This window comes from Diprion similis, chromosome 13 (assembly GCF_021155765.1).
Source record: "Diprion similis isolate iyDipSimi1 chromosome 13, iyDipSimi1.1, whole genome shotgun sequence".
Taxonomy (NCBI): Eukaryota; Metazoa; Arthropoda; class Insecta; order Hymenoptera; family Diprionidae; genus Diprion; species Diprion similis.
This window is the reverse complement of record NC_060117.1, coordinates 4,821,060-4,937,234: the sequence shown is the minus strand read 5'-3', so window position 1 is coordinate 4,937,234 and position 116,175 is coordinate 4,821,060. Positions and strand designations below refer to the sequence as shown.

General features: G+C 36.9%; 9 protein-coding genes across 12 annotated transcripts; 5 read left to right on the top strand and 4 right to left on the bottom strand.

Moving 5' to 3' along the window:
* Positions 1–5,615: 5,615 nt before the first annotated feature.
* LOC124413983 (biorientation of chromosomes in cell division protein 1-like 1) lies at positions 5,616–10,399 on the bottom strand. Its single transcript, XM_046894816.1, has 3 exons — positions 10,137–10,399; positions 6,053–9,876; positions 5,616–5,781 (listed from the first exon to the last, which is right to left on the bottom strand). Exons 1-3 carry the CDS (start codon positions 10,269–10,271, stop codon positions 5,679–5,681), a joined length of 4,062 nt encoding a protein of 1,353 aa, XP_046750772.1. The 5' UTR covers positions 10,272–10,399; the 3' UTR covers positions 5,616–5,678.
* Positions 10,400–11,409: 1,010 nt separating this feature from the next.
* On the top strand, positions 11,410–16,315 carry LOC124413935. Of its 2 annotated transcripts, none has more exons than XM_046894746.1 (8): positions 11,410–11,539; positions 11,731–11,874; positions 12,172–12,797; positions 13,817–14,037; positions 14,363–14,504; positions 14,985–15,099; positions 15,466–15,939; positions 16,068–16,315. In XM_046894746.1, the coding sequence occupies exons 1-8, from the start codon at positions 11,529–11,531 to the stop codon at positions 16,225–16,227; spliced, it is 1,893 nt and encodes a 630-aa protein (XP_046750702.1). In that variant the 5' UTR covers positions 11,410–11,528; the 3' UTR covers positions 16,228–16,315. The 2 variants fall into 2 exon arrangements, with proteins under 2 accessions (XP_046750702.1, XP_046750701.1); XM_046894745.1 differs by having other exon boundaries at positions 14,922–15,099.
* Positions 16,316–67,991: 51,676 nt separating this feature from the next.
* LOC124413810 lies at positions 67,992–71,728 on the top strand. Its single transcript, XM_046894589.1, has 8 exons — positions 67,992–68,114; positions 68,225–68,368; positions 68,664–69,289; positions 69,741–69,961; positions 70,144–70,285; positions 70,612–70,768; positions 70,868–71,344; positions 71,498–71,728. The coding sequence occupies exons 1-8, from the start codon at positions 68,104–68,106 to the stop codon at positions 71,667–71,669; spliced, it is 1,950 nt and encodes a 649-aa protein (XP_046750545.1). The 5' UTR covers positions 67,992–68,103; the 3' UTR covers positions 71,670–71,728.
* Positions 71,729–73,159: 1,431 nt separating this feature from the next.
* On the top strand, positions 73,160–75,320 carry LOC124413811 (2-(3-amino-3-carboxypropyl)histidine synthase subunit 2). The gene is made up of 4 exons (XM_046894590.1): positions 73,160–73,512; positions 73,744–74,077; positions 74,174–74,655; positions 74,744–75,320. Exons 1-4 carry the CDS (start codon positions 73,357–73,359, stop codon positions 75,194–75,196), a joined length of 1,425 nt encoding a protein of 474 aa, XP_046750546.1. The 5' UTR covers positions 73,160–73,356; the 3' UTR covers positions 75,197–75,320.
* A 1,064-nt stretch (positions 75,321–76,384) lies between these two features.
* On the top strand, positions 76,385–81,399 carry LOC124413809 (PP2C-like domain-containing protein CG9801). Of its 2 annotated transcripts, XM_046894587.1 has the most exons (7): positions 76,385–76,839; positions 77,014–77,240; positions 77,481–78,155; positions 79,330–79,527; positions 79,623–79,926; positions 80,016–80,502; positions 80,824–81,399. In XM_046894587.1, exons 1-7 carry the CDS (start codon positions 76,673–76,675, stop codon positions 81,040–81,042), a joined length of 2,277 nt encoding a protein of 758 aa, XP_046750543.1. In that variant the 5' UTR covers positions 76,385–76,672; the 3' UTR covers positions 81,043–81,399. The 2 variants fall into 2 exon arrangements, with proteins under 2 accessions (XP_046750543.1, XP_046750544.1); XM_046894588.1 differs by lacking the exon at positions 77,481–78,155 and having other exon boundaries at positions 76,388–76,839.
* A 5,062-nt stretch (positions 81,400–86,461) lies between these two features.
* LOC124413948 (serine/threonine-protein kinase NIM1-like) lies at positions 86,462–92,189 on the bottom strand. Its single transcript, XM_046894761.1, has 8 exons — positions 92,061–92,189; positions 91,785–91,849; positions 88,818–89,077; positions 88,319–88,533; positions 88,100–88,214; positions 87,340–87,630; positions 87,078–87,223; positions 86,462–86,960 (listed from the first exon to the last, which is right to left on the bottom strand). Exons 3-8 carry the CDS (start codon positions 89,041–89,043, stop codon positions 86,715–86,717), a joined length of 1,239 nt encoding a protein of 412 aa, XP_046750717.1. The 5' UTR covers positions 89,044–89,077; positions 91,785–91,849; positions 92,061–92,189; the 3' UTR covers positions 86,462–86,714.
* Positions 92,190–92,640: 451 nt separating this feature from the next.
* Positions 92,641–96,984, top strand: LOC124413947 (negative elongation factor D). Its single transcript, XM_046894760.1, has 12 exons — positions 92,641–92,710; positions 93,208–93,389; positions 93,567–93,786; positions 93,882–93,989; positions 94,168–94,317; positions 94,415–94,545; positions 94,618–94,805; positions 95,221–95,473; positions 95,562–95,772; positions 95,914–96,054; positions 96,128–96,257; positions 96,353–96,984. Exons 2-12 carry the CDS (start codon positions 93,208–93,210, stop codon positions 96,388–96,390), a joined length of 1,752 nt encoding a protein of 583 aa, XP_046750716.1. The 5' UTR covers positions 92,641–92,710; the 3' UTR covers positions 96,391–96,984.
* Positions 96,448–98,595, bottom strand: LOC124413949 (protein stunted-like). 2 transcript variants are annotated; one of them, XM_046894762.1, is made up of 4 exons: positions 98,436–98,595; positions 98,125–98,255; positions 97,305–97,330; positions 96,448–96,568 (listed from the first exon to the last, which is right to left on the bottom strand). In XM_046894762.1, exons 1-3 carry the CDS (start codon positions 98,462–98,464, stop codon positions 97,317–97,319), a joined length of 174 nt encoding a protein of 57 aa, XP_046750718.1. In that variant the 5' UTR covers positions 98,465–98,595; the 3' UTR covers positions 96,448–96,568; positions 97,305–97,316. The 2 variants fall into 2 exon arrangements, with proteins under 2 accessions (XP_046750718.1, XP_046750719.1); XM_046894763.1 differs by lacking the exon at positions 97,305–97,330.
* A 689-nt stretch (positions 98,596–99,284) lies between these two features.
* On the bottom strand, positions 99,285–101,903 carry LOC124414062 (integrator complex subunit 11). The gene is made up of 3 exons (XM_046894939.1): positions 101,773–101,903; positions 100,145–101,664; positions 99,285–99,966 (listed from the first exon to the last, which is right to left on the bottom strand). The coding sequence occupies exons 2-3, from the start codon at positions 101,639–101,641 to the stop codon at positions 99,676–99,678; spliced, it is 1,788 nt and encodes a 595-aa protein (XP_046750895.1). The 5' UTR covers positions 101,642–101,664; positions 101,773–101,903; the 3' UTR covers positions 99,285–99,675.
* Positions 101,904–116,175: the final 14,272 nt, after the last annotated feature.

Here is a 116,175-nt window from a genome sequence, read left to right as displayed (position 1 = left end):
TTTTACGAGATTTCAATTGCAAACTATATAATTCTGTAAGCTACTTTGCCCGTTCAGTTCTGAATTATAACAATTATAATGGTTAAAAATTGCAATCACCGAAATAAACTACAGGTATATATATGTATAACATATACACATAAGCTGAGATTCGTGATGACGAATGTCTTTTTCACTGTCCTGCAGAGATGTAATTGTTTTGATTAAATTCACCCGCATCATCCTAAATTGCACCTTTGGAATCTCGCGTTCTATTCTGTGAACGGTGTTGTGCGTACACGGTTGTAGTTCGAACGGAAGATAGCCGCCCGGGCAATACATCCTTGCAGATTCCACACAAACATAAAATAAAACACACGTTGAATTAAACTAACCAAAGCGTGCTTGTATGCGTTATAGTTCTGACGTAAAATACAGATCAATATTTTTCTTCCGACTGTTCGATCCTCATTAAAATACGAGCGCTCTTTACAATGCGAATATTGATCTACTACCGCATCAGATGTACCCATAGAAAGGGAAAACGGCAACATTCGTTGATCGCTAATATTGTATAAGCACGAGCCAACGTTCTATTTATAGATATCTATACACTATACGCAAAGAAATATGTGTGCCGCAGCACATGTGTGTGAAATTTGCCGCGCAAGACTTTTCCATAATAGCCTTAATTCTACGCAGCCTGTTTATCTCGATTCGTGATCCTTTTGCACACACAAGCCTAGGAAGGACGATGCATCTTGAATCGGAATGACACGCTTTATAACCCGGGTACTACTGTGTACTGTACATACTAAATAAAAATACTCGACGGTATTCTCGGGCGAAAACGCTATTCAACCGATAAATTCAAAATCATGCAAACTCATTGTTCCGTTTGTCATTAGTGGCGTATACAAGATATAATTGTACATTTGTACGCTTATATCTGCATGTAATCCTGTTATGTACTGTCAAGTGCTTTATCGTAATACACTGCAGCAAATTTTCATGCAGCGTAGGGCGATGCTTATTCGTATATTAATATTATATTCACAGATCACGTGTAGCGTGTACTATGTAAAATGCATTCAATCCCCCCTCCGTGACAATCGCCCAAGGTCACCGAGTAATATATTATCCAGTGTAAGCTGCCTCGTCCGATTCATTCCAGGGATTGCTGTCATCAACGTACATGCGACTAAGGAATCCTCAAAATTTTTATATCCTTATAGAATAAATTTCTTATTCTTTATTTTTTTTTTTCTCACCTTATTACCGAGTGTTTTCGTTTCGTAGTGCGACTAGCTATACCTGTAATATTATTCTAAACGAAGTTGTAATACGGAAACATTTTTCAATAAACTGGTGGTTATGTTATGTACGATGCTTATATAAGATTTCGTACGGCAACAAGCTGCTTTATTCAATCCTCACACATGTCAATGGAAATCTATAGGCTTTATACGTATCTCTTAGTAGAGAAACTTTCTTCGGCCCGAATTCTCGGTATAGGTATTATATACCTATGAAGACGCAAAAGGCAGGAATACACTTCGAAGGATCGACTATCGACCACGACTTTTAAAATCCTGTCAATTTATGTATTTGGAGATACGTATTTCGACCAGAGTCTGCAGTCTCGATCAGAGTGAAAATTTTCCACGTGAAATATTTTTAAGTAGCTCAAATTTGATCGTATTGAAGTTAGTAACATGCTGAGGGAAAACCGTTATTTCGCGATTTTTGAATTGTCTGAAATTCAGTAAACCGTTGTAAAGCAAAACACACTAATATTTCGAAATCTTACAATTAGTTCCTTAAAAATCACTGTAAAGTCAAGAAAATAATAATTTTTTTCCCACTATTTCGTTTCGACAACGTTACTAACTTCAATGCCGTCAAATTTGTGAATAATTGTGTAAAATGTCTGACAATCGTTGTACGTACGGTAAAAATAGAATTGTGACCTATTTCTGTACAATACAAAACGTCGATTAAAGGATGATGAAACAATTTTAATGCATGGAACCACGTCCCGTATATTGCACCGTATAGTTTCTTAGTGGATTAATTGACGTCACTTTCGCCGAATTACCACAGATTGCGGGGATACATCGAAAACCGGAAATGGGACGAACTGACGGTTCTTACTGCAGATTGTTCGCATTCTCGTTGAATATTCCAGTGTACTACATTCGAATGAAATAATATTAACTATACAAATATACGATTACGCCATATTTGTAGAATTATGTATAATTTTTTAAATATCCTGTTTATCGGCCTGACCCGATATGTGGTTGTTTACACGCTAAAATGCAGCATAACGACCTCAGTTGTTGTTAACTATATCCAAATAGGAAGTGGCAATTTCATCGTTATCGTACACTTCGTTCTGTAAGGTTTCATGCCTTTACTACGGTCGGCAGTAGACGTGTTATATCAACTGCATTTCGTAAGCTACTAAAACCAACGTATCATGGTGACTCAATTAAAGATTACTTGGACAGAGGTGGCGAAAGGTTAGCATTAAAAATGTAGTAGTTGTCAGCCGACTTCAGGAGTTGAGTTAATCATTGTTATACTTATAGTGTTTGTTTTCAATAATTATTTAATTTTATACTATTTTTTTGTAAGCTGATTTCCCAAAAGACAAACGACTAATATCACCAAAGTATCATTGTTTAGAATTTAAAATATACATATAATAACAGCATTGCAAATCAATATTGTTGTTTTTTTTTTTCGATACTTTACTACAATTGTGATGATAAACCAACATGAAAATTGATCGTTTTTCAAAAATACACACAAATTCAAATTTACAGTCGGCCAATTTTGCGTGTAAGATTTTTTTCGATTTTCCCTTTCCTTCCTGCTTGGAAGTCTCGCTTCTTCTGATACTTTCCGACAAAAGCTAATAAAATTTTTTAATTTACAAATTAGATTTATAATTGTGAGGCATTTTTTCATCATTACCTGTAATCAAATATCTACTACATCTTTATGACATAATTTCTTTGATGCAATTATGGGAACAGAGCATTATCATTTGCGGTTGACTGCAGAGCAATATTCTCTGTGACGTAGATAGTTGAACAGAAAAAATCTGCCAAAGCTACTTCACAAGAAAATACGAAAATCAGCGTGAATCAACTACATTACATATTGTCATGAATCGGATGTAGGAAATCGGGAGCAAATGGCGATGATCGATTATTAGCTATTTATATATAAAATGCAATAATTATACAACAGCAGTAAGTAATCCGTATAACGCCTAATATTCGAATATTTGTAAAATACATTACGAAAAGATTGATTTGCTCTTTGTTATCATTTTTTTCTACGAAATTTTCCAATAAATTATAAACTCTCAAGTATTCAAGAACCATTGCTAATAACAGCCCTTTTCTTTTAGATTTCTTTGTAAAAACACATGGAAATGTATGTGTAGGTATATATTAGGCTGTATCAAAAAAATTGACTTTTTTTTTTTCTTTTTCTTTTTTTTTTTTTAAATATACTAAAAATATTGTTCAGGATACCGTAAAAAGGTGCCTGTTAAAATGGGAGCACTTAATTTTAATACTAAGAAGTGCCTCATCGCGATTTTCTACTTTCCGTAAGAATAGCATGGCAAAAATGGTTCTTGCTCCTTGCGATTTTTATAACTAGATAACGACGCGTCGTACAGAAAATTCATAAACATGTTTTTGTAGGAAATGAAACGTTCTACAAAAAAGGTCTCTTGTCATTTTACGATAAATCTACTCCTTCAAAAGTCATTTGAGGTCCTTTGTTGATGTTTGACCGCAAATAACTTTTGAAAGAATAGATTTATCGTAAAATGACAAGAGACCTTTTTTGTAGAACGTTCAATTTCCTACAAAAACATGTTTATGAATTTTTTGTAGGACGCGTCGTTATCTAGTTATAAAAATGGCAAGGAGCAAGAACCATTTTTGCCATGTTATTCTTATGGAAAGTAGAAAATCGCGACGAAGCACTTCTTAGTATTAAAATTAAGATCTCCCATTTTAACAGGCGTCTTTTTTCGGTATTCTGAACAATATTTTCAGTATATTAAAAAAAAAAAAAAATCAATTTTTTTGATACAGTCTAGTATATATACACACACATACATACATGTACATATATATATATATATAACATGCCTGTAAAAACAATGATTTATATGTATATACATAAATATATGTACATATAAGTGTATACATTCATGCACACACGCTTAAGCATACAATGTACAATGTTGTTTTACATGCAATAGTTATTTACAATGAAAAGGCCTTTAGTGAAGGAATATCAAACTTGAAATTTTAATGGAAAACGATTAACTAGTGTTTAATAATTCTGAAAGAATATTATACTTAATTGCTATGAACTTTGAGTAACAAGAATAATGATTTAAATATATTTTAATTACATTTGAATATTCATTAAAATGAAGCCATTTCAATGTTATTGCATCGCTAGATTTGTATTTTATATGATAAAATTATGAATAAATTTTCTCATCAGTCTAATCTGGCATTATTTTTAATATTAAATCGTGAATCATATATGTACAATATATCTAGAGTATCGGCAAAGCTTGACGCATCATTGTGCAGAAAATTCAAAATAAATTAAGTTCGATTGCTCTTTTTTCTTTTTTTTCTTTTTCTTTTTTTTTTTATCAGCAAACTTAATTTTCCAAACTATCGAGACTGAGAACAAATTGAACACAATCAGATGACCTTCAGATCAATATAATTTCTGAGGACAATGTAACCTATTTCAGATAGTTGAATATCAACTGATAACGATTGTTACACGAGATCAGAAGTAGTACCTCAAGGTTCTCTCAAAGTCTACTTTTGCTAGTATTATTTTCGTGGTCAATATGTACAAAATAAGGGGAAAAAAAGTTAAAATTTCAGAAACAATGTGACTTTAATCAGAGAGAGAGACTAATCATGAGCTATGCTACACTATGATCGAGGTTGAAAAGGAAAAATATTTGATATTGAGAAGATTTTCAGTGCTTTGACAAATTTGAACGCCGTACAAAATTTTCATAGAATTCTGAATAAATATTGGACTGTCGACTCGATTGTATGAAGCAGAAATTATAGATTTGAAAAGAAGAATATCGACCACGTTTTCTAGTATTAAATATTCACTTTGCCACAGATGAATTATTGATATTAAAAGTTTGGATGCGTTAGAGAATTTAAAACGCCCAGACACTGAATGACCGATTGAAGTGAGTCGTTTTTGAAATGATTCGAATCGCTTTAACGGTAAGTCACTCAAATGACGTTGACAGGCAGATGGTAAGTAATTTTACTAATTGAATGATATCGACGATAATTTCACTTATCATCTGTACTCATTCATAGAAAATAGAAAAGAGTATATATCGTGTTTTAGGATCGAAAGAAAATCGATAGAATGAAACGTGATCTATAAAATGTAAATGTACAGAAAAGAATTGAAGCGTAAAACAAATGATCTTAAAAATAGCACAAAGTTGCTAGTTTAAACAAGATGTGACTGTTAGAAATGAAAGCGAAGGACACAGATTGATCAAGCAATCACTCCTCGCTTACGCTTTGACGTTTAATTTTGTACTCTTTTTTTTAGAGTCTTGCGTTTCATTAACATCTAACACTAAGTGCTATAAAAGAATGCTATGCCTGATTGGATCTTCTACTTCGCCTGGACGAGCTGGAGAAAAAAGGCCTCGGCTTATAAAGGTCATCGCTTGAGTAACGTTGACTGCTTCTCTGCCGGCTGCAATTATCCAAATCACGCTTTTTTCAATTATCTATCCATGATTTAATTTTCAAAGGATAACGAGTAATGGAGAATAATTGGAAAAATTAATTAGGCAACTTAACATTAATATTCATGATCATTTTTGAAGAGATTAATTCATTACTGTTAACACAAAAACGTTGTGCTCGATAAACTGATGTAAGACAATTATTAAAGATGTGTTTTCAAGTTTGAAAGGAATACACAGAGTCCCTAAAGTAATTTTCTGTGAAACATCGTACGTTACCTTTTGTCCTCTTTCAGAAGATGAAGCAAATTCTTTTCACTAGTGGCCGACACGTCGCTTTCTGGGCTCAAAGGCATAACAAAGTTCTCTCCATTGGGTAAATTTTGGATTGCGCATATGTTGGCGACGGCTCTTTGTTGTTTCTTAGGACGGCCCAGCTTTCGTTTTTTAAAAGCACTCGACTCGGACTCTGGCGTCGACTCTTTTATCGTCTGACGATTGTTGTTATTATTCGTATTATTCAATATAATATCCATCAAAGGACTCGTCGATTGTTTCCGCTTCGGCATGGGCGGCGCCATTGTTTTAGGCAATGACGAAACGATTTGGCCTCCTAGACTTTCTAAAATCTTTTCAAGAGACTCCGTAGAATTGTGTTGATCTGTGCTATCTTCTAGGGCCTCAAACTCAACTGATTGCAAAAACTTTGAAAATTTCACAGCTCTTTCATTGTCGGCTTCAAAGTACAAACAATTATGTTCATCATCCGCCGTTGACAATGGAACTTTATCAGTCGTGTTAACGTTCAGGTTGTTATAAACATTTGAAGACATTCGTTTTTCAGATGCTTTCACGTCTAAACGATCACTATCGCCTTTTTGTTCGTCGTGTATTATCGATTTCACTGAATCTTCTATTCGGCCTTTTTCGGATTCCACACTTTGCAAGAACCTTGCTTTGGCTTCAGATGTATATATACTTTCCACTAGATAATTTGCTAATGCGTTGTTAATTGTCCTGTCATAAGGAGCTTCTGTAATACTGGACTTCTTATTCATCGAATTGTTTACTACAGTTTCAGATTCAAGTCCTGTTTCACTGTGTTTTGGCACATCGGCATTATCTTGCACACTTTTCATGGCTGCCATTGAATCGTTACTATTTTCCACCTGCGGTTTTAATTCTACTAATTTCCTATCAGATATCATATCTTCCAACGAACGTCTAATCGATTTCTCCATTTCCGACAAGGTGGATTGCTTTTCCAAAACATTCGTCAAATTTTCTTCAGGATTAAATACCAGAGGATTTTCTAAACTGGATATAGATTGTCGTTCAAGACTGATATTTATTTCTTTCATAGAAAGATCTGGATAAGGTTCTTCGTAGTCGTCGTCGGTGACTTCTATAATTTGAACTCTCTCGTCATCCGGAAGCACAGGAGACTGTTTCTCTTTCTCAGTTGGCGGCAACGCTGTAGGCTTATCAGAATGACTAGCCATCTGAAATTTCTCTTTTGCCGCTTCGTATTCTTTCATTCTCTGTTTCTCCATTTTCTTTCTAATTTTCATCAGCTTTTTCGCTTCTTGAAAGTTCTTTGCAAACTTTGGTTTCTTCACTTTGAAGTCATTCGGATTTGGAGCAGAGACGTCCGTTTGTAACGGACGTTTTTTCAATGGTAAACTCAATTCGGCATGCCCTAATTCTACTCTTTTAGGCATCAAATCGGATTCGATGTAATAGTCAGGTTGGCTAGTTTCATTCTCGTTTGTTATTTTAATCGTCAAAGGTTTCACTCTATTTACACTTTCCCTATTCTTTTCCATTGGTTCTATTGCGGACGTGATTTCATCGGTGGGTGAAATATCCACACTATCGGATGTTTCGCTGCTAGAGTTGCTCGTCCCGCCCGATTCTTTAGTCAAGCTGCTAGAACCTGTTCTACTCGAATTGGCAATAGAGCTTGAGCTACTCTTTTGAGAATTTTTGCTACTCGATCCATTTGAACCGTCTCGGTCAGTCGAACGTCGCTCACTTGGATTTTTCCTCAAACTGGAATGATCGTCTTTTGCTTTTGTTTTCTTGTCACTTTTCCTCTTTCGTTCTTTGTTCTGGGAATCGACCTTCGAGTCTTTCTTTGCTTCCGATCGATCATTTTTTTCATAATCTTTACTCTGAGATTCAGTTTTGAAATCTTTTTTCGTGTCCGATTTTGAATCTCTCCTTGCATCGGAACGCTCGTTTCGCTCCGAATCTTTGGTTTGAATATCATTTTTACCTTCTTTCTTTACCTCAGACTTGTCGCTCTTTTCTGTCGAATCACTTTTTGCATTACCGTAACTTTTACTTCGGCTCTCTTTGCCGTCTTTAGACTGCCATTTATCGTCACGTTTCCCTCTGTCCTTTGTTTCGCTTTTAGAGTCTTTAAGTTCGTTAGCTTTGCTCGATGATTTGCTATCAGTTTTGACGACTGACTTGTCATCATTTTTACTTGCTTTATCTTCGTGACGGCTAGAGTTTTTGGCAGAAGAGCTTCTGGAATCTCGTCGATCTCTTGACGAGTCTTTTCTGTCTCTAGAATCTTTAGTCGATTTAGAATCTTTGGGATCTTTTGCCAGTTTTTCCTTTTCAGTCAACTCTTTTTTCTCTCTTAATTCTCGAATCTTTTCTTTATACATATCTTTCAAATCCTTTCCAACGCTTTCCCTTTTCTCTGAATCCTTTTTCTCTTCTTTGGGCCTCTCTGCCTCTTTGGACTTATCCAAATTCTCTTTGGGTTTCTCAAAGCTGTCGCGTGTTTTCTCTGACTTTTCCCTGTACTTCTCTTTCGAATATTTGTCAGTTTTTTCGTTCTTAGAACTGCTGTGCGAAGTCTGTCTCTTTCTGTGATCCTTGTCGCGGTCTTTGTAAGATTTCGATTCCTTGATATCATCCTGTTCTTTGCTAGACTTTGTCTTTTTAGCATCGCTATCTTTATATTTATCTTTGGAATCATTTTTGTCCTTGACTGCAGCATCGGTGGAATCTAACGATGCTTTAATACTTTTTGAATCCTTGGAATCTCGGAGTTCCTGCGACGTTTCCTTACTTTGAATACTTTCCGAAGAATTTCTTCCATCCTTGGCATTACCTTTGTTTGAATCAATATCTCGAATTGCTTTGAAATTATCTTTGCTACTTTTAATGTGAACAGATTCCACCGACTTCCCTTTGTTACTGTCTTCCTTTATAGCTTCGGACAGCATCGGCGTTGTTGCATGGTTGGACAAACCGAAATCAGTGACTATCGACAATCGAGAATCTGAAGAAACTTTACTTAGTTGAGAATCGTGATTACTAAAGTCTAAGTTATCCCTTGAAAAATCATTTGAAAAATCTGGGCTTCGTGATCTATGGCTTGTTAGTTCTGAAATACCCGACAAATGCGAATCATTAGACTCGTTAAAATTCATTATATCTATTGGTTCAAACATCGGACTGTCTTCTTCTTCCTCCTCAGGTTTTTCCTCTGATCGTCCAGAAATGTTTAAACTTGAAGCAAAAGGGTTTTTGTTAGAATTTTTTCTAGCACAATCGAATTGATCGTTTAAATTTTCGGATTGTCTGTTAGCCGAGTTACAATCGTTCGCTGGTTTATCGTTGCTATTTTCATTACTCTGAATATTTATTTCAATTTTATTTGCATCTTTCAATGGTGAATGTTCGTTGCTTCCAACAGTCGCGGTCAAGTTCGCATCCACAGATTCCAACGAGACATCTTTCAAGCTGTTCTTGTCCGACTCTGGTGAAACAGGATCCAAATCTTTCGGTAGTAAATCCTTGAGGCTTTTTGTACCATTTTTTTCACGTTCTTTGGGTCGTTCAATTCCGAGAAACTTATGAACCACGTCTTCGATTTGCGGCATAAAGACCGAATAAACTTTTGGATTAACAACTTGATCGACGATGCGTTCTACTCCGACATCCAAGTAAGCCGCATCGTGTATATGCTTTCGCAAATTCTCTCGCAATTGGTTCTTGTTCATATCCGGCTTCCATATTTGCTTGCAGAGAAATGTGTTGACGGAACTTTCGACTCTGGTACGCAAGTTTTGATACGCTGGCTGTAAAAAAGTTAATAAACAATTATTATCCGTGATCGAAATAAGTTTTTGTACACGATATCAAATACACTACGAATAACAGAGAATGTGAATGAGTAAACTGAGTGAAAGATAAGAATTTAAAATTGTAGATGATTGATGTACATACAATGAACTGAATCTGTAATAAAACTCATTGTTTAGGTTAACCAAGAATCAGTGAATACGGTAATGCGCTTTACCGGGGATGTACTTTATCGTAGAATAATAAAGAATCGAACCTTCGTGTCAACATCAGCGATGCATTCCTTCCGGAACTGATCAAAAATTCCTTGAGATTTAACTTCGCCAACTATATGATCAACCAAGCGCGGATCTCCGGCTAAAAGAGTGCTGCCAAGACCCACCGCCTCCATCGTCACCTTGTTAATCGTTCAACTGCTCGACGAGCTTTTCACCCGTTTATTAACCTCGGTAAATCACCATCAATTCAACCGTTTTACAATTCAACAGACTGTCGCCATATTTATTTATAATGACAAAGTACGGCATGGAATGCAACGCATGCGTCAAGTTCCATAGTTCAGGAAGAAGTTGCGAGCAAGGTATGTTGCCTCATAAGCCTCATGCTGACCCCTCGGTTCAGATTACGCCAACGTCCGAAAGGGGCGACACTTTCGTGTTCCTGCTTGATGATCATTGATGATGGAGAGTCATGTCAGTAACCGATCTGCACTTACCGACCGACAGCGGTCGATAATACAGGCCGTGTTTATCATAGCGAATGGCTACTGCAGTTGCTGAGAGTGAACAAGTTTGTAACTTGGGGCCGTCCATAAATCACGTAACGCACTTTTTGGGCGATTTTAACCCTCCCACTCCCCATCTTCCTCCTCGCTGTAACGCTCTGTAACACTAAGCGACCTCATCCCCCCCCCCCTGCCTGTGTTTGGTAATCACGCACGACAGAAGTTGAACTTCTGAAATTTATACGAATGATTTACTATGAGTTCGACTACTCAAAAAATGGCTTTTTTGAATAGCTAATATTTAAGGAATAGGGCTGAAAAAAAGGGAGGAAGAGGGGCGAGAGTAAGACAAAGAGAGATGGGGAGAATTAGCAATTTTCGGTTTTTATTCGTAGAATTAGAAATACAATTTAAAGATAATAAGTTTTTGTGTTGAGGCACAAAGGAGTGGAAAAAAAAGACCGATGATACGGGTGTTTTGGGGTTTCATAACATTGCGGTTCATAACAAAGCGATTAAAAACTTTGCGTATCACAACGTCCTATATTCACTCCCGCTAATTAAGTTTCATTACAAAATTATAACCCAAAACGTAATTCAGCTTGAGACTGAATGTAATACAGTACAACCTATCGGAGGTGACCTTTGGTTGAAATGTGCATGCTTCGTTTGGCGGTAAAGCTTGTCCTCAAACAGCGTTCTATCATTGGTTGCCAATGACCGAAACAAGCAGCTACCGGCTATTTCTGAAGAGACCGGTCTGAAATTGGCGAGACAGAGCGTGTTTTGTTTTTGCGCTGATAACTGTCTGACTGGTGTGACAGACGACCACGCGACCTAAGCGGCACGCGTTTGTTTTTACTTTTACTTTTCGTTATTGTTTTTACGTTTAGACGCGGTCTAAAACAGACCTTAGAAGTGAAAATGAATAGCAGGTATGTGCGTCAAAGAGCCGATTAATAATGCGATGCACTCCCGGCGGTTGACGTGTGAGAATTAATTGTAAACAATTGGTGGATGCAATTGGTTTCATCACTGTCATCAAACATGTGACTATTAGGCGTTGGTTTTTGATTAACCGATTCATTTTTGATGAAGTGATTGTTTAGTACGTTTTTTTTTTCAGGACGGCAGCTTGCAACATTTTAGATCTTCCAGACGAAATTTTGTTGAAAATTATTTTGAGCTTAAATCTTCGAGAGAGGTTGCCTCTGGCTTATTCCTGCAGGAGATTAAACAACCTCGTGTTTGATGATGAAAAGGCATTGAGGTGAGTAAAATGTGCATGTAATTTTTATTACAGAATATTTTTTCTTACGTAAACTGTACATTTATTTACTTACCTGAATCGTTTCTCATCACTCTAAGGGGGTGCCCTGGTCGATTTTGACGTTGAGGTATGTATCTCCAAATATCGAAGTCCGTGTATCTCAAACGTGAAAAAGAGCATCTATGTTTGGAGATGTATACGTCGAATGTGTTCAAGTTTTAAGATGTAAATATTATGCAATGAGGAGGTATGAGTTTTGTGTGAAAATGAGTTTTAATGGTCTTTGATTATTCCCAGGAACTTGGACTTCTCTACAGAAGGCTACCTCACAAGAATATCAGATGTGAAACCGTATTTCTTGAATAAAAAAAAATGTGAACGTATACAGAGCTTGAATGTCGCCGGCATCTATTGCCCAAAGCCAAAGGAGATGTTGAAGAGTATCTGCAAGGCAAAAAACCTTATCGAACTCGACATGACGAGTGTTCCGTTTGAAAATTTTAAGCAATTTGCAAATCTCTTGCAGCCCTTAGAGAGGCTGAAAAAATTATCTATCATTTGGCCGACTGCAAATAAAAATGACTCAAAGTCTCAGGGGATATTGGAAGAATCGTTGAGGAAGCTTACCCACTTGTCTGTAACGTTGCGCAATCTCGACGACAAGTGGCACCTCATCAAGTCTTTCAACGCCATGATTGATTTAGAGGAACTCCGTTTGGTCCAGACGTACTTTGTTTCAGAATCTGGACGTGGATGTGTTTGGCTACCAACACCAAAAGTCCTGCTAAAATTCCGATTAGTTGCATGCCTTGGAAATGATTTGGATCTTCTCGAACAAGTCATATTAGAAATGATGCCAAACCGTGAACAATGGATCAAGCTTAGTCATGTTCATTTCGGAAAAACGCGTCACTTTCACTATGGTATGTATTAGGGTGATTCAAATTAAAAATAATAATTTTTTTTTGTTGCAGAAACAGGCTTAAAAGTTTCATTTAGGTATAAATGTAAGCCTGTAAAAATTTGAGCTCTTCATATTAATATTAAGATGCTCCTCGTCGCACTTTTCTATTTTCCATAAGAATAAGACGGAAAAAATGGATTTTGCTCTTTCTGATTTTTATGACTAGCCAATAACGCGTCGTACAGAAAATTCATAGACATATTTTGGTAGAAAATTGAACGTTCTAGAAAAAAGATCTCTTGTCATTTTTTGATAAATCTACTCTTTCAAAAGTTATCTAAGGTCAAAAATTGACCCTGTATAACTTTTGAAAGATTAGATTTATGAAAAAATGACAGTAGACCTTCTGTGTAGAGGGTTCAATTCCCTACAAAACTGTATTCATGAATTTCCTGCATAACGCATCGTTAGCTAGTTATCAAAATTGGAAGGAGCAAAAACCATTTTTCCCGTGTTATTCTTATGAATAAAAATTGACCCCCTATAACTTTTGAAAGATTAGATTTATCAAAAAATGACAAGAGATCTTTTTTCTAGAGCGTTCAATTTTCTACCAAAATGTGTCTATGAATTTTCTGTACGACGCGTCGTTGGCTAGTCATAAAAATCAGAAAGAGCAAAATCCATTTTTTCCGTCTTATTCTTATGGAAAATAGAAAAGTGCGACGAGGAGCATCTTAATATTAATATTAAGAGCTCAAATTTTTACAGGCTTACTTTTATACCTAAATAAAACTTTTAAGCCTGTTTCTGCACAAAAAAAAATTATTCATTTTATTTTGAATCACCCTAGTATGTATACAACTTACTGCACTTGATATACAACAAGGTCTCTCTTGAAAACTTCCTTGAAATCTCATAAATATCTACCAGCCATGAAATTTATTGTAAAGTAAAAAATTGGTATTCATATGTGGTCTACCAATTCGGCAAATAGGCTGAAGATTCTATCGAATGATTTTGCATTTTTTTTGACAGAAAATGACATTAAAATTTGTAAGTACCTAAGCAAGGACATTGTTCGCACCTCTTATGCTCCGGAACGTATGGGGTTGAAAGGGAAAGTTGGAAAGGTCATAAATTTTGAAAGCATACTGAAGGAATTGATGATTTCGAAAAGCATAAACTTGGACAAGGATTACCGCATGTCTAGCGATTACTGTCCATATGCATTCTTACCAAGAATTCAGGATGTAAAGGTAAAGTTATAAGTTTTGGGCTTATTGAAAATAAACCTGGTCAATTGAGTTGTAAAAAGTAGTGAAAACGAGTCGAAGGTTTAGAAATGACTGATGGAAATGTCCAGTAAAATTTGTGTAATTCAATCAAATTCAAGAATATTTATTATTCGCATTTTGAGTAGTTTTTTTGGTTACAATCTAATCCCCGATATTTTGATTGAAACAGATATTAGTTTTACTTTCAGTAATAAGAAAAATCATTATTTTCCTTCATTATTTGTTGAATCACTTTCTTTTTTTTTTGTGCTGTGGTTTGGATATTGAAACTTTCAAAACATTACAGCTCTTGCTTGGAAATCCAAGCCAACCAATTTATTACATGAATCTGAATCACAACATTGAGCAGACGGGCCATCTACCTTTGGTACTATCAATGTTTCCGAGTTTGACGGAGCTTGTTTTATCCAACATAATAATATCCAATCGTAAGTCGCTTACTTCCATTATAGGATTAATTATATTAAGAAAAAACAATAGCATGGCTATTTTCAAACTCAATTTTAAGTACTTTTCGTTATATTTCCTAATAGTCCATTGATTATACACTTCGATTACAGGAGTGGTAATTTCTCAAACTGAGAATGCTCCTCAACTAGTTAGGATGAATTGAAAGATTGATGAATTCTTCACTAACAATAACATTCGCAACCATTTTTTATACTTTCCCTTATAGACTCTACTTTCACTTAAGTGTTCGGAAAATCTCTGAGTATTGTGACCATGTTATTGTTAACTTTAGCCACTATTATGATACCTGAAAATTTGATTTAGAAAAACAATATTCGTCTCTGAAAATGCTAGAACAATGTTTTGATTTATAATTTATTTTCATGCCATTACAGGTCTATTTTCGACTCCGGCGTACTTATCAATATCAACGACAGGAGGTCAACCGGCGATAAGAGCTATCAAGCGAAAATATAAAGATTCTGAAGACAAGGGCGTGGAACCAGAGACCTCATGTTTCCAGAAGGTAGTGGAAAATAGTCCAAATGTGAAAGCATTGACGATAAGTGCTGGGTAATTATTATTGACAAAACAGATAATGTAAAGTAGTAGCAATGACAAAGCTAATGCATGCGTTTGGAGATCCATTGCACTCATTGCATATCAGCTTAAATTCTCTTGTGTCAAGCGAAATTACAAGTAGTAGAGCTGAAGTATTATTTCACTTTTAACAAAGTCTTGGATGAAAAGAATTCAGCCCGCCAAATGCATTTATACGTATGGCGAAAAATTCAAGATTCTGATCTTGAAAATCGCGAACATGATTCATTCGTCGTTTGTACGCGACAATTCTCACTTTGGTTTCATTTTGATTTTACTCTATTTCGTGATTGTGAGATACATGAGAAGATTTCATTCACATATGTTATATAATTTCAGAATACTACGGGGGTCAGGAACGTGGGATTTGGCCGCACTGCGCATAATTGCAGGCTGGAGAAACCTTACAAGTTTGTTCCTGGTAAAAATCCCGATCAAAGATGGTCAATTTCTCGTGGAAATAGGCTCCCAGTGTAAAAATTTGGAGAAATTAAGGCTAGTTAGTCTAGGGCCGCAATCAAACTGCTGCTACGCAAAAGAATTGATGCAAATGTTGATATTTTGCCACAACTTGAAAGACTTCTCGATTGAACAGAGCAATTTGTGCCAAATACCTCGTATATTCGATACTCTCGCTAAAAACCTGAAGCTCAGGAGAGTTTGTCTCAAAAGTTTGGGTAAATCAAGAAACTTGCCGAACTTGATACCTTCCATTGAAGGGTTAATACGGTCTTGTAAGCTATTATTGTTTGTGTGCGAATATAAAGGATTGGCTGATCATGCTTGCGATGAATTGAAATCGACTTTACAGAGGTGATAACAATAATTTTTTGGAAGTTTGATGCTATTCAAATACTCTGTTAGATACATTTTCATTATCCAAGTTATGGGCTTGATTAATATGGCGTATATTTATAAACTAATAGTATCCCTTTTCATAGTTTAAAGGTTGAATTGAGCCGCCCGAGTTTCCAGTTTGATGTCATTAAATGCAGCGGTTCTGGAAAAGATCATGTTCGCAACTTTGATCTTCATTACACTCACAAAGACTTACTACTTCCGTTCTCTTATGTCGACTCGCTATACCGCCTTAATGGTTAAAGGAATTCTCAATTCTATTTCGCTATTGCCTGTTATTTGTGATTGATTAACAGGAAAAAAAATGTAACCATCATTTTTACATGCCATACAGTAAGTAAAGGGTACTCGTTAATTTATTTGATACCAAAATAAGATCTTAATTTTATATCCATTTTACAACTCCGTTTCATTCCGTTATCTTGCGATCATTCCAATCCTTTTTTTTCCTAATTGCAAAAATCACGACCGATTTCTTGAGTAATGAATGAGAAAGGCTTCTTTTCATTTCTTGGCTCGTTCGGCTTTCGCAACTTCTACTATCCATAATTTCAGCCATTTCGAAATCCAAGAATTAAATTTATGATCATTCGAAATTTTGAGTGTTCAGATCATTTGTTTGCTCATCGCTATTCAAGCAGTGATTAAAGTTTAGGACAATCAGTCGAATGCCGACTTCTGAAGCCCTGTGAAAGTAGGCTAGAGGAACATTGGCATCGAAGATTTCTCGCGTAACGAATTCTAACCCGTTGATTTTTTAATGAAAATATTGTCTGAAAATGCATTTATTTGCGTGAAGAAACACTCTTTGGACGATTTTGAGATGTTTCAGACGTGTTTCAGAAAATGAACTGTCCTTTCTAAATTTCGTTTTTCTCCTAATCTGAAAATGAATCTACAGAATACATAGCGCTAATCGAGATGTCAGAAAATTTGACCTCTATTTCATATACTTGTCAATTATTTGATACGCTGTATATCTCGAGAAAATCGTACAAATCGAAAATCAAGATTGTGCGCTATTGTATGAAAATAAACGAATAGGCTACATTGTAACCGAGCGGGCTGGTAAGCGTAGGGCACTGCTTACCGACCGTCAGGTAATGCGCAATTGCTTGGCGGGAAATGTTACGAGTGACGCAAGCTCTGCAATGTTGCTAGTCGGTTGAAGTGATTCGCTCGCGAGAAGTACATGAGCGCGGCAGCGGCAGCGGGAGGGGGGATTCGGTGCCGCCGCAGTCCTCGATCGCACTGACCGATCCGTACCCCTAAATTCAATCCGCATTCCGAGGATCGCGTTCGATAGTTAATCAGCGAACCCCGAAGACTACGGAGCTCGGAAAGCAGAAAGATTGGCGTTGAGAAGAGTCTACCGCTGTTACAAGGTACGTTTGGGGCTCTTGCGTGATCGTATCAAAGCTAATGGAAAATTCGATTCGTGAGCAATACCGCGTTCTGACTAAAACTTTTCGCGGGGTGCAAGAGGCCTGTTTGGCTGTCAGAGAGTTCTGAATGGTAATTTAATTGACTTGATACTGCGCTAGCTGGTCCGTTTGTTGACGAGACGCGTTTCGATAAATCTCACGTAATATTCCTAGCGGCTAGATTCAGCTACGAACGTATTTTGTTCGAAGTTACGTGTGATTGTTGGCCCGTAGCGTTTGGTGAACATGGAAAATTGGGTTGTAAACAATGATAATGCTTTAGCCGGTCATGTTTGATCCACAGAATTGACGGCAGATCAATTATCGTTTGGATTTTGCTGGCCACAACTTGTCTCGTTGTGTTATATGTCGGTTGATTTAACATTCTGATAATTCATCAAAAATGTGGAAAACGTCGGTCTCATTTTTTCTCAAGATGGCTGTTCCCAGTTTGGGCGGCAAAACGAAAGAAACAGAAGACTGTTCGTCACATGACAGCTAAGTTCAATTTCTACCAATCAGAAGCCCTCGACAGGAGATAGCTCTCCGATTGGTTCAATATTCAAATGCTTCGACTTCCCGGTACGTTAGCGTCAAGAGTTACCGAGTTCTTGGAACACGGACAGTTGCTACGCGAGTCTTCAAATATTCTGAGACGCTCGCAGCCAGAGTTCAGTCAGCTTCAATCGAATACTTGCTTCGATGATGAGATTTGATACGATCTTCGAAGTAATCTAGTGGCGAATTGTCGATGACAACACGACAAATGGTAAATAATACATATTATGTTCGTTGTAATTCGCGTACGTAAGTGAAAAATAAGCGTCAGTGTCTCGTCATTACGAATCGCGATTATCATCGAGTCGAATAATTTCGACGTGTATGTACACCTGTGATGGCGAGTTTATCAGAATATTGTTTGAGAGGAGAGTTGTGGTGTAAGTTGTGAAATTTCCTCCGAATGAAGCCGCAGATTTATTTTTTTCACGGGATTTGAATGGCCAGTCGATTCGCGATCGATTGTTTCACACCGTGTCCTGTTTTAAGTGGAGAAAAGTTGTGATACAAATGTTCGGATGCCTCGAGCTAATTTTCCGTAGCTCCTCATATCTTGTTGAATAATGCAACTGAGAATTACGATAGATTGTTTATCCGGAACAGAACGCGATTACACATTATTTATTCCTCACATTATCATTATATTTTGAGTGATATATTTGGCGTGAATTTTCGAATGCGATGTACCCATTGATGATAGTGATTAAGCACACTTACAGAATATTATCCCGACTTACAGAAATCAGCTGCAGTTGTACCGTCAGTCATGTTCAGAATTGGATTGGAACGTTCCTTCATCACACGAGCATACAGAACGTATCTCGAAGCTGCACCGGCTGCTTCTCTGTGAGGAAAAACAGGTGCGTCATCGGTGCGATTCTTACTTACCAGCTATCGTTTTGCCTTCTACTGATTCCGTCTTAAAGTAAATCTGGTTTCCAATCCTGCGTACTTACGCTTGTGTCTTTTATTTTCAAACTCTGCACGCACTAACCAAATATTATCCCAACTTACAGAAATCAACTGCGGTTCGACCGTCAGCCATGGTCAGAAACGAACGTCGAAGCTGCACCGATTGCTCCTCTAAGAGGAAAAACAGGTGTGTAGTCTATGAGATTCTTACTTACCTCTTTTTGCCTTCTACTGATTTCGTCTTGGAGTAAACCTGGTTTCCAATCCTGCGTACTTACGCTTGTGTCTTTTATTTTTAAACTTTGCACGAACTAACCAAATGTTATCCCAACTTACAGAAATCAACTGCGGTTCTACTATCAGCAAGGGTCAGAAACCAACGTCGAAGCTGCACCGATTGCTCCTCTAAGAGGAAAAACAGGTGTGTAGTCGATGAGATTCTTACTTACCAGCCATCTTTTTGCCTTCTACTGATTCCGTCTTGGAGTAAATCTGGTTTCCAATCCTGCGTACTTACGTTTGTGTCTTTTATTTTCAAACTTTGCACGAACTAACCAAATGTTATCCCAACTTACAGAAATCAACAGCAGTTCTACCGTCAGCGATGGTCAGAAATTGACTGAATTGCGTACAGCACAAATGACGAAGGTGCACTCACTGCTTCTTTATGAGGAAAAGCAGGTGCGTTATTGATACGATTCGTACTTACCAGTTTTTTCTTACAAAATTGTACGAGGAGTCTATTCGCAATTCATTGGTTTACACCGTCTACTGTCCCGAAGGAAAAGAATTATCAGACAACTGTTCGGATACCTCGAGCTAACTTTTCAAATTTTCTGATGTCTCGTTCGACTATGCAACTTGAAAGTACGATGTAGTATTTGTCTGTAACAGAAAGCGATCGTACGATATTCATTCCATACATCATTATCATAATGTTTTCTGAATTTGTTGTAAATTTTAAGATGCGGTGTACCCATTGATAGAATTGATTGAATACACTAACAAAATATCATCTCAGCTTGCAGATATTAACTGCGGTTCCACCGTCAGGCATGGTCAGAATTGGACTGAATTGTGTTCCTTCGTCAGATGAGCGCACGGAACGAATGTTGCGACTGCACAGATTGCTGCTTCATATGGAAAGACAGGTACGATACCAATGTAATTCTTACCAGCTCTCTTTTCATTGGCTACAAATTTCGTTCCAAACTATATTGGGTAACAAATATGATTCACTTTTCAGTTCAACCGTGAGAAGCCCGGAGGAAACTGGCACAAGGAAAGACACGATATCGAAAAATTTGAAGACTTTTGGAACTTGCCGTGGATGCTGCGCTCGCAATGGCTCGCTAGTAGAGACATCCGAGTAACTTGTAAAATACTCGGCAACGTCCGTGAGTCGCACGCAATCGGGTCATTGGTTTGTTCTTCCCTGGTCTCCCTTTGTCAGGTGGCGTGGCGGTAACAATCGTTACACAAAATCTTCGCTTAGCTGCATGGATAGGCTCATTCGCTAAGGCAGCGGTGTTCATTTACCAGTCGAATCATTTCCTTGTAATAATTTTGAGCAACTTTCAAGTATCGTCAGAACCATTGCCCGCTGCCGAAAGTTGAACGAGCATCGCGACAGGCAACCATCGCTTACTTGACACTTGCGAGAACAAAATATGATTGACTTTTGATATTATTCGAGGTATCGTCGTTTAAGCGGTGGATTTGCCTGAGGTTTTATCATTCTCTCAACAATTCTGTAGTCATTCAATACAACTGATAAAGTCTGGCACAACTTAACGTAATCCAAGTGCATGCTTTTATTCGAGTTACTTTCCGTTCCACATTGGCCAGCACAAATAGATCAATTGCAGATTTAGCCCGCTTAGAAAGATGCTGTCGAGCATGTAGGATGTCTAACCCGTTTTATTTTCTGAACGTTTGTGTACCACGGGCCGTTCAGCAATCGCAAAACTACTGAGTAGCGAAGCTGACGGTCGGCGGTACACGAACGTATTCCTCCCTACAGGTACACGACGAACAAGTAAGTCACGCACACAACCACGAGGCGATTGGAGACGAATGATTGTGTTGGAAAGAATGTGAAAATCGTTAGCTCGGATATAGGTATTGGATCGGGCAGGTAGAGAGGGGAATGCAATGGGATCGGTTGTTTACGATTGCGAGTGTGAGTGTCTGTCTCTTCTCTTTTTTTTTTATTTTATTTTTTTAACAACTCCGTTGGGTGGGTCGAAGATAAAGGGAATCAGGCGAGGGTAGGAAGGTCGCGATGTACCGGAAGTGACTAACTTTTGTACGTTCCACAGCGTCAGGCGACTGCAGAATTTTTGTTCAGCCACGGTAACTTTTGACGACGTTGAAAGTCGAGTCTACTCTCGTCGCCTTTACTTTGCCAATTTCTCCGAATCACTTGCTGCAATCGCCTGAATGGGCTGAACGCGTCTCTGAATCATCTACGCGTTTCGTGGTGCGCTAGATGAGAAGAGATGCTGAGCTCGAAGACGTCGCGTCGAAGAGGACCGCCGACCGTCACGCCAAACAATGCATGCTCTTGGTACCCCCCCAAGCCCCCTCCCGGACTTGATTTCGTATCTGAGAAAAAAAAACCGCATCGCAGCGTGTCGGAATCGCAAAGACACGAATGCGGATTTTCTTTCTACAGGATTATGCGAAAAGTCCACTTACTTTAAGTTCTGTCTATTTCCGAAAAAATCGATCGCGCCTTTTTGCGCGTCGATTTCGCGAAAGCTGTCCACAATGAGAACGGAAAAGATCTCTATTCTCAACGCATTTCTTAACCGTGATTACCCAAGTTTCCAAGTCAGACAACGCTGCCTTTTGCGCGCTGACTTGAGATCCCTCCCGAAATCGTGAGTGTGCAAACGACGATGTAAATGATGCCAAGCATTTATTTGGCTCAAATTTTTTTTATCTTTGCTATTTACTGTGTCGCGGTCAAAGTCTTTTTACTTTCCGCTGTTTATTGTGCTAATCAAATTTTTTCTCTGTTCCAGCTATAATCATACTTTTTTCAGGACACTTAATCGTATTCTGCTTAAACTAAGATACAAAAAATAACATCTGATGTTTTGTTTTCAGTGAATCTGTGAACAATTTTTCATTCAACGTGATTTTCTCTGTTTCAGGTGAATCAACCCGGCTTCATTGATTCCACTGGTTGTGACAACGGATATAAGTTTCTTGTGGAGAAAATATTTACTGCAATGGTTCTTGGTCGATGATTGATTGTCCAAAGAAAAGTATTCTTTTGCATTCGAAACGATCTGCCAAAAACTGTTGCAGGAAATATTTTCTCCTAGCTGTCGTTCAACTAGATTTTTCTGTTCCAGCTCCAGCTCAATCCGGGTTCCTTGAGAAACGACGTTAGCAATCGAGCAGCCACTTTATTGAAAGACGAAGGATAGGTGAGCGATCGATCTAATTTTCAACGAATAATTGTACACCTAGAAAGGCAATAATATGTCTGCGAAATACTACACTCAGATACGATTGACTTTCATTAAATGTTTAAATACATGTTTCCATTAATTTTCGTTACAGTTCATTACCTTCGACGTGATCCATGCTCGTGGCGAAGCCAACGTTGACGAAACCGCTACGAGATGAATGCAGCAGCTTGAAAAAGGTATAGTTTATTTTCGCGTGATTGCGTCGAGTCAAACCAAGGTTCATCCGAGACCGAACGCGATCAAATAGTATTTATTCTGCACAATGTCGTTGTATATTTTTTTTTTACTTTTGTGAATTTTTAAATGCGATCAGCCGATTGACGATGGAAACTGAATACACTAATAAAATATCATATCAACTTTCAGAAATCAACAGCACTTTGACCGTCAGTCGTGGTCAGAATTGGACTGAATCGCGTTCCTTCGCCAGACGACCGTCTAGAACGAGCGTCGAAGCTGCACCGACTGCTTTTCCGCAAGGAAAAACAGGTGCGTCATAGATATGATTCTTATTTACCAGCTATCTTTTCTTCGTCTACTAATTTCGTTTCGAACTAAATCTGTGTTTTAGTTCTGCGTACTCTATACCCGTGCGACTCGCTGTACCGCCTAAATAATTGAAAGAATTCTCAATTATATTTCTCTTTTGCCTGTTATTTGTCATTAATTAAAAGGAAAATAGAATCGAATCATGATTTTCACATGCCATACGGTAAATTAGAGGTACTCGTGCTTTTATTTGATACCAAAATAACATATCGATTTTATATCTATTTGACAACTGCGTTTCATTTCGTCATCTTGAAATCATTCCGATACTTTTTTTTTCCGAATTTCAAAAATAACGATCGATTTTCTTGTTAATCAATGAGAAAGGCTTCGTTTCATTTCTTGGCTCGTTCGGCTTTCGCAACTACTTCTACTATTCATAATATCAGCCATTTCGAAAACAAAGAAATCAATTTACGATCATTCGAAATTTTGAGCATTCAGATTATTTGTTCGCTCATCGCTGTTCAAGCCGTGAATAAAGTTTAGGACAATCAGTCGAATGCCGACTTCTGAAGCCCCGAGAAAGTAGGCTAGAGGTAAATTGGCATAGAAGTTTCCTCGCCTAACGAATTCCAACCCGTTGATTTTTGAATGAAGATCTTGTCTGAAAATGCCTTTATATGCGTGAAGAAACACTCTTTCGACGATTTTGAGATGTCACAGACATGTTTCAGAAAATGAACCGTTCTTTCCAAATTACGTTTTTCTCCTAATGTGAGAATAAATCTACAGAATATATAGCGCTAATCGAGATGCCAAAAAATGTATCCTCTATTTCATATACTTGTCAATTATTTAATACGCAGTATATCTCGAGAGAATCGTAAAAATCGAAAATCAAGATTGTGCGCTACTGTATGCAAATAAACGAATAGGCTACATTGTAACCGAGCGGGCTGGTAAGCGTAGGGCACTGCTGACCGACCGTCAGGTGATGCACGATCGTTTGGCGGGAAATGTTACGAGTGACGCAGCTCTGCACTGTTGCTAGCCGATTGACGTGATTCGCTCGCGAGAAGTACATGAGCGCGGCAGCGGCAGCGGGAGGGGGGATTCGGTGCCGCCGCAGTCCTCGATCGCACTGACCGATCCGTACCCCTAAATTCAATCCGCATTCCGAGGATCGCGTTCGATAGTTAATCAGCGAACCCCGAAGACTACGGAGCTCGGAAAGCAGAAAGATTGGCGTTGAGAAGAGTCTACCGCTGTTACAAGGTACGTTTGGGGCTCTTGCGTGATCGTATCAAAGCTAATGGAAAATTCGATTCGTGAGCAATACCGCGTTCTGACTAAAACTTTTCGCGGGGTGCAAGAGGCCTGTTTGGCTGTCAGAGAGTTCTGAATGGTAATTTAATTGACTTGATACTGCGCTAGCTGGTCCGTTTGTTGACGAGACGCGTTTCGATAAATCTCACGTAATATTCCTAGCGGCTAGATTCAGCTACGAACGTATTTTGTTCGAAGTTACGTGTGATTGTTGGCCCGTAGCGTTTGGTGAACATGGAAAATTGGGTTGTAAACAATGATAATGCTTTAGCCGGTCATGTTTGATCCACAGAATTGACGGCAGATCAATTATCGTTTGGATTTTGCTGGCCACAACTTGTCTCGTTGTGTTATATGTCGGTTGATTTAACATTCTGATAATTCATCAAAAATGTGGAAAACGTCGGTCTCATTTTTTCTCAAGATGGCTGTTCCCAGTTTGGGCGGCAAAACGAAAGAAACAGAAGACTGTTCGTCACATGACAGCTAAGTTCAATTTCTACCAATCAGAAGCCCTCGACAGGAGATAGCTCTCCGATTGGTTCAATATTCAAATGCTTCGACTTCCCGGTACGTTAGCGTCAAGAGTTACCGAGTTCTTGGAACACGGACAGTTGCTACGCGAGTCTTCAAATATTCTGAGACGCTCGCAGCCAGAGTTCAGTCAGCTTCAATCGAATACTTGCTTCGATGATGAGATTTGATACGATCTTCGAAGTAATCTAGTGGCGAATTGTCGATGACAACACGACAAATGGTAAATAATACATATTATGTTCGTTGTAATTCGCGTACGTAAGTGAAAAATAAGCGTCAGTGTCTCGTCATTACGAATCGCGATTATCATCGAGTCGAATAATTTCGACGTGTATGTACACCTGTGATGGCGAGTTTATCAGAATATTGTTTGAGAGGAGAGTTGTGGTGTAAGTTGTGAAATTTCCTCCGAATGAAGCCGCAGATTTATTTTTTTCACGGGATTTGAATGGCCAGTCGATTCGCGATCGATTGTTTCACACCGTGTCCTGTTTTAAGTGGAGAAAAGTTGTGATACAAATGTTCGGATGCCTCGAGCTAATTTTCCGTAGCTCCTCATATCTTGTTGAATAATGCAACTGAGAATTACGATAGATTGTTTATCCGGAACAGAACGCGATTACACATTATTTATTCCTCACATTATCATTATATTTTGAGTGATATATTTGGCGTGAATTTTCGAATGCGATGTACCCATTGATGATAGTGATTAAGCACACTTACAGAATATTATCCCGACTTACAGAAATCAGCTGCAGTTGTACCGTCAGTCATGTTCAGAATTGGATTGGAACGTTCCTTCATCACACGAGCATACAGAACGTATCTCGAAGCTGCACCGGCTGCTTCTCTGTGAGGAAAAACAGGTGCGTCATCGGTGCGATTCTTACTTACCAGCTATCGTTTTGCCTTCTACTGATTCCGTCTTAAAGTAAATCTGGTTTCCAATCCTGCGTACTTACGCTTGTGTCTTTTATTTTCAAACTCTGCACGCACTAACCAAATATTATCCCAACTTACAGAAATCAACTGCGGTTCGACCGTCAGCCATGGTCAGAAACGAACGTCGAAGCTGCACCGATTGCTCCTCTAAGAGGAAAAACAGGTGTGTAGTCTATGAGATTCTTACTTACCTCTTTTTGCCTTCTACTGATTTCGTCTTGGAGTAAACCTGGTTTCCAATCCTGCGTACTTACGCTTGTGTCTTTTATTTTTAAACTTTGCACGAACTAACCAAATGTTATCCCAACTTACAGAAATCAACTGCGGTTCTACTATCAGCAAGGGTCAGAAACCAACGTCGAAGCTGCACCGATTGCTCCTCTAAGAGGAAAAACAGGTGTGTAGTCGATGAGATTCTTACTTACCAGCCATCTTTTTGCCTTCTACTGATTCCGTCTTGGAGTAAATCTGGTTTCCAATCCTGCGTACTTACGTTTGTGTCTTTTATTTTCAAACTTTGCACGAACTAACCAAATGTTATCCCAACTTACAGAAATCAACAGCAGTTCTACCGTCAGCGATGGTCAGAAATTGACTGAATTGCGTACAGCACAAATGACGAAGGTGCACTCACTGCTTCTTTATGAGGAAAAGCAGGTGCGTTATTGATACGATTCGTACTTACCAGTTTTTTCTTACAAAATTGTACGAGGAGTCTATTCGCAATTCATTGGTTTACACCGTCTACTGTCCCGAAGGAAAAGAATTATCAGACAACTGTTCGGATACCTCGAGCTAACTTTTCAAATTTTCTGATGTCTCGTTCGACTATGCAACTTGAAAGTACGATGTAGTATTTGTCTGTAACAGAAAGCGATCGTACGATATTCATTCCATACATCATTATCATAATGTTTTCTGAATTTGTTGTAAATTTTAAGATGCGGTGTACCCATTGATAGAATTGATTGAATACACTAACAAAATATCATCTCAGCTTGCAGATATTAACTGCGGTTCCACCGTCAGGCATGGTCAGAATTGGACTGAATTGTGTTCCTTCGTCAGATGAGCGCACGGAACGAATGTTGCGACTGCACAGATTGCTGCTTCATATGGAAAGACAGGTACGATACCAATGTAATTCTTACCAGCTCTCTTTTCATTGGCTACAAATTTCGTTCCAAACTATATTGGGTAACAAATATGATTCACTTTTCAGTTCAACCGTGAGAAGCCCGGAGGAAACTGGCACAAGGAAAGACACGATATCGAAAAATTTGAAGACTTTTGGAACTTGCCGTGGATGCTGCGCTCGCAATGGCTCGCTAGTAGAGACATCCGAGTAACTTGTAAAATACTCGGCAACGTCCGTGAGTCGCACGCAATCGGGTCATTGGTTTGTTCTTCCCTGGTCTCCCTTTGTCAGGTGGCGTGGCGGTAACAATCGTTACACAAAATCTTCGCTTAGCTGCATGGATAGGCTCATTCGCTAAGGCAGCGGTGTTCATTTACCAGTCGAATCATTTCCTTGTAATAATTTTGAGCAACTTTCAAGTATCGTCAGAACCATTGCCCGCTGCCGAAAGTTGAACGAGCATCGCGACAGGCAACCATCGCTTACTTGACACTTGCGAGAACAAAATATGATTGACTTTTGATATTATTCGAGGTATCGTCGTTTAAGCGGTGGATTTGCCTGAGGTTTTATCATTCTCTCAACAATTCTGTAGTCATTCAATACAACTGATAAAGTCTGGCACAACTTAACGTAATCCAAGTGCATGCTTTTATTCGAGTTACTTTCCGTTCCACATTGGCCAGCACAAATAGATCAATTGCAGATTTAGCCCGCTTAGAAAGATGCTGTCGAGCATGTAGGATGTCTAACCCGTTTTATTTTCTGAACGTTTGTGTACCACGGGCCGTTCAGCAATCGCAAAACTACTGAGTAGCGAAGCTGACGGTCGGCGGTACACGAACGTATTCCTCCCTACAGGTACACGACGAACAAGTAAGTCACGCACACAACCACGAGGCGATTGGAGACGAATGATTGTGTTGGAAAGAATGTGAAAATCGTTAGCTCGGATATAGGTATTGGATCGGGCAGGTAGAGAGGGGAATGCAATGGGATCGGTTGTTTACGATTGCGAGTGTGAGTGTCTGTCTCTTCTCTTTTTTTTTTATTTTATTTTTTTAACAACTCCGTTGGGTGGGTCGAAGATAAAGGGAATCAGGCGAGGGTAGGAAGGTCGCGATGTACCGGAAGTGACTAACTTTTGTACGTTCCACAGCGTCAGGCGACTGCAGAATTTTTGTTCAGCCACGGTAACTTTTGACGACGTTGAAAGTCGAGTCTACTCTCGTCGCCTTTACTTTGCCAATTTCTCCGAATCACTTGCTGCAATCGCCTGAATGGGCTGAACGCGTCTCTGAATCATCTACGCGTTTCGTGGTGCGCTAGATGAGAAGAGATGCTGAGCTCGAAGACGTCGCGTCGAAGAGGACCGCCGACCGTCACGCCAAACAATGCATGCTCTTGGTACCCCCCCAAGCCCCCTCCCGGACTTGATTTCGTATCTGAGAAAAAAAAACCGCATCGCAGCGTGTCGGAATCGCAAAGACACGAATGCGGATTTTCTTTCTACAGGATTATGCGAAAAGTCCAGTTACTTTAAGTTCTGTCTATTTCCGAAAAAATCGATCGCGCCTTTTTGCGCGTCGATTTCGCGAAAGCTGTCCACAATAGGAACGGAAAAAATCTCTATTCTCAACGCGTTTCTTAACCGTGATTACCCAAGTTTCCAAGTCAGACAACGCTGCCTTTTGCGCGCTGACTTGAGATCCCTCCCGAAATCGTGAGTGTGCAAACGACGATGTAAATGATGCAAAGCATTTATTTGGCTCAAATTTTTTTTATCTTTGCTATTTACTGTGTCGCGGTCAAAGTCTTTGTACTTTCCGCTGTTTATTGTGCTAATCAAATTTTTTCTCTGTTTCAGCTATAATCATACTTTTTTCAGGACACTTAATCGTATTCTGCTTAAACTAAGATACAAAAAATAACATCTAATGTTTTATTTTCAGTGAATCTGTGAACAATTTTTCATTCAACGTGATTTTCTCTGTTTCAGGCGAATCAACCCGGCTTCATCAATTCCACCGGTTGTGACAACGGATATAAGTTTCTTGTGGAGAAAATATTTACTGCAATAGTTCTTGGTCGATAATTGATTGTCCAAAGAAAAGTATTCTTTTGCATTCGAAACGATCTGCCAAAAACTGTTGCAGGAAATATTTTCTCCTAGCTGTCGTTCAACTAGATTTTTCTGTTCCAGCTCCAGCTCAATCCGGGTTCCTTGAGAAACGACGTTAGCAATCGAGCAGCCACTTTATTGAAAGACGAAGGATAGGTGAGCGATCGATCTAATTTTCAACGAATAATTGTACACCTAGAAAGGCAATAATATGTCTGCGAAATACTACACTCAGATACGATTGACTTTCATTAAATGTTTAAATACATGTTTCCATTAATTTTCGTTACAGTTCATTACCTTCGACGTGATCCATGCTCGTGGCGAAGCCAACGTTGACGAAACCGCTACGAGATGAATGCAGCAGCTTGAAAAAGGTATAGTTTATTTTCACGTGATTGCGTCGAGTCAAACCAAGGTTCATCCGAGACCGAACGCGATCAAATAGTATTTATTCTGCACAATGTCGTTGTATATTTTTTTTTTACTTTTGTGAATTTTTAAATGCGATCAGCCGATTGACGATGGAAACTGAATACACTAATAAAATATCATATCAACTTTCAGAAATCAACAGCACTTTGACCGTCAGTCGTGGTCAGAATTGGACTGAATCGCGTTCCTTCGCCAGACGACCGTCTAGAACGAGCGTCGAAGCTGCACCGACTGCTTTTCCGCAAGGAAAAACAGGTGCGTCATAGATATGATTCTTATTTACCAGCTATCTTTTCTTCGTCTACTAATTTCGTTTCGAACTAAATCTGTGTTTTAGTTCTGCGTACTCTATACCCGTGCGACTCGCTGTACCGCCTAAATAATTGAAAGAATTCTCAATTATATTTCTCTTTTGCCTGTTATTTGTCATTAATTAAAAGGAAAATAGAATCGAATCATGATTTTCACATGCCATACGGTAAATTAGAGGTACTCGTTAATTTATTTGATACCAAAATAAGATCTTAATTTTTTATCCATTTCACAACTGCGTTTCATTAGGTCATCTCGAAATCATTCCGATCCTTTTTTTTTCCCAATTGCAAAAATCACGATCGATTTCTTTAGTAATGAATGAGGCAGGCTTCTTTTCATTTCTCGGCTCGTTCGGTTTTCCCAATTTCTACTATTTATAATTTCAGCCATTTCGAAATCCAAGAATTAAATTTATGATCATTCTAAATTTTGAGTGTACAGATCATTTGTTTGCTCATCGCTATTCAAGCAGTGATTAAAGTTCAGGACACTCAGTCGAATGCCGACTTCTGAAGCCCTGTGAAAGTAGGCTGGAGGAACATTAGCATAGAAGTTTCCTCGCGTAACGAATTCTAACCCGTTGATTTTTGAATGAAGATCTTGTCTGAAAATGCCTTTATATGCGTGAAGAAACACTCTTTCGACGATTTTGAGATGTCACAGACATGTTTCAGAAAATGAACCGTTCTTTCCAAATTACGTTTTTCTCCTAATGTGAGAATAAATCTACAGAATATATAGCGCTAATCGAGATGCCAAAAAATTTATCCTCTATTTCATATACTTGTCAATTATTTAATACGCAGTATATCTCGAGAGAATCGTAAAAATCGAAAATCAAGATTGTGCGCTACTGTATGCAAATAAACGAATAGGCTACATTGTAACCGAGCGGGCTGGTAAGCGTAGGGCACTGCTGACCGACCGTCAGGTGATGCACGATCGTTTGGCGGGAAATGTTACGAGTGAGGCAGCTCTGCACTGTTGCTAGTCGATTGACGTGATTCGCTCGCGAGAAGTACATGAGCGCGGCAGCGGGAGGGGGGATTCGGTGCCGCCGCAGTCCTCGATCGCACTGACCGATCCGTACCCCTAAATTCAATCCGCATTCCGAGGATCGCGTTCGATAGTTAATCAGCGAACCCCGAAGACTACGGAGCTCGGAAAGCAGAAAGATTGGCGTTGAGAAGAGTCTACCGCTGTTACAAGGTACGTTTGGGGCTCTTGCGTGATCGTATCAAAGCTAATGGAAAATTCGATTCGTGAGCAATACCGCGTTCTGACTAAAACTTTTCGCGGGGTGCAAGAGGCCTGTTTGGCTGTCAGAGAGTTCTGAATGGTAATTTAATTGACTTGATACTGCGCTAGCTGGTCCGTTTGTTGACGAGACGCGTTTCGATAAATCTCACGTAATATTCCTAGCGGCTAGATTCAGCTACGAACGTATTTTGTTGGAAGTTAGGTGTGATTCTTAGCCCTTAGCGTTCGGTGAACATGGAAAATTGCATTGTATATATTGTTTGCAAAACGGTTACAATATCGTTTTGACAGGTAGTCCGGGAGTAGCAAAATTAACGACAGGTTAATTTATCGTTTGGATTTTTCTGGCAACAAATCGTCTCGGTGTGTTATAGTCGGTCAGTCTGATATTTGAACAAAAATGTGGAAAAAGTCGTTCTCATTTTTTCTCAACATGGCTGCTCCCGGTTTAGTGGGCAAATCGAGAGAAAAAAAAGACTACGTCACATGAAATTTCTACCAATCAGAAGCCCGCGACAGGAGATAGCTCTCCGATTGGTTCAATATTCGAATGTATCGACTTCCCGGTACGTTAGCGTCAAGAGTTACCGAGTTCTTGGAACACGGACAATTGCTACGCGAGTCTTCAAATTTTCTGAGACGCTCGCAGCCAGAGTTCAGTCAGCTTCAATCGAATACTTGCTTCTATGATGAGATTTGATACGATCTTCGAAGTAATCTAGTGGCGAATTGTCGATGAGAATACGACAAATGGTAAATAATATATATTATGTTCGTTGTAATTCGCGTACGTGAGTGAAAAATAAGCGTCAGTGTCTCGTCATTACGAATCGCGATTATCATCGAGTCGAATAATTTCGACGTGTATGTACACCTGTGATGGCGAGTTTATCAGAATATTGTTTGAAAGGAGAGTTGTGGTGTAAGTTGTAAAATTTCCTCCAAATGAAGCCGCAGGTTTATTTTTCTTACGGGATTTTAATGGCCAGTCGATTCGCGATCGATTGTTTTACACCGTGTGCTGTTTTAAGTAGAGAAAAGTTGTGATACAAATGTTCGGATGCCTCGAGCTAATTTTCCGTAGCTCCTCATATCTTGTTGAATAATGCAACTGAGAATTACGATAGATTGTTTATCCGGAACAGAACGCGATTACACATTATTTATTCCTCACATTATCATTATATTTTGAGTGATATATTTGGGGTGAATTTTCGAATGCGGTGTACCCATTGATGATCGTGCTTAACTACACTTACAGAATATTATCCCGACTTACAGAAATCAGCTGCAGTTGTACCGTCAGTCATGTTCAGAATTGGATTGGAACGTTCCTTCATCACACGAGCATACAGAACGAATCTCGAAGCTGCACCGACTGCTTCTCTGTGAGGAAAAACAGGTGCGTCATCGGTGCGATTCTTACTTACCAGCTATCGTTTTGCCTTCTACTGATTCCGTCTTAAAGTAAATCTGGTTTCCAATCCTGCGTACTTACGCTTGTGGCTTTTATTTTCAAACTCTGCACGCACTAACCAAATATTATCCCAACTTACAGAAATCGACTGCGGTTCGACCGTCAGCCATGGTCAGAAACGAACGTCGAAGCTGCACCGATTGCTCCTCTAAGAGGAAAAACAGGTGTGTAGTCGATGAGATTCTTACTTACCAGCTATCTTTTTGCCTTCTACTGATTCCGTCTTAAAGTAAATCTGGTTTCCAATCCTGCGTACTTACACTTTTGGCTTTTATTTTCAAACTCTGCACGCACTAACCAAATATTATCCCAACTTACAGAAATCAACTGCGGTTCGACCGTCAGCCATGGTCAGAAACGAACGTCGGAGCTGCACCGATTGCTCCTCTAAGAGGAAAAACAGGTGTGTAGTCGATGAGATTCTTACTTACCAGACATCTTTTTGCCTTCTACTGATTTCGTCTTGGAGTAAACCTGGTTTCCAATCCTGCGTACTTACGCTTGTGTCTTTTATTTTTAAACTTTGCACGAACTAACCAAATGTTATCCCAACTTACAGAAATCAACTGCGGTTCTACTATCAGCAAGGGTCAGAAACCAACGTCGAAGCTGCACCGATTGCTCCTCTAAGAGGAAAAACAGGTGTGTAGTCGATGAGATTCTTACTTACCAGACATCTTTTTGCCTTCTACTGATTCCGTCTTGGAGTAAATCTGGTTTCCAATCCTGCGTACTTACGCTTGTGGCTTTTATTTTTAAACTTTGCACGAACTAACCAAATGTTATCCCAACTTACAGAAATCAACTGCGGTTCTACTATCAGCAAGGGTCAGAAACCAACGTCGAAGCTGCACCGATTGCTCCTCTAAGAGGAAAAACAGGTGTGTAGTCGATGAGATTCTTACTTACCAGCCATCTTTTTGCCTTCTACTGATTCCGTCTTGGAGTAAATCTGGTTTCCAATCCTGCGTACTTACGTTTGTGTCTTTTATTTTCAAACTTTGCACGAACTAACCAAATGTTATCCCAACTTACAGAAATCAACAGCAGTTCTACCGTCAGCGATGGTCAGAAATTGACTGAATTGCGTACAGCACAAATGACGAAGGTGCACTCACTGCTTCTTTATGAGGAAAAGCAGGTGCGTTATTGATACGATTCGTACTTACCAGTTTTTTCTTACAAAATTGTACGAGGAGTCTATTCGCAATTCATTGGTTTACACCGTCTACTGTCCCGAAGGAAAAGAATTATCAGACAACTGTTCGGATACCTCGAGCTAACTTTTCAAATTTTCTGATGTCTCGTTCGACTATGCAACTTGAAAGTACGATGTAGTATTTGTCTGTAACAGAAAGCGATCGTACGATATTCATTCCATACATCATTATCATAATGTTTTCTGAATTTGTTGTAAATTTTAAGATGCGGTGTACCCATTGATAGAATTGATTGAATACACTAACAAAATATCATCTCAGCTTGCAGATATTAACTGCGGTTCCACCGTCAGGCATGGTCAGAATTGGACTGAATTGTGTTCCTTCGTCAGATGAGCGCACGGAACGAATGTTGCGACTGCACAGATTGCTGCTTCATATGGAAAGACAGGTACGATACCAATGTAATTCTAACCAGCTCTCTTTTCATTGGCTACAAATTTCGTTCCAAACTATATTGGGTAACAAATATGATTCACTTTTCAGTTCAACCGTGAGAAGCCCGGAGGAAACTGGCACAAGGAAAGACACGATATCGAAAAATTTGAAGACTTTTGGAACTTGCCGTGGATGCTGCGCTCGCAATGGCTCGCTAGTAGAGACATCCGAGTAACTTGTAAAATACTCGGCAACGTCCGTGAGTCGCACGCAATCGGGTCATTGGTTTGTTCTTCCCTGGTCTCCCTTTGTCAGGTGGCGTGGCGGTAACAATCGTTACACAAAATCTTCGCTTAGCTGCATGGATAGGCTCATTCGCTAAGGCAGCGGTGTTCATTTACCAGTCGAATCATTTCCTTGTAATAATTTTGAGCAACTTTCAAGTATCGTCAGAACCATTGCCCGCTGCCGAAAGTTGAACGAGCATCGCGACAGGCAACCATCGCTTACTTGACACTTGCGAGAACAAAATATGATTGACTTTTGATATTATTCGAGGTATCGTCGTTTAAGCGGTGGATTTGCCTGAGGTTTTATCATTCTCTCAACAATTCTGTAGTCATTCAATACAACTGATAAAGTCTGGCACAACTTAACGTAATCCAAGTGCATGCTTTTATTCGAGTTACTTTCCGTTCCACATTGGCCAGCACAAATAGATCAATTGCAGATTTAGCCCGCTTAGAAAGATGCTGTCGAGCATGTAGGATGTCTAACCCGTTTTATTTTCTGAACGTTTGTGTACCACGGGCCGTTCAGCAATCGCAAAACTACTGAGTAGCGAAGCTGACGGTCGGCGGTACACGAACGTATTCCTCCCTACAGGTACACGACGAACAAGTAAGTCACGCACACAACCACGAGGCGATTGGAGACGAATGATTGTGTTGGAAAGAATGTGAAAATCGTTAGCTCGGATATAGGTATTGGATCGGGCAGGTAGAGAGGGGAATGCAATGGGATCGGTTGTTTACGATTGCGAGTGTGAGTGTCTGTCTCTTCTCTTTTTTTTTTATTTTATTTTTTTAACAACTCCGTTGGGTGGGTCGAAGATAAAGGGAATCAGGCGAGGGTAGGAAGGTCGCGATGTACCGGAAGTGACTAACTTTTGTACGTTCCACAGCGTCAGGCGACTGCAGAATTTTTGTTCAGCCACGGTAACTTTTGACGACGTTGAAAGTCGAGTCTACTCTCGTCGCCTTTACTTTGCCAATTTCTCCGAATCACTTGCTGCAATCGCCTGAATGGGCTGAACGCGTCTCTGAATCATCTACGCGTTTCGTGGTGCGCTAGATGAGAAGAGATGCTGAGCTCGAAGACGTCGCGTCGAAGAGGACCGCCGACCGTCACGCCAAACAATGCATGCTCTTGGTACCCCCCCAAGCCCCCTCCCGGACTTGATTTCGTATCTGAGAAAAAAAAACCGCATCGCAGCGTGTCGGAATCGCAAAGACACGAATGCGGATTTTCTTTCTACAGGATTATGCGAAAAGTCCACTTACTTTAAGTTCTGTCTATTTCCGAAAAAATCGATCGCGCCTTTTTGCGCGTCGATTTCGCGAAAGCTGTCCACAATGAGAACGGAAAAGATCTCTATTCTCAACGCGTTTCTTAACCGTGATTACCCAAGTTTCCAAGTCAGACAACGCTGCCTTTTGCGCGCTGACTTGAGATCCCTCCCGAAATCGTGAGTGTGCAAACGACGATGTAAATGATGCCAAGCATTTATTTGGCTCAAATTTTTTTTATCTTTGCTATTTACTGTGTCGCGGTCAAAGTCTTTTTACTTTCCGCTGTTTATTGTGCTAATCAAATTTTTTCTCTGTTCCAGCTATAATCATACTTTTTTCAGGACACTTAATCGTATTCTGCTTAAACTAAGATACAAAAAATAACATCTGATGTTTTGTTTTCAGTGAATCTGTGAACAATTTTTCATTCAACGTGATTTTCTCTGTTTCAGGTGAATCAACCCGGCTTCATTGATTCCACTGGTTGTGACAACGGATATAAGTTTCTTGTGGAGAAAATATTTACTGCAATGGTTCTTGGTCGATGATTGATTGTCCAAAGAAAAGTATTCTTTTGCATTCGAAACGATCTGCCAAAAACTGTTGCAGGAAATATTTTCTCCTAGCTGTCGTTCAACTAGATTTTTCTGTTCCAGCTCCAGCTCAATCCGGGTTCCTTGAGAAACGACGTTAGCAATCGAGCAGCCACTTTATTGAAAGACGAAGGATAGGTGAGCGATCGATCTAATTTTCAACGAATAATTGTACACCTAGAAAGGCAATAATATGTCTGCGAAATACTACACTCAGATACGATTGACTTTCATTAAATGTTTAAATACATGTTTCCATTAATTTTCGTTACAGTTCATTACCTTCGACGTGATCCATGCTCGTGGCGAAGCCAACGTTGACGAAACCGCTACGAGATGAATGCAGCAGCTTGAAAAAGGTATAGTTTATTTTCACGTGATTGCGTCGAGTCAAACCAAGGTTCATCCGAGACCGAACGCGATCAAATAGTATTTATTCTGCACAATGTCGTTGTATATTTTTTTTTTACTTTTGTGAATTTTTAAATGCGATCAGCCGATTGACGATGGAAACTGAATACACTAATAAAATATCATATCAACTTTCAGAAATCAACAGCACTTTGACCGTCAGTCGTGGTCAGAATTGGACTGAATCGCGTTCCTTCGCCAGACGACCGTCTAGAACGAGCGTCGAAGCTGCACCGACTGCTTTTCCGCAAGGAAAAACAGGTGCGTCATAGATATGATTCTTATTTACCAGCTATCTTTTCTTCGTCTACTAATTTCGTTTCGAACTAAATCTGTGTTTTAGTTCTGCGTACTCTATACCCGTGCGACTCGCTGTACCGCCTAAATAATTGAAAGAATTCTCAATTATATTTCTCTTTTGCCTGTTATTTGTCATTAATTAAAAGGAAAATAGAATCGAATCATGATTTTCACATGCCATACGGTAAATTAGAGGTACTCGTGCTTTTATTTGATACCAAAATAACATATCGATTTTATATCTATTTGACAACTGCGTTTCATTTCGTCATCTTGAAATCATTCCGATACTTTTTTTTTCCGAATTTCAAAAATAACGATCGATTTTCTTGTTAATCAATGAGAAAGGCTTCGTTTCATTTCTTGGCTCGTTCGGCTTTCGCAACTACTTCTACTATTCATAATATCAGCCATTTCGAAAACAAAGAAATCAATTTACGATCATTCGAAATTTTGAGCATTCAGATTATTTGTTCGCTCATCGCTGTTCAAGCCGTGAATAAAGTTTAGGACAATCAGTCGAATGCCGACTTCTGAAGCCCCGAGAAAGTAGGCTAGAGGTAAATTGGCATAGAAGTTTCCTCGCCTAACGAATTCCAACCCGTTGATTTTTGAATGAAGATCTTGTCTGAAAATGCCTTTATATGCGTGAAGAAACACTCTTTCGACGATTTTGAGATGTCACAGACATGTTTCAGAAAATGAACCGTTCTTTCCAAATTACGTTTTTCTCCTAATGTGAGAATAAATCTACAGAATATATAGCGCTAATCGAGATGCCAAAAAATGTATCCTCTATTTCATATACTTGTCAATTATTTAATACGCAGTATATCTCGAGAGAATCGTAAAAATCGAAAATCAAGATTGTGCGCTACTGTATGCAAATAAACGAATAGGCTACATTGTAACCGAGCGGGCTGGTAAGCGTAGGGCACTGCTGACCGACCGTCAGGTGATGCACGATCGTTTGGCGGGAAATGTTACGAGTGACGCAGCTCTGCACTGTTGCTAGCCGATTGACGTGATTCGCTCGCGAGAAGTACATGAGCGCGGCAGCGGCAGCGGGAGGGGGGATTCGGTGCCGCCGCAGTCCTCGATCGCACTGACCGATCCGTACCCCTAAATTCAATCCGCATTCCGAGGATCGCGTTCGATAGTTAATCAGCGAACCCCGAAGACTACGGAGCTCGGAAAGCAGAAAGATTGGCGTTGAGAAGAGTCTACCGCTGTTACAAGGTACGTTTGGGGCTCTTGCGTGATCGTATCAAAGCTAATGGAAAATTCGATTCGTGAGCAATACCGCGTTCTGACTAAAACTTTTCGCGGGGTGCAAGAGGCCTGTTTGGCTGTCAGAGAGTTCTGAATGGTAATTTAATTGACTTGATACTGCGCTAGCTGGTCCGTTTGTTGACGAGACGCGTTTCGATAAATCTCACGTAATATTCCTAGCGGCTAGATTCAGCTACGAACGTATTTTGTTGGAAGTTAGGTGTGATTCTTAGCCCTTAGCGTTCGGTGAACATGGAAAATTGCATTGTATATATTGTTTGCAAAACGGTTACAATATCGTTTTGACAGGTAGTCCGGGAGTAGCAAAATTAACGACAGGTTAATTTATCGTTTGGATTTTTCTGGCAACAAATCGTCTCGGTGTGTTATAGTCGGTCAGTCTGATATTTGAACAAAAATGTGGAAAAAGTCGTTCTCATTTTTTCTCAACATGGCTGCTCCCGGTTTAGTGGGCAAATCGAGAGAAAAAAAAGACTACGTCACATGAAATTTCTACCAATCAGAAGCCCGCGACAGGAGATAGCTCTCCGATTGGTTCAATATTCGAATGTATCGACTTCCCGGTACGTTAGCGTCAAGAGTTACCGAGTTCTTGGAACACGGACAATTGCTACGCGAGTCTTCAAATTTTCTGAGACGCTCGCAGCCAGAGTTCAGTCAGCTTCAATCGAATACTTGCTTCTATGATGAGATTTGATACGATCTTCGAAGTAATCTAGTGGCGAATTGTCGATGAGAATACGACAAATGGTAAATAATATATATTATGTTCGTTGTAATTCGCGTACGTGAGTGAAAAATAAGCGTCAGTGTCTCGTCATTACGAATCGCGATTATCATCGAGTCGAATAATTTCGACGTGTATGTACACCTGTGATGGCGAGTTTATCAGAATATTGTTTGAAAGGAGAGTTGTGGTGTAAGTTGTAAAATTTCCTCCAAATGAAGCCGCAGGTTTATTTTTCTTACGGGATTTTAATGGCCAGTCGATTCGCGATCGATTGTTTTACACCGTGTGCTGTTTTAAGTAGAGAAAAGTTGTGATACAAATGTTCGGATGCCTCGAGCTAATTTTCCGTAGCTCCTCATATCTTGTTGAATAATGCAACTGAGAATTACGATAGATTGTTTATCCGGAACAGAACGCGATTACACATTATTTATTCCTCACATTATCATTATATTTTGAGTGATATATTTGGGGTGAATTTTCGAATGCGGTGTACCCATTGATGATCGTGCTTAACTACACTTACAGAATATTATCCCGACTTACAGAAATCAGCTGCAGTTGTACCGTCAGTCATGTTCAGAATTGGATTGGAACGTTCCTTCATCACACGAGCATACAGAACGAATCTCGAAGCTGCACCGACTGCTTCTCTGTGAGGAAAAACAGGTGCGTCATCGGTGCGATTCTTACTTACCAGCTATCGTTTTGCCTTCTACTGATTCCGTCTTAAAGTAAATCTGGTTTCCAATCCTGCGTACTTACGCTTGTGGCTTTTATTTTCAAACTCTGCACGCACTAACCAAATATTATCCCAACTTACAGAAATCGACTGCGGTTCGACCGTCAGCCATGGTCAGAAACGAACGTCGAAGCTGCACCGATTGCTCCTCTAAGAGGAAAAACAGGTGTGTAGTCGATGAGATTCTTACTTACCAGCTATCTTTTTGCCTTCTACTGATTCCGTCTTAAAGTAAATCTGGTTTCCAATCCTGCGTACTTACACTTTTGGCTTTTATTTTCAAACTCTGCACGCACTAACCAAATATTATCCCAACTTACAGAAATCAACTGCGGTTCGACCGTCAGCCATGGTCAGAAACGAACGTCGGAGCTGCACCGATTGCTCCTCTAAGAGGAAAAACAGGTGTGTAGTCGATGAGATTCTTACTTACCAGACATCTTTTTGCCTTCTACTGATTTCGTCTTGGAGTAAACCTGGTTTCCAATCCTGCGTACTTACGCTTGTGTCTTTTATTTTTAAACTTTGCACGAACTAACCAAATGTTATCCCAACTTACAGAAATCAACTGCGGTTCTACTATCAGCAAGGGTCAGAAACCAACGTCGAAGCTGCACCGATTGCTCCTCTAAGAGGAAAAACAGGTGTGTAGTCGATGAGATTCTTACTTACCAGCTATCTTTTTGCCTTCTACTGATTCCGTCTTAAAGTAAATCTGGTTTCCAATCCTGCGTACTTACGCTTTTGGCTTTTATTTTCAAACTCTGCACGCACTAACCAAATATTATCCCAACTTACAGAAATCGACTGCGGTTCGACCGTCAGCCATGGTCAGAAACGAACGTCGAAGCTGCACCGATTGCTCCTCTAAGAGGAAAAACAGGTGTGTAGTCGATGAGATTCTTACTTACCAGCTATCTTTTTGCCTTCTACTGATTCCGTCTTAAAGTAAATCTGGTTTCCAATCCTGCGTACTTACGCTTTTGGCTTTTATTTTCAAACTCTGCACGCACTAACCAAATATTATCCCAACTTACAGAAATCAACTGCGGTTCGACCGTCAGCCATGGTCAGAAACGAACGTCGGAGCTGCACCGATTGCTCCTCTAAGAGGAAAAACAGGTGTGTAGTCGATGAGATTCTTACTTACCAGCCATCTTTTTGCCTTCTACTGATTCCGTCTTGGAGTAAATCTGGTTTCCAATCCTGCGTACTTACGCTTGTGGCTTTTATTTTTAAACTTTGCACGAACTAACCAAATGTTATCCCAACTTACAGAAATCAACTGCGGTTCTACTATCAGCAAGGGTCAGAAACCAACGTCGAAGCTGCACCGATTGCTCCTCTAAGAGGAAAAACAGGTGTGTAGTCGATGAGATTCTTACTTACCAGCCATCTTTTTACCTTCTACTGATTCCGTCTTGGAGTAAATCTGGTTTCCAATCCTGCGTACTTACGTTTGTGTCTTTTATTTTCAAACTTTGCACGAACTAACCAAATGTTATCCCAACTTACAGAAATCAACAGCAGTTCTACCGTCAGCGATGGTCAGAAATTGACTGAATTGCGTACAGCACAAATGACGAAGGTGCACTCACTGCTTCTTTATGAGGAAAAGCAGGTGCGTTATTGATACGATTCGTACTTACCAGTTTTTTCTTACAAAATTGTACGAGGAGTCTATTCGCAATTCATTGGTTTACACCGTCTACTGTCCCGAAGGAAAAGAATTATCAGACAACTGTTCGGATACCTCGAGCTAACTTTTCAAATTTTCTGATGTCTCGTTCGACTATGCAACTTGAAAGTACGATGTAGTATTTGTCTGTAACAGAAAGCGATCGTACGATATTCATTCCATACATCATTATCATAATGTTTTCTGAATTTGTTGTAAATTTTAAGATGCGGTGTACCCATTGATAGAATTGATTGAATACACTAACAAAATATCATCTCAGCTTGCAGATATTAACTGCGGTTCCACCGTCAGGCATGGTCAGAATTGGACTGAATTGTGTTCCTTCGTCAGATGAGCGCACGGAACGAATGTTGCGACTGCACAGATTGCTGCTTCATATGGAAAGACAGGTACGATACCAATGTAATTCTTACCAGCTCTCTTTTCATTGGCTACAAATTTCGTTCCAAACTATATTGGGTAACAAATATGATTCACTTTTCAGTTCAACCGTGAGAAGCCCGGAGGAAACTGGCACAAGGAAAGACACGATATCGAAAAATTTGAAGACTTTTGGAACTTGCCGTGGATGCTGCGCTCGCAATGGCTCGCTAGTAGAGACATCCGAGTAACTTGTAAAATACTCGGCAACGTCCGTGAGTCGCACGCAATCGGGTCATTGGTTTGTTCTTCCCTGGTCTCCCTTTGTCAGGTGGCGTGGCGGTAACAATCGTTACACAAAATCTTCGCTTAGCTGCATGGATAGGCTCATTCGCTAAGGCAGCGGTGTTCATTTACCAGTCGAATCATTTCCTTGTAATAATTTTGAGCAACTTTCAAGTATCGTCAGAACCATTGCCCGCTGCCGAAAGTTGAACGAGCATCGCGACAGGCAACCATCGCTTACTTGACACTTGCGAGAACAAAATATGATTGACTTTTGATATTATTCGAGGTATCGTCGTTTAAGCGGTGGATTTGCCTGAGGTTTTATCATTCTCTCAACAATTCTGTAGTCATTCAATACAACTGATAAAGTCTGGCACAACTTAACGTAATCCAAGTGCATGCTTTTATTCGAATTACTTTCCGTTCCACATTGGCCAGCACAAATAGATCAATTGCAGATTTAGCCCGCTTAGAAAGATGCTGTCGAGCATGTAGGATGTCTAACCCGTTTTATTTTCTGAACGTTTGTGTACCACGGGCCGTTCAGCAATCGCAAAACTACTGAGTAGCGAAGCTGACGGTCGGCGGTACACGAACGTATTCCTCCCTACAGGTACACGACGAACAAGTAAGTCACGCACACAACCACGAGGCGATTGGAGACGAATGATTGTGTTGGAAAGAATGTGAAAATCGTTAGCTCGGATATAGGTATTGGATCGGGCAGGTAGAGAGGGGAATGCAATGGGATCGGTTGTTTACGATTGCGAGTGTGAGTGTCTGTCTCTTCTCTTTTTTTTTCTTTTATTTTTTTAACAACTCCGTTGGGTGGGTCGAAGATAAAGGGAATCAGGCGAGGGTAGGAAGGTCGCGATGTACCGGAAGTGACTAACTTTTGTACGTTCCACAGCGTCAGGCGACTGCAGAATTTTTTTCAGCCACGGTAACTTTTGACGACGTTGAAAGTCGAGTCTACTCTCGTCGCCTTTACTTTGCCAATTTCTCCGAATCACTTGCTGCAATCGCCTGAATGGGCTGAACGCGTCTCTGAATCATCTACGCGTTTCGTGGTGCGCTAGATGAGAAGAGATGCTGAGCTCGAAGACGTCGCGTCGAAGAGGACCGCCGACCGTCACGCCAAACAATGCATGCTCTTGGTACCCCCCCAAGCCCCCTCCCGGACTTGATTTCGTATCTGAGAAAAAAAAACCGCATCGCAGCGTGTCGGAATCGCAAAGACACGAATGCGGATTTTCTTTCTACAGGATTATGCGAAAAGTCCACTTACTTTAAGTTCTGTCTATTTCCGAAAAAATCGATCGCGCCTTTTTGCGCGTCGATTTCGCGAAAGCTGTCCACAATGAGAACGGAAAAGATCTCTATTCTCAACGCATTTCTTAACCGTGATTACCCAAGTTTCCAAGTCAGACAACGCTGCCTTTTGCGCGCTGACTTGAGATCCCTCCCGAAATCGTGAGTGTGCAAACGACGATGTAAATGATGCCAAGCATTTATTTGGCTCAAATTTTTTTTATCTTTGCTATTTACTGTGTCGCGGTCAAAGTCTTTTTACTTTCCGCTGTTTATTGTGCTAATCAAATTTTTTCTCTGTTCCAGCTATAATCATACTTTTTTCAGGACACTTAATCGTATTCTGCTTAAACTAAGATACAAAAAATAACATCTGATGTTTTGTTTTCAGTGAATCTGTGAACAATTTTTCATTCAACGTGATTTTCTCTGTTTCAGGTGAATCAACCCGGCTTCATTGATTCCACTGGTTGTGACAACGGATATAAGTTTCTTGTGGAGAAAATATTTACTGCAATGGTTCTTGGTCGATGATTGATTGTCCAAAGAAAAGTATTCTTTTGCATTCGAAACGATCTGCCAAAAACTGTTGCAGGAAATATTTTCTCCTAGCTGTCGTTCAACTAGATTTTTCTGTTCCAGCTCCAGCTCAATCCGGGTTCCTTGAGAAACGACGTTAGCAATCGAGCAGCCACTTTATTGAAAGACGAAGGATAGGTGAGCGATCGATCTAATTTTCAACGAATAATTGTACACCTAGAAAGGCAATAATATGTCTGCGAAATACTACACTCAGATACGATTGACTTTCATTAAATGTTTAAATACATGTTTCCATTAATTTTCGTTACAGTTCATTACCTTCGACGTGATCCATGCTCGTGGCGAAGCCAACGTTGACGAAACCGCTACGAGATGAATGCAGCAGCTTGAAAAAGGTACAGTTTATTTTCACGTGATTGCGTGGAGTCAAACCAAGGTTCATCCGAGACCGAACGCGATCTCATAGTATTTATTCTGCACAATGTCGTTATATTTTTTTTTTACTTTTGTGGTGAATTTTTCAATGCATTGTGCCGATTGATGATGGAGACCGAATTCACTAATAAAATATTATACTAACTTACAGAAATCAACAGCACTTTGAACGTCAATCGTGGTCAGAAACTGACTAAATTGCGTCCCTTCGCCGGACGCGCGTCCGGAACGAACGTCGAAGCTGCACCGACCGCTGCTCCGTGAGGAAAAACAGGTGCGTCATCGATATGATTCTCAATTACCGGATATCTTTTCATGGTTTATTGATTTCGTTTTGAGCCAAATCTGATTTCCAATTCTGCCTACTTATCCCTGCTTTTGTCGATCAATTTCAAACTCTGCGGACTAAAACAATATTATTCTAACTTGCAGAAATCAACTACAATTGTACCGTCAGTCATCGTCAGAATTGGGCTCAATTGTATCCAAGTCAGACTACACTGCCTCTTGTGCGTCGCGGCGTCGACTCGACACTTTCTGGCTCTACGGACCAACGTGGCATTTTTATATCGCATTTACAACGTATTTATTGATTCGTCAGAAAACTGCATCCGAATTTATTCAACTAATCACATTTTTATTCTGTTTCAGCTCCTTCGTATACGGATCAGATGTTTTCCACACTTAATCGTAGCTTTATATTTTCTTTTTCCACCTTCTTGATCTTTCAGTTTCAATTCAAGGTCACTTATTCAGGACTTGGTGCCCCGTCGATACATCAAATCATCTTTCTACTCTATCAAACATATACTTTTCTAGTTGACGTTTGTTCCTGAAAAATCATGTTTTCATTGTACAACCTCATCATCATAATTTCAACCAGTCTAATAGTATCATCAAGTCGTAGAAACTGTATTTCAAGCAGTATTTCCAATCTTTTCACAAACTAATTCAACTACTAGGAAACCCATCAATCATGATTAGAAGCTTTCGTCGTTAATATTTTCTTTATTTTCCTCAACAAGTTTTTCGAATTCTGATGAAATTGTTTCCTATCATATTATTTATATACATTGTTAGATTTCGAACGGTGTCGAAGTCCTTGGATTTCTTTGAATTTTCCTTGATCGAAGCATACGTCGAAAAACAGGAAAATTCGTAATCTTTCATTCCCATTATTTGAATTTGAATTGTAAATTTCAGATTTTCGATTCAATGGTTTCTAGAATTCTATCGTCTGGCTTCATCAAAGTTTATCTACCAGTTTAATCTCAGGTTTTTCTCATCCTAATATTTTTCTGCCCAATTTCTTTGGTCTTTTAGCTCAACCGATTTTCATTTTAATCAAATCAAAGAGTTTGTGTGAACGACTTCCCAACTCGAACTTTTCCGAATGTTAGCTTAACAACAAGTTTCTAGAAGCGAAGGTCGATGGAATTTTCACTTTTGGCGTCAGCAGAATTTTTGCACCAGTTTCATCTCGGTTTTTTTCCGCAGCCTCCTGAAATTTTTGATTAATTTTCTTGTTTATTTCAGCTCCACTGATTTAATTTTGATCTATTCCAATGAATGTATGAATGGTTCTCTAATTCCAACTTTTTCAGATTTCAGATCAGCAGTATTCCTGAAGATTAATGTCAGTTTTTTCTTCAGCCTTGTAAGATTTCTACGAATAATCTTCTTGTTTTTCGAGGTCAACTAATATTATTTCGCACCAATTGAATAATTTGTGTAAACCGTTTTCTAATGATAACTTTTTCAGATTTCAGGTCAACAATAATTTTATAAAGATTAATCTTCTTGTCTTTTCAGGTTAACTGATTTTATTTCGCCACCATTGAATAATTTGTGTAAACCGTTTTCTAATGATAACTTTTTCAGATTTCAGGTCAACAATAATTTTATGAAGATTAATCTTCTTGTCTTTTCAGGTCAACTGATTTTATTTCGCAACCATTGAATAATTTGTGTAAACCGTTTTCTCATTATACGTTTTCAGGTTTTAGATCAACAAGAATTTTCTGAAGATTAATTTTCTTGTTTTTTCAGGTCAACTAATATTAATTCGCACGAATTGAATAATTTGTGTGAACTGTTTCCTAATTATATCTTTTTTCAGGTTTTCAGATCAACATCAAGTTCCTGAAGATTAATTTCATTTTTTTCCTCAGCCTTGTAAGATTTCTACGATTAATCTTCTTGTCTTTTCAGGTCAACTGATTTTATTTCGCCACCATTGAATAATTTGTGTAAACCGTTATCTAATCATATTTTTTCCAGGTTCTAGATCAACATTCAGTTCCTGTAGATTAATCTCATTTTTTTCCTCAGCCTTGTAAGATTTCTACGATTAATCTTCTTGTCTTTTCAGGTCATCTGATTTTATTTCGCCACCATTGAATAATTTGTGTAAACCGTTTTCTAATGATAACTTTTTCAGATTTCAGGTCAACAATAATTTTATAAAGATTAATCTTCTTGTCTTTTCAGGTCAACTGATTTTATTTCGCCACCATTGAATAATTTGTGTAAACCGTTATCTAATCATATTTTTTCCAGGTTCTAGATCAACATTCAGTTCCTGTAGATTAATCTCATTTTTTTCCTCAGCCTTGTAAGATTTCTACGATTAATCTTCTTGTCTTTTCAGGTCAACTGATTTTATTTCGCAACCATTGAATAATTTGTGTAAACCGTTTTCTCATTATATGTTTTCAGGTTTTAGATCCACAAGAATTTTCTGAAGATTAATTTTCTTGTTTTTTCAGGTCAACTAATATTAATTCGCACGAATTGAATAATTTGTGTGAACTGTTTTCTAATTATATCTTTTTTCAGGTTTTCAGATCAACATCAAGTTCCTGAAGATTAATTTCATTTTTTTCCTCAGCCTTGTAAGATTTCTACGATTAATCTTCTTGTCTTTTCAGGTCAACTGATTTTATTTCGCCACCATTGAATAATTTGTGTAAACCGTTTTCTAATGATAACTTTTTCAGATTTCAGGTCAACAATAATTTTATAAAGATTAATCTTCTTGTCTTTTCAGGTCAACTGATTTTATTTCGCAACCATTGAATAATTTGTGTAAACCGTTTTCTCATTATACGTTTTCAGGTTTTAGATCAACAAGAATTTTCTGAAGATTAATTTTCTTGTTTTTTCAGGTCAACTAATATTAATTCGCACGAATTGAATAATTTGTGTGAACTGTTTTCTAATTATATCTTTTTTCAGGTTTTCAGATCAACATCAAGTTCCTGAAGATTAATTTCATTTTTTTCCTCAGCCTTGTAAGATTTCCACGATTAATCTTCTTGTCTTTTCAGGTCAACTGATTTTATTTCGCCACCATTGAATAATTTGTGTAAACCGTTTTCTAATGATAACTTTTTCAGATTTCAGGTCAACAATAATTTTATAAAGATTAATCTTCTTGTCTTTTCAGGTCAACTGATTTTATTTCGCCACCATTGAATAATTTGTGTAAACCGTTTTCTAATGATAACTTTTTCAGATTTCAGGTCAACAATAATTTTATAAAGATTAATCTTCTTGTCTTTTCAGGTCAACTGATTTTATTTCGCAACCATTGAATAATTTGTGTAAACCGTTTTCTCATTATACGTTTTCAGGTTTTAGATCAACAAGAATTTTCTGAAGATTAATTTTCTTGTTTTTTCAGGTCAACTAATATTAATTCGCACGAATTGAATAATTTGTGTGAACTGTTTCCTAATTATATCTTTTTTCAGGTTTTCAGATCAACATCAAGTTCCTGAAGATTAATTTCATTTTTTTCCTCAGCCTTGTAAGATTTCTACGATTAATCTTCTTGTCTTTTCAGGTTAACTGATTTTATTTCGCCACCATTAAATGATTTGTCCGAATCGTTTTCTAATTATATCTTTTTTCAGGTTTTCAGATCAACATGAAGTTCCTGAAGATTAATTTCATTTTTTTCCTCAGCCTTGTAAGATTTCTACGATTAATCTTCTTGTCTTTTCAGGTCATCTGATTTTATTTCGCCACCATTGAATAATTTGTGTAAACCGTTTTCTAATGATAACTTTTTCAGATTTCAGGTCAACAATAATTTTATAAAGATTAATCTTCTTGTCTTTTCAGGTCAACTGATTTTATTTCGCAACCATTGAATAATTTGTGTAAACCGTTTTCTCATTATACGTTTTCAGGTTTTAGATCAACAAGAATTTTCTGAAGATTAATTTTCTTGTTTTTTCAGGTCAACTAATATTAATTCGCACGAATTGAATAATTTGTGTGAACTGTTTTCTAATTATATCTTTTTTCAGGTTTTCAGATCAACATCAAGTTCCTGAAGATTAATTTCATTTTTTTCCTCAGCCTTGTAAGATTTCTACGATTAATCTTCTTGTCTTTTCAGGTTAACTGATTTTATTTCGCCACCATTAAATGATTTGTCCGAATCGTTTTCTAATTATATCTTTTTTCAGGTTTTCAGATCAACATGAAGTTCCTGAAGATTAATTTCATTTTTTTCCTCAGCCTTGTAAGATTTCTACGATTAATCTTCTTGTCTTTTCAGGTCATCTGATTTTATTTCGCCACCATTGAATAATTTGTGTAAACCGTTTTCTAATGATAACTTTTTCAGATTTCAGGTCAACAATAATTTTATAAAGATTAATCTTCTTGTCTTTTCAGGTCAACTGATTTTATTTCGCAACCATTGAATAATTTGTGTAAACCGTTTTCTCATTATACGTTTTCAGGTTTTAGATCAACAAGAATTTTCTGAAGATTAATTTTCTTGTTTTTTCAGGTCAACTAATATTAATTCGCACGAATTGAATAATTTGTGTGAACTGTTTTCTAATTATATCTTTTTTCAGGTTTTCAGATCAACATCAAGTTCCTGAAGATTAATTTCATTTTTTTCCTCAGCCTTGTAAGATTTCTACGATTAATCTTCTTGTCTTTTCAGGTCAACTGATTTTATTTCGCCACCATTGAATAATTTGTGTAAACCGTTATCTAATCATATTTTTTCCAGGTTCTAGATCAACATTCAGTTCCTGTAGATTAATCTCATTTTTTTCCTCAGCCTTGTAAGATTTCTACGATTAATCTTCTTGTCTTTTCAGGTTAACTGATTTTATTTCGCCACCATTAAATGATTTGTCCGAATCGTTTTCTAATTATATCTTTTTTCAGGTTTTCAGATCAACATGAAGTTCCTGAAGATTAATTTCATTTTTTTCCTCAGCCTTGTAAGATTTCTACGATTAATCTTCTTGTCTTTTCAGGTCATCTGATTTTATTTCGCCACCATTGAATAATTTGTGTAAACCGTTTTCTAATGATAACTTTTTCAGATTTCAGGTCAACAATAATTTTATAAAGATTAATCTTCTTGTCTTTTCAGGTCAACTGATTTTATTTCGCAACCATTGAATAATTTGTGTAAACCGTTTTCTCATTATACGTTTTCAGGTTTTAGATCAACAAGAATTTTCTGAAGATTAATTTTCTTGTTTTTTCAGGTCAACTAATATTAATTCGCACGAATTGAATAATTTGTGTGAACTGTTTTCTAATTATATCTTTTTTCAGGTTTTCAGATCAACATCAAGTTCCTGAAGATTAATTTCATTTTTTTCCTCAGCCTTGTAAGATTTCTACGATTAATCTTCTTGTCTTTTCAGGTTAACTGATTTTATTTCGCCACCATTAAATGATTTGTCCGAATCGTTTTCTAATTATATCTTTTTTCAGGTTTTCAGATCAACATGAAGTTCCTGAAGATTAATTTCATTTTTTTCCTCAGCCTTGTAAGATTTCTACGATTAATCTTCTTGTCTTTTCAGGTCATCTGATTTTATTTCGCCACCATTGAATAATTTGTGTAAACCGTTTTCTAATGATAACTTTTTCAGATTTCAGGTCAACAATAATTTTATAAAGATTAATCTTCTTGTCTTTTCAGGTCAACTGATTTTATTTCGCAACCATTGAATAATTTGTGTAAACCGTTTTCTCATTATACGTTTTCAGGTTTTAGATCAACAAGAATTTTCTGAAGATTAATTTTCTTGTTTTTTCAGGTCAACTAATATTAATTCGCACGAATTGAATAATTTGTGTGAACTGTTTTCTAATTATATCTTTTTTCAGGTTTTCAGATCAACATCAAGTTCCTGAAGATTAATTTCATTTTTTTCCTCAGCCTTGTAAGATTTCTACGATTAATCTTCTTGTCTTTTCAGGTCAACTGATTTTATTTCGCCACCATTGAATAATTTGTGTAAACCGTTATCTAATCATATTTTTTCCAGGTTCTAGATCAACATTCAGTTCCTGTAGATTAATCTCATTTTTTTCCTCAGCCTTGTAAGATTTCTACGATTAATCTTCTTGTCTTTTCAGGTCAACTGATTTTATTTCGCAACCATTGAATAATTTGTGTAAACCGTTTTCTCATTATATGTTTCAGGTTTTAGATCCACAAGAATTTTCTGAAGATTAATTTTCTTGTTTATTCAGGTCAACTAATATTAATTCGCACGAATTGAATAATTTGTGTGAACTGTTTTCTAATTATATCTTTTTTCAGGTTTTCAGATCAACATCAAGTTCCTGAAGATTAATTTCATTTTTTTCCTCAGCCTTGTAAGATTTCTACGATTAATCTTCTTGTCTTTTCAGGTCAACTGATTTTATTTCGCCACCATCGAATAATTTGTGTAAACCGTTTTCTAATGATAACTTTTTCAGATTTCAGGTCAACAATAATTTTATAAAGATTAATCTTCTTGTCTTTTCAGGTCAACTGATTTTATTTCGCAACCATTGAATAATTTGTGTAAACCGTTTTCTCATTATACGTTTTCAGGTTTTAGATCAACAAGAATTTTCTGAAGATTAATTTTCTTGTTTTTTCAGGTCAACTAATATTAATTCGCACGAATTGAATAATTTGTGTGAACTGTTTTCTAATTATATCTTTTTTCAGGTTTTCAGATCAACATCAAGTTCCTGAAGATTAATTTCATTTTTTTCCTCAGCCTTGTAAGATTTCTACGATTAATCTTCTTGTCTTTTCAGGTCATCTGATTTTATTTCGCCACCATTGAATAATTTGTGTAAACCGTTTTCTAATGATAACTTTTTCAGATTTCAGGTCAACAATAATTTTATAAAGATTAATCTTCTTGTCTTTTCAGGTCAACTGATTTTATTTCGCCACCATTGAATAATTTGTGTAAACCGTTTTCTAATGATAACTTTTTCAGATTTCAGGTCAACAATAATTTTATAAAGATTAATCTTCTTGTCTTTTCAGGTCAACTGATTTTATTTCGCCACCATTGAATAATTTGTGTAAACCGTTATCTAATCATATTTTTTCCAGGTTCTAGATCAACATTCAGTTCCTGTAGATTAATCTCATTTTTTTCCTCAGCCTTGTAAGATTTCTACGATTAATCTTCTTGTCTTTTCAGGTCAACTGATTTTATTTCGCCACCATTGAATAATTTGTGTAAACCGTTTTCTCATTATACGTTTTCAGGTTTTAGATCAACAAGAATTTTCTGAAGATTAATTTTCTTGTTTTTTCAGGTCAACTAATATTAATTCGCACGAATTGAATAATTTGTGTGAACTGTTTTCTAATTACATCTTTTTTCAGGTTTTCAGATCAACATCAAGTTCCTGAAGATTAATTTCATTTTTTTCCTCAGCCTTGTAAGATTTCCACGATTAATCTTCTTGTCTTTTCAGGTCAACTGATTTTATTTCGCCACCATTGAATAATTTGTGTAAACCGTTTTCTAATGATAACTTTTTCAGATTTCAGGTCAACAATAATTTTATAAAGATTAATCTTCTTGTCTTTTCAGGTCAACTGATTTTATTTCGCCACCATTGAATAATTTGTGTAAACCGTTTTCTAATGATAACTTTTTCAGATTTCAGGTCAACAATAATTTTATAAAGATTAATCTTCTTGTCTTTTCAGGTCAACTGATTTTATTTCGCCACCATTGAATAATTTGTGTAAACCGTTATCTAATCATATTTTTTCCAGGTTCTAGATCAACATTCAGTTCCTGTAGATTAATCTCATTTTTTTCCTCAGCCTTGTAAGATTTCTACGATTAATCTTCTTGTCTTTTCAGGTCAACTGATTTTATTTCGCCACCATTGAATAATTTGTGTAAACCGTTTTCTCATTATACGTTTTCAGGTTTTAGATCAACAAGAATTTTCTGAAGATTAATTTTCTTGTTTTTTCAGGTCAACTAATATTAATTCGCACGAATTGAATAATTTGTGTGAACTGTTTTCTAATTACATCTTTTTTCAGGTTTTCAGATCAACATCAAGTTCCTGAAGATTAATTTCATTTTTTTCCTCAGCCTTGTAAGATTTCCACGATTAATCTTCTTGTCTTTTCAGGTCAACTGATTTTATTTCGCCACCATTGAATAATTTGTGTAAACCGTTTTCTAATGATAACTTTTTCAGATTTCAGGTCAACAATAATTTTATAAAGATTAATCTTCTTGTCTTTTCAGGTCAACTGATTTTATTTCGCCACCATTGAATAATTTGTGTAAACCGTTTTCTAATGATAACTTTTTCAGATTTCAGGTCAACAATAATTTTATAAAGATTAATCTTCTTGTCTTTTCAGGTCAACTGATTTTATTTCGCAACCATTGAATAATTTGTGTAAACCGTTTTCTCATTATATGTTTTCAGGTTTTAGATCAACAAGAATTTTCTGAAGATTAATTTTCTTGTTTTTTCAGGTCAACTAATATTAATTCGCACGAATTGAATAATTTGTGTGAACTGTTTCCTAATTATATCTTTTTTCAGGTTTTCAGATCAACATCAAGTTCCTGAAGATTAATTTCATTTTTTTCCTCAGCCTTGTAAGATTTCTACGATTAATCTTCTTGTCTTTTCAGGTCAACTGATTTTATTTCGCCACCATTGAATAATTTGTGTAAACCGTTATCTAATCATATTTTTTCCAGGTTCTAGATCAACATTCAGTTCCTGTAGATTAATCTCATTTTTTTCCTCAGCCTTGTAAGATTTCTACGATTAATCTTCTTGTCTTTTCAGGTCAACTGATTTTATTTCGCAACCATTGAATAATTTGTGTAAACCGTTTTCTCATTATACGTTTTCAGGTTTTAGATCAACAAGAATTTTCTGAAGATTAATTTTCTTGTTTTTTCAGGTCAACTAATATTAATTCGCACGAATTGAATAATTTGTGTGAACTGTTTTCTAATTATATCTTTTTTCAGGTTTTCAGATCAACATCAAGTTCCTGAAGATTAATTTCATTTTTTTCCTCAGCCTTGTAAGATTTCTACGATTAATCTTCTTGTCTTTTCAGGTCATCTGATTTTATTTCGCCACCATTGAATAATTTGTGTAAACCGTTTTCTAATGATAACTTTTTCAGATTTCAGGTCAACAATAATTTTATAAAGATTAATCTTCTTGTCTTTTCAGGTCAACTGATTTTATTTCGCCACCATTGAATAATTTGTGTAAACCGTTTTCTAATGATAACTTTTTCAGATTTCAGGTCAACAATAATTTTATAAAGATTAATCTTCTTGTCTTTTCAGGTCAACTGATTTTATTTCGCCACCATTGAATAATTTGTGTAAACCGTTATCTAATCATATTTTTTCCAGGTTCTAGATCAACATTCAGTTCCTGTAGATTAATCTCATTTTTTTCCTCAGCCTTGTAAGATTTCTACGATTAATCTTCTTGTCTTTTCAGGTCAACTGATTTTATTTCGCCACCATTGAATAATTTGTGTAAACCGTTTTCTCATTATACGTTTTCAGGTTTTAGATCAACAAGAATTTTCTGAAGATTAATTTTCTTGTTTTTTCAGGTCAACTAATATTAATTCGCACGAATTGAATAATTTGTGTGAACTGTTTTCTAATTACATCTTTTTTCAGGTTTTCAGATCAACATCAAGTTCCTGAAGATTAATTTCATTTTTTTCCTCAGCCTTGTAAGATTTCCACGATTAATCTTCTTGTCTTTTCAGGTCAACTGATTTTATTTCGCCACCATTGAATAATTTGTGTAAACCGTTTTCTAATGATAACTTTTTCAGATTTCAGGTCAACAATAATTTTATAAAGATTAATCTTCTTGTCTTTTCAGGTCAACTGATTTTATTTCGCCACCATTGAATAATTTGTGTAAACCGTTTTCTAATGATAACTTTTTCAGATTTCAGGTCAACAATAATTTTATAAAGATTAATCTTCTTGTCTTTTCAGGTCAACTGATTTTATTTCGCCACCATTGAATAATTTGTGTAAACCGTTATCTAATCATATTTTTTCCAGGTTCTAGATCAACATTCAGTTCCTGTAGATTAATCTCATTTTTTTCCTCAGCCTTGTAAGATTTCTACGATTAATCTTCTTGTCTTTTCAGGTCAACTGATTTTATTTCGCCACCATTGAATAATTTGTGTAAACCGTTTTCTCATTATACGTTTTCAGGTTTTAGATCAACAAGAATTTTCTGAAGATTAATTTTCTTGTTTTTTCAGGTCAACTAATATTAATTCGCACGAATTGAATAATTTGTGTGAACTGTTTTCTAATTACATCTTTTTTCAGGTTTTCAGATCAACATCAAGTTCCTGAAGATTAATTTCATTTTTTTCCTCAGCCTTGTAAGATTTCCACGATTAATCTTCTTGTCTTTTCAGGTCAACTGATTTTATTTCGCCACCATTGAATAATTTGTGTAAACCGTTTTCTAATGATAACTTTTTCAGATTTCAGGTCAACAATAATTTTATAAAGATTAATCTTCTTGTCTTTTCAGGTCAACTGATTTTATTTCGCCACCATTGAATAATTTGTGTAAACCGTTTTCTAATGATAACTTTTTCAGATTTCAGGTCAACAATAATTTTATAAAGATTAATCTTCTTGTCTTTTCAGGTCAACTGATTTTATTTCGCAACCATTGAATAATTTGTGTAAACCGTTTTCTCATTATATGTTTTCAGGTTTTAGATCAACAAGAATTTTCTGAAGATTAATTTTCTTGTTTTTTCAGGTCAACTAATATTAATTCGCACGAATTGAATAATTTGTGTGAACTGTTTCCTAATTATATCTTTTTTCAGGTTTTCAGATCAACATCAAGTTCCTGAAGATTAATTTCATTTTTTTCCTCAGCCTTGTAAGATTTCTACGATTAATCTTCTTGTCTTTTCAGGTCAACTGATTTTATTTCGCCACCATTGAATAATTTGTGTAAACCGTTATCTAATCATATTTTTTCCAGGTTCTAGATCAACATTCAGTTCCTGTAGATTAATCTCATTTTTTTCCTCAGCCTTGTAAGATTTCTACGATTAATCTTCTTGTCTTTTCAGGTCAACTGATTTTATTTCGCAACCATTGAATAATTTGTGTAAACCGTTTTCTCATTATACGTTTTCAGGTTTTAGATCAACAAGAATTTTCTGAAGATTAATTTTCTTGTTTTTTCAGGTCAACTAATATTAATTCGCACGAATTGAATAATTTGTGTGAACTGTTTTCTAATTATATCTTTTTTCAGGTTTTCAGATCAACATCAAGTTCCTGAAGATTAATTTCATTTTTTTCCTCAGCCTTGTAAGATTTCTACGATTAATCTTCTTGTCTTTTCAGGTCATCTGATTTTATTTCGCCACCATTGAATAATTTGTGTAAACCGTTTTCTAATGATAACTTTTTCAGATTTCAGGTCAACAATAATTTTATAAAGATTAATCTTCTTGTCTTTTCAGGTCAACTGATTTTATTTCGCCACCATTGAATAATTTGTGTAAACCGTTTTCTAATGATAACTTTTTCAGATTTCAGGTCAACAATAATTTTATAAAGATTAATCTTCTTGTCTTTTCAGGTCAACTGATTTTATTTCGCCACCATTGAATAATTTGTGTAAACCGTTTTCTAATGATAACTTTTTCAGATTTCAGGTCAACAATAATTTTATAAAGATTAATCTTCTTGTCTTTTCAGGTCAACTGATTTTATTTCGCCACCATTGAATAATTTGTGTAAACCGTTTTCTAATGATAACTTTTTCAGATTTCAGGTCAACAATAATTTTATAAAGATTAATCTTCTTGTCTTTTCAGGTCAACTGATTTTATTTCGCCACCATTGAATAATTTGTGTAAACCGTTTTCTAATGATAACTTTTTCAGATTTCAGGTCAACAATAATTTTATAAAGATTAATCTTCTTGTCTTTTCAGGTCAACTGATTTTATTTCGCAACCATTGAATAATTTGTGTAAACCGTTTTCTCATTATACGTTTTCAGGTTTTAGATCAACAAGAATTTTCTGAAGATTAATTTTCTTGTTTTTTCAGGTCAACTAATATTAATTCGCACGAATTGAATAATTTGTGTGAACTGTTTTCTAATTATATCTTCTTTCAGGTTTTCAGATCAGCATCAAGTTCCTGAAGATTAATTTCATTTTTTTCCTCAGCCTTGTAAGATTTCTACGATTAATCTTCTTGTCTTTTCAGGTCAACTGATTTTATTTCGCCACCATTGAATAATTTGTGTAAACCGTTATCTAATCATATTTCTTCCAGGTTCTAGATCAACATTCAGTTCCTGTAGATTAATCTCATTTTTTTCCTCAGCCTTGTAAGATTTCTACGATTAATCTTCTTGTCTTTTCAGGTCAACTGATTTTATTTCGCAACCATTGAATAATTTGTGTAAACCGTTTTCTCATTATATGTTTTCAGGTTTTAGATCAACAAAAATTTTCTGAAGATTAATTTTCTTGTTTTTTCAGGTCAACTAATATTAATTAGCACGAATTGAATAATTTGTTTGAACTGTTTTTTAATCATATTTTCTCCAGGTTTTAGATCAATATCAAGTTCCAGTAGATTAATCTCATTTTTTTCCCCAGCCTTGTAAGATTTCCACGATTAATCTTCTCGTTTTTACAGGTCAACCGATTTTATTTCGCCACCAACTGAATAATTTGTGTAAACCGTTTTCTAATTATATCTTTTTTCAGGTTTTCAGATCAGCATCAAGTTCCTGAAGATTAATTACAGTTTTTTTCTCAGCCTTGCAAGATTTTCACGATTGATCTTTTTGTCGTTTCAGGTCAACCGATTTTATTTCACACCACTTGAATAATTTGTGTAAATCGTTTTCCAAGTATATTTTTCCCAGGTTTCAGATCAACAAGAATATTCTGCAGATTAATCATCTTGTTTTTTCAGGTCAACTAATATTATTTTGCACACATTGAAAAATTTGTGTAAACCGTTTTCTAATTATAACTTTGTCAGGTTTCAGATCAACGATAAGTTTCTGACGAATAATCTCAGTTCTTTCACATTTCTTCATGCGGCTCAAATCTCCAGTCAAAACAGCCCTCGTCCTGCACTTTCTTCCCCAAGCAGGCCGCGCATCCCTAGAGTTGCTCCAGACGTTACGACGTTCCGCGTGATCCTTAAGTTTCACTGCGTCCCTGTGCATGCTGACATCAACAGTTAAATCCCATGCCTATATCTCTTCTCTGACTGATTATTCGTCATACCCAGCTGTCATATAAAATTATTTTCTTTAAGAATAATTCCAAAAACTGCAGTGTTGGTTGTACTCTCTTCTTCGTGAGCTTCTTCGTGGACTAGGCCTACTGGGGACACCACATTAAAAAAAGCGCGTCGAATACTCTACCACTTGCGGTGGCGTGGAAACGAGTATAATAATGATGTAAGTTCCCTCCAATTTATATCTTGTTACATTCGTCACTTTCGTCTCCTAACTGTACCTCGTACTTCTCATCTTGTCTCTCTGTCTCTTACCTTTTCTCGTACTTGCACATACCTGAAAAGTATCTACTCAGCTCTGTGCGAGTGCATTCTTTGTTCACATCACTGTAAAGTATCATTCAAAATCGACTTAGTGCAGTCGTAGTGCTGCGTGTAGCGGTAGTGCAGAATAGCGTTCACAATGAATGAATATATTTGGACTATGTTATATTTTTTATCCTCAACGTAGGATCAGAACTCTTTGTTAGTATTTCTCAGACTCAGTTTTATATCCTCGATATAGTATAAATTACAAGTTCTGAACATTGTAATGCATTCAGTCGCCCTAATAAGTTTGAAGTTTACAAAACCATCCTATGAACCACAGATTTTCGACATCCTGTACACATCTTTCTTTTCGAATATTGAAAATGCTTCAATTTTGCCGTCCATTTCTATGGTCAGTCAAGAGGTAAGATTCATTCAACATTAGACAAGAATTTATAAATATCATTATAGTTTACTTTATTGAAGTGAGATCTGATCTAATTGATTGAAAAGTTGCTATAACAGTTGCCATATTTATATAAATTTCTGATCCTTTGATATATTTGAAAAAAACTTCATAATAAATATTTTTTCCGTTGATTCTCACACGTCCGATTCGGAATCGATCCAGAAATCGGTTATTCACAGAATATCGAACATCCCTAGGCCGTAGATTGACTTTTCACACTAGCTCTATCTGACTGCGAACTCAGATACTTAACGTCTGGAACGCTGCCGGTAAAAAAGGAACCTATACCATCATGGGTTCACCTGGATCCGTGTAGCGTTGACTGAAGAATATAAAGACAGTTACCCCTGGGTAAATTTTTGTGACCAGTTTTCGGCGGGTAAGTGGGCCCAGGTGGGCCTGGGAGCGTAGGAGGTTTCTGCTGAATCGACTCTACCCAACAGGCGCATACCGACATTCGTAGCAACCAAAACAGTGTCGATATGGAAGCTCGAGATCGAGTCGGTACGAAGCGAATACAATATCTTTATCGACACAGTCGTTATTTTATTCCAATAATACGGATTCGGTTCTAGGTGTGACATAATTTTCCAACATTCGCCTACACTCATTTCTCTGTATATTGGCAAATGGTTGCAAAGTTAAATGTAACGAATTAATTTGAGACATACACAAATTGTGATAAGTAGCGAAATAATTATATTTGTCACAATCATAACATAAAAAGAACAGTTTTGTCATGAATTGTGCAAAATTATTGTCGTAGTGATAAGTATTTTCTAAGATTGCACGACTCAAATGTAATCAATATATGACAATGCTTTATCTGCTTTAACCATCTACGGCACGCAGTTTTACTATTTAATGGCAGAAAGAAAAATCGAATTAAAATTAAATTATCATAAAAAAACTAATTTTATTCATGGCACTGCATAATTAAAATATGATGAATTATTATTATATATCGAAATAAATTTTAATGTTAAATTGAAATTATGGTATATCATAATAAAAAATAATTGTATTATATTTATGTAAGCGCATAAATTTCATTTGAAATTATATTTATGCCTTAAAATAAATATAATGAGCTCGTAAACAATCATACTTTTGGTAATGACTATTGGAAAATTGCAAGTTTTATTGTAACAAAATAATAACTGAATTTATTTTGATTATGATCATGCCAAACAGGTAATCTGAATTTAATTTTATGTACATAGTTAAGAATTAAAATTATGTGCATAACATAAATTCAGCATTAAAATTATTCACATAATGAAATCGCAATAAATAAATTTAACAGCTGTGACAATACTATTCGTGTGATTACTATTATGCAACAACATAATTTTTATTCGAAAAATTGTTTTATATATTTTCATGATAAATTTTCAAAATTACAATTACGTAGTGACATAATAAAGACTCATGGCTGCTAATAAAATTTATGATGGTACAGCATAATGATTCTCTTATATTTAATTATGTATTTTTGCACATTTATGCTATCAGTGTTGTCATAAACGAATTCCATAAGTTACTATTACGATAAATCGTAACGAAAATTACACGTTAATTTTATGTGTGAGTAAAAATTAAATCAGCCAATTTATTAATATGTAGCGGCATATTTATAAATATTTGTGATTATGATAATGGCTAGTTAAAAGAATTATTATTATGTCTATGCATAATTATAATGTGATCAATTATTATTATGACATGTCACAAGATAATAAAAATACAAACTATTATGTTGGAAGATAATAACCAGTAATTAGATTTATGTTGCGAGACAATAATATTCGATTTTATTATGTTAGTACATAAAAAAAATTACCAAAACAATATTGAGTTAAAATTGAAAATGATAAAATAATTTGAATTTTTTATGAAAAATATTCTGCGATTGACATTACAACGGCGTGCCAAAACCATCTGAATCAGACAACACGTTACGTAATTTAACCAACGACGAACATATATTATAGACATGTATATTTGTCCGTCAATCGGGGTATGCGTATGCAGGGGCGGATTAGCCAATAGGCTGAGTAGGCTATAGCCTAGGGCGGCAGAATCAGGGGGCGGCAAAACTTGAAGTGATACTTTTTTTCAACTCGTAAGTAAATTTGTTACACGGAAATAACTGTATGGAAATGCATTTAACAAAATCTTTTTTAAAGGAATAAAAACAACTTTCAAGTTAATGTCATAAAAATGTTCCTGAAAATAATTAAATTGATCGACTAAACACATTCGTATATGCATTACGAATATTTCCAGTTGCTTTCAAGCCAATGTCTACAGATTGTCGTTCGAAAAAACTCGATATTTATTACAATGTATGCGTTGATTGTCACGGCCCACGGTCTGTTCGATCTCGCATCATGTGCGAGGAGCAAGACTTTTCTCTCGAGGAGCGTATTGCGTTTCGCAAATCGTGAAAGAATTTAAAACGCTCATATGGTCGATGATATTAGACGTGATTAAATAGTAAAAAGACCGCGTGATTGCCTGTTCGTGTAGTCAATCATTATTGTTTTTTCAGTGGATTGTGAACAGTGAATGCTGTGATCGGGGTATTTTATATTGTAGATGAAGTAGGTGATAAAATTATTACCTACGAGAGTGTCGAGAGTTTATTTGTGGTTTAAAATACGAAATTGACATTGTAATAAAACTATAAAATTGATGGATATGTATATTGAATTGTACTTTCCACCTTTTTTTTCAATTTCATGGGGCAACCAAAAATTTTGTTCCAAATTGGGTGAATAAAAATGTGCGTGAAATGTGATTCCGTTCAGAAAATATGTAGATAATATTTAGTGAATTCATGTTTGCTTCGTTGATATGAAGATGCAGAGATTGAGAATGTCTGTAATTTGCCATGACAAGCTCAGAAAAATATGCCTGGAATTTCTTCAAAACTGTTGTTTCTAAATTTTTAGGCAACGCAAAAGGTGCTGATTATAAAAATATTTTCCAAAAAATGTTAAGCAACTATAAAAACTTAGGGTGTAATATGACTCTAAAAGTTCACTTTATATTACATTGGCGCTAGTTTTTCATATTGTTGTGATAATTTAAGGAGAGGAATGGTTTCTAATATCATGTTGATTTTATTCCTAAATTCTATAAAATTCACAGAAAAAATCAGGGCAATAAATTTTTTTTGCGCTGTGTAGCTTTAGCTAAATATGAAATAATAATAATCATTTTTGATCCGTCAGGTATCTTATTTCATTCCACCTATCCCATGTCTGCGTGAAAAGGGCGGCTTTTGCGCGCAAGCCTAGGGCGGCGGTTAGGCTTAGGGTAGTTTCTCTACAATTCGTTTTTTTACAATCGTCTGAGAAAAATACATATCCATTCAGTCCAATATTTTACATGAGCTGTCAAAATCGGACGGAGCTTGGCCCTGCCAATCTCGAAGTATTAATTATCAAAATTTCAACTTTCAACACGTGATTATCCATTTTGATGCTCCATACTCGAGATCTGGATTTCGGTGAATCCCTCAAGATCGCCTATTAGAATCTTCATGAAAAACGAGTATGCTGTAGGGGAAATCGCGTGTACATAAGTCGGTTCTTTAGCCGTATAACACACATTCTGCATAATTGTTACTGCATCTATGCACGTAATATTGCATGTCAATTAGGGTGGTACTACGTCGTATGAAAATCAAATTCCAAATCTGTTTCAAATCGTTCAAAAATAAGTGCTACAAATGTTGACCCTCTATAGCAATGGGAACCCATGCACTACCAAACTTGCATTTTCCCCGTTCACGGTTGTTTTTCGGTTGAAATAAAATTTACAACAATTCCTGTTGGCGGCAAAGAATTATAACCAAACGTGTTTTACTGAATAAAAGTTTAATCTTTCCAAATATACAAATATTCAGGGTGAATTTTCTCCGGCTCCGGATGAGGGAGGGGCTTAGCACTGCCGATGTCGCACCTCTTGCTTCATCACACTGTTATAAAAAACTAGCTCCTACATTAAGGCGTCCAACAACACCTCCCTTGACAAGGCCGAGAACAAGACTAAGTAATTACGGCTTAACATAAGAGCTGGTTTTTCACAGGCTGGTTCCATTTCAAACCGCCCAGCAAGGTCGGGACGAAAAATTGAAACGACTTGTAAATAATTTATATGATTCTTTCGGTAATTTAAGGGGACCCGTATTTGGTCATTTTGCTCTAAAAAAATTTCATTCCTCTGCACGGCTATTACCATTTTTTGTCAAAAACTGGTTTTTACTGATTCCGTAAATTTCCTGTTTTTTTTTAAAGTGTTATAACTTTTGAACGAATAAACGGATTTGCGTGATTTTTTTTTTCAAAATGTGCGTATTTTTATCTTCTTTCATAAAATTACAAGTTTAGGAAGATCGACACAAAATCGCCGGAGTTATTCAACCCCGATTTTCGGGAATTGCACATTTTTTTTTCTCTCACCGATTTTTTCTCGAATAGTTCTTTAAAGATACTCACTCTACACACAAGTTTCGTTAGCAAATTAATTCTGTAAAAAGAGTTATGAATTTTTCAATATCACGAATTTTTTATATTTTCAGGTAGCTTATATTTTATACTGTAAATCGATTTCTTTATGTCGCTACATTGTTTCTTTCTGTTTAATACATGTATACGACGAAATAAGTGCGTAGGAAAAGTATGAAAAATCTATTCAAAAATAAGACTATATTAATCCCAAAACAGTTCAATATTACAATAAACATGAATTCACTATAACAATGTTTGGAGCATCTCATACATCGTCAATTCATTTAAATTGTTGCTTCTTCAACCCAAGGGTGCTGACTTGTTCTTGCAGTAGAGGTACAGTTCGTATCTAAGTATATCTTTTTTTCAGACGTGAGTCTTTTGAATGCCTTTGATTGCTCTAACTTTTTTCCATTCTTCTGTTTTACTCTCGCGGAATAGCTGTAATTCTTCGGGTCTAATCACACAAAGTTTAATAGCTGATGTATATTTTTACACGGTTTCGACACATACCTGAAAATATAAAAAATTCGTGATATTGAAAAATTCATAACTCTTTTTACAGAACTAATCCGCTAACGAAACTTGTGCGAAGAGTTAGTATCTTTAAAGAACTATTCGAGAAAAAATCGGTGAGAGAAAAAAAAAATGCGATTCCCGAAAATCGGGGTTGAATTTTTTCGGATTATTTTACATTACGTTGAATAACTCCGGCGATTTTGTGTCGATCTTCCTAAACTTGTAATTTTATGAAAGAAGATAAAAATACGCACATTTTGAAAAAAAAAAATCACTCAAATCCGTTAATTCGTTCAAAAGTTATAGCACTTTAAAAAAACAGTAAATTTACGGAATCTGTAAAAACGAGTTTTTGACAAAAAATGTTAATAGCCGTGCAGAGGGATGAAATTTTTTTAGAGCAAAATGACCAAATACGGGTCCCCTTAAATTACCAAAAGAATCATATAAATTATTTACAAGTCGTTTGAATTTTTCGTCCCGACCTTGCTGGGTGGTTTGAAATGGAACCAGCCCATAACAGTGTGATGGAGCAAGAGGCGGAACATCTAAAAAAGTAGTCAATTCGGCGATGATCTTCCAATTGTCGCGGATTGTGGCAGTGAGGCACGGGGGAGACACGGGGTAAGCGACGCAGCACAGACGTAATACACACGCATACATTGTAAGCCTTACGCCTCTCCGCCGCTAGCCATGGTTGGGAGAGGGGGCACCGGATTGTTATCCGCTCTTGATTTAGAGGCTTAAAGAAAAGCTGATATCCGGCGATTTTTTTTTATCAGGAGAGAAACATCGAAACTTCGTAAAATTTCGATTATATTTTAACACACATTTGAAAAGTACAAAAATATTTTTTGATCATCAAATTGTCGCAAAATAGTGGAGTTATTAGCTGACTATTGAAGCCTCGCCGCTGGAGTCTCAAATTAGCGGGAAACATAGAGCGCATAATTCTTGCCTGAAATGTACGAATTAAAATTATTTTTAATTGACCCATAGTTTTATTATCGGCAATAGAAATATGTGTCAATTAAAAACGTACGTTTCAATTGTGTGTTAAAATATACTCGAAATTTTACGAAGCTTCGTTGTTTCTTTGTCGATAAAAAAAAAATCGCCGAAAATCACCTCTTTCTAGGCCTCTAAATCAGGATATGTACTGCGTTAAATACCACCTCATGTACGGAGCATCCCATCTCATCTGGATCAAAATTAGCTGGTCCGTGATGTATTAGGGTTGCTCTGATTTTTTTTACATACGAACACTTTTCGCATAATTATACTGCTTGTCTACCCAATGAAGGTACTTCACTTGCGATTTTCAACTATCAATGCTAAAATAGCGTTTCGATTCTGTGTATACGAAAATTAAAGATCGAGTGGAAAGGAAATGTTATCGGAACAATTATGAATATTAATGTTATAGAGTAAATTAAGCGCGTCTCGAATAGAATTCCACTTCAAAATGAATAATTTTCCCATATCCATTTTATACACGCATTATTATTGATAATCCAGTTTGTTTCTTGGAAAACTATAAAATTTATAGTATGCATTAGGGTGATATAAAAACATCGATATTTTTTTTCATCGGAGCTCCATCAAAAACCGTTAGTACATAAAAAATAATAAAAATAATTTTACCAAAATTGGAGATAAAAAAATAAAAAATTTCCATAGTACTCGAGCGACTTTTCGGTCTTTGAAGCGAAGCTTTTTAACGCCTAACTCATGAATAGTGAAACGTCAGAAACGGAAGTTCGACGCATATCGTTGTTGCTAGTAAGCGAAACAGAATACTCGAGAAGGGAACTGCGTTAGGTAACTCGTACTTTCTGTTTTTGTTTATTGTTGCGGTCTATGCTTATTTAAATTAAATAATACAACAGAATTAATATTATTGTGATATGTAATATACATATTAGGGTGATTTTTTTTGAACGACTATTTTTTTTTCAGTCCCCATCGAAAATTTTGTTCTATATATCGAACAAAAAATTCCCTAAAAGTTATAGCCCTTAATATTAATATTAAGTACTCGCCCAGGGCGTGAAAAGGTTTCCCATATAAAATACACGTGAATCGAAGCGTTTTTTTTTCAAATCTCTACAACTCAGTGGAATTTTATGATATCACATTGGTCTTGGTCGCAATTTACGCATAATTGAACGATCTTCAAAAGTGTCTGAAACGTTGTGAGTCCAACTTACACTGGTGAGATGGTACAGGTCACTAAAGTTGATTTTTACCCAAAATTCTCCATTTTTCGCTGTTATCTCCAAAATGATTAACTTTACTAAAAAAGTGTGAATAAGAACTTTGTTGGAAATTCAATTTTCTACAAAAAAAGGTCTGGTAGACCTGATTGCTCAGATTGATATTTTTTGAGATATCGAACTTTAACTTCTTGTCGTATAAAATTTTTATGGTTTATCGAATCAAATGTTTTAAATTATTGATATTACACTGGAATTTGATTTTTTTCGATTCGATTCGATCCATTCGATCTATTCCATTGGAATATAAGTAATTCAAAACGTTTGATTCAATAAACCATAATGTTTATTGGTTATATTAGATTAAAACGTTTAATTCAATAGAACATAAAAATTTGATATGTCAAGTAAGTTGAATTTCGATATCTCAAGAAATATCAATCTGAGCATTTTGGGCTGAAGGACCTTTTTTGTAGTAAATCAAATTTCCAACAAAGTTATTCTTTAATTTTTTTTGGTACAGTTATCATTTTGGAGATAACACCGAAAAATGGAGAATTTTGGGTAAAAATCAACTTTAGTGCCCTGTACCACCTCACAAATGTAAGTTGCACTTACGCCGTTCTGAACACTTTCGAAGATCGTTCAATTCTGCGTAAATTGCGACCAAGCCCAATGTGATATCATAAAATTCCGCTGAGTTGTAGAGATTTGAAAAAAAAAAACGCTTCGATTCACGTGTATTTTATATGGGAAATCTTTTCACGCCCTGGGCGAGTACTTAATATTAATATTAAGAGCTATAACTTTTAGGGAATTATTTGTTCGACATATAGAACAAAATTTTCGATGGGGACTGAAAAAAAAAAACAGTCGTTCAAAAAAAATCGCCCTAATACATATAGTATGAAAAATATGAATAATAAATAAAATTGTGCAATGAATATATCAGAAAGCGACAATTCAGTGGATTTCATATACAAAGCGTGAGAAGCTTCGCTTGTCAGGTGTCCCACGACACCTCATTTTTTCTGTTTTTTATTAAAAATCGCGTGGTGAAATTTTTTTTTCTTTTGATCCTATAGCAGAAAGTGGTCGTATTCAATACCATCATGATTTTTTTTTAAATTTCAGTACTTTGCAATTTTTTTGAAGCTGCCTCAAGTAATTAATTTACCGTTTTTGTTTTGCATTTTCAGCTCAAAATCAGAAGATTAACAGTAGTTCAGCAACAAATAACAATTTTTTCATCTCTCTAAAAAGAAGGAAACAATCATTTTTTGCATGAAATAATAAATTAATAATAAATAAAAAAATAAATTAATTAATTGAGGCAGCTTCAAAAAAATTTCAGAGTATTAAAGGACAAAAAAAAATCTAGCTTGTATTGTATACGAACACTTTTTGCCATGGGGGAAAAAAAAAATCATGTCGCGATTCTCAACAAGTTGCAAAAAAAAAAAAAAACAGAAATTCGCTGGGCACTAGCTAAATTGTTTTATCTTTCAATCATAAGTTTGCCTAAAATTACTCTTTTGAGAGGTACTAACGATTTTTGATGGAGCTCCGAGAAAAAAATTTGAAGATTTTCTTTGCATCACCCTAGTATGCATCCGTATTAATCATACATGGATCATATACATTAATATAATTTATAGATCGTCTATACATACGTACATATATATGTATTTTTTGGTCTCTGCATCATTAATATATCTGATCTATCATTATTTATGATCCGTGTGTACATTCTTTCTCTGGTTTCCTATACTTTAATTAAATCACGTTTTTCATATGAATATTGGAAGAATTTTTTTCTTCTTATTAATTACTGGTATTGCCGACAAGTTGGTAAGTTCGTACAGGCTGAGTATTGATTTGGGCTTACCATTGGGAAGACTATTACTCCAAAGGTTATTGCAGCCAGCAACATGCCGAGCTCGGTAAGCCTCGGATTTTCTGGAATAAGTTCCTAACGCCGCCGTTGGAATAACTGAGAGGGCGCAAGCGCGCGGCGATTTTCGGTTGTCACACCAAAGCCCATAAGGGTAACTGTCTTTATATTCTTCAGTCAACGCGTGTAGTGATCTAACATCTGTTTTGTCAGGTCAAGTTAAGTTAGGATCATTGTTTACATGGGATGCGCATGGTGCTAGTCTGCATAATCTCAAAGTTCAAAAAGCGCAAGAGGAATAAAAATGAGTGATAGGTATACATTAACAATTGATATAACAATAGAATCCTACAGACAATATAATCAATTACTTAATAAGAATTAACTTTTTGTTTTAAGCCATCTCTTTATGCTTCATGTTTCAGTTCTAATCCCTGGGGCATTTTGGATATTCCGGATGAAGTATTGTTAGAAATTATTGGATACTTGAATGCCAGGGATATGCTGCTGCTCAGTAAATCATGCAAACGATTCCACAGCCTTGTATTCGATGAAAAAAAATCATTGAGGTAAATACGAAACCTTTATTGTACCATGTCGTTGCACAGCGTTATGTTATTAAATTGCACCAATACATTGAACTGAAATTATAATCAGTGTGTGATGCTATAATGAAATAGTTTATTGAAAATATTTTTCATCCGTCTATTATGTACTGTTTGAATTTTAGTGCTTTTATTTAGCTGTCTAAATAATGTGAAATTGATCTTATGATTTTAGAACGACAACGTTACTACGCTTTCACTACTGTTTACACTGAAATTAACAATAGTTTGGATTTTTATGGTATTTCTTCATTTTCAGGGACTTGGATTTTTCCGAAGAAGGCTTTCTGAACTCAATTTCAGACGTGCAACAATATTTTAATAACAAAAAGAAGTACGAGCACATACGTAAAATAAATGTCAGTAACATGTACTACACAAGATCAGGAGAGATGTTGAATATTATTGGAAGAGCAAGAAATCTAGTCGAGGTCAACATCATTGGACTAAAATTCATAGATGTCATGCAGTTGGCATTATTTTTGTTGCCTATGAAATGCCTTAAAATTTTATCTATCGATTGGCCCACATCCCCAATCGACAATAGACTATGCTGTGAAATGTTAGAGATACCATTCAATAGACTAACCAAATTAACAATGACACTTTGTGATGTTGAATACAAAACAACGCTGATTCATGCGTTAGAACTATGTCAACAGTTGCAGGAGTTACGATTATTACAGAGAAATGAAAATATTTTACCCAGAGAAGGGGACCCCTGGCTACCTGAACCCAAAAAATTAGAAAACCTTCGAATAGCTGCTTGCTGTGGAAGCGACACAGAATTTTTGCGAAGAATCATTGTCGATATGCTTCCAAATCCTGAACAGTGGGCCAAATTCCAACCCTATGATGCTGCGAATACGCGTTACTTCTATTTTGGTATGCATTTTATATCAAGGTATTATTAAAATAAGAAACACTTTTAATTTGCAGCTTTTTTTTTAAATTGTTTTTTGTTCTTTATTATTTGTTGTCTAGAATATAAAAAATTGTTTGTCTATGAAGACGAAACGTAGCTGCTTATCAACACTGTGTACACAATTGTAGTGGAAAAGGTGCTACTAGAATCACTAAATTTCAAGTGTAACCTACAGTGTAAAAATTTATGGCATTTAGAGCCAATTTGCTTGCTCTCAGTTAGAAATTAGCTTTCAATTTAAGTTACTGAATTGCCAAAGTAAGTTGCATTTAAACCTGGTGCTAGAAAAACTGCTTTTAATAGTTGCTTAATGAAGCTTAAACTTGTAATATCTTGTATAGATCCTCAGAGCTAGTAGAAATGCCGTATATATATGCAACGATGATTGGCACTGAGTAAAAATGTTTTTAGAAAAAAATGTAGAGGTATCGCAGAACCTTAGAGCAAAAGTACTGATGGATTTCAACCCCTTCACTCAATCTCTTCAGAAAGTTGGCTGGTTTCTGTTTTTTGAATGTTTGCTGAGAGAAGTCATCGAAATCACCAACAGCCACGAAGCCCCAAAGACATTTTGCAGCTTATCCAACTCTACGATTGACTATTTGTGTTTATTGAAGATCAACGAGGCTAAGGTATGGAATGACCGATGTGCATGGATCACTGAGGAAGAATATTTGTTAGTTTTCTTACCTATTTACTTGACTTTATTTTAGTTCGACGTTCGAAACAAGAGTTGAGTTTAACGACTAATTAAATCCAAACAAATTATCTCTATCTCTGTTTTGAAAAATTTATAGAATTAAATTTATTTCAGCAACTACTAAAAAATCCCAGGCATCAAATTCATTATTTATATTTGAGCCATAACATTGAACCAGAATGTGATGTGCATTTAATTGGATCAGCGTTTCCATGTCTGACTAAACTCATACTAAGTAACATAGTAAAAAACAAAGGTGAGTTTGTTTACTTTTATCCAAACTGATTAGAGTTTAATGCAATTTCATCTGAAGCCATAGGCTTGTGACTGTTTGAAAAAAACAATAAATGGAATACATATGTCAATTCTGGATTAGTCTTTGCAAATTTCAGCTTATTATTTGATCCTTACTCACAAGTTGACAATTTTTCTGTGGATACTCGCTAATTTCCAAAGCATTGGTAGATTTTTATCGCGTCACAAAAATGTCATAAAATTAATGTCTTTAACGTAGTTGAGTCTCCTTATAAACTTTGACTTGGGAAGTACCTTCGACAACATTCCATGCTTGCGAAATTACAGTAACAAGTCAAAAGGAAAGCGATCGTCATAGCGAACTGGCCTTAAAAAAAAAACGTACATCCCTTGTGAATGACGCGGAAACACCAGATTTGAATTCATCTTTTGCAAAGCTCGTAAAAAATACTCCGCATCTAACAGACCTGACACTAAGCGCAAGGTAAAAGCAAATTTAGATAATATGATGACAATGTGGAAAGTAACACAGTTAAAAATTAGAAAAATCTTTAATAAATATTTTCTGTGTTTGTTATTGCAGCACACTAAGAGAAAGTGAATATTGGGATTTAACCGCTCTGTATCTAATCAGCGGTTGGAAGTACCTCACAACTTTACATCTGGCGAACCTGCCGATCAGAAGCGGTAAATTTCTTATTGAAATAGGAAAACAATGTAAAAATTTGGAGAAATTGAAGCTTGAAAATTTGGGTCATCGTGGTGCCTGCTGCTACAAAAATGAACTACATCAAATGCTACCTCATTGTCTTAATTTGAAAGACTTTTCAATTCAACAAGACAACTTAGGCCAAGCTTCTACGATATTTACTATGTTCGAAAAAAATAGCAAACTTAAAAGAGTTTGTATCAAAAGTCTAGGTACTGGTAATTATACCACTAGGGACCTGGTATTGCCCATAAAAAATCTAGTACAGTCGTGTGAGCTGGTTTTATTTATATATGAAATCCAAGGAATCACTCAAGCATGTTGCGAAAAACTCAAGACCGTTTTACAGAGGTAATTTTATTGCAAATGGATCATCATTTTTGGTTCAACGTATTTAGAAAGTATTTTTTATTTTTTGATTTATGACCTATTCTGTAATTATTTTTTATACCTTATTATATTTATCGCATCATTTCATATTTTTTATATATTCTCAATTTGCAGATCAAAGCTTGAATTGCACCGCCCAAACTTTCAATTTGAAATTATCAGATGGGATTCCGGGTATAGTGTTCATCAGAAACCTGCACGTAATTTTAATTTACATTTCGTACACAAAGACTTGCTTCTACCATATCGCTTTACTGATTCATTGTACAGACTGGATTGTCTATAATATATATGCCACTCTGTTTTGTACCTTCGCTAAAATGTATTTATCTTTTTCAATAACGTTTTTTCTATAAAATGTCTATAAAAAATATGTTGAACGGAAATCATTTCTATTTTTATTTTATATACCTGATATTTTTATTAAAAAAATTTTATCGGCGAAGCTTAATGATTCGCACACTAGTGCCGATTCACGACGATCAGTTTTATCTCAAAAAGCGCATTTTTCCCATTACAACAATTTTTCATACAGGAGTCCGGTTAAAGCTACGTTTTGACTGGTTCAGTTGGCGTTTAGTTCAGTCGCAGTGGACAAAAAGGAACACCTAAAATTTGAATTTTTCGGTATCACTATTTAATTTTTTGTAGCTGAAGGGTGAGGGGGCAGGAGTGGTATTGGTAGTCCAAGTTTCGAATTTCGAACAGATTCCGTAATACCTTCGGTCGTCATCTTGAATTTATATGAATTTCGTTCGGAAAATGTCGATCATAGGCAAAAATTATTTAGCTCAAAGTTGTAGAGAATTAAATTTCCTTCAAGTTTACTTATGACCATTTTTAATGCAAAGTTGAGAGCAGGGGGATTATTCGACAAAGACAAATTAGATTATAAACTCAAGATGGTGGCTGAAAATACTACAAAATCTGGTTGAAATTCTGGATTTAGACTACCAATGACCCTTCCCCCAACAATTAAAAAATACTATCTTTTGTAACGAGTGCAGGAAGTTGTTTAATTTCTACGTATTTATACTACTGCGATTTCGTGAAAATCATGCTATTTCTTTATGTTTGCGTTAAATGAAAATGTATTGAGGTTGTTTTGTTCAGAATTGCATGTAGAATGGGACTGTTATTCCCGTTTTTGCGTTTCAGGTACGTTCGTTAGGATAATTCGAGATTATACGACAGCGTTAAAATTGACTACGCCCCCCCCCCCCCCCCCATTAATCGCCGTTTTCATCGGCAAGAATTCAATTAAATTGAGACTCTTATGTAATAGATATCACAAATACTATTCTTTTGTCTCGATTTTGTGATAACGGTCATGACCTAATAATTATTTACTGTACTATCAGTAATTACGTTCATCTTTTAAAATAAAATTTTCGAACAATTCCGCCAGTTGAAACGAAAACGAAACGTGCGTTCCGAAATTATTTCACAGCGCTAAAGTTCCCTAGGACAGAGACAGAGCTACACACAAACTTGGTAGCGAGAAGGAGATAAAAGATTGTTGGCAGCGCTGGAAGTTAATATCGGATCGCACCCCAGATCTAGTGAAATTCGTCATTGCGCAAGTTGTCAAAGATGTGAGGCCATTGCCATCGCGCTGCGGCTCACGTACCCCGCGAAATATACGCAACCATGTGTTCGTACGGGTGTACGATACCTGCACGATTGAATATACGAGGCACATCGAGACGTTTGCCCGCAGTAATTGAAAGTTTCGTGTGAAAAATATTGTGAGGATTTTTTGTATTTATAGCCTCGAAAAAGAAGCGCAATAATAATTCGCAGAACCTCTCATGCGATTCCCGATTCGCATGCTGTTTGTTTTTACCAAATGTCATATTCTCTAATCTGGCACTTTGAAGTCTGTGCAACAATAGACATTATTTGAAATCAATGACGAGATTGTAATTTCAATTTCTCTCACGTATTATTTTGTACAATAATTAATATCCAAAATGCCAGCTGCAGATTTCAGTAGCAACGAACAAGCAGTTTTACAACGAGTTGCCGAAGTCGATGGTCTGCCAGCTAAAACATTGCCTGAAAATTTGGATTCTCAATATGATTTGGATGTATGTGTTGAATGGATCAACAATAATTTACTTGAAAAGGTCAGTCGGTTGTGGAGAATTAATACCTCTTCATTCGTGATTCATTTTTCTAATTTTCATTTGCGGCCCGACCATTCGACAAGTTCCTTGATCCGTTTAATAATTATATTTTGTAGCACGTTTTATTAATTTTATGTCAAGTTATTGAAATAATTCCAATTGCATGAATATTAATTGATAAAAGTAACATTGCTTTGAATATTAAATTTTTTTCATTGTTTCAATTTACAGGTATGTCTGCAGTTCCCAGATTCACTTTTGCCAGATTCTGTCGAGATAGCTTTAAGATTGGAAAAGCGTTTGAACAAGAATGTCTATATTTTGGGAGATTCGTCGTACGGAAGTTGTTGCGTAGACGAAGTCACGGCACAGCATGTCAATGCAGATGGCATCGTACATTTTGGACACGCCTGTCTTAATCCTACAAGCCGATTACCAGTCTTTCACATATTGCCTAAGCAACAACTTGACATACGATTATTTGTTACCGAGTTTAAGCAATATTTTAAAACTGAAGAGGAGAGGATTTTGTTTTTCTATGACGTGTCTTACGCTCATCTAGCTGGTGAATATTTCTGTTTAATGATATATTTCACAGGCACCTAAAGTTTTGTAAATTAGTAGCATATAATACTAAAAAATCTTTAAACATTTTTTACAGAATGCATTTATAACACTCTGAGACCTACGTACAAAAATTTTACTCTCACCAAGTTGAATTGTTCCTCTAACGCGAGGTATACGGACTCCGGTGAAGTGGACAGTAAAATTTTTCTTGGCCGAAGTTACAAGTTGGATGCTGGTTACAATATAAAGGACTACAAGGCCATTTTCTTAGGTCCAAATGGAAAAACCTTGAACAACTTAGCCTTAGGAATAGCTGTTGAAAGTTGGTGTCATTTCGATGGTAGCAAAATTGTGCACTTTACGGCAAGTGATTCAATATGGCTTAAAAGAAGGAGATATCTAGTCGAGAAATTAAAGGATGCTCGTGTTGTCGGTATAGTGGTGGCGACGCTGGGCATAAAAAATTACCTAGAATCAATTGCAGCTGTAAAAAACGTACTTAAACAAAAAAATAAAAAGAGCTATATTGTATGCGTTGGCAAACCAAATCCAGCAAAATTGGCTAATTTCCCTGAGGTAAATATAGCTCACTTTAATTATTACTTTTTAATACTATCCTACGACGATTACACTTATATAATGGTGAATCTATTCTGTATTATAGATGGATGCGTTTGTGGTAATAGCTTGTCCAGAAAACCTTGTATACGATTCGAGAGACTTCTTCAAACCAATGTTAACACCTTTCGAAGTGGAAATAGCGTTCAACGCTTCAAGAGCATTCTCAACGCAATATTGCATGGACTTTCGGCATATCCTATCCACAGGACTTAATTATGTACCTCTTGAAACTTCAAATGACTCAGACGTATCACTAATTTCTGGATCTATCAGAAATTTAACTAACGACGAGTCTCCAGTCAATGGTATGGGGGAATTAGTGTCCAAGTCAGCTGGCACTGTTGCGATCGGAAAGGGTGGAGCCGACTATTTACTCAACAGAAGTTGGCAAGGACTCGAACAGAAGTTAGGGCAGGATCCTGTTAAAATCGCAACTAAAGGCCGCATTGGGTTGCCAATGGCTTATGAAAATGAACCGATGAAGAAGGAAACATGACAATGTAATACATTATTAGTGCTTCAATAATTATATAATTTATTCATACTATGTTAGCCGTCACGATGAGGCACATTTGAGTGTTGTTACTCAATTATCCTTACTACATTGAAAATGCCAAAACTTAAAGAAAAAAATCTAAAAAAAAAAAAAGAGAAACTCTTTGAGGAAAAAGTTTTCTAACATACATGTACAAAATAGATCTCATAATGCATAATTTCAGAGATCATAAATGTTGCATTCATTTCTTTGACTCCACTGATCATTCAAATATAATTTTTACCGTTTTATTTTCGGTCTTATTCTTTTGGGATACGGTCAGCGGTCTAAGCAATCAAAACGTCGCGAAGAATGTTTTGCAAGAAGGCTCTCTAGCGAGTAGAAAAATGCTTAAACTCGAGAGGCATTGAACTCAATGACCTCAAATTCAGGTCTGAATTTATTCCAATGGTTTTTACTAGGGGTGTGCGAATATCGAGCGAATCGAATCGAATATTAATATTCGATTCGAAACTCGTCGAATAATTCGAAAAAAATCTAATAATTCGAACTATTCGTGAATTATCGAAATATCACTGGATTTTCTATTGTTTCCAATTTAAATTCCATTACATCATGTATCAAAATATTCTACTTACGAATAATATAATTTTTGATTAAAAATCAATTACCCGGTGAAAACAAAAGCAATTGCTCAATTTCAATATATCTTCATCTCTGTTAGTAACATAAAAATCTAAAAACTAATACTGGCTAAAGATCTTTTCAATTCATTTTGGTTTTTATAATTATCAATTTTGGTTTGAAAAAAATCTAAAAGAAAAAGGTTATACATGCAATGTTTTAAAATTCTCGAAATTAATTTCTCCAAGTTTTTTATACATTTTTTTAATTTTTCATTCATGAAAAAAAAAAATAATTAACTTAGTCATTTTCTTCTATTATATGTCTACAATTTGAAATTCGAAATTTTTTGAATTATTCGAATTTTTTCAAATTATTCGGGAACTTTCGAATTATTTGATTCGGAACGAATAATTCGTAAGTTCGAATTATTCGCACACCCCTAGTTTTTATCTATTTTTCGTTAATAAAGAAAACTAATCATTTGAAAGTACCGGTTTCGAATCTATCGTGTGGAGGGGGGAGAGATCAACGATATTGTCACACAGCGCCCCCAGCGGTTAAAATCGGAAACACGTGAACGAAGTTGATTCCATTTATTCAACCATCCCAGTATATCTGAAGTGGGAATTCGTTTTCTTTTCCGTTTCCTATTCCTATCTACCCATCGTTGATTTGACATTCTTTCCAAAATGGCTGCTATAAGTATCTGACACAAGTTGGTTGTGTGATTAAAAAAATGCCTTTGCTCCGTCATCTCTTCGTTATTTCCATTTGACAGTATTAGAAGTTGTGATAAAATGTGTCAGTTGTTTGATTTAAGGAACCTGAAGTAATACATTGATTATTAAAATGCCGAGTTTACGAAAACGCGTTGCTGGATTTATGCGTCAGCTGTCTGTCAGCAACCTTGCTGCTGCTGTAGAGAATATCGGACACGGTGAATCGTCTCCACGTAGTCCTAGAAATGTTCCACAGGACCTCCCTGCCGGTTGTTTCATAACTCGATACCTCAATGGGTACGTTTATTCAATCACTTACAGTACATACATTTAATCAAATTAGTTCATTCATTATTTGTTAGACTGTTTTCACAATTGTTGATATTGTCAACAACATTGTGAGTCTCTTTTAAGTTTCTGTTTTAAGATTAGAGAAGACATTTTGGATGACACTTATTCTAATTTATGTAGATTGGAGATTAAGATGGAAGGTCCGGTAATATTGCATGGGCGTAATCCAGAGGAACTTCCATCGTATCCATTATGTACCTTGGATAATGGCGGGGAAGTATTTGCAGCTTTAACAGGCCCCGATCGGGGTTTGACTACGGTAAACTTAAAGCAGCGACATTTAAGTATCAGCGATCCAGACGTTGACTACATTGATATTTTGGAACAGTCCGAACATGAAAGAACTGGTATGTATTACGAAACATCAGATCTGTTTTAAGCAAGATTGAAGACTCACAAATAAATATAAATTTTCATAAGAATTCTTACATAATTGTTTGGCGAGTTGACGTTTGCTTTTGTTTCTAGTATCATAATAATGCGTGTTAAAATGAACTATTTATATTACATTGTAAGTTATCTGTATCGAAGAAATAGGGAAAAGCTTTTTTACATTTTGAAATCAGCAATGCGTGTATTGAATACAGTAAACACATCAATGGACTGTATATTCTCTGTGGCTCACGATCGATGGTTTATGATTCGTCCAAGCGATTCCCCGCCTTGTCCCATCGACAACAGTTCTATCAAAATTCGCGCCGCTGGAAAGTTATACGACCCAGATTCCAAGTATTCTAATGAAAACTTGTTGGATAGTTTGGAATCCAATTGCAATAATGAACAGACTGATCTGTTGGATGATGGCTGCAAAAATTATAACAAATCGAGGGATCAATCCGATATGGGAGTCAGAGGACTGCCTAGCCAAAATATTGATAATTTATTAACGGATGGTATGGTCGCCGAAGATTCAACCTCCAAATTAGAAGATACGATTGATTACGATGCTAAAATCAAAGAAAAGTTGGACAATTTTCAGTTCAGTCTTACATCCAAAGAACACTTTACATTCGAAACGACCAGTTTCATCCCAGAAAGTACATTCATACCCACGAAACAGACAAACGTAAGCTTTGACGATAGTCTGAATGACAATGCTTTGCAGTTTAATGATGAAAACATAAGCAATGATATTGCGGATGCTTCCAAGGAAGGGAATTTCAAAAACGACATAATTCCACCACCGTCTGAGTTTGCTTCCGAGATGAATCCACTGAGGAAATCAAAAAGTGCTCCAGCTCCGTTTCGCAAGGCAAAAAAAGGTGTTTATCCTTGCATTATCTGCATGTGCTGGAAACCTTCAATATGCTAATGGAAAATTAATAAGCCCATTATTGCAACCCGATATAATTTTCGTTATTATTGCTGCCACGATAATAGTATTTACTTTTATTCGTATTATTATTATTATTATTATGATCATCATCATCGTCATGCCTATATCATCACGATAGTTATGAAATTTATTATTTAAAGCACATCGTAATGCACTGTACATAACTATCACTTCATATCCATTGTAAGTACGTAGATAGAGTAGATTATTGATAGTGATGGTAGATTTACTCATTTTCTAGGCATCGAATGATATGCTTAGAATGTTTTTATACTGGCTGAAATCATTGTAGTTGCATGTTTAGTAATATTTCTTTACAGATACATTTACTCACAAGTTTAGGGCATTTATAAAACTTGCAGAATGCAGGGTATGGAAAAATGACAATGATAAACAATAGCGGGTTGTATTCGTAGAGTATTGGAAGAATGAAGAAAATTGTATTAGTATATTGAAGAATATTTATTTAAGCATGTTTCCTGGTTCAATAGAAACCAAAGTATCTTAAAATCCAAACATCTAGTGATCCTATTTACTTCGGATCAGCAGTGATATTCGTATACTTTTAATCGGTATTCTAAGCTAGCAAGGGATGCATTTATTTATGCAATGACATTCAATCCCTAGCCAGAAACTATTTGTTAAAAGTGGTAACTGGAAATAAATAACCACTATCAACGTGTTCGATCTGTGACTCTTAGTTTTTTAGTTAAAAGGACTGAAATTCTGCTGGAAGTTGTGCATATCTTTATACTTTCAGTGACTTTATCCAAATGCTCGAACTATTTGCTAGTATCAAGCAGAATGCTTGGAAAATAGTTATGTATTTTCTACATCTAATTGTAAGATCTGTAATTATTTATTCTCTGTTTTGCATGGAATTTTATTACGTCGAACAATTCTATAGTAGTAGTTGTACTCTTGACACTTTGCAAATTATGAACGATTGTCGAAATAGTGGGGTAAGGGTGACAACAACTGTAGACCAGTCAGAGAATAAACATTTCCATGCATTGGCGATGTTCAGTAAATTAAATAGAAGACAAAAACGTGGAAATTGTTGCCGATCAATTCTAATGGATATCCAAATGTGTGTTTAGGTACAACATCTGACGGTGAAATAGCTTGCGTATCAGACTGGTTCAGGCCTCACGATTTAGCCTACGGAGTAGCGACCACCCTGTATGAAAAGAATCCGACGACGAATATCAACAACGGAGAACCAATTGCTGATTGTTTTGGTATTTCGGCTAGACCGAAGGCTGCTGTTTTGGGACTCGCTGATGGCGTTAACTGGGGTATAATTTTGACAATACATTTTATCCGATTCATAAATGTCAGCACAGTGAACAAGAATTATCTACAATTATTACTCTTCGCTTTTGTATTCTAGGCCCAAAAGCAAGCATTGCCGCTCGAGCAGCGGTGCACGGGAGTATAGAATACCTGAACAAGGCCCTTTTCTCGTCGGCACCAGGCTGCGGAGTAACTACTACTCGGGATGTGTTCGTAGCTTTGCTACGCTCCTTTCACTCGGCACATTCTCTCATTCTACAAGAGCAAGGAATGCTGACGACTCTAACAGTTTGTGCCGTACTACCTCTGCTGCGTAACAACTCTGGGTCAAATTGTCGTACCGAAAGGTACGTCGCGTGTACGTGTAACGTTGGGGACAGTTTGGCCTACGTTTATTCCAGGTAAAAACAAAAGGGTAAAAATTTCTAGAGTATAAAATGAAATTAATTAATAAATACTTTTCCGCTTACTCAAATATAATTCTTCACAGACGAACGGGCGTAAGAGAGATAACACAAGGCTCTCACGACATTCATTGCATGCGAGATATGCGAGATGCATTGGGAGCTTTGGGTCCAGTCGATGGTTCTAATCCAGAGTTGAATAATCTGACTTTGTCTATGACAGAGGTGGAAAAAGGCGATATAGTATTTTTAACCAGCGACGGAATATCGGATAACTTTGATCCTGTAGTGGGAAAATTTGCCATATTACCTACCAATAACACTGCGAGTTCCGATAAAAGTGTCAAGCATGAGGGCCAGAGTAGGACTAGAACTCGTCGCAAGTCTGCCGAGAATTTAAGAAGGTCAGATTCGATCGGTAGTAGCAATAATGGATTACCCGTCGTTGAGGCTTATCAAAGGCACGAGCTCACTCTCTTGCGAATGGAGGATTTGTTGAGGCGAGGAGTATCCGGAGAAGGACCGCCTTGCGATAATGCTAAACGTCTTTGCGAATTACTTCTCGACTTTGCGGTAAGTTTGTTAACTCGAGAAACTTTGCTGTAGAATAATTCCTATTCATCTCGGCAATTCCATCTGCACTTGTATCTGCTGCACTTTTGATGATGCTATCGGAGTTTACGTGCCACTTTAGATATTTTAAAATTGAGATTATTTTCTTCTTGAAAATTTCACCATTCAGCTGTAAAGAAACGACGGTTATCGAAGCCTTGCTCGAGTCTAAGCGATCCGTCTAATGTTCCTTTTAAAACAACTATCACCCACGTTTGGATGGATTAGATTTTTTAAATTGAAATTGTTCTCTTTAAGTGAATTATTACAATTGTATTCAAGGTGAGGATCACAGCTGCGAAACGTCGAATTCTAGAAGATCCAGATCTGTATTATGCTCAGCAAAAAGATGGTCACATGATCCAATTATCAAAATTGGAGCAAAGAAATCGGCGCAAGAAAATGCTGGAGAAGATTTCAATGGTACCGGGTAAACTAGATCATGCAACTGTCGTAGCGTACACAGTTGGTCAGTATACCGAATCTGATACCGATCTTTAGTTGTTCATAAAATTGTATGTATAGAGTGTACATGTATAAATAGGAAGTATTTTTATTTTTACAAGATAATAACGTTTATAGTATGATTCTCGATGAACTAAGGTAGTCGCCATATACCATGTATAATTATTTGTATATATTGTGCGTTAGAAACGGTGAAAGTTATTCTTTGGATTAGGAAAAACCGCGCAAGACGTTAGGCGGTTCGACATTTCTGTACATGGAATCGATATCACTGAATCGAAGCTATTACGCCACACCAGACTGCATATGAAGCAATTCATACCATTTGATCAGGCTCCAGATTCTACTTTTATAGCGAATTTATCCTTGATTTTTTCTGTGATAGTAATGTAACAAAAAGAAAAAAAAAACAAAAAAAAAAAAAAACCGTTATTAAATTGATTGAAATTTTTTTCACTTATTCTCGAAAATTTGATGTTCAAATGCCTAATTTTATCCGGAAATTAAAATTTGCAACATATTACAGACTTTTGTGTCATTTGCACTTTTTATTAGATTCTAATTGAGATTCGACGATGATTGTTTTTTTCTTTTTTAAGTTATCGTTTTTTGAAGTAAGCTTTGAAATTCTCATGAGTTGTATTTTGCTTTTAATTAATTGAAAAGAAGTTTAATTCATTGGAAATTGTTTTTTTTCACAGACATTTCTTGTTTTCTCATTTTATCTGAGAAGAAGAAAGAAAAAACCACAGTAAATTCGTTTAGAATACAAGGTCTAGAGTCCGGTCCTTTGTCCATTTCACAGTTAGCAGCTATTAATATGATAATTTAACGAGCAAGTAACAACTGCAACAACAAATCAAGAGATTGCATTGTTAAACTGGTAGGAATATCTTAGAATTTATGAGTCCTATTTTATAGTTCGTAATACGTACGATCTAAAAAGTTGTAGTTTATTTAATAATTTTATAATCATTGTAAAGCGACTTGCAAAAGACAAACGTTACGAATTACAATTTGTGCTCTAAATTTAATTTTTTTGAAATAATTCTGTCAAACACACAAAGTACGATTTTTATTTTCCACGCTGATTTTTAGCATTCATTCTAATTACATTGATCTTTTGTTGTCAATGATTTTTCACCATTTCCCATCGTTCATTTTTATGTAGACTTTTACTTACCATTCTGATAAAATTTCAAAGACAGAAACTATATTCATATATAAAATTATGAAACTCTCTGAAGTATGTAGTGCAGATAATATTGACAGCAACGTAGTCAACTATTTGATACTAAAAAGTAATTATTTAAATTAATACTTATATTATACACATATTCCAGTATAAAAATCTTTCATGCAAGGATCTTCCTGCGTATGAATCGGCACAAACTTTTGTCCAACTGCCCAAATTGATTACGTGATACATGGATGGTCATGTTAGTATTTAAAGAAAATTAATTTCAGTATTCCTTAAAAGACAAATGTAACATTGATGTTTAGTTACGAAGAAAAAGAAGATAACAAAATGTAACATTTGCAAACAATAATCCATCATAGTTTTACACTTACAAAGGGACATCCTGTGCTTAATCAGCTACAGTTTATAAAGTGTAAGCAATATATGATATTGAATTACTATTCTAATGTCGTATCGTTCGCTCCGACGTAACGAAAGTGTACATCGAAGCAGCCAAATTATTCCGCAACTAATATACATGTATAATAGAACACTGCCCAGTCCTTGTGTTATTTTCGTAAACTTATGTTTTCTTTTTTGTACAATATAATATATAATAATAATAATGATAATAAAATCCGCTTATATATTTAATAAAATTTACTTATTACTAAGGATAATAAATTCGAAAATAATAATCAGCCAATAAATTTATTTAGGTAAAGTGATCTTCAACTTAACTGTAGTGTTATACAATCTTTTTATTTCAATTGAAAGTAAACAAAGGTATTATTTGAATTTCACAAACATTAGGATTGTGATGTTGAAAAATAATTTGGCAAGATCGAGAAGGTCTCTTTGGTAATGGAAGTTGATGCCAAAATTTATGAGAAAACACTTTTGTTGACCAGTTTTAATTATAGAATAATGTTGGTGATGAAATTTAGTGATTTTTTCGAGGAAGTGAAATTCGTGAGTAAATTCAAATCGTAATACAACCAAAGAAGCTCACTGTCGATAATAATAAATTTTATACTTGAACAAAAAATTTTAACGACACTGGGTTTTGTAGTAAACTATACAATTAGTACGCATTTGTATCAATAACTGAACCGTATGAAAGAAATCCATTTTCCCTAGGAATATAAAAAATTTAAAGATTCAAATTATTTTGAGTAATAGCAGATTTTCATAGAATCCTCAGGATTAAATAACTAGACAAGAGGAAAAATAATAATCTATTGCAGTTACGGAACTTAATAATTACTCGTATGTCAAACGACGTATTTAGGATGATCTCTAAAACTAATCTCAAGCGTTGAAAAAGCTTATGATCAAACGAACAGTCTAACAGAGACGCAGAATGCTAAAATTTTCAGCACTAGTGGTTCATTCTGGAGTAAATCTTACGTATTTACTCCACGTAAAAGTTAAACCCAATGCTGTACAGATTTCCACTCTGAGTTTTGGGATCTAAACGCTATCCGAGAAGCAGAATTCAATCATTACAATCTTACAAGCTGACGTTTTTCTATTGATTACGGAATCCATACAAACTCCAACGACTCTCAAAGGATATTTGTGAGCGTTCGAACGCTTCAGCTCGACACGAGTATATAGCAGGAGCAAAAAAAATTTGCATATCGATGTCTGTCTACTAAACGACAAAGCGCATCATCGACCTTTCAGTAATTCCGATAAAGAAAGAAATAAAGTGCGTCACCAGACGATAAAAAGAACATCAAAAGTACTATTCTTTCCTTTCTAATTTGACCAATAATGGAAATGTGAAAGAATTATTTGCTGCGCATCTTGGGTAAATACTGTCTACAAAATGCCAAAACATGCTGATTTCGGAGATTTTTTACTTTGTCCAGAAATTCCATTAGCAGAAGAATTGTTGCAGAACTTATTATTATTGAATAATACTAGGTATTTACAAGTTTCATCCTGTAAAACAAGTATAATCGTTTTGGACTATAATAAATTCAAAACTTTTATGGGAACATTGAGTATATTCGATATTATCACATCTTGCATTCTATTATATATATACAACAATAACTATGTAACACATATTATATATGATAAAAAGTAGGCGTAATTAAAATTAATTTATATCGAAACAGCAGCACAATAGTTAGAATTTCGAGTCTTACTTGCGAAAAATGGTGTAGAAAATTTTATTCTCAAATGAAGTGTGTAAGAATTTATCAGCTGCATATATTTCCGCACTGCGTTAATTTTTCATATTTCCTTTTCACTTTTTTCATAATTGATCATGTATGTACAGTCATAGATTGTTGACACTTTTTACTGATATCACATTCTCCCAGAGAAATGAAAAATCACATCTTATTCACTGAAGTTGACAGTTTATTAACGAGTTTTGCGATTTTTAAAACACTGCATAAATTCTCAAAGGATTGCGCACAGCGAAATTATTATCTTGAAAATCATTGAACTCGAGCCTTTTCGTGTAAACTTAGTTAAAGAAATATATGCTTATGTGCATAATTACGTGTCAACAAATTTTTCATACATCGACTAAGGAATCAAAGCTCATGTTCAACAGTTTATTACAAAATCGTATTACACTGAAAGCCATTTTTTATAGAATTTGAAATTTCATATTGTCACATTTATTATATATCATCATTATTCATGCGAATCAAATTTCTACCCATGGAATATGGAATTCGTAGGGTTAACTTGAGGAAAAATATCTAGAAAATAGTGTCTTAACATTGATTCAATTTTCTTGAATATACGTTTACATTGCGCCAGCGCCATGCATGTAATCCAAGGGAAAGATTACTTATGGAAAATCTTATTATTTATAATTTTTTGTAGTTTGTCCAGCAACTACATTGTTTATTATTGTATACACAAATATATGTGTATATACCTTAAATTTGAATATGCACGGCCACCTTGGAAACGAAATTATGATATAAATTGATGAAATAAAGACGAAAATTGACTTTAAAAAAACAAATAATGTTTCTACACAAAATATTTGACTCTCAATCTAATTCAATAGATATTTTGAGAGATTCCACTTGCAAAAAATGGTACGCCAAGTCTCAGTCTTATAGATGCACAATTTTTTTCACTTGCGGCACATCGAAAGATGCAATTAGTGAGAAAGTTCATTAAAGAGAGGACAGAAAATACATAAAAATTTGACCAAAAATATAAATTTAAGGTATATACAACAACTAATATACACCTACTATAATAGCTCTTAATGCTATAAAAGCCATTTCGATACGGACTTGCTCGGATACAGATTCAAGGCTTTAAAAGAAATAGTATTTCCGTTTTAAATTCAACAAAACGTGAAATGTAACCGCCACATTGAGTTTGAACGAGAATTTCTTTAAATTCAAGTCGATAAATCGGTGCTTCTATACAGTGAAAATAGTATCTTACGGCCTCAAAAATATGTACAAGTATAACGCTACCACGCTAATACTAAACCTCTTTACGAGATAACATTCATTTGTACTAAGTACAGGAAAGTACTGCAACTATCTAAGGATAATTTATCCGAGGACAACTCTCTTTCGCTTTTTGGTATAAGCTTTGTGTATTATTTGGATAATGTTCTACCCACAGTCAGTTCTTTCCATCTATTGTGTGCATATTATTCACACAGGAAACTGAAATTTTTGCGTAAAATCATTTTCAATCGAATTGAATATTCCTTAAGCTAGGCTTATGCGGTGGTCTTGATTTTAACTTAACGTTAACTTCAGAGTTAAATATATGGATTTACACTAAATTATGACTTATTAAAAAATGAAGCGGTAATTTTTATATTTAACTTTAAAGTTACAGTCAAGTTGTACTTTATTGTACAACTCGAATGCTACTTGAAATATAAATAAATAGATAAAGATTATGATGAAATATGAAAATAAATTAAAGTGCATTTGACAGTAAGACGCATAGCATTATTAATAAGATTGTAAACGTGATCAATCACTGAGAAGCAGTTCCTGATATGTACATACATACCTCGAGAGTTACAAATAACGACGAGAGTGATTATATACGCACTGTCAAAAGTTATAATAGTAATAATGTTGATGAGCAATAGTATCTGATAACGTTTATACTTTATAATTCATCATGTAATATCGTTCAAGCACAGTTTAAACTGTGACCTCAGTTTTAGAACATTTTTGGTACGTTTCTACACGAGCTTATTACTACTACTGCATGATACGGGCGATCAGGGCTGCCGAGAGCTGGCCAATAGCTCTGTCCCCGACAAACACTCTCAAAATTTTTCTTCGATCAAATGAAACTACTGTTTGAGCTTGATTTTGGAAACTTCTATCCCAAATTCTTATTCCTAATGCCAGTCACTAACGACTGATCAATTTGAATTATTGAGGAATTTTAGACTCTTCAAACCAAAGTTTCTCCATTTTCATAGTGAAGAATTCTACCTTCTTATGACATGCAAGTAATAAGTTTCAACATTTATTCATGCTGCTTTTACTGATCCATCCAGTGATCATAATATCGAACACATCTTGGATTTTAGTCCTTTCTTAGTCATTAACGACTGCGATGTTTTCGGGACACTCGACGTGTCTGGTTGCACCTGGTTTCGCGGAGGTTTCGTTAATCTGTGCACAACTATCCTGTATGTGCCAATTACACTGGACCTCGGACCTTTGTCGGCATGCGTCGCTAATAAAGTTCCATCTATACCTAATTTTTCCAGCATTAATCGAGCAACACGTTCGATTCCAGGAATCTGAAATAAAAATGACGCACCTTATAAATAAACCAGATTACTCCTGAAATACAAAATTTCACATTCAGTGTTTTTACCAAATTTCTGTCCGATGCAAAGACTATTGTATACACATACCTGATTAGGATCGCTGGTAATCGTAGGCAATAAAAGACAATCTTGAAACGGAGTATGTGCAGGTACGGTAGTATCTTTGAGCCATTCGCTCGCCAGCATCTGATCAATCGTCAACCTTTCCAAAGGCGTTTGACACAGCAATCCACCTATCGAGCAATTTGCACATGTAATCACTGTATCAAGAATAAGCTTTTTTGGTACTTCCAAGAACTTTAAGGCGCCGCTTAATAATTGTACAATTGATCAGTGGAAACGAACTTACAAATCAACGATTGGCAAGGCAGACTGACGTGGTCAGGAGTGACAAACTTTCCTTCAAGTATCAGAGTTTTAAGACCAAGAACAGTGCGGGCGCGAAAAGGCATCGTGCCGGTAACTACCAGGTACAGCAATACTCCCAGTGCCCAAATATCAACGTACGGCCCCAGATATGATTCATCCCGAAACAATTCTGGCGCTGCGTATGGTGGACTACCGCAAAAAGTCTTCAAAACCTGATCAGGCCCATCGGTAAGACGTGTACTGAATCCAAAATCTCCCAGTTTTATCAGACCTTAAATCAAAATGTTATAGTAAAGGTAACAAAAATTTGTCAAAGTCACTCGATACCTCGCATTCTTCTCAACACTTTTTATCGGTCAATATCGCATTGCTACGTGTCTAAAATATACTCGTTATTCTGAATCTCAAAGTCTTATTACCAACAATTGTGCAATATAAGATAATGGGAGTGTAAATAATATGATATTGAGGCCAACAGCCGAACCATCAGCTGCGAACCACGCTCTAGTATCAGAGTCATGGAGCTGGAAGTAGCGGCTGTTAGCTTTGGTGTCATTTTATCCACAAACGATGTTCTCCGTGATTTCCAATCTTCATAGTGTTTCGAATTTTTCCAATTTCGGAAAATAATATTTCGCAATTCGGAACAGCGTGTAAAGGTGCGAACGAAAGGCCATTACTTTTTTTACTGAAAATTCTATCATTACAAAATGGCGGATACGCGTGAGAATCTACCTTACCAGGTCCTGCGTAGAAAACGTTTTCTGCTTTGATGTCCCTATGGATGAAACCCAGGGTATGCATATATTTTACCGCAGATAAAATTTGTACAAATAACGGCTTCGCTTCTTCTTCCTGAAAGTTGTGTATTATGTAAAATATAATATTCATGAATTTTCAAATGTTTCCAGTCTCTAAAAATCTTTCAATTCTAATTCGTTAGTAAGTAATAAACGTACTTTTAATCTCCCCTGAACGGAGATCTTCTCAAAAAGTTCACCACCAGATGCATATTCGGTAACAAGATAGATTCTTGCATACGTTTCAACAACTTCGAACAATCGTATCACATGTGGATGGCAAATTCCTTCCATAGTAGCTATCTCTCTGGCCAACATCTTTCGTGTTTTTTCATCAAGTTTCGTTTTATCCAATATTTTAATCGCCACACGTTCTGAAATTTCAAATCAATCTTAAAGCCGCCGTTTATGGGTTTTACTTTCTAACGTTGCTTGTGCAAATATTATCAATACTTGTATTAGATGATATTTTTTTTCCTTTTTTAAGGGATCTTAAGGGAAATTATAAAATGAAAAACTAACGCAAGACGATGCTATGAACTATTTTGAAAAAAAGTGATCACGCATTTCAAAGTTATGATCGAAGGCTTACTGAATGTCAGAAACGTCATATTTACCTCCACACTGGTCTCGCATGAGATAAAGCAAATGTACTGACCATTAGTCGGATGATGAATGGCCATTTTGACTCTGGAAAAATTCCCGGATCCAAGATCCCCGCGCAATCTGTACAGGCCGACAGTTTTGCTGAGCGTGACGTTACGCAATCGTTGCATATCTTCCATTGGATCCATGGGTCCGTCGCTTTTCGACATAAAATTTTCATTTTGCAAGGGTGATTCCAGAGGAACGGAACCAGGTACGCAGATATTGGATGACCTCATTTATTACTTATTTTGTCACCGACGATGAATACTCCTGAAAATCGAACTCCTTTTGAAAAATTTGTATAACAAAAATCACAAAATTGATATTTGTAAAGGAAATTTATGTAAATTTGTAATCTATATTTTGTTATTAATGTTGCCAGGTGTCTAAATTAACGAGTAAAAATTCAAAAAACTTAGGCACGAACTTTCGGAAGTTTATTGCTAATAATAAGGCACGAAAATCAAAACAATTTTGCTCTGAACACCTTGGGGGAGGGAAAAAAAAAAAAAAAAAGAAACCTTTTATAAAATAATAATCAAATCAAACGGATAGAATAGAAGTAATAAAGAATACATTGAAAGAATCAATTCACGTAGAAAGATCCGGAGGATTGAATGAAAAGATGAGATACAATCAGAGATAATAGACTGATCCAACAAATGTTGGGGTTGATTATTCTATTGAGCTTATATTATGTTATTGTTGAGTCATGCGATGCGTACAAATGTTCATGAATGGATTGCGTGAGAGTACGCAGGAGAGAATGTCTTTCAAAATAAGCAGTATCAATATAATAATGTAGCGTTTGACATAAAGTATTCAATTGCAGACTGATATATGGATCAATATTTCGTACAGGTGATAAATTATGCCCATAAATTTGAGCTTAGTACGGAGAATATTGATGCGCATGAAATTATACACAGTATACATTAGGGTGATTCAAAATAAAAATAATAATTTTTTTTTTCCAGAAACAGGCTTAAAAGTTTTATTTAGGTATAAAAGTAAGCCTGTAAAAATTTGAGCTCTTAATATTAATATTAAGATGCTGCTCGTCGCACTTTTCTATTTTCTTTAAGAATAAGACGGAAAAAATGGATTTTGTTCTTTCTGATTTTTATGACTAGCCAATGACGCGTCGTACAGAAAAATCATAGACATATTTTGGTAGAAAATTGAACGCTCTAGAAAAAAGATCTCTTGTAATTTTTTGATAAATCTACTCTTTCAAAAGTTATCTTGGGTCAATTTTTATTCATAAGAATAACACGGGAAGAATGATTTTTGCTCCTTCAAATTTTGATAACTAGCTAACGATGCGTTATGCAGAAAATTCATGAATACAGTTTTGTTGGGAATTGAACGCTCTACAAAGGTCTACTGTCATTTTTTGATAAATCTAATCTTTAAAAAGTTATAGGGGGTCAATTTTTGACCCTAGATAACTTTTGAAAGAGTAGATTCATCAAAAAATGACAAGAGATCTTTTTTCTAGAGCGTTCAATTTTCTACCAAAATATGTCTATGAATTTTCTGTACGACGCGTCGTTGGCTAGTCATAAAAATCAGAAAGAGCAAAATCCATTTTTTCCGTCTTATTCTTATGGAAAATAGAAAAGTGCGACGAGGAGCATCTTAATATTAATATTAAGAGCTCAAATTTTTAAGCCTGTTTCTGCAAAAAAAAAAAAAAAAAAATTATTTTTTTTATTTTGAATCACCCTAGTATACATCCATTATCTGAATATCAGTCAAACGAGTATAAACGCGAAAAAATTTTCCCCACAAAAATAGAAGAAAATTTGAAATTTCGTTTTTCCGTTTCTCTAAGATGTTTGGATCATAATTTCAAATGAATTATGTATTACCAAAGATCGCTTCAGCTCACATTAAACAAACAATTTCGTTGGCTTTAAGGTACTTGAAATTCTTTTGTCACGACGAAGACACAACCGAGTAAACACGAGTAAAAATAGATAACATTGTGAAAGAGAAATTGAAAGATCCGCTGTTCAAGTCTAGATATAATATACCTTCGATACCTTGTCAAGTAAGCTTTGGTGAACACTGTGTGTTACTCTTCACAATAGCATACTTATCTGAATTCAGGCACCTATTCAGGGACTTGAGGTCAATATATTGATACAGTCTATTGTAGCCTGACTATACAAATTATACCTACGACTTGGACTAGCTTTTTTACTCAGCGTTTAAAAATACAATTGACGACGATTACTTAAATATCAAATTTTCATTGTACATTTTTTTTTTTTTTTTTTTTTTTAACGTAAATGCTACAGAACTAAGAAGTATTGTATCTATACTTTTTGAATTATCAGTAGTAAGAATCGATTATTTGTCTTGAAGCAATGATTGCCATCAAATCCAAGTTCATATCGATAATTTGATTACCAGTTTCAATCTGATTGTTTTAGAAATTAAAGCTCTACGAAGAAGTTTGTCTCGATCTGTAACCTGGATACAATAAACATCTGCAAATAATGTTATCGAGTACACGAGTGATAAGACTGCTAGCTCTGCTTGAAACGTGGCAACAAAGGTCTCATCGATACCAAATCACATCCTACAAATACTTTTGGCTTCCTAAGTACCTACTTATAGCACACTAGAGGTTTTCAATCGCCTTGTAAGATTGTTGATCCAATTTCTGATCACTTAAGATCCAATATAACATATGGAATCAATGATATGATTCTTCTTCAAGCCATGAATTGAAACATTACGAATATTGTTTTCTAATACAAATTAATTAGACTTCACGAATCGAAGATCGTATGTTTGAATTTTTCTTCGTCAAGCTACAAGTTTTTGTATTTATGCAACCGTTTGGAAAAGAGTAGAGATATGAAAATTTTGGGTTTTACCTGTGTCAGTTACATTCATGAAAACATTGGGAAATTGGAACTAAAATTCATTGAAATTGGTGGAAAACGTTTAGAACTGTACATACCAATGATTTATTTATTTGCATCAAATGGTCATGTCGTCGTTCCGTTGCGCGATTCTTTACTAGAACTGGAAATATTGAACTTTTAATTGATGCAATCACGAGGATGATGGCAGACCGAACTGTCAGAAATATTGTTGACATTTAGGAATAAGTACTCAGTTGATACACCCTTTGAATTATGTACCGTGAAAAGCACAGTTCGCAATAGGTTCTTTGACGACGAACGATCACAACAATTGGATTCTCGGTTTTACATGAAAAAAAAAAAAAGCTTACATGACGATTACGGGGGGAATCCAATTATACTGGAAAATTATTAATGAGGTTATGATCGACGTATCATAGCTCCTCCGGACGACGCACAACCAAGCGCACCAGGCGCAGATGACAACTAAATTGGATGAACTGGACGCGCGCGATGACCCAGCGACAACTGAAATTTGAATTTGCACTTCACGTCCGATGAATAATCGAATGCAGAAGAGTATAATCGGGTTGCATTTCGTCGACCTGCACTGTGTTGAAACGGTTGAAACCGTTGAAACAAAAAATCACCAGATGTGATGCAGTAGTTCTGTTTTACCGACCGAGTCACTTAGTTCGTTCTATTCACGAACATCATCATCATTCTCACTGGATAATGTTTGTTAACTACGATAATGTTGCAAGTATTTCTTTTTTAAATATCTTAATCATCATTTTTGTTAAAAAATAACTTGTAATTGTTTATTTGTTACGTTTTTACCGATTTTGTTTTCAAAATTTTCCGCAATTTTTCTCCGTCACAAAATGGCGGCCAAGATGGAGGTGATCGACTGAACTCTGTTTTGTGGGGGCTGTAATTCATGACTGTACATGCTGTACATACATAACAAGATAACAAGCATTTGTGAGGGAAAAGGTTGACACAATTTGACGCGCGAGATGTAAGAATCTTGATTTTATTCAATAAAACTCTATAATTTTGAATCTATACACCTAGAGATATAGATATACTTCTACTGCAACTGAATGTGTGATTTCCTCCTGATTACTGTCTATTTTCTCTAGTTTGGAGCTACTTTTCTCCATCAAATACATTTCTAACCTCAAATTTAATGATTGCTTTAGCTTGATAGTTGCTGTTGGTTTGTTATGAAAACAAACATTGCCTCAGTTAATACAATCTTTATTTCTTGTTTATAACCTCCATCATTTCTTGTAAGCTAATTTATTGCACCTCAGTTTTATGTATCGCTTGCATAGATGATACGCATTCCTATTTGACTGACAATTATCTATTACGAATCCTCAAACAATCTTTGAAACTCTAATCCAAATTGGCGTTCACTAATTTGTTTAAAATTCTCTCACCTAATTCTAATTTTTATTAAATATTAAATAAGCAAAAAATTACTCGGCATTAAAGTGTTCGATATCCTAGATGGAGACTGATTACGATGAGGATCGAGGAGGATGGGGAGACGACATGGGCAGAGGTGGCCCAGATGACTTTGGAGGTGACGATGGAACGGACAACCCTCAAGATGTTCTTAAAGAATGTTTGGATAAATTTAAAACACCAGACTACATCATGGAGCCTGGAATATTTACTCAATTGAAACGGTGAGACTATCAAAACGAGAGGTCACAGTATTTACAATTCCTATTTAATTTTTTTTTCACTTCATTTTGGTATAATTGTATTTATTCGGTCTTACGATTGATCGTTCGCACGAGAGTAAGCCTATCCACACTTGATGAAGCATGTAAAAATCAACTCAACTGGTTATTTTCTTGCAGATATTTTCAAGCAGGTGGTAATCCCGAACAAGTTATTGAATTATTGTCTCAAAATTATACGGCATGTGCTCAGATGGCAAATCTTCTGGCCGAATGGTTGATTCTTGCCGGTGTAAAAGTAACGGATGTTCAAGCTATGGTAGAAAATAATCTCAAAGACATGATTCTTAAAACGTTTGATCCAAAAAAGGCTGACAAAATTTTCACTGAGGAGGGTGAAGTGAGTTATAATTTTCTTCCCATATCAGATTCGTTCTTAGTTCAAATATTTTGAAATATTTCATTTTGTAAATAAATTTCTGTTTTACCTCACAGACTCCAGCATGGTTAACAGAAATGATACAACATCCTACTTGGCGTTCACTAATTTATAGACTTGCCGAAGAATATCCAGACTGCTTGATGTTAAATTTTACGATAAAAGTGAGTAATCATAACTATACTTAATTAGAATATGTAAAATATTTATTTACCCTGCTTATAAGTTTGTTCAAGCTTCTCAGTATTTAATAATCGAAAAATAATGGAATATAAAATTAGCATGTATGCTCTACATAGAAAGTTATCAAATAATCCACTTCAATTATGACTTTCTTCTCAGCTTATATCCGATGCTGGATTCCAAGGAGAAATAACAAGCATTTCAACGGCTGCACAGCAAATAGAAGTATTCTCGAGAGTATTAAAAACTGCCATTGCAGGGTTCCTTCAAAATACCGAGGACTGGCAATCTAGCATACAGGAATGTGCTGTAGGTGGTCCCTCGTAATAAGAGTAAAAGAATAATATTTATTTTAGACTGAAAAAATCATAAACATCACTCATGATCTTTCAAATTTTACTTACAGAAAATGGTTTGTCATGGGCAACATACATATGTGTATAGTCAAGTATTGTTACAAATTTTAGCACAAGAACCTCGGGGCGGTTTTACAATGAAACGACTTTCACAAGAGATTACGAAGTGCGCTCAACAAAAGTAAGAAATATTATTCACTCTTATTTGTGGTTAATATCATCTAATGATACATTACAATGAATATGTTTTCAGCCGTCATGACGTGACTCCCATAACAATGGCATTAAATGGGGCAGCTGGTAGTCCAAGCGCTTGTCAAGCCTTAGGTTCGATGTTATCACGAAACACTTTAAATCCGGCGGATATAACAGTATTGTTCAGGAATTACTCCAATCCAGAACCTCCTCCAGTTGAATTGATTCGGAATCCTCAATTCTTAGGTAAACATTCAATCGCCTAATTCTGTTATTCTTGTTTATAAATCATGCTAGTTATAAAAGCTAAATAGGACGGATAATTATAGAATAAGAAGCTATAAAAACCGAGTATTTAGAAAACTTCCAAGTTTAACAAAATTTTATTCTTTGTAGAAAAGTTTGAACCGAACTAAGAATGTTTTATGTATCAAGATGAGTCTGTGATGATCAATTTCCAAAAACGGTTTAAGCAATGATTGTCAATTTTGGATTCATATATATTGGCAAGGTAGCAATCCACTTTGATCTTTTAGAAATTCTGTGAAAATTGGAAGGTTTTTTAGAGAATTTTGAAGTTGTTCCATTGAAGGAAATCTATTTTTTGCAAATCAAGACAATTATTTATTGACTATATTCATTGACGTATAATATTCTACAGAATTATTGGTTGATGCTCTATTCAAGCCAGGAGTAAAGGTAAACCCAGAGCATAAATCAAAGTATATTAACTTACTGGCATATGCAGCTAGTGTGTGCGAAACACCAGCCAAAAAGGGAACACAACGGAAGATCAATAAAGATGAATTAAAAACAACGATGCAAGCCATCGAGAAAGTTCATAACATATGCAATATCAATAAGGGTTCAACCGAACTGATTGCCGAGTTGAATACGCTGTATCAGTGCATTAGGTAAGCATAACCTGAGCTCAAAGTATTCATTCGCTTCATAATTTCGAAACGAATGAGTAATGGATAACCATAAAATGTGTAATTACAGATTTCCCGTGGTAAGCGTAGGTGTGATCAGATGGGTTGCATGTACTGTCACAGAACCATCGTATTTTAAATTGAGTACGGAACACTGTCCTATACATTTGGCTCTTCTGGACGAGGTTGTAGCCTGTCATCCTCTCTTACATCCAAAAGTTCTTCAACTCTTGGTTCAGTTATTCGAGAGCAAGCAGGATGAACTCGAAATACTTGTTCAGGTGAATATTTAGTTACCAGTTGTTATATTTTTATCGTAGTTTTTAGAGTATGGCAGATTTTCCACAATTTTCCACAGTTTGCAAGCCTTCTTACAACAAATTATTGAACGAATTAATATTTGTCAAACTTAAATATTTCAGTTGGAGATGAAAAAGATGCTGATAGACCGAATGGTTAATTTATTAAGTCGAGGATGTGTCGTCCCTGTCGTATGCTATATTAAGCAGTGCTGGCAGCGCAGCGACACTGACGTTTCTCTTATTAGATACTTTGTCACCGAGGTAAGCACTGATTTGTTTTTTCAAACAATCTGTGTTTTTTTATATCCGTACTAAATTTATATCTGCATTTCAGGTTCTAGAGGCTATTGCACCGCCATACACTCCGGAATTTATCCAACTATTTCTACCTATGGTGGAAGATGATGAAATAACAGGCACGATGCGCGGCGATGGTGATAACGATCTTGTTTCTGAGTTCATAGGTTTGTTTGGCCAGCATTATGTCGTCAAATTAAATGCCGTCGAAGTATTTATCTTTATGCAGTGTTGTACTATTCATTTCCTTATTTTTTTCTAGTTCACTGCAAAGCACACAGCGGCACGGCTGTGAGATGACGTTTAAAGAACAGAGACGGCTGTGCTCATGGAGAACCGAGAGAATAAATTTACTGGTTGTGTGAAGATGTGTTTATTTTACATAACAACTGGTATTATCATACATGAATTACTCTTAATCGACCCGCATTCATCAGGTGAATTGCCCTATGGTGCCACAATGTTGTAGTTTATTGCTCTGAAACAAAGTTATTAATTTTTAAAAGAAATTAGTTAATTCAACCTTTTTTTTTTCAATATTTTTTTATATTTATTAGTTTATCATACTATTGATTAGTACTATTATAACTGTAGATTTTCATCTATTTAACTGACAGAACCAGGCTACTTTGGCTATTCGATCATGACAGGGACTTTCTACTCCTTGTTAACTATTATGCACATAATCCGATACACGCAAGGGCGATGTAATAGGGTAATAAGACAAATGGTGAAGACTATGAATCCAATAGTCAAGATGTAGCCTGGTCAGATGACTATATACAGCTGCAAAAGAACTGGAAGTTGGGTGAGGATTTTACCACTGTAAAATAAAATAAACATGTTAAAATTTTACTGAAGTTTAAATAAATCAGCAATCAAATTTTTCAAAAATTATTCAGGGCTTTATCAGTTTTAGAGAAAAAAAACTTATTTCTCAACAGATATTACATGCCTTCAAATGGTATTAATTCAGTAATCAATTGTTGATTGCTTGGAATAAAGTAACGGTTGCTTAAAATCTTGGATCAGATGGTTAGTTAGTTTTCACAAAATTGCAATCAAGTCCCATGCATGATTAATGGTCATACAGATACTAGTAATTGAATAAATTAATTATTATTATTATAACAGATGAGTTCACACTTTCACAAAATTTCAAAATGCAAGTACTTGCGTTTTTTGTTTTATCACACTTGAAACTATAAACTTACGTATTGATGACTTTAGTATTTATCGGCTGTAAAAGGTACAAAATTACTCAGATAACAGAAATCATGAATATTAAAATTACGAGTCATATTGTCAGTATTTTGTGAAAATCTTTGGAGTACACTTGAATTTTTAGTCCTTTAACTACTGTGATTGAATCAGAAGGCAATATTTCCAACTGATCACGAATTTTAAAGGTATATTGTTCCCATTTTAATATTTATTAATGAATAAAGACTAAATTGGAGATCGTACATTTTCTGATAGAAAAAAAATATTCGTAGCTATTTTTTTACAATTAATCTTTTATCCATAGTAAAATTAGCTCTTTGGTCAAAGTCACAAGATCGAAATAAATGAATAACAATGAATTGAATGATTTTTAAATTACAAAACTGGCTTACCAAATTATTTCAATGACCTTTTAAAACAAGTTAAAATGCTCAAATTGGAAATTTGATTAATAATATGTAACTATGTAACACAGGGCTGATTATTCCATGTTCCAAGTAAACTGTTTACCTATTCATTGGAATACCAACGGAATTGTGTAATCAGGTTAATTGGTAAATTCCAGTTGTGCTTTAGCGCTGCCAAAAACAAATGAATGGACATCAACGACTCTTTTCTGGGTCAAATTGTGTTGATAAATTATATTTGTGTATACAAAGTGGACGAAGATGAGCAAAATCAATAAGTTAATTTTAATTTCCATTCAGTAAGAAATATCTTAAATATAAATTTGATTAATTAGAGTGACAGGTAAATTATACTTGTAAAATAGAACGACCAGCCGAGGATAATAAAAAATAGACAACTTACTGATTGCTTTGCCATCTTTCCATTGGGTGAACTTGACGGTAGAATCATCCCGCTTGAGAGCATCTGTTTTAAAGTTAGGCTTCAAAGCACGCCGAACGAGCTTAGCGGCGATTTGCGAGTAGTTGATGTAGCTGAAATAATTAACACCAATGTAGTATTCAAGTTTACACCTTAAACAATTAATTTCATATTATGTTAGGTTACATAACTTATGCAGAAAAAATCGGTGAAACGAAATTTCAGCTGAACTTTTGTGGCATAGATCACTGGACTACTTTTATCCCAACAATAAATAATGCGCATAAACTTACTTAAGTCCAGCTTGCCTCCACGCGCTCATCTTTATTTCTCTTTAACGTCAAGTTTACTTCAGAAAATATCTCAATCAACCAAACGGCAGACACTGATCGGGGAAGAGCTATCAGAATTATTACCGGAAATAGTATTCTGCTCTTCTAAAGGTGCGTTCCGAAATTAGATCCCAGCGCAGTCAATAATTCTTTATCTCTTTTGCGCTGCCGTGTTTTTGATTAGCTCTGCCTTTATCTTTGGGTGTTTTTCGGAACGCATCTTAAATGACTGATGCATAGAGTATGAAGAGTAAAGAGTAACTTTCGACAGCACTCATTTTATCCGCTAGATAGCCGGTCACGCGTGTAAATTGAGTTTTTCAAATTTTTTACTTAATCTAATCCATAATTAATCCTTTTGCAATAAAACAACGAAATCGCAAAGCATGAGAATGAATTCCTCGTTGTTCAATGATTACCCACAATTCCCCGTTATTTTAAACGAATTTTTTCAAGGAACTGAACCAGGCATATTTGTAGATAGTTATTTAGATGAGTTTCCAGCTGAGAACTTGTACTTTTGCGTGAATTTTCAAATCCGACTGTGTATATTGAAAATTAGGAACGTGTTGAATTGTTATATTCAGTACTCAATTTATTTAGCAATGTAATCCTTATGGTAGATGCCGCAATTATTGAGCTTTCACTTTTCCAATATGCTGTATTCAGTATTATCACTGAAAGTTGTAAATTGATATTTTTTAATTTTCCACCAAATAGTTAAAATAGTGTATTCGAAAAGGGTCAGTAGTTGGGAAATCTACTGTAAGTCGATTTTTTTTTTTAATCAAGGAAACATTATCTCAGCGGCATATGAATTATTGAATTTATTTGGGTTTATGTACAGAGCTAATTTTAGGAAAATATGATTCGGTGAAGCACGCTTTAAAGATAGTGCTTTATGCAATTATCATTACCATCATACAATGACGCGATATGTATGTACATCAGAAGAATTGTATGAACATTGCTTGCCTTGATTCCTGAGCAAGATACAGCCAATTGTAAAATACACTTCTTATAAATCAATAAATTTTAATGAAGATGAACTTGAGTTGATTGTTTGAAGTACAATCACGTTGACTTTTTACAAATACCAACAAGCCAACAATCTTATATATCTATATGTTCGTGCACAAGCACAATTTGTATACAAAATCTTGTGTATAAAAATCTTTCATAGAAATTCGATAAAAAGAGTTCAGTTGAGCATTGTTTGCAAGAAGCCAAGAATGTAACTTCCCAAATCTTCGTCTTGATTCGTCCAGGAAACATATACACTCTTGGACTCATCTTCACCTCCTTCGACTTTGACCAATACTGATTCTACTGATATCGAACCATCAGTGAGTTGTACCGTCCACCCTACTAATCTTTCCTTCAGTGGTTGCAAGAGCTTGAGTGTTGTCGCGTGGGCTGGACCTGGATCCCTTATTTGTACTGTAGATGTGAATCTTACTACATGCCTTGTGATTCCTGCTGCCCTGGCAACCTGGAAATCAATTTTAACATGATTCAAAGTTACATTTTGATTTTTACTAACTTTATCACGATTGAAAATATGCAATCATTTATATTAAGTATTTTGAAAAATGTTTGAAAACTGTATTTACATCATGAAGGAAATGATGAAAATGTGGAATGACTTATGGTAGATATCAGTGTATTACCTCATCAGCATCAACTAGACAAACACCGTCTTCCTTCAACATTAATACACTATGTAGCAGCCTTCTTCTTTTTGGATCTGGAGGTAGAGCAGAATATCTCTTTGCCTCAGCTTTCAGAAGAGCAAGCGAGGCATCAACAGGAACTTTGGCAGTAGTGTAAATAACGCACGTCTCTCCATTGGCAGGATTGTAGCAACTGGTGCCAAATTCTTGCCTTATTTTCTCCTTTAGAAATTCCATTTTTGCAGCCTCACCATGAACGAGCATTACGTTCTTAGGTTCGCAATACTGAATCAGCTGCATGATGCCTTTTGCATCAGCGTGAGCTGAGAACGACATGTATTCGACAGCCATTTTGACCTCGACGATCTGCCGATTTTCAAACTCAATGCGTTTAGTGCCGTTTAAAACTTTGTGACCGACCGTCCCCTGGACGCAGAACCCAGGCATAATGACCATATTGGCTTCGTTCGGTGCCCACTTCTTAAAAATCTGCAATGATAGTCCAGCATGCAGCATCCCAGGAGTAGCGAAGACCACCATGGCGCCAGGATTATCAATGTAGGACTTGTCAAAGGGCTTTATATGCTTAAAATCAAACATATTCCTCTGCACAAACGTTTTCTTTATCTTCTGGTTGGTCCACGTGATAAACATCTTGTAGTAATTGTTAGCCTTCTCCGTCAGACCGAGGGCGAAATACACAGGCACCTTCAAGTTCATCCTTTCCCAATAAGTTTCCAACAGTATGCAGAGCTCCTGGGCACGCCCGAGAGCGAATACTGGTATGAGAACCTTGCCGCCTCTATCGATGCACTCGTGCACCTTTTTCAAGAAATCCCTCTCCCTGCATCGTTTCGAGTCTCGGATGGTCGTGGCATACGTCGATTCTGATATCAGGAGATCTGGTCTGCATTTGTCGATCCAAGCAGCTCCTAGATGCCGATCTGGAGTCATGTTGTAGTCACCGGTGTAGACGATTGATTGCGAACCCACACGAACCCAGAACATTGCAGCGCCCAGCACGTGCCCTGCGTAATAGGCCTTTATCTCCAGTTCAGGGTCAACCATGACTGACTGGTGCAGCGTAACGGCGACTACCTTCTTCATGCAGTCCTTGATCATTTGAGAAGTGAAGAAGTTGCTCTCGCCCTTTCGCTCCACCGCCACCTTCCGCATATCCTCTAAGAGAATTGGGGCGATCGCTTTGGTCGGGTGGGTCATATAGATCGGACCTGTGTAGCCAACCATTTCTGTGAAATAGGGTAGTGCCCCGCAGTGATCCAGGTGAAAGTGCGAGATGATAACACAGTCGATGTAGTTAGTGGCTGGCCCCTCAGGCACTATGTATGAGAAGTCCGGGAACCTTCTCTCGTCATTGAATCCCATGTGCATACCGCAGTCCAGCATTATGTTTTTACCTCCCATGGTAACCAGAATGCAACTCCTGCCCACGTCTTGGCCGGCGCCAAGAGGCGTTACTTTGATGTCAGGCATTGTTTGTGATTGTCGAATCGTGGCTGTGGAATTTAATTAATTTTCAAATAAGGGGGATGGGAATTGTGAGTATTGAATAATTCTTTTCAAGTAGGAATGTGTTGTGTTTACATCGTGATGCCTTTACTAACCTCCAATTTTATTTTCCTTGATTTACTTTATTCGTATATTTTCATTATTGATAGACTTCGGTCATGTGAGTATGTTGATGATAGACATGGAGAGAAGGTCAATATCGTGATAAGCTAATAGACCTTATTGATAAGACTATCAGGCAATTACAAGGTAAATCACCGTCAGAGTGACGTGCATCTTGCAAGTATCTACTATTTAGTTCAAATGATATTTTAGGCAGGTTACGTCGATATGTCGCAAAGACCGACATTTCCCTTTCGATAGTCGATATCACTGAATTTTTCCGATAAAGAATTTTAAACCTTAGAATTGATTGTAATAATATGTATGCATGCATACGTTGATACAATTATAAGTTATTTGAAGGATCTATAGGAGAAAATCGCTTCAGTTCATTTTTCATTCAGCGATATTATTTTCGTGGCATTAGAGAGTAAAACTAATTCTAAACTAAAGACTGGAACTCTAGGAACGTGGAGATGACATCAAAAACAGCGTAGGACCAACAGCAGAGAAATGACGAGAAGAAGTCTTTCGCTTCTTCCGACTGCGCCCAATCATGTCTTCTCGCAAAATCACGTCGATGTGATGCGTCTTAGAATTAATTCTGGCATAATTTGAAATCCGAAGTGGAAACACTTTTTTTTTACAAAATTTGAAGCACAAACCATTTCATCTGTGATTCTAGTCATACAACTCTTTCTTGACTGATCGTCCTTAACAATTCAAAAAAAGACGTTGAAATCATCGAGGAGCGACAGCTGTCAAAATGCGAATTTAATATGGAAAAATTCAATTATTTGTGTATATTTTTCCATCGAGGTTAAGAGAATAGTGACAATACAATATCATAGATAATATATCGTAATCTGCGGAGGTGCAACATATGCGTATGTACGCGAGCTTGAGTTTGAACTGTACTCACTATACTACGACAATGACTATCTGATATTATATTTTTCATATTTTGCTGGAAATAAGGTGTGTTTTATGATAATGTATATAATAAGGTATGTGATGTTCAATAACAATTGTGAATTTATTTTTGTCAGTCATTATTATACTATAAAGTAGCTTGTTGGATATATTACTACACACTGACACCCAAACACTTGTACGACAATTCGGGCATATTTAATAAATAACTGAAGTTTGATGACTAAGAGTTTGTAATTTTTCTTCACCATCTTTTCGATAACCCTGTGCAATGGTCATACATTTTGGCCAGTGCTCTTATCGCTGCAAGAGAAAAGGAATGTTTTTGTTTGCGAATCTTACACTCCAGGATTTTTTTGTCCGGAGTTGTCGTCGTCAGCTCTTTTAAAACTGATTATATGCTGAAGGATGCGAAAAAGACGTTTGAAATAGCGTTGGACCAAGAGTTGGAGAGGTGTTGAGAAAATTCCTTGTTTTTCGTATGATTGTATTCGTATTTTTTATCAGATGCTCGCAGCGTATGAGGACTGCACTTAATCGCGTTCTCTCGCAAGAATCAGTCGAAATGATGTGTGAGTGTATAATTTGCAGCATTTGATAGATTCGCCATTAATTTCGCGAAAAATTTGAAGTTGTGAGCCTTGAATTTTTTTAGCCGAAAAATCTTTTGTCTGGGAATCGATCCGTATGACGCTTTTTAGACTAATTCGACGCCCAGGAACTCAGAAAACACATGAAAAATAGCCTAGGACCAGCAGCAGAGAAATGACGATGAAAATCTGCAGTTTTTCGGCTGTAACTTTGCAGGTGTTGCTCGCAGCGTATCGGGACTGCGATTAATCGATTCCTCTCGCAAAATCACGTCGGAATAGTACCCTAAAGAATTAATTGCAGCACTTCTCAAAGTCGTCGAAATTTTCGCCAAAAATGCAAAGGGGTTAGCCTTGGATTTTTTTTGGCCGAAAAATCTTTTGTCTGGGAATCGATCCGTATGACGCTTTTTAGACTAATTCGACGCCCAGGAACTCAGAAAACACATGAAAAATAGCCTAGGACCAGCAGCAGAGAAATGACGATGAAAATCTGCAGTTTTCCGGCTGTAACTTTGCAGGTGTTGCTCGCAGCGTATCGGGACTGCGATTAATCGATTCCTCTCGCAAAATCACGTCGGAATAGTACCCTAAAGAATTAATTGCAGCACTTCTCAAAGTCGTCGAAATTTTCGCCAAAAATGCAAAGGGGTGAGCCTTGGATTTTTTTTGGCCGAAAAATCTTTTGTCTGGGAATCGATCCGTATGACGCTTTTTAGACTAATTCGACGCCCAGGAACTCAGAAAACACATGAAAAATAGCCTAGGACCAGCAGCAGAGAAATGACGATGAAAATCTGCAGTTTTTCGGCTGTAACTTTGCAGGTGTTGCTCGCAGCGTATCGGGACTGCGATTAATCGATTCCTCTCGCAAAATCACGTCGGAATAGTACCCTAGAGAATTAATTGCAGCACTTCTCGAAGTCGTCGAAATTTTCGCCAAAAATGCAAAGTGGTTAGCCTTTGATTTTTTTTGGCCGAAAAATCTTTTGTCTGGGAATCGATCCGTATGACGCTTTTTAGACTAATTCGACGCCCAGGAACTCAGAAAACACATGAAAAATAGCCTAGGACCAGCAGCAGAGAAATGACGATGAAAATCTGCAGGTTTTCGGCTGTAACTTCGCAGGTGTTGCTCGCAGCGTATCGGGACTGCGATTAATCGATTCCTCTCGCAAAATCACGTCGGAATAGTACCCTAAAGAATTAATTGCAGCACTTCTCAAAGTCGTCGAAATTTTCGCCAAAAATGCAAAGTGGTTAGCCTTTGATTTTTTTTGGCCGAAAAATCTTTTGTCTGGGAATCGATCCGTATGACGCTTTTTAGACTAATTCGACGCCCAGGAACTCAGAAAACACATGAAAAATAGCCTAGGACCAGCAGCAGAGAAATGACGATGAAAATCTGCAGTTTTTCGGCTGTAACTTTGCAGGTGTTGCTCGCAGCGTATCGGGACTGCGATTAATCGATTCCTCTCGCAAAATCACGTCGCAATAGTACCCTAAAGAATTAATTGCAGCACTTCTCAAAGTCGTCGAAATTTTCGCCAAAAATGCAAAGTGGTTAGCCTTGGATTTTTTTTGGCCGAAAAATCTTTAGTCTGGGAATCGATCCGTATGACGCTTTTTAGACTAATTCGACGCCCAGGAACTCAGAAAACACATGAAAAATAGCCTAGGACCAGCAGCAGAGAAATGACGATGAAAATCTGCAGTTTTTCGGCTGTAACTTCGCAGGTGTTGCTCGCAGCGTATCGGGACTGCGATTAATCGATTCCTCTCGCAAAATCACGTCGGAATAGTACCCTAAAGAATTAATTGCAGCACTTCTCAAAGTCGTCGAAATTTTCGCCAAAAATGCAAAGTGGTTAGCCTTGGATTTTTTCTGGCCGAAAAATCTTTTGTCTGGGAATCGATCCGTATGACGCTTTTGAGACTAATTTGACGCCCAGGAACTCAGAAAACACATGAAAAATAGCCTAGGACCAGCAGCAGAGAAATGACGATGAAAATCTGCAGTTTTCCGGCTGTAACTTTGCAGGTGTTGCTCGCAGCGTATCGGGACTGCGATTAATCGATTCCTCTCGCAAAATCACGTCGGAATAGTACCCTAAAGAATTAATTGCAGCACTTCTCAAAGTCGTCGAAATTTTCGCCAAAAATGCAAAGGGGTGAGCCTTGGATTTTTTTTGGCCGAAAAATCTTTTGTCTGGGAATCGATCCGTATGACGCTTTTTAGACTAATTCGACGCCCAGGAACTCAGAAAACACATGAAAAATAGCCTAGGACCAGCAGCAGAGAAATGACGATGAAAATCTGCAGTTTTTCGGCTGTAACTTTGCAGGTGTTGCTCGCAGCGTATCGGGACTGCGATTAATCGATTCCTCTCGCAAAATCACGTCGGAATAGTACCCTAGAGAATTAATTGCAGCACTTCTCGAAGTCGTCGAAATTTTCGCCAAAAATGCAAAGTGGTTAGCCTTTGATTTTTTTTGGCCGAAAAATCTTTTGTCTGGGAATCGATCCGTATGACGCTTTTTAGACTAATTCGACGCCCAGGAACTCAGAAAACACATGAAAAATAGCCTAGGACCAGCAGCAGAGAAATGACGATGAAAATCTGCAGTTTTTCGGCTGTAACTTTGCAGGTGTTGCTCGCAGCGTATCGGGACTGCGATTAATCGATTCCTCTCGTAAAATCACGTCGGAATAGTACCCTAAAGAATTAATTGCAGCACTTCTCAAAGTCGTCGAAATTTTCGCCAAAAATGCAAAGGGGTTAGCCTTGGATTTTTTTTGGCCGAAAAATCTTTTGTCTGGGAATCGATCCGTATGACGCTTTTTAGACTAATTCGACGCCCAGGAACTCAGAAAACACATGAAAAATAGCCTAGGACCAGCAGCAGAGAAATGACGATGAAAATCTGCAGGTTTTCGGCTGTAACTTCGCAGGTGTTGCTCGCAGCGTATCGGGACTGCGATTAATCGATTCCTCTCGCAAAATCACGTCGGAATAGTACCCTAAAGAATTAATTGCAGCACTTCTCAAAGTCGTCGAAATTTTCGCCAAAAATGCAAAGGGGTGAGCCTTGGATTTTTTTTGGCCGAAAAATCTTTTGTCTGGGAATCGATCCGTATGACGCTTTTTAGACTAATTCGACGCCCAGGAACTCAGAAAACACATGAAAAATAGCCTAGGACCAGCAGCAGAGAAATGACGATGAAAATCTGCAGTTTTTCGGCTGTAACTTTGCAGGTGTTGCTCGCAGCGTATCGGGACTGCGATTAATCGATTCCTCTCGCAAAATCACGTCGGAATAGTACCCTAGAGAATTAATTGCAGCACTTCTCGAAGTCGTCGAAATTTTCGCCAAAAATGCAAAGTGGTTAGCCTTTGATTTTTTTTGGCCGAAAAATCTTTTGTCTGGGAATCGATCCGTATGACGCTTTTTAGACTAATTCGACGCCCAGGAACTCAGAAAACACATGAAAAATAGCCTAGGACCAGCAGCAGAGAAATGACGATGAAAATCTGCAGTTTTTCGGCTGTAACTTTGCAGGTGTTGCTCGCAGCGTATCGGGACTGCGATTAATCGATTCCTCTCGTAAAATCACGTCGGAATAGTACCCTAAAGAATTAATTGCAGCACTTCTCAAAGTCGTCGAAATTTTCGCCAAAAATGCAAAGGGGTTAGCCTTGGATTTTTTTTGGCCGAAAAATCTTTTGTCTGGGAATCGATCCGTATGACGCTTTTTAGACTAATTCGACGCCCAGGAACTCAGAAAACACATGAAAAATAGCCTAGGACCAGCAGCAGAGAAATGACGATGAAAATCTGCAGGTTTTCGGCTGTAACTTCGCAGGTGTTGCTCGCAGCGTATCGGGACTGCGATTAATCGATTCCTCTCGCAAAATCACGTCGGAATAGTACCCTAAAGAATTAATTGCAGCACTTCTCAAAGTCGTCGAAATTTTCGCCAAAAATGCAAAGTGGTTAGCCTTTGATTTTTTTTGGCCGAAAAATCTTTTGTCTGGGAATCGATCCGTATGACGCTTTTTAGACTAATTCGACGCCCAGGAACTCAGAAAACACATGAAAAATAGCCTAGGACCAGCAGCAGAGAAATGACGATGAAAATCTGCAGTTTTTCGGCTGTAACTTTGCAGGTGTTGCTCGCAGCGTATCGGGACTGCGATTAATCGATTCCTCTCGCAAAATCACGTCGCAATAGTACCCTAAAGAATTAATTGCAGCACTTCTCAAAGTCGTCGAAATTTTCGCCAAAAATGCAAAGTGGTTAGCCTTGGATTTTTTTTGGCCGAAAAATCTTTAGTCTGGGAATCGATCCGTATGACGCTTTTTAGACTAATTCGACGCCCAGGAACTCAGAAAACACATGAAAAATAGCCTAGGACCAGCAGCAGAGAAATGACGATGAAAATCTGCAGTTTTTCGGCTGTAACTTCGCAGGTGTTGCTCGCAGCGTATCGGGACTGCGATTAATCGATTCCTCTCGCAAAATCACGTCGGAATAGTACCCTAAAGAATTAATTGCAGCACTTCTCAAAGTCGTCGAAATTTTCGCCAAAAATGCAAAGTGGTTAGCCTTGGATTTTTTCTGGCCGAAAAATCTTTTGTCTGGGAATCGATCCGTATGACGCTTTTGAGACTAATTTGACGCCCAGGAACTCAGAAAACACATGAAAAATAGCCTAGGACCAGCAGCAGAGAAATGACGATGAAAATCTGCAGGTTTTCGGCTGTAACTTCGCAGGTGTTGCTCGCAGCGTATTGGGACTGCGATTAATCGATTCCTCTCGCAAAATCACGTCGGAATAGTACCCTAAAGAATTAATTGCAGCACTTCTCAAAGTCGTCAAAATTTTCGCCAAAAATGCAAAGTGGTTAGCCTTGGATTTTTTCTGGCCGAAAAATCTTTTGTCTGGGAATCGATCCGTATGACGCTTTTGAGACTAATTTGACGCCCAGGAACTCAGAAAACACATGAAAAATAGCCTAGGACCAGCAGCAGAGAAATGACGATGAAAATCTGCAGGTTTTCGGCTGTAACTTCGCAGGTGTTGCTCGCAGCGTATCGGGACTGCGATTAATCGATTCCTCTCGCAAAATCACGTCGGAATAGTACCCTAAAGAATTAATTGCAGCACTTCTCAAAGTCGTCGAAATTTTCGCCAAAAATGCAAAGGGGTTAGCCTTGGATTTTTTTTGGCCGAAAAATCTTTTGTCTGGGAATCGATCCGTATGACGCTTTTTAGACTAATTCGACGCCCAGGAACTCAGAAAACACATGAAAAATAGCCTAGGACCAGCAGCAGAGAAATGACGATGAAAATCTGCAGGTTTTCGGCTGTAACTTCGCAGGTGTTGCTCGCAGCGTATCGGGACTGCGATTAATCGATTCCTCTCGCAAAATCACGTCGGAATAGTACCCTAAAGAATTAATTGCAGCACTTCTCAAAGTCGTCGAAATTTTCGCCAAAAATGCAAAGTGGTTAGCCTTTGATTTTTTTTGGCCGAAAAATCTTTTGTCTGGGAATCGATCCGTATGACGCTTTTTAGACTAATTCGACGCCCAGGAACTCAGAAAACACATGAAAAATAGCCTAGGACCAGCAGCAGAGAAATGACGATGAAAATCTGCAGTTTTTCGGCTGTAACTTCGCAGGTGTTGCTCGCAGCGTATCGGGACTGCGATTAATCGATTCCTCTCGCAAAATCACGTCGGAATAGTACCCTAAAGAATTAATTGCAGCACTTCTCAAAGTCGTCGAAATTTTCGCCAAAAATGCAAAGTGGTTAGCCTTGGATTTTTTCTGGCTGAAAAATCTTTTGTCTGGGAATCGATCCGTATGACGCTTTTGAGACTAATTTGACGCCCAGGAACTCAGAAAACACATGAAAAATAGCCTAGGACCAGCAGCAGAGAAATGACGATGAAAATCTGCAGGTTTTCGGCTGTAACTTCGCAGGTGTTGCTCGCAGCGTATCGGGACTGCGATTAATCGATTCCTCTCGCAAAATCACGTCGGAATAGTACCCTAAAGAATTAATTGCAGCACTTCTCAAAGTCGTCGAAATTTTCGCCAAAAATGCAAAGGGGTTAGCCTTGGATTTTTTTTGGCCGAAAAATCTTTTGTCTGGGAATCGATCCGTATGACGCTTTTTAGACTAATTCGACGCCCAGGAACTCAGAAAACACATGAAAAATAGCCTAGGACCAGCAGCAGAGAAATGACGATGAAAATCTGCAGGTTTTCGGCTGTAACTTCGCAGGTGTCGCTCGCAGCGTATCGGGACTGCGATTAATCGATTCCTCTCGCAAAATCACGTCGGAATAGTACCCTAAAGAATTAATTGCAGCACTTCTCAAAGTCGTCGAAATTTTCGCCAAAAATGCAAAGTGGTTAGCCTTTGTTTTTTTTTGGCCGAAAAATTTTTTGTCTGGGAATCGATCCGTATGACGCTTTTTAGACTAATTCGACGCCCAGGAACTCAGAAAACACATGAAAAATAGCCTAGGACCAGCAGCAGAGAAATGACGATGAAAATCTGCAGTTTTTCGGCTGTAACTTTGCAGGTGTTGCTCGCAGCGTATCGGGACTGCGATTAATCGATTCCTCTCGCAAAATCACGTCGGAATAGTACCCTAAAGAATTAATTGCAGCACTTCTCAAAGTCGTCGAAATTTTCGCCAAAAATGCAAAGGGGTTAGCCTTGGATTTTTTTTGGCCGAAAAATCTTTTGTCTGGGAATCGATCCGTATGACGCTTTTTAGACTAATTCGACGCCCAGGAACTCAGAAAACACATGAAAAATAGCCTAGGACCAGCAGCAGAGAAATGACGATGAAAATCTGCAGGTTTTCGGCTGTAACTTCGCAGGTGTTGCTCGCAGCGTATCGGGACTGCGATTAATCGATTCCTCTCGCAAAATCACGTCGGAATAGTACCCTAAAGAATTAATTGCAGCACTTCTCAAAGTCGTCGAAATTTTCGCCAAAAATGCAAAGGGGTTAGCCTTGGATTTTTTTTGGCCGAAAAATCTTTTGTCTGGGAATCGATCCGTATGACGCTTTTTAGACTAATTCGACGCCCAGGAACTCAGAAAACACATGAAAAATAGCCTAGGACCAGCAGCAGAGAAATGACGATGAAAATCTGCAGGTTTTCGGCTGTAACTTCGCAGGTGTTGCTCGCAGCGTATCGGGACTGCGATTAATCGATTCCTCTCGCAAAATCACGTCGGAATAGTACCCTAAAGAATTAATTGCAGCACTTCTCAAAGTCGTCGAAATTTTCGCCAAAAATGCAAAGTGGTTAGCCTTTGATTTTTTTTGGCCGAAAAATCTTTTGTCTGGGAATCGATCCGTATGACGCTTTTTAGACTAATTCGACGCCCAGGAACTCAGAAAACACATGAAAAATAGCCTAGGACCAGCAGCAGAGAAATGACGATGAAAATCTGCAGTTTTTCGGCTGTAACTTTGCAGGTGTTGCTCGCAGCGTATCGGGACTGCGATTAATCGATTCCTCTCGCAAAATCACGTCGGAATAGTACCCTAAAGAATTAATTGCAGCACTTCTCAAAGTCGTCGAAATTTTCGCCAAAAATGCAAAGGGGTTAGCCTTGGATTTTTTTTGGCCGAAAAATCTTTTGTCTGGGAATCGATCCGTATGACGCTTTTTAGACTAATTCGACGCCCAGGAACTCAGAAAACACATGAAAAATAGCCTAGGACCAGCAGCAGAGAAATGACGATGAAAATCTGCAGGTTTTCGGCTGTAACTTCGCAGGTGTTGCTCGCAGCGTATCGGGACTGCGATTAATCGATTCCTCTCGCAAAATCACGTCGGAATAGTACCCTAAAGAATTAATTGCAGCACTTCTCAAAGTCGTCGAAATTTTCGCCAAAAATGCAAAGTGGTTAGCCTTTGATTTTTTTTGGCCGAAAAATCTTTTGTCTGGGAATCGATCCGTATGACGCTTTTTAGACTAATTCGACGCCCAGGAACTCAGAAAACACATGAAAAATAGCCTAGGACCAGCAGCAGAGAAATGACGATGAAAATCTGCAGTTTTTCGGCTGTAACTTCGCAGGTGTTGCTCGCAGCGTATCGGGACTGCGATTAATCGATTCCTCTCGCAAAATCACGTCGGAATAGTACCCTAAAGAATTAATTGCAGCACTTCTCAAAGTCGTCGAAATTTTCGCCAAAAATGCAAAGTGGTTAGCCTTGGATTTTTTCTGGCCGAAAAATCTTTTGTCTGGGAATCGATCCGTATGACGCTTTTGAAACTAATTTGACGCCCAGGAACTCAGAAAACACATGAAAAATAGCCTAGGACCAGCAGCAGAGAAATGACGATGAAAATCTGCAGGTTTTCGGCTGTAACTTCGCAGGTGTTGCTCGCAGCGTATCGGGACTGCGATTAATCGATTCCTCTCGCAAAATCACGTCGGAATAGTACCCTAAAGAATTAATTGCAGCACTTCTCAAAGTCGTCGAAATTTTCGCCAAAAATGCAAAGTGGTTAGCCTTTGATTTTTTTTGGCCGAAAAATCTCAAGTCTGGGAATCGATCCGTATGACGCTTTTTAGACTAATTCGACGCCCAGGAACTCAGAAAACACATGAAAAATAGCCTAGGACCAGCAGCAGAGAAATGACGATGAAAATCTGCAGTTTTTCGGCTGTAACTTTGCAGGTGTTGCTCGCAGCGTATCGGGACTGCGATTAATCGATTCCTCTCGCAAAATCACGTCGAAATAGTACCCTAAAGAATTAATTGCAGCACTTCTCAAAGTCGTCGAAATTTTCGCCAAAAATGCAAAGGGGTTAGCCTGGGATTTTTTTTGGCCGAAAAATCTTTTGTCTGGGAATCGATCCGTATGACGCTTTTTAGACTAATTCGACGCCCAGGAACTCAGAAAACACATGAAAAATAGCCTAGGACCAGCAGCAGAGAAATGACGATGAAAATCTGCAGTTTTTCGGCTGTAACTTTGCAGGTGTTGCTCGCAGCGTATCGGGACTGCGATTAATCGATTCCTCTCGCAAAATCACGTCGGAATAGTACCCTAAAGAATTAATTGCAGCACTTCTCAAAGTCGTCGAAATTTTCGCCAAAAATGCAAAGTGGTTAGCCTTGGATTTTTTTTGGCCGAAAAATCTTTTGTCTGGGAATCGATCCGTATGACGCTTTTTAGACTAATTCGACGCCCAGGAACTCAGAAAACACATGAAAAATAGCCTAGGACCAGCAGCAGAGAAATGACGATGAAAATCTGCAGTTTTTCGGCTGTAACTTTGCAGGTGTTGCTCGCAGCGTATCGGGACAGCGATTAATCGATTCCTCTCGCAAAATCACGTCGGAATAGTACCCTGAAGAAATAATTGCAGCACTTCTCGAAGTCGTCGAAATTTTCGCCAAAAATGCAAAGGGGTTAGCCTTGGATTTTTTTTGGCCGAAAAATCTTTTGTCTGGGAATCGATCCGTATGACGCTTTTTAGACTAATTCGACGCCCAGGAACTCAGAAAACACATGAAAAATAGCCTAGGACCAGCAGCAGAGAAATGACGATGAAAATCTGCAGTTTTTCGGCTGTAACTTTGCAGGTGTTGCTCGCAGCGTATCGGGACAGCGATTAATCGATTCCTCTCGCAAAATCACGTCGGAATAGTACCCTGAAGAAATAATTGCAGCACTTCTCGAAGTCGTCGAAATTTTCGCCAAAAATGCAAAGGGGTTAGCCTTGGATTTTTTTTGGCCGAAAAATCTTTTGTCTGGGAATCGATCCGTATGACGCTTTTTAGACTAATTCGACGCCCAGGAACTCAGAAAACACATGAAAAATAGCCTAGGACCAGCAGCAGAGAAATGACGATGAAAATCTGCAGTTTTTCGGCTGTAACTTTGCAGGTGTTGCTCGCAGCGTATCGGGACTGCGATTAATCGATTCCTCTCGCAAAATCACGTCGGAATAGTACCCTAAAGAATTAATTGCAGCACTTCTCAAAGTCGTCGAAATTTTCGCCAAAAATGCAAAGTGGTTAGCCTTGGATTTTTTTTGGCCGAAAAATCTTTTGTCTGGGAATCGATCCGTATGACGCTTTTTAGACTAATTCGACGCCCAGGAACTCAGAAAACACATGAAAAATAGCCTAGGACCAGCAGCAGAGAAATGACGATGAAAATCTGCAGTTTTTCGGCTGTAACTTTGCAGGTGTTGCTCGCAGCGTATCGGGACTGCGATTAATCGATTCCTCTCGCAAAATCACGTCGGAATAGTACCCTAAAGAATTAATTGCAGCACTTCTCAAAGTCGTCGAAATTTTCGCCAAAAATGCAAAGTGGTTAGCCTTGGATTTTTTTTGGCCGAAAAATCTTTTGTCTGGGAATCGATCCGTATGACGCTTTTTAGACTAATTCGACGCCCAGGAACTCAGAAAACACATGAAAAATAGCCTAGGACCAGCAGCAGAGAAATGACGATGAAAATCTGCAGTTTTTCGGCTGTAACTTTGCAGGTGTTGCTCGCAGCGTATCGGGACAGCGATTAATCGATTCCTCTCGCAAAATCACGTCGGAATAGTACCCTGAAGAAATAATTGCAGCACTTCTCGAAGTCGTCGAAATTTTCGCCAAAAATGCAAAGGGGTTAGCCTTGGATTTTTTTTGGCCGAAAAATCTTTTGTCTGGGAATCGATCCGTATGACGCTTTTTAGACTAATTCGACGCCCAGGAACTCAGAAAACACATGAAAAATAGCCTAGGACCAGCAGCAGAGAAATGACGATGAAAATCTGCAGTTTTTCGGCTGTAACTTTGCAGGTGTTGCTCGCAGCGTATCGGGACTGCGAGTAATCGATTCCTCTCGCAAAATCACGTCGGAATAGTACCCTAAAGAATTAATTGCAGCACTTCTCAAAGTCGTCGAAATTTTCGCCAAAAATGCAAAGGGGTTAGCCTTGGATTTTTTTTGGCCGAAGAATCTTTTGTCTGGGAATTGATCCGAATGACGCTTTTGAGACTAATTTGACGCCCAGGAACTCAGAAAACACATGAAAAATAGCCTAGGACCAGCAGCAGAGAAATGACGATGAAAATCTGCAGTTTTCCGGCTGCAACTTTGCAGGTGTTGCTCGCAGCGTATCGGGACTGCGATTAATCGATTCCTCTCGCAAAATCACGTCGGAATAGTACCCTAAAGAATTAATTGCAGCACTTCTCAAAGTCGTCGAAATTTTCGCCAAAAATGCAAAGGGGTTAGCCTTGGATTTTTTTTGGCCGAAAAATCTTTTGTCTGGGAATCGATCCGTATGACACTTTTTAGACTAATTCGACGCCCAGGAACTCAGAAAACACATGAAAAATAGCCTAGGACCAGCAGCAGAGAAATGACGATGAAAATCTGCAGTTTTTCGGCTGTAACTTTGCAGGTGTTGCTCGCAGCGTATCGGGACTGCGATTAATCGATTCCTCTCGCAAAATCACGTCGGAATAGTACCCTAAAGAATCAATTGCAGCACTTCTCAAAGTCGTCGAAATTTTCGCCAAAAATGCAAAGGGGTTAGCCTTGGATTTTTTTTGGCCGAAAAATCTTTTGTCTGGGAATCGATCCGTATGACGCTTTTTAGACTAATTCGACGCCCAGGAACTCAGAAAACACATGAAAAATAGCCTAGGACCAGCAGCAGAGAAATGACGATGAAAATCTGCAGTTTTCCGGCTGTAACTTTGCAGGTGTTGCTCGCAGCGTATCGGGACTGCGATTAATCGATTCCTCTCGCAAAATCACGTCGGAATAGTACCCTAAAGAATTAATTGCAGCACTTCTCAAAGTCGTCGAAATTTTCGCCAAAAATGCAAAGGGGTTAGCCTTGGATTTTTTTTGGCCGAAAAATCTTTTGTCTGGGAATCGATCCGTATGACGCTTTTCAGACTAATTCGACGCCCAGGAACTCAGAAAACACATGAAAAATAGCCTAGGACCAGCAGCAGAGAAATGACGATAAAAATCTGCAGTTTTTCGGCTGTAACTTTGCAGGTGTTGCTCGCAGCGTATCGGGACTGCGATTAATCGATTCCTCTCGCAAAATCACGTCGGAATAGTACCCTAAAGAATTAATTGCAGCACTTCTCAAAGTCGTCGAAATTTTCGCCAGAAATGCAAAGGGGTTAGCCTTGGATTTTTTTTGGCCGAAAGATCTTTTGTCTGGGAATCGATCCGTATGACGCTTTTTAGACTAATTCGACGCCCAGGAACTCAGAAAACACATGAAAAATAGCCTAGGACCAGCAGCAGAGAAATGACGATGGAAATCTGCAGTTTTCCGGCTGTAACTTTGCAGGTGTTGCTCGCAGCGTATCGGGACTGCGATTAATCGATTCCTCTCGCAAAATCACGTCGGAATAGTACCCTAAAGAATTAATTGCAGCACTTCTCAAAGTCGTCGAAATTTTCGCCAAAAATGCAAAGGGGTTAGCCTTGGATTTTTTTTGGCCGAAAAATCTTTTGTCTGGGAATCGATCCGTACGACGCTTTTTAGACTAATTCGACGCCCAGGAACTCAGAAAACACATGAAAAATAGCCTAGGACCAGCAGCAGAGAAATGACGATGAAAATCTGCAGTTTTTCGGCTGTAACTTTGCAGGTGTTGCTCGCAGCGTATCGGGACTGCGAATAATCGATTCCTCTCGCAAAATCACGTCGGAATAGTACCCTAAAGAATTAATTGCAGCACTTCTCAAAGTCGTCGAAATTTTCGCCAAAAATGCAAAGGGGTTAGCCTTGGATTTTTTTTGGCCGAAAAATCTTTTGTCTGGGAATCGATCCGTATGACGCT

Excerpts from the sequence above, each read along its gene's own strand:
- LOC124413983 (XM_046894816.1), bottom strand. The coding sequence starts at position 10,271 with ATGGAGGCGGTGGGTCTTGGCAGCACTCTTTTAGCCGGAGATCCGCGC. Across the intron at positions 9,877-10,136 it reads TCGCTGATGTTGACACGAAG|CCAGCGTATCAAAACTTGCG; the intron begins GTTCGATTCTTT and ends ACTTTTTTACAG. Across the intron at positions 5,782-6,052 it reads CTTCTGAAAGAGGACAAAAG|CCGGCAGAGAAGCAGTCAAC; the intron begins GTAACGTACGAT and ends GGATAATTGCAG.
- LOC124413935 (XM_046894745.1), top strand. Across the intron at positions 12,798-13,816 it reads AACGCGTCACTTTCACTATG|AAAATGACATTAAAATTTGT; the intron begins GTATGTATTAGG and ends TTTTTTTGACAG. Across the intron at positions 15,100-15,465 it reads GCATTGACGATAAGTGCTGG|AATACTACGGGGGTCAGGAA; the intron begins GTAATTATTATT and ends ATATAATTTCAG.
- LOC124413810 (XM_046894589.1), top strand. Across the intron at positions 70,769-70,867 it reads GACCTGACACTAAGCGCAAG|CACACTAAGAGAAAGTGAAT; the intron begins GTAAAAGCAAAT and ends TTGTTATTGCAG. Across the intron at positions 71,345-71,497 it reads CTCAAGACCGTTTTACAGAG|ATCAAAGCTTGAATTGCACC; the intron begins GTAATTTTATTG and ends CTCAATTTGCAG.
- LOC124413811 (XM_046894590.1), top strand. The coding sequence starts at position 73,357 with ATGCCAGCTGCAGATTTCAGTAGCAACGAACAAGCAGTTTTACAACGA. Across the intron at positions 74,078-74,173 it reads GTCTTACGCTCATCTAGCTG|AATGCATTTATAACACTCTG; the intron begins GTGAATATTTCT and ends CATTTTTTACAG. Across the intron at positions 74,656-74,743 it reads AATTGGCTAATTTCCCTGAG|ATGGATGCGTTTGTGGTAAT; the intron begins GTAAATATAGCT and ends TCTGTATTATAG.
- LOC124413809 (XM_046894587.1), top strand. The coding sequence starts at position 76,673 with ATGCCGAGTTTACGAAAACGCGTTGCTGGATTTATGCGTCAGCTGTCT. Across the intron at positions 76,840-77,013 it reads ATAACTCGATACCTCAATGG|ATTGGAGATTAAGATGGAAG; the intron begins GTACGTTTATTC and ends TAATTTATGTAG. Across the intron at positions 77,241-77,480 it reads GTCCGAACATGAAAGAACTG|TAAACACATCAATGGACTGT; the intron begins GTATGTATTACG and ends TATTGAATACAG.
- LOC124413948 (XM_046894761.1), bottom strand. The coding sequence starts at position 89,043 with ATGAGGTCATCCAATATCTGCGTACCTGGTTCCGTTCCTCTGGAATCA. Across the intron at positions 88,534-88,817 it reads CATTCATCATCCGACTAATG|AACGTGTGGCGATTAAAATA; the intron begins GTCAGTACATTT and ends TTGAAATTTCAG. Across the intron at positions 87,631-88,099 it reads CGTTTTCTACGCAGGACCTG|GTCTGATAAAACTGGGAGAT; the intron begins GTAAGGTAGATT and ends TTTTGATTTAAG.
- LOC124413947 (XM_046894760.1), top strand. The coding sequence starts at position 93,208 with ATGGAGACTGATTACGATGAGGATCGAGGAGGATGGGGAGACGACATG. Across the intron at positions 93,787-93,881 it reads TTTTCACTGAGGAGGGTGAA|ACTCCAGCATGGTTAACAGA; the intron begins GTGAGTTATAAT and ends TTTACCTCACAG. Across the intron at positions 94,546-94,617 it reads ACGAAGTGCGCTCAACAAAA|CCGTCATGACGTGACTCCCA; the intron begins GTAAGAAATATT and ends ATATGTTTTCAG.
- LOC124413949 (XM_046894762.1), bottom strand. The coding sequence starts at position 98,464 with ATGAGCGCGTGGAGGCAAGCTGGACTTAA. Across the intron at positions 98,256-98,435 it reads TGGAGGCAAGCTGGACTTAA|CTACATCAACTACTCGCAAA; the intron begins GTAAGTTTATGC and ends TAATTATTTCAG.
- LOC124414062 (XM_046894939.1), bottom strand. The coding sequence starts at position 101,641 with ATGCCTGACATCAAAGTAACGCCTCTTGGCGCCGGCCAAGACGTGGGC. Across the intron at positions 99,967-100,144 it reads GTCTAGTTGATGCTGATGAG|GTTGCCAGGGCAGCAGGAAT; the intron begins GTAATACACTGA and ends ATTGATTTCCAG.